Source organism: Aulonocara sp. 'chitande type north' Nkhata Bay, linkage group LG6 (genome assembly GCF_057382095.1).
Source record: "Aulonocara sp. 'chitande type north' Nkhata Bay isolate Kocher_YH1m ecotype deep benthic linkage group LG6, A_spYH_male_GT1.1, whole genome shotgun sequence".
Lineage (NCBI taxonomy): Eukaryota > Metazoa > Chordata > Actinopteri > Cichliformes > Cichlidae > Aulonocara > Aulonocara sp. 'chitande type north' Nkhata Bay.
Genome location: NC_141349.1, coordinates 4222426 through 4326894, shown reverse-complemented (window position 1 = coordinate 4326894; position 104469 = coordinate 4222426). Strand labels below are relative to the sequence as shown.

Here is a 104469-nt window from a genome sequence, read left to right as displayed (position 1 = left end):
TTTGTATCTTTGTTTTCCCATTTCATAATTTCCATTTTAATTTCATTTTCTTTCTTATTCCAATTTAGTAAACTAGAGTCAGTATTATCAATCCATATACCCAAAATTTTAATCTCCCTACAAAGAGAGATCATCATTTTAGGTTGTCTGGTCGGATGTCCAAGCCACACCCCTTCAGTTTTGTCTTGGTTCAGCTTGGCACCTGATGCCTGTTCGTAATGGTGTAATATCTCCATAACTGAAGACAGTTCGTTTTGGTTTCTAATTATCACCGTCACGTCATCTGCATACGCCAAAGCTGCGATTTTAAGGGATTTATCAAGGACGTATCCCTTGATCCGTTTATCATCATTTATCCTTTTCAATAAGGGATTAATTGCAAGGACATATAACACAGCACTCAAGGGACATCCTTGTTTAACCCCGCACTCAGCACTAAAAGGGGATGAGAGCTTTCCATTTAACTTAACTTGCACTAGGGACTTTTTATAAATCAATTGGATAATAGAAATAAATTGGTCCGGAAAATTATAAGCTTTCATTACTTTCCATAAATAAGAGTGGGAAACAGAATCAAAAGCCCTCCTTTGATCTAATCCTAAAATGCAGAGTTCTGAATCCTTGCCATTATAAATAATCTCTCTTAACATACTTAAGTTATCCCACATCAATCGTCCCTTAATTGCGCATGTTTGTTCTTTTTCAATGATAATATCTAATACATCCTCTAGTCTGGACATAATTATTTTAGCAAAAATCTTATAATCTACATTCATTATTGTCAGTTGCCTATAATTGTTAATATCTTCTCTATCACCTTTCTTATATAATAAACACATAACTCCCTCATAAAACGATTTACCCATTGTTTTTCTTTCTATTCCTTCATTAAAATACTGAGTTAACAATTCAGACAGTTCTTTACTCACAATTTTGTAAAATTCAGAGGGGAGTCCATCCAGACCAGGTGTTTTATCGGTACTAAGTTGGTTAATTACTGACTCCACTTCCTCTCTTTTAATTTTTCCAATCAAAGTTTCATAAATGACAGAATCTAATGGTTCAACCTCACTCAAAAAATTGTTAATAGCGTCGCTGTTTGTAACTATGGATGAAAACATCTCCGAACAATAATCTCTAATTACTTGTCTTTTCCCCTCTTCTTTAAAAACTGACTTTCCATGTTTATCCCTTAATTGAGACAATAAAATCATTTCGACTTTTCTTTTGATTATTAAGAATCATATAATCGCTGTTCCCGTGAAAGTCAGTACGTCGCAACATATTAAATAAAACTTCTCTATTGACTCGATCAATGTCCTCTTTAAGAGACATCATTTGATTTTCCTCCTCCTTCTCCTTCTTATTTCTTAAATATATATATCTACTCACATCTTCGTTATATTTTACATTCTTTGCATGATTTAATTCTCTCGCTTTAAATTTAAAAAATTGACACATACGTCGTTTAAGAAGCTCCCAAAGTTCCGAGAAAGAAGTAGTAAAAATCTTAAGATGTAATATTTTCCTAATTTCAGATTTAACTTCGGACACAAGCAACTCGTCTGCTAACAAGGATGTATTCAATTTCCAATAGTTCAAAAATTCATGGGGACAACAAGATACTGTTGCCATAACCACCATATGATCAGAAAAGTCTGTTAAAAGAGTGTCATATTTCAGACCTTGAACATTATGTGATATGTAGAATCTATCAATCCTTGTTTTAGTTAACGAATCGAATCTAGTGTAGTGGACGGTATGTGGATGCAAGTGCCTGTATAAATCACGGAGTGCTGCTTCCTTACAAATTTTAACCAATAATTTGCTTTCCCGCAGTTCTCTAAATTCAACCTTGGATATTCTGTCAGTTGCTTCAGTAACAATGTTAAAATCTCCACATAGAATTATATTAAAACCAATCTCTAATAAATACTTCAATTTTTTCAACAATTGTATCTTTTTCGTTCGTTCCGGTGCATTATAAACATTAATAATACGCAACCTTTGCCCGTAATAACAGCAATCAACAAGGAGGAGTCGTCCCGGTATTATGTCTCGTCTTTTGTTTATATTCACCGCATCTTTTTTAAAGAAACTACCCACTCCATCAGAGCTGTCTTCCCCTATCGATATTATTGAATGGGCAGTGTTCCACATTTTATTTAATTCGCATACATCTACGTGTGTCTTTAATCTCATCTCTTGAAGGCACAAAATATCATAATCAAGTCTTTTTAAGAAATCAACCATCCTTTTCCTGCTCTTATCTGATTGGAGACCTCTGACATTAAATGTTATTATTTTGATGTTGCTCATAGGTTGACTAAAGGAGAGACCATCTCAGAAATATTACTCACGGAGGACTTGGTCTATTATCCTTCCGCTTATCTCTTCCAGAGCTAGAAGCAGAAACGCTCCTTTTTCTGCTTCCTCTCGTATCCTCGTTGACGAGCTCGTTGAGGGCTGGGTGACTTCCACTAAAGAAGGTCTTCCGTTTTACTTTCGTTTCCCCGGGCAGCGAAGCAAGAGCCAGAGATGCCGCCTCTGAGAGAGGGAAGGATCCATGGTCCTCGCTATCTCCGTCGTCATCAGGTGTCTGCTCGCTGTCAATTTCTTCGTCGTCACTATCGCTTTCATTCTCACCATCCGATGTCTCTATGATTAGGTTACCATCTAGCTCTTCATCACTCTCGTCACTTTTTTTACTTGACTGAGACAGTGGAGATGGTAACTCATTTTGAACAGGGCTAGACTGGGTATCCTGATCATCCACTTGTGGATTGTCCAATCCAAGCGAAACTGGGAGTGGCAGTGAGGCAGCCGTCGGAGGAAGGTGGGGGGGAGTAGAGGGAGGGGGCTCTCTCACCTGGTCACTCACGGGGGGATCCAAGACTTGGGAAGGATCCACCAAAGAAGGGAAATCCATGGTGGCAGAAGGTCGAGGTTGTTGGGAAGATTTAAGTATATTCACAAAAGACTTGGGGCATTTAAAGAAGGTGTGCCCTTTCGCACCACAGAGGGAGCACTCACTTTCGTTTTGGCAAATTTTAGCCTTGTGGCCCAACTCACCACATTTCCAACATTTGACAGTGTGGCATTCTCTCGCCTGGTGGTCTGGACCTTGGCAGATGAAACACCTCACCGATTGGCCCGGATAAATAATCCTGCCATTGTAGGGGCCCAACGAGATGGAATTAGGGATAGAGATTATATGTCCAGCTTCGTCTCTACGCATCCGAACTTTGTATTTTCGGACTCCATACCAGAATCCGAATTTATCCACTGGCTTTACTGGGGGTTGAAGAATCTCGCAATACCTTTTAAGATATAACTCGATATCTTGGTCTGGAATCCTTCCAGTCCAGAACTTAACAACAAGAGTCACTACCTCTACCTGGACAGAAGACTCCACTTGCCAGTCTTTCCATTTCGGATGTGATGCGTTGGAAAGAGAGATCTCTAAGAAGCGACGTAAGGGCGCCTCTTCGGTGAAACACAGCTCAAAATCCCGTTTACTGGGGAGAGCAATGAAGGAGTATATGTCCTGCACATTCAGCCATGATGTTTGCAATATCAGCTCTTCAGCAACATAATCACGGGTCGGGGGGTCCCCGTCTCCGATGTACTTAAGTCTCACCCATAAATTGCTGAAGTTTGAAGCAAACGATAATGGGGCATACGGGGGTATGATTACATAACTAATAACCAATTACTCCGGTCTTTCCGCGCCCACTCATTTTGACAGGTTCTTTTCTTCGTAGTATCGAGACTAAGAGAAAAAAAACCCATAACTAACAGACAGAAACAAATGTGAGGGGTTGCTTGAAGGACTCCTGAATTTACATCTGATTTGTGGACGTAAAAGAAAACAGGAGTGCTTGCAACTACGCCATCTACTGGCCTTTGGCGGAAATGAGGAACAGCATGACTGTGCCTGGGGTGCAGTAGCTGTGTACTATACACGATATGAGATTGAGTACTACATGTGTCACAGAGACAATCCAACAGTTTATATCCAGTTAATATCTTTATTAAAGGCCAATAACCAGTGGTGCCTCCAACGGAGCCAGATAGGGGGGGAAGGTCATGCCATGAAATATTATTAGTTGTCCCCAGATCAAATAGGTTGTTAATGAGGTTTTACCTTGAAACTCTGAATACCAGAACGTCCATACTTCCAGAATCAATGTAGTTTTAGAAGTGTGTTTATATTGGCTTTAGTACATGCAATAGCATTCACAGATGATCGCAACAGATTATTCAGAATGTCAATACTATATTTTCTGACTTGAAAGCGGCGGGGAGTCATACTGTGGGAGCACTATATCTATGATCTCTACTTGACTGGACTGATCTGGACAGCTTCACAGTATAATTTTTCTGTATGTTATCAATGTTAGTGTCAAAGTCTGAACACAGTTTGTGCAGTGAGATTAGTTTAACAGAGTTCCCAAAAGTCAGCTTCAATGCAACATCAGCGATGTGGCCTAGGTATTGGATCAACGCCAGTGGAACATGACGATGCTGTGTTTCCATGCTCAAAGTTAGTTCAAAGAATTGTGTTAAATTGTTAGTTTTTTATACATCTTTGGGGAGTGAAAAAAAAAAAACAACCGCACCTGTGAACTGAACATGAACTGTGAAAAATATCTGATCCATGTTAGGCTTATTGTTATGTACATTCATAGTTTATAGCCAATTTAAACAACTCTAAAGGTACTTTAGAGCAGGGGTGTCACAGTCTTCTTCTACTGTAAGTAATGTAAACTTATGTGTAGCAGGAAAGAATTGGAAGTACTGGTGCTTAGATCAAGTTACTGGATGCCACCTTCATGCCAAGCATATGGCTTCTATTATATAAAAAAAAAAAAAAACTGTCTTGTATGAGGTTAATGTTATTGTAAGAAAGGAGCGCGCTCTCTGTGTGAGTGTGTTGGCTCTGAAAAGAGCCGTTGTTTGTAGGAGGGCGTGCAGACAGCTTAAGCCCTCTCTCCGCGGATGCGGCGAGCCAGCTGAATGTCTTTGGGCATGATGGTGACCCTCTTGGCGTGGATGGCGCACAGGTTGGTGTCCTCGAAGAGTCCGACCAGGTAAGCCTCGCTGGCCTCCTGCAGAGCCATGACAGCTGAGCTCTGGAAGCGCAAGTCGGTCTTGAAATCCTGAGCGATCTCGTGGACCAGGCGCTGGAAGGGCAGCTTGCGAATGAGCAGCTCGGTGGACTTCTGGTAACGGCGGATCTCGCGCAGAGCCACGGTGCCGGGCCTGTAACGGTGAGGTTTCTTGACGCCTCCGGTGGCCGGGGCGCTCTTACGAGCGGCCTTGGTGGCCAGCTGCTTTCTGGGGGCTTTGCCGCCAGTGGATTTGCAAGCGGTCTGCTTGGTTCTTGCCATTCTTTCTCTCTTTGGTCGTGTCCAAATTCATGGGCTGCATCCTCCTGAGGCCACATTTGTAGACCGATTACGTCACAGCGACGCGCCGAAGGCTGTCCAAATTCGTAGACTCCTCCGAATGCAGCCGACAAATGCGTCCTCCTTTTCCCCGAATTTGAAGGATGGGTCGGGTGTGTCCTTCGTGGCCTACCATATCCCAGAATTCATAGCGCCCAGCCAAACTCCAGTTTCCAGCAATGCTACTAAGTTTTAAAATTACTCATACTAATCTTTCTGGGTCACCAAATAAACTTTTAACATATTTTCAGGCGAAAAAGTAGCTGTGTAAACATCAAATATCTGCTCGGTTTATCAAGATATCGCATATTTGCAAAAGTGCTTCGACGTTTTCGGAGATGTCTGCTACCCACCAGCTCGACAGCTAACCGGGAGCTCGAGGGTTAGTGATGCGGCTGAGAACGGCACAACTCCCGGCACATCATTTTCAGATCACCGCGGACTTTCGCTGCTCGGGTTAAACGTAATATATAAGTCACTTAGACAACCTAAAAATGTTATTGTTGGGCTTTTTTCAGTGTTTTGTTTGTTCGTAAGTAAATCGGTTTGGCTGAGATTAAAGTTATTAGATTAGATTAGATAAAATAAAACTTTATTAATCCCCCGGGTGGCATTTACCCTGGCATTTGGATGCACCACCGCGGGAGTTGCTGTGTGCCCTGACGGAGGACTACGTGGAGTATTTGCGTCACGGCGCTGTGCTGAAAGGACTCGAAAAGGCTGTCGCTCGCTCCAAATATGAGGAGGACGTGCTCATCAACAACCACACTTGTATTTGGGGTTCCTACTGGAAAGACGGCTTCTAGGGGTACAAGTGTTGCCACTCCATGGTCAAACAGAGTTACTGCACAGGATCAGCTGGAATTGGAATTAACAACTCAGAGTGCACTCCATTTGAAGAGGCAATAACTGAGCCACAGGAGGAGGAACAGCCCAAGACTCTGCTAGAAATGCATCAAGATAAGATGAAAGAGAAGAACAGAAAGAACAAGAAGCTCGACTCCGACAGCAGTGATTCGGAGGATGAGGAGAAGAAGAAGGAAAAGCTGAAGAAGGCTCTAGAAGCAGAGGACAAGCGGGTGAAGCAGGTGAAGCAGGTGGAGATGCTAATGCAGCTGGATGAGGGGAAGAGGCCGTACAACAGCTTGTTTGAAGTAAAGGCGCCCACTGAGGAGGAGATGGTGTTACGTTCCCCTGGGGGGGTCTAGGCGGTGAGGGGGAAGTAACAAAAGTGACCGGGTCAGAAAAAGGAATCAAGGAGGCGAAAAGTTAAATAAAACAGTTTTATTGAAGTAATTCAACTAAAAGAGACGGACAAGCCGCTATCACCATAAAAGTAACACAAACAAAACTCAGGCGTTGGTCAGTAATGCAAAAAGTCAAAAGGAAAACGCAGCTCACTAGCTGAAAACCACAAAACACAGCTCACCAGCTGGAAACACCGAAAAGCCACTCAGCTCACTAGCTGTACCCACACAAATGGCACTCTGGCCCAGAGCTCACCCTGCTCTGGGCTTAAATACCTTTAATTGCTGATGGGAGTCAGCTGTACAGGAGGGAAAGGTGGCACCTCAGGCAGAGGAGGTAGTGGGACATGCCCACACAGGCACCTTCAGGAGAGAGAGAGAGGCCCTGCTAGGGCCGTAACACCCCCTCCCATAAATGCAAACCCATGGTTTGTCAAATTTACGATAACACAAAGTGACTCCATAGCCGTTTCATGAAGAAATTGCAGGTTTTCCACCTACCAAACCCCATAGCACCGGTTAGGCATTGCCTGCGGAAACTGCCAATCCCATCTCAGTGGGTTCACAACATTCCCAGAGAGTGGCCCCAAACCCTCGAAACAGTGTCCCATGGGATAGCCACGGCTTCGAACTATCACGTGTGGAGAACCCAGCAGGCAGCTAGCGGGCTTCACTGAAACACAGACATACTTGTTAGCAAGGGGTGCAGATCTGAAGGGTGGTTTTGAACATGAACCGGAGAAAGGGTCAACCAGGGGCAGCTCAGGGTTAGTTGGCCTCGTACCCTGCTTACGGGGTGCTACCGAGCAATTGTGCTCCAGGTTTAGCCTTTCAGTAGGCCTGGCAAGCTTGTCAGTTTGAGAGCCACGACTGACTTTTCTCAAAACAGGCCCCTTTTGTGTTGAGTGGGCTTTCTGTTTGAGTGCCAGTTTGACACAATTGGCAACCACATGGCCAGGCTTGTGACAGAAAAAACACAGTTTGGGCCTAGGTCTTAAAACCATAACTGCATTTTCCTTATTAGCTGGCCCACTCTTACCTGTCCAGGATGCGCTATAGTGCAGATGGATATCCTATCCGACAGCACTTGCTTTATGAGTCAGCTTAAACTCATCTGCCAGGGTGGCAGCTTGCTGTAAAGTTGTAGCCCTCTGTTCACTTAAATAAAGGGCAACAGACTTAGGAACAGAGTTTTTAAAGTCCTCCACCAGCATAAGCTCACGTATGGACCCCACATCATTAACCTGGCTTGCAGAACACCACCTATCAAAGAGCTTTGCCTTCTCCCTAGCGAAGTCAAGATAGGACTGTCCCTGTGCCAACTCCAACCCTCGAAAATGCTGCCTATAGGCCTCAGGTACCAGTTCATAGGCTTGGAGGACGGCACTTTTGATCTTTCCATAAACTAGGCCATCCTGCCCAGACAGAACAGAACAAGCTTCTTGAGCCTTACCTGTCAACCTACACAGCAACATCACCCCCCACACATCTTGAGGCCACTGCAGTGCAGTTGCTAGGTGTTCGAATACACTGAAAAAGCTGTGAACACTGGATTCGCAGAAGACTGGAACCAGGTGAATATTATTGCTCACAAACGAGCCTCTAGACACCTGTACACTAGCAGCTGTGTCATCCATTTTGGGGATGGTGAAGGGTTAGAAAACACACCCTTAATTAAGACAATTAACAGCCAACTACACAACTTACTTTAGCTGACCAACTTACCTCTCGCCACGCACCCGTTAACAAAAACAACTTACCCAGTTCCAAAACCTTGCCCTGCCTATCTTCCGGAGCGTGCTGGGCTCGAGGCAACTTTAAAGGCAGAACTTCAGCGACCGGAGCCCTGAATTGCCTACCCCCAACAGAGAATTAATCCCCACCCAGGATTACTCCAAAAATAACAAAGGCAAAATAACAAAAGAGTGCCCGAAGGAGGAACTTAAAAAGCTCAGCTGGACACTCACCTACCTTAACTGGGAAGTTAGGAATCTCTAAAAGGTGCCAAAGCGAGATAAACAACAAAAACCAAATCCAGCACAGAATTCCTTGTTCAATTATCCCGGACGAGCCCCCACTTGTTACGGTCCCCTGGGGGGGGGGTCTAGGCGGGGAGGGGGAAGTAACAAAAGTGACCGGGTCAGAAAAAGGAGTCAAGGAGGCGAAACAATTGAATAAAACAATTTTATTGAAGAAGTTCAACTAAAAGAGACGGACAAGCCGCTATCACCATAAAAGTAACACAAACAAAACTCAGGCGTTGGTCAGTAATGCAAAAAGTCAAAAGGAAAACGCAGCTCACTAGCTGAAAACCACAAAACACAGCTCACCAGCTGGAAACACCGAAAAACCACTCAGCTCACTAGCTGTACCCACACAAATGGCACTCTGGTCCAGAGCTCACCCTGCTCTGGGCTTAAATACCTTTAATTGCTGATGGGAGTCAGCTGTACAGGAGGGAAAGGTGGCACCTCAGGCAGAGGAGGTAGTGGGACATGCCCATACAGGCACCTTCAGGAGAGAGAGAGAGGCCCTGCTAGGGCCGTAACAATGGAGGCCTTCCGCATGAAACGCAGCAGGCCAGATGATCCCATGGCTTCCTTCTTCGGACAGTGACCTTTTCAGTCCCGGCAGATTCCCCTAAACTCTCCCCAAGGACTCTACTAGAGCAACTACTCAGTAAAATATAAAATCCCACATTCACTCAAGTTTTGTGTTTTGGAAAGAAGTGCTGGAGAAACTGTACAGTATTTTGTAAAAGTTAATGTTAACACATTGTTTTGAAACTGCATGTCCATAAAATGTAGAACAACAATAAAAAAGGTGTTTCACTTCAACAGGAGACATTTAAATACTGTTATGGATAGGCGTAGCTTTGGGTCACGTGGTGTCTGTAATAGTGATTGCTATATCACCTGTTCACGGCCCGAGGGAAATTTTGTGAATGAGTGGGTGATGGGGGAAGTCGACTTTTGCTGACCGCTCAAGCTTGGAATGTTTTTGATCACTGTTTTTCTACGGATTTTAAGGATTTGATAACAAATAAAGGAGTTTTAACTTGGAACTTTGACTAACGTTTTAAACAGCGGGCGCGTCAACATTATTCCCCTATTCAGCTGCTCGGCGACTCAAAGGCTTGAAAGTCGCCAACATTTGTCAGCAAAAAGTGCGACGGCAATGGACCGTCCCGCAATCAGCGCTGAATAAACGCCGATGCGAGCCCACACACCGCCGCCACTACACCCGTAAAAGCGGCTAGACCGACAGATAAGGAGAAGACGACGGTGGTATGTAAACTGTGTTTTTGTGCTGCGTATTGTTTGTTTGAACGCAGTTTGGATTCTGACCATACGAAGATGTTTTTGTGACACGCCCACCGCTACGTTTGCTGTTGGATTTGGTGTGTGTGAGTTGTGGCTCTGCAGGCGTTCAACTGAGTTTGAAGGAATTGCTGTTGCCTTTGTTTTGGATTTTGGCATGCTGCTTATGTTGAATGCTTAAAATGAGTGGATCACAGGCTGCATCTGTTGTTGGAAAAACTGAAAAGGATAAAAGAATAACTTCCCTCACTGAGAAAGCTCTTGCAAACAAAATTGAAACCATCCAAACAGATCGGAAAAGGCATGTAAACAAAATGAAAAGTGTTATTATGTCTCTTAAAGAGCTAATGAAAGATGATAAAAATCATTCACAAGTCAAAAAACAGTTTGATGAGTTAACACACCTGTTTAAGGATGCCAGTGCATTGCATGAATCTTTACTTTCTCTAATCTCATTTGATGAGAAAGATAAACAAAATACATGGTTCTCAAGCATCTCTAAATACAATAAAGGGTTTATGGAGGATGTTAAGATATGGCTTTCTGAAACTGATAAACATTCAGGGAGGCCATCATCTGACAAGGCACAGTCACAGGAAACTTCCCTGGGAGGAGAAGTGGAGGTTCGAGAGCACACTGGAAAAGAACCACAATTATCTCTTAATCCTCAGAATGATGTTAATGATGACGTGTTGCCATCCGACAGTGTGTCAAATCAAGGCAGTAGGTCAAGCTCAAGAGTATCATCTACTTCATCTGCATGTCTCAGGGCAGAAGCTGAAATGGCCGCCTTGCTCGCACGTCAACATATGCTGAAAGAAAAACACTCTCTTGAAGAACAAGAGGAACAATTGAGGAGAAAGAAAGAACAACTTCAGCTTGAAGCAGATATAGCTGCAACTGTTGCAAAGGTGAACGTGCTGAGAACTGGATCCGCTATGCGGAGCGTCGCTTCACGGAAATCTAATGGAATGGAATCATATTTTAAAACAAAGGGAAACAGCCTTGAAATTCTTAATGCGGATGCAGAGACTTTTGTTCCTCAGACGCTTACAAAAGGAAATGCAATCACTGGGAATGCAGAGCTTCAAGTAAAAACAGTGCAACAGAATATCAAAAGGGAAAGGCCTGCACCAGCTTTTATGGGGCCTTCTGATGCTTTTGGATCAATTCCACCTTTGCCTAAGCTACAAGCTGCTCTTCCAGTAGCCAATGAAAATCTGTTGTCCATTATGGAAAAACAAAATGAATTAACTTGTATGTTGGTCCATCAGCAAAGTCTTTCTTCACTGCCCAAAAGGGAGATTCAAACCTTTGATGGTGACCCTTTACATTTTCAGGCCTTTATGCGCTCGTTTGAACAGGTCATAGAAGCAAAGACTGGCGATGCTGGTGACTGCCTGCATTATCTTGCACAGTACACCAAGGGGCAGCCCAATGAACTTGTTAAAAGCTGCCAACATATGTCTGGAAGTGCTGGATATGTAAAGGCAAAGACTCTGCTGTATGAGCACTTTGGGAATGGACATGTGATTGCATCTGCCTATTTGAACAAAGTTCACTCATGGCCACTGATTAGATCGGAAGATGGAAAAGCTCTTCAGGCATATTGTTTGTTCTTACGTGGATGCTGCAATGCAATGGAAGAGATTAATGATCTCTCTGAATTAAATACACCTGCCAATATGCTTGCTGTGATTAGAAGACTGCCATATAAGTTAAAAGACAAATGGCGAACAGTAGCATATGACATTCAGGAGAGGCAACATCGCAGAGCCGCATTCATTGACATTGTTTCCTTCCTTGAGCGTCAAGTTAAAATTGTAACAGATCCCATCTTTGGAAATCTATGTGACGTTCCAGCAACACATCTAGCAGCCAAGGGCAGCAATGGAGGGAAATGTTCTCCACATCTAAAAGCTAAAGGAAGTAGCTTCGCCACAACAGTCTCTGACGTCGAGAGACAGAATCAGATAGAGGCTCAGGATCGTCACAGCACTGTGAAGGCTTGTTTTTTCTGCAAAGGCGGACACACACTGGAGTCATGTGCTCTGCTTGATAAGAAACCTCATGATGAGAAGATTTCTTTTCTTAAAAAGAACAGCATCTGTTTTGGCTGTTTGTGTACTGGGCACATAAGCAAAGAATGCAGAAAACGCCTTTCATGTAAAATCTGTGGCCTCCGACATGCAAGTATACTCCATATCCACCACAAAGAGAAGAATGAAGTCAAACCTAATAATGAGGCAGATAACATTCCTGTTACGATCCAGACTAGTGGTCTTACTGGGGCTGGTGAACAGGACTGTAAGCTTGCCATTGTGCCAGTTAAAGTAAAATCAAAGAGAGGTCAAAGAATAGTGGAAACGTATGCCTTTCTGGACCATGGGAGTTCAGCATCCTTTTGTACAGTGGGTCTTATGGACAAGCTGAATATTGCTGGGAGGAAGACAAAGATTCTCCTGCGCACCATGGGACAGGAGAAAGTGGTGGACAGTTTCATTGTACCTGAACTTGAAGTTGCTGGATTGGACAGTGACATGTACTGTGATATGCCTAACCTCTTCACTCAGCATAAAATGCCTGTAGATACTGGTAACATCCCAAATCAACAGGACCTGGATGACTGGCCACATTTGAAGCACGTTCATTTGCCAGAAATTAAGGCCAATGTTGAGCTTTTGATTGGCATGAATATGCCCAGAGCTCTAGAACCTTTGGAGGTCATCCGGAGTGTAGGTGATGGACCCTTTGCCATTAGGACTGTGCTCGGCTGGACTGTGAATGGGCCACTTAATCGAGAATGCTGTGGAAGGCCAGGATGTTTGGCAACAGTTACCGCCAACAGAGTTTCTGCTGTCATACTGGACAAGCTATGGAAACAGCAGTTCAAGATGGATTTTCCTGAGAGCAGCAATGATGAACAGATGGGGCTGTCAAAGGAAGACTTGAAGTTCCTGGAATTGGCCAGCAAGACGGTGACTTTGGGGGATTGGCACTACAGCATTGCCCTGCCACTAAAAGACCGAGACATAAGAATGCCTGACAACCGTGCAATTGAGCAACGAGCCTTAGGTTTGAAGAAAAGGTTCATCAGAGATAAAGACTTTCACAAAGACTACACTGCCTTCATGACAGATCTTATATCTAGAGGATATGCAAAGAGAGTCCCAGTCACAGAATTAGAGCGCCAGAAATGGGGAAGGATTAAACGCAACTTCGTTCCCGGAGATGTGGTCCTTATAGTGGATGATTCTGCACCTCGTGGTTCCTGGATCGTTGGGAGAGTCACCGGAGCTGCACCAGATGAAAAGGGGCTTGTGCGTCAGGTCTGGATTAAGACCCCAACCAGCCATGTGTGCAGACCCATCACAAAGATATGCCTTCTTCAGGAGACTTCTGACCCATGATTATGACATTTTGACACAGTGTGACATAACTAACTTTGAATTGACTTTAATGTTATGAGATGTACATTACAGACTGACTATATTTAGGCTAAGTGCTGGTAACCTCTGGCCTATGACTGACTGACCATGTGCAGACAGAAGAGAAGACATGAGAAAATAACTTTGGTGGACTTTTTGAGTATGTTATGTTGTCTCACTGGGTGTCTGTGATATGATGAAGTGTGTGTTGTGAGTTGTGGTGTTGGATGTGTAATTATTACTGTAAAAATGTAATAATTAGGGGCCGGAATGTTATGGATAGGCGTAGCTTTGGGTCACGTGGTGTCTGTAATAGTGATTGCTATATCACCTGTTCACGGCCCGAGGGAAATTTTGTGAATGAGTGGGTGATGGGGGAAGTCGACTTTTGCTGACCGCTCAAGCTTGGAATGTTTTTGATCACTGTTTTTCTACGGATTTTAAGGATTTGATAACAAATAAAGGAGTTTTAACTTGGAACTTTGACTAACGTTTTAAACAGCGGGCGCGTCAACATTATTCCCCTATTCAGCTGCTCGGCGACTCAAATACCAACAAATACTTTCAAACCTTTCAAATTCAGTCTTTACAGGAAACATGAGAAACGTAACTGCATTTCTTTTTATAATAAAATCCATGAGGAAAAAAAAAAAAAAAAAAGCAAAACCGGAGACAAAGCCAGAGCTAAGGCTAAGACCCGTTCATCCCGTGCCGGGCTCCAGTTCCACGTGGGTCGTGTCCACAGACTGCTGCGCAAAGGCAACTATGCGCAGCGCGTGGGTGCCGGCGTCCCCGTCTACCTGGCAGCTGTGCTCGAGTACCTGACCGCTGAGATCCTCGAGCTGGCTGGCAACGCAGCCCGCGACAACAAGAAGACTCGTATCATCCCACGTCACCTGCAGCTGGCTGTGCGCAACGACGAGGAGCTCAACAAGCTCCTTGGCGGAGTCACCATCGCCCAGGGTGGTGTGCTGCCCAACATCCAGGCCGTGCTGCTGCCCAAGAAGACCGAGAAGCCTGTCAAGGCCAAGTAAATGCCAAAGCCTCTGCTTCACGCACGAAACAAATAAACAAAGGCTCTTTTCAGAGCCACACACTTCTTTCTGAGCAAACATCCTTGTGTATATGGAAATGTAGTATTACCTTATTCTCGCCGACTTCCGTGTGTGTGTAAGATAAGATAAGATAGAACTTTATTAATCCCTCGGGTGGGTTCCTCTGGGAAATTCGATTTCCAAAAAAGCACAGCACCGACAGAAGTTACAGAGTTATACACACACACATATATATAAATACAGAGACAATATAAATAAAATATACGAAGGGGATAAATAGAATAAATAGGAATAAAAATAAAAATACAAGTGAATTGCACATTTCAAGTATTGAGTCTATTGCACCGTTGACTATTTACAAAAGTATTGCACAAAAGGTATTGTACAGTGAGGTGAAGAGGCACTACAGCTTAGTTGTTCCCTCCTTTGTCCTCCTGTTTCCCCTCCCTCTCCCCACCAGAGAGGAGTTAAACAGTGTATGTATAATCATTACCTTTTAGTTACTTACCTCTTATTACTCTTTCAAAATGATTCCAGAAAATATTTCTTTTCAGCAACTCATGTAATACTGAACACTTCTTCTTGGATCAAAACCACTTGCAGTCTCTCTCGCAGCGTGACCGATGCCCGTGCCTTTTTGACCTCTGTTAGCTTGTATCTTTCAGAAATCTGTCACTTTATTCTAACAAACTTGCTCAGGTCAAAAGATCACGTTCAACACAACTGACTACATCACATTTTTACGGTCTTAACAATTCGGAGCTACTCATTACTGACATGCTAACTACGGCCGTAGAAATGCATCATGGTTGACATTAAAAGCAGATCCTAAGCTCGTGGAAACAGACACGACGTGGTTCATGACCAATGTTCCCTCTAATTTTTCATGTGTCTGAGCGAACACACAAACTCCCTGAGCGGACACTTGGACCACTGTGAGCAACAGCAGACGTGTGCACTGTGGTCACGCAGGCATCAAATCCATCCAAGTTACATGGTTTAATAAAGTAATCAAATTACAGCATTTACATTTATGTTAGACTACTTTTAATTAAGTGCTTTAGCCCCACTTACAATGAAAATTAAAAAAAAATCTTGTTCATGACCTGTGTAGTATGCTAACACAATTGGAAGTAAAAATTACTTGAACTCCAACTTTGAAAACACAACTTTTTGTTTTTTTAATATAAAGCTCTGACTTGTATTATGAGTCTGTGGTCTGGGAGAGAGTCCTGTAACTCTCTGTCTGCAAAATACAGCATACAATGACCAATGTTGGGCAATTAATTATATAGTTACTTCTTCAAAAAAGTAACTGAGATTTGCAAATTTTTTTGCAGCTGTTTATCTAAAAATGCAGCCAAGGCGTTTTTTTAAAATAAACATTTCAAACTTTCTACAGAACAATCAGCTGTTCTGCATCAAATCTGAATCCACACAAATTATTTGTGCCACTCCAAAAAATAATTTCTGTCCACTATGAGATGAAGGAGAACAACAGCCTGATACCTGCAGGCCTGACAGCAGCAGATGTATCACTGCTGTAACACCTGTAACATTCAGCAGTCGCCTCGTTGTTCTGACACACACAACAAAACTATTGACTACACTACACACTACACAAGATTTGCGCTAAACATCGCAAATCTCTCACATCTCAAAACATTCCTAAAACTTTTCCCCTTCCTAAACAACTGTTGCCATATCATTTTTTCATTGGTTGACACGGTACATTTTTTGACCAATAGGAAAGGGGGGGGGGGGGGGGTGTTTTGTTTTTGCTCACAGGCTTTCGAGTGTTTTCCTTATAAAACGCCGTTTTTACCGTTTCTTCCCGCAGTAAATATAAACAACGACAGTATTCAGGAAGAAAACCAAACATTGCAGATATTTTATCATAACTGGTTTTATGTGGCCGATCAACACAATTTAAAAACTGGTATAAAGTCCACACTTTTTCCACCAATTGTTCCGTCTGTCCTGCTCACATCTCCAAAGATTGTACATGTTGTCATGACCGTGGCTTCACTCCACATCAGCCACGCCGCTTTGCTAGCTAAAACACCGGTGTCAGCACATAAGGACGCTGTCATAGCCTGTCAACAACGTTGATTAGCTGCGTATATACGAATGTGAATCACATTATCGGCTGGACTATGGGATAAGGTGGCATTGTTCTAATCCCATACGGGAGCAGCCAGTCACTTACTGACTAACACTGCAAAACAGAATTGTTAAAGTTTTAATTTTAATTTCAATTCAGGTTAGATTTTTTTTGTGCGCAACGCAGATTTTCTGTGCGCAGAGACCGTGCCAGCAGTGCGCAATTACGCATGCGCGCAGCTTAGAGGGAACATTGTTCATGACACATGAGGCAAGACCACAAACTTTGTCAAACGCAAAAGCCATAACACAGAAGAGGGGGAGGGGGACGTGTGGTGGACGTACTCTGGTGCTGCAGGAACTATCCAGGTGCAGAGGGAGGAAAATGTGGAGCCATTTGCGACGTGTTCAGCGCTGCTGCTGAATTTGGGAAATTTTGGAAAGTCACTTCCGTCTAGGCTTAGGTTTTTGTGTCTATATTTTGAAATAATGGGAATTCCCCCGCATCCTTAACGCCAAGGAAGCCCATTTGTTGAAATGTGCATTAATCAAAATGGTCATGACATTAGTCATGAAATAAATACATGCAACAACAAATAGCTGCATGGGTTCAGCTTGGAGTAAAGTGTGTGCTTGAAATCACCTAATATCAGTTCAACTGGCCTAGATTTAGTCAGGTCGGGTTGTAGAGTGGAGCATTTAATTTGATTATATTGGCTCGGTATTCTTAAAATATACAGTGTGTTTCCACTAAAACAGCTGTTTAGAAATAAAAATAGAAGGGAAAAATATTCCATACATAGATGATAATAACATGCATCTATTAATTTATTTCCAGTCATATTTGTTGTTTATTAAAAAAAAAAAGATGTAGGTGATGACTTTTAAAGGTTTCTTGTATTATAATGCTTCATAGTAAGAGATAAGAAGTGGTTTGATGTATTGACTATGAAGGTGTGACTGTAAACATAGTTGTAGATTTCTGAAGACACAGCACTCGTGTACATATGACTGTTCCCACCACAAACACGTGACCCTATACTGTGTTCTCTGCATCTGTTCCATTGTGGCGCTGATCATCACCTGCGCACATGTACACACACACACACACACACACACACACACACACACACACACACACACACACACACACACACACACACACACACACACCTCCTGAGCACTTTTAATTTTTAAGGGTTGTTTTGCACCAAGTATGGCAGCAATTTCCTAATGTCATAACCCCCCCCCCCCCCCCCCCCCCCCCCAATTTGGCAATAAAACTGTTTCTGATTGTGAAATGTGAGCCATGATAGTAATACAAGCTGCAAGTGTTATGAGAAAAAAACAAACCCAAAAAGTATCTTATCTTGCTTTGACAATAATGCTATTATGCGTGGCCGCCTTCTTGGCTTTGGGTTTGGCGGCCTTCTTGGCGGGGGCTTTCTTGGCTGCGGGAGGCTTCTTGGTGACCTTCTTGGGGCTCTTGGTGGGCTTCTTGGCCGCCACAGCGGGCTTCTTGGCCTTCTTGGGGGACTTCTTAGCGGCTGCGGGCTTCTTGGCTGCCGCTGGCTTCTTGGGGGACTTTTTAGCGGCTGCTGCCGGCTTCTTGGCTTTGGCAGCGGCGGGCTTCTTGGCTTTGGGAGCGGCTTTCTTTGCGGGCTTCTTGGCTTTGCTCTCGGTAGCCTTCTTGTTCATCTTGAAGGATCCGGAGGCCCCGGTGCCCTTGGTCTGCACCAGAGTGCCCTTGGCCACCAGGCTCTTGATGGCGGTCTTGACGCGGGCCTTGTTCTTGTCCACATCGTAGCCTCCGGCAGCCAGAGCCTTCTTGAGAGCGACTGTGGACACGCCGCTGCGCTCCTTGGAAGCGGCCATGGCTTTCACAATCAACTCGCCCACGCTGGGGCCCACCTTCTTCGGCTTGGAAGCCGTCGTCTTCTTCTTGGCCGCCTTGGCCGGGGCGGCGGCAGCAGCAGGTGCGGGTGCTTCCTCTGACATTTTCCTCTTTCCTTCTGATCGAGTCACGGTGCAGTGATGGCAACTCGGAAGCGTCACACTGCACTTAAACGCACCATGAGAACCGTGGAGAGTGAATGTAGCGCGCGCCACTCTCGCGTGCGCCACGCAATGCTTCAGTTTGTGTTTCGTGTCTCGGGATCAAAGAGCTCAAAGTGAGTGTGTGAGCAGCACTGCAGGCCGACAGTGGAGCAGTCCACAGCGGACTCGTGTCGGGCTCTGGTGCTCTCTGCTCTTGCTTTGTGGAGCCTCCAAAGCTCAGCGACTCAGTGCGGAGCTCAGCACTGCTCGGCGGCTTTTTGCGCTCTTTTCTTTCCTAAAACAAAGGAGCCGCAGCACAGCTCCGTGAAAAGCCCTTTTCCAGCTCAGACACATGTTCGTTCGCGCACTCTGACTTAAAAGCAGCATCTGGTGAGCGCAGCTGTGGGACAAAGTGACGCCGCGAACTCCCAGCAAACACACCGATGCAGCTGGACGCCCACGGTGCAGCGAGACTTCTGTGAGAGCTGCTCACTTCTAACCAAAGCACAGCGGCCTCGAGTTTCACTCACGTTGTTGTATATCAGAAATCACCATTAGTTAGTCACCTTACGGCAGCTCACTTCCACACTTTGGCCCTGATCTCTTAGTCTGCATCAGTCCGTTTCCTTCCAGCTACAGTTACCGACTCTACTATAAACAACAACAGCGAATGAACACGTGAATACACACATCCACCAACTGATCACTAAGTATCTCAATGTGCAATACTCAATACCTGCTAATACTTGGCTCTTGGTGAAGGCGGTCGCACTTTTCTCCTCTCCTCCTTCCCCTTATCTTCCCTGCTTAGCCTCTTGTGTCCTTGTCTTGTCTCGTGTGCATTACTTTCCCTGGAACAGTCTCTCACTGTCGTTCTCTAAAACCTAAAAGAGAATTATGGATTTGATCAACTGGTCTCTGAATGCTATTGACACCCTCTTCTCAACGAGAAGTCTGGGCTCGGGAGAGCCTGAGTGCCCTGGAGGGACTTTCCCTGCCGGATACACGATGGATAGGTGGCAGACCTGGAGGATCTTGTGCCTGGCGGGACTGTCTATCGAGGACGCTGAAGACATCTACCTATTCGGAACCATGATAACAGGGTTCTTGCTGATCGGAGCTGGCTTGGCCCTGACCTATCGGAGAAATAAGAGAGCGGAACCAGCTGTTCAAACCCCCCCAAGGCTGACCGCTGGAATTGAAGCGACGGGACGAGGCGCGACCTCTCACAACGAACGCAGCATGGTTAACACCTTGGAGACGCTTACAGCTGCCGTGAAGACTCAAACGAACACCATTGAGCGTATGATGGGATACATCAGAGAGGGGCCTGCTCACAATGACACCCTTGAGCGAAAGTTGGAACACATCGCAGAACGGCTCACTGCAGTGAGGTCTCAGAATCAAAAGAATGACAACACCACGGAACAGAAGTTTGATACCATCATGGGGAGGCTCGCGGCTCTCCAACGGGAGATCGAGAGACCAGTGTCAGAGTGCTAAATTCGCTGCTCGCATAAAGGAGAAATCAACAATATTCAACATATGGACACCACGGCGCCAGCTGCTCAGGCCCAAGGCTGGAGCCCACCAAAACAACTCCCTGATAACGACTGTGTGATGACTATTCTTCCCATCCCATGCAAGGCCACCTGGGTTGGCTGGAAGACTGTTTACTTAGCCTGATAGGGCGAAGGACACTGTCTCAGCTGAACTATGGACACGCACACACATACACTTACACTGATAAGCACGCACTCATCCCCCTCCCTTTCCAAACGCCTTCGATGCTTGTTTCCTGCGGGGGAAGACGGCGGGTCTGCGTGCCGCGCTGAAATGGTAGCGCTGTGTAGGACGACTGCTGTGTTCCTTCGGATTACCTCCCACCCCCCTATCCACCCCTGTGGCTAGTCACGTGCTCTAATGTTGTGATGTGGACATTAATGTGCTCTCTGTGCAGAGGAGTTTTTTTTGTTTCCTGTTCTCATGCTGTCCTCCCATAGGTGCCCAGCGTGTGAAGAGGTCTCTTTTTTTCCTCTTGTACTTTTTCCCATTGTTGTGTAATTTTTCAGTGTTTTCTCTGCAACGCTGCCGATCTCCGACTGTATTCCCATGTGATGTCTTTGTTGTGTGTGTAAGTCGGGGGGGGGGGGGGGGGGGTCCTATTTCTCTGCGGGGCAACCTGCATATGGCCAATAAAGCATTCAATCAATCAATCAATCAATCAATCAATCAATCAAAAACCATCCAACATCTCACTATTAAACATTCTCTTTTTGTCGCTACTAGTCAAACGTATTTTTATATCTATTTCATTTATTTAATCAGAGTAATATTGCTCTTATTTTTTGGCATTTAATAAAGGGACTAATAAACTAATAAAGCTTATCTTATGTCCTGGATAGCGACCTCAGTCTAATCTAGTACAGTGCATTTAATTATGCCCAGTATATCTGTGCTCCTTTTTCTGGAGGATTCTATTATTCTTCCACCCACTAAAAAAATGTAACCACAGATTGTTGTCCAAGATAAGTAAAATGCTGCACAATACCTCCCACTCTCCCATCGTGTGCTTGACCAGTCACAGAAGAGCATTTAGTGAGAGACTGAGATGACCAAAGTTCACCTCTGAATCAGAATCAGAATGGGTTTTATTTCCTAATGTTGAGCAGGTTTACAACATTAGGAAATTGCTTCGGTACTTAGTGCAAAACACACTGTAAGACAACACTTAACTAAACATAAAAGATAAAAGTGCTAAGCAGATAGATATATCTTATTCACAGCACTTGCTACAATAGTTGTACTATCTAAAGGCATATAGAAAGGTGGCTACGGAGCCAACAAATTATGAATTAGATTGAAGATAGCTTTGACGGAAATTCCTCTTTGAGCATCGCTAGGAAAGCTGGATGCGTAGGACACAGCAGAGCCTGCCTGTGGGATAGGCAGTATAGGCAAATGGTAAAGATGCCTTCCATCCAGGGGTACCACAAGTGGGGGAAGAGAAAACACATTGGACTCCTTTTCTTATAATAATAAATACAAAAACATATTAATAATAACTTAATATAAAAATATATATTAATGGTAGTAATTCATACCTTTCCTAGTATCCATTTGGACATCTAGGGTAGCTAATGTTTGCCCTCTAACAGGCCAAACAAACCACGCCTTTATCATAGTTGTTAGTCTAGTTGTGTGATTATAGTGTTAACGAGCACATAAAGTCAAGTGGCTTTGTGATTTCAACCATGTGCAGTGCTACAGTACACAGTGAAGCAAGTCAGCGTTCTTCCGTGGTGCTACATAGGACAATCAACACAGGACCACATAAAGTGCAAATGTACAACATAAGAAAAACGGCGCAACCCCAGATCAGAACGATACAGACAAATTGATACTAAATTTTAAGTTTACTGCTTCTTTGGATTCTGCTATGCAAATTTTTTGTGAAATGACAAACTTAACTTTGGATATCAGAAAAAAAAGAAAAAAAACCACCCAAACACTTCCATTTTACACACAGTAAAGAAACTGTCAAAATGAGTTAACTGGCCAGAGCAACACTTGTGTTCAGGTATTTTGTGGAAAAAGTACTGTTTTCAACTTGGGGTTTTTTTGGAATTTTCTTTGTATTATATTATAACACACACACACACACACACACACACACACACACACACAGCCCTTATCCCCAAGGGGAAAATAAGATACAATGGAGCAGCATGACGTTGAAGACAAGGACAGGGCATAAACAGGCAATAAGAATGAGATAATAAATACACAGCATATACAGTTTTAAAATTAAAGTGACTGAATAGGTGAATAAATAACTAAGTGACTAAAAGTGAATAAAGTGGCAGCACAAAAAGAGCGTACACTGAAAAAAAAAGTTCTTTCAATTTACTTGATTTTATTGTGTACATCGGTCCCACATAATATGAATAAGTATGACTGATTTAATTTTCCACTTTCCCTCAAGTAATTAATGCTTGTCAAATCAAAGTATTTTATTTACATCAGATTACTTTAAAAAATCATGTTTGATGTACTAATATTAATCTGTTATCATAATATCAATGTATTGTATAATGTCAATATATTTTAATGTTTAACACCAACTTATTTTTATTCGCCAGTGGTATGCAATGATATTATGTAATGTAAACACATTGCAATTATGTTCCTGCAACACAAATTATGGCTTTAAATCCATCCATCCATCCATCTTCATCCGCTTTATCCGGGGCCGGGTCGCGGGGGCAGCAGCCTAAGCAAAGAGGCCCAGACCTCCCTCTCCCCAGCCACCTCCTCCAGCTTATCCGGGGGAATACCAAGGCGTTCCCAGGCCAGCCGAGAGATATAATCTCTCCAGCGTGTCCTGGGTCTTCCCCGGGGCCTCCTCCCGGGACATGCCTGGAACACCTCACCCAGGAGGCGCCCAGGGGGCATCCTTATCAGATGCCCGAACCACCTCAGCTGGCTCCTTTCGATGCGGAGCAGCAGCTGCTCTACTCTGAGCCCCTCCCGGATGGCCGAACTTCTCACCCTATCTCTAAGGGAGAGGCCAGCCACCCTTCGGAGGAAGCTCATTTCTGCCGCTTGTATCCGCGATCTCGTTCTTTCGGTCACTACCCACAGCTCGTGGCCATAGGTGAGGGTAGGGACGTAGATCGACCGGTAAATTGAGAGCTTCGCTTTTACACTCAGCTCCCTCTTCACCACGACGGACCGGTGCAGCGTCTGCATTACTGCAGCTGCAGCCCCAATCCGTCTGTCGATCTCCGGCTCCCTTCTCCCATCACTCGCGAACAAGACCCCGAGATACTTGAACTCCTCTACTTGGGGCAGGAACTCATCCCCGACCCGGAGTGGGCACTCCACCCTTTTCCGGCTGAGAACCATGGCCTCAGATTTGGAGGTGCTGATTCTCATTCCCGCTGCTTCACACTCGGCTGCGAACCGTTCCAGTGCGAGCAGTGCGGGTGAGGGCTTTAAATCCTACTTAATTTTTTCAATTGAAATATTAACTGATCATTATTGACAAAAAAGGCAAAGACTGAGTGCTACTGAACAATTCACCTTTATTAAACTGTAACAGCAGTGAAAGCAGCAATTCTGCCATGAACAAGTCCAAAATCACATCCATGTAAACTTGTTAACACATTTTTAAAGATAGCCTGCAGAAATAACTAAAAAAAAAAGTTAGAAAATATATTTGCAAATATTTCACAAAAAACTGACCTTAGCAGCAAGTAAAAGAAAGTGCTTATAGATGATCCTGTCATCTCTTACATATAACATTTGTATTAATTACACAATTGAAAAATGTAAATTAAATTAAGACTACCTGAAAAAAAAAGCAACACACTTTTATGAATAAACAAAAATTATACAAATATAACTGTATTATTTGATAACAGTTTCAGCTTCTGTACAAGTATTTACCTATACAAGATTTCAACTAAGTTGAGCCTTAAATGACATTGTTACATAACTAAAACACCTACATGAATTTTAATCTTCATTTTAAACATGTAAGCAGGACATTAAGGTTGACTTAGAACATATTGCTAAAAATTGTCAGTAAAAATTTCTTACAACATGATACCAAAAGGAAAAATCATCCTGCATTGCAGTCACATGAGGGGAAAGCAATAAAAAAATGAACACAAAATGAAAAACTGCAAGGAACTGCAGAAGTGCAGTCTTTGACTTCTCAATGAAACAGATGGTTTTTGAAAGCAAGAACTCTAGAGAGTTTAGCTCCATCCAGTTCCATGAAAATCTTCTAGAAAACGTCAAAGTTGTAGCGAAGGTCAGCAGGGTAGGCAAGGTTTAATGCATCCATGAGTCCAAATAGCATTATCACAGCAAATGCTACATTATCCAAATTCTTCACCACCCTGATGCCTGCAAGGACAACTCTTGTTCATCTTGCTCTTTAAGAAGATAAATTTGAACAGTGGTGTCTTCAACAGTCTCACTGATGGCACGTTCTTCCATGCCCTGTAAAAAAGAAGCCATGTTAGTCATTTCATGCCAAGTAAGTAATATGACACTGTGGAAAGTCCGAAAAAAAAAGACAAGTACATACCACATACTCCTGGATAAGCCAGCGTCTTCACCCATGTAGATACACACTTCCTTGACACACTCAGCATCAACATCAAAGTCAAAGTCAAGTCAAAGTCAACTTTATTTGTCAATTCTGCCACATGTACAGGACATACAGAGAATAGAAATTTCGTTACTCTCAAACCCTAGATGAAATAGCAAATGAACATTTAAATATAAGAGAGTGATTAAAAAATGCAAATAAAATAATTAAAAAGTAAAAATTTAAATAAATACAATACAATTTAACAAGAAAGCTATGCAATATACAATATACAATATTCAGGTAAGGGTAAATGACATTGAGTGTAAACCAGGCAGAGTAGTGCAAATAGGCAAATAGTGCAAATGGAGATTTAGTAATGTACGGTAAGAGATAGTATAACAACAAAGTCTTATGAGGTAATGGCAGTCCAATGCTCCACAAAGTGACTGGTAACTGGTGCAGGCCAGTGAGTCAGTCAGAGAGAGAGTTGTCGTACCATAGGCACGAGGAGTGTGTGTGTGTGTGTGTGTGTGTGTGTGTGTGTGTGTGTGTGTGTGTGTGTGTGTGTGACAGAGTTCAGTGAGACCATGGAGGAGAAGAGGGGAGGGAGTTAAGCTTCCTGACAGCCTGATGGATGAAGCTGTCCTTCAGTCTGCTGGTCCTGGCCTGGAGACTCCGCAGTCTCCTCCCTGACGGCAGCAGCTTGAAGAAGCTTTGCATTGGGTGCGTGGGATCAGCCGCTATGCAAAGGGCTTTTTTAGTGAGACGGGTGCTGTAAATGTCCTGGAGGGAGGGGAGAGAGACACCAATGATCCTCTCTGCAGCCCTCACTATGCGTTGGAGGGTTCTATGACAGGACGCATTGCAGGCTCCAAACCACACAGTGATGCAGCTCGACAGGATGCTCTCGATGGTGCCTCTGTAGAAAGTGTACATGATGGGGGCTGGTGCTCCTGCTCTTCTTCACACTGAAATGAAATTCATGTAATTAGCATCTTCATTCAGCCCTTGTCCTTCATTTAAGTTTTAATAGTGTACTTTACATGAATGTTTTTAAAGTAAAAGGCACACAAATTAATAATAGGTTTCCTGGCAATTAATAATAAGTTGATAAAGTGAAGGTTAAAAAAAACAAGCAGATGTAAAAATACAAATACAAATTTATCATGGGAAAACATTTGAAATCTTCCACAATTATAAAGTTTCATCCAAAGAGGATCATGTTAAGTGAATGTTGAGGCTTTATCACTTACATTATCCATTTATGCAACAATTCTTTTCAGTATTAATCCAAGCTCTCCTCTTCTGTTGACCAACTTCACCAGTTTGTCCAAGTGGAGAGCCAGCCGAGCCACGAACTTTGTTTGAGGGGGGATGGTGGCAATTCTCTTAAACTCAGCCTTGATCTGAAAACATGAGCACAGAGGAATGAGCTTCAAAGGTTTAATACCTGGAAGAAGGCTGCAATCACTCATGCTGAAGAAATGGGCTGTCAAATAACAACTGTGCCTTAACCATTTAGGCTAATACCACAAGAACACCGTGTATGAGGCAAACCTTACCTCATGGAAATCAAATAGAGCAGGCCATCTTGCCATGAAAGCCTCCACCATTGGTGCATCACGAACAACTTCATGTCTTCTGTATGAAAAAGTATTTTCCATCTTGAGTTTCACCAACTCTGTTACTCTTTTTTATGTCCATGTGGTGGGCTTTGACATGTCAATAGCTTTAAGAGTCCCCTTGTCTGCTACTTCTGAAACTGAGGTAAGGTTAAGAAACTCATTCCCAAACAAGGAATCCATAAACTGAAGTCTGAAACTGCCCTGAAGACAACACTGTCTCTTGACTTCAACGATGAGATCCTCAGTTGATTCAGGCGCTCCATTAGAGAGTGAGCCTTCGACAGGTTCCGTCAGCCAAAACAGTCTTTAGGACCATAGGACTCTGTAGGCAAAAAAGAATTAAATATCAGACATTCAGAAAGAATCATTTCAGTTTAGTTTTCATGAAGCTATCCATACCCAATAGTCAAAGTTATAAAGATCAGACATAAAAGAAGAAGAATTTATCTAATGAAATACATGCGACTGAACCTATTACACTTATATGAACACCTTTTATTTCTATATGCCTTTTTAAAGTCACAATGTGGACTGATCCAATCTCATAGTCAACCAATGGATAAGTATCAAGGAGTTCACAGAGTGAAGCGAGAGTGAATATTCTTGTGGATACTGGGCTGAGCTCAAACGCTCTGTGGTGCTCTCTGTACCAGCCACCAAGCTCTCTGACAATGTAGAATATGCTGTGGTACAATGCAGATACGGTTTTTCAGTATTCTGGCAATCCACCTGCTGCCCGCCCTTTGGGCCAGTACCATTCCCTTTCTATAAGTTATGCCCTTTAATGTCACACACTGTGCAAGGTCAACCTCTAGAATGTCAGGGAATACTGTATGTACCTAATGAGTTAAGCTATCTCCTCTTTAAGCAAATCCACTAGAAAGGCCGATACAGCTGAGACCTCTAATTCAGACTTGCCAAGAGGTGGGGAGTTTAGATGGTAAGCTATCATCATCTGATGTTTTGACTTCTGTAATCATAAAGGTAAAAATTCCACCATCACAAAAAAAATTAATTTTAATTGAAAAAAAGTATTCCAGTCCAGAAGAGCATCAATGGTTTCTTTTAAGTACCAATCTTTCTCATTTATCCACAATGTTTTGAGAAGCAGCTCACATATGTTCTACACAAAGTAGAAAAAAAAGGGGGGGAGGGTCCTAATTTTTGTTAGGATGATGTTGGAAAATTCACAATACATCACTTAATAAGACATACTCTGTTGAACCAACTTATCTCCTTGTAGATATCTGCTGTATTATTTGGGCGTGACCAATAGAATAGTCAAGTAAGTTACACTTCACCTAAAACAACTAAATGGAAAAATGATTTGGCATTTATGGGTACAGGTTCTCAAACCCACGTCTAAGGTGGCAGGATCCTTAGTATAACTTGAGTGTGTGTCAGCAGCAAGAATTAAGGTATGGCACTGTGGGGCTCCCAGCTTCTTAAACTCTGACGGTTACAGCCGGACTAATTAGCCACTGTAGCCATAACTAGCACGAATAACACAAACACTATTGCGCTCTCTCAGTGACGTTTTAACTTGCTAAGCCATCAAAAACGTCAGTGCTCTCTGTCACATGCATAAATTCCATATCTGACTGACAACAGCTGCTTTCTCCCGACTATGTGCAATTTGTTACTATTTTTCAGCTTTAGCCACAGAGCTAATACCAACTTTAGCTAGCACTGTAAAAACAACATGCAGATGCATTACAGATTACTTTTCATATAGCATGCACTACAACAATTCTGTGAAAATGTACCCAACTAAAACAAATGTATTTAAATTACTTACCTTCTCAGTATGCCTGACTCAGTGCCAAAGGTTGCATGTGGCTAAACAGTCTTCCAGAATCTGGAGGTCAATTGCGCTCTCCTTAAATTATGTTGTTGTCTTATTGGATAAGACTCTAGGTCTTATTATCCAATCATATTTAGTTGTTGTCTTTGAATATATTGCATCATTTCCGGTTGTGGTCAAATATGATTACAATGGTTTTAGTATTCTAATTTAGTCACTTTAAATCAATGCAAGAAAAATGAGTAGTCTCAGTATTGTTTATAATCAAGTAAATGGTACTTTATTTAATCATGTAAATAAGAGAAACATGAAAGGTTTGTGTAGCATTAACTAAATTCATTTGTGCAAATTCAAAAGCCTGCCAATTCCCATTTTTTCAGTGTAGAGTAGTTCATGTTTACAGGTGTGGGAAATGGTCTTAAGGGCTGGAGTTAAAAAGCAGAGTGGCTTTGGGGACAGAGGTGGCTCTCCTCCTCTCAGTCCTGCAGGAAATGCAGCGGAGGCGCCGCCCACAGGGGAGCCATTGAAATGCACTGAAAGACTGTCAAACATAAAGTGGCATTAATGTTGTATTTGTAGTTACTTTGTCATCGTTCCACAACACACACAAGACATTTCCTGAGTCTGGGTCAATGTAGCGGATCAATAGCACCTAGTGACAAAGAAGCATTTCCGCGATTGCAGTAGTTGGCAACATAGTAACTGCACGTTTGAAGGTAGAACGTATGCTCTTCAGGACAGAGTGGGTGGCTCTGAAAAGAGCCGTTGGGTTGACTGACAGCAGGATCAGTTTACTTGGAGCTGGTGTACTTGGTGACGGCCTTGGTGCCCTCAGACACGGCGTGCTTGGCCAGCTCACCGGGGAGCAGCAGGCGCACTACGGTCTGGATCTCCCTGGACGTGATGGTGGAGCATTTGTTGTAGTGGGCCAGGCGAGAGGCCTCGGCAGCGATGCGCTCGAAGATGTCGTTGACAAACGAGTTCATGATGCTCATGGCCTTGGAGGAGATCCCGGTGTCGGGGTGGACCTGCTTCAGCACCTTGTACACGTAGATGGCGTAGCTCTCCTTCCTGGTCTTTCTCTTCTTCTTGCCGCCCTTGCCGGCGGTCTTGGTCACGGCTTTCTTAGAGCCCTTCTTGGGCGCGGACTTTGCGGGTTCAGGCATTTTGTTGAGCTAGTTAATAGGTATGCCCTCGTTGTCATCTGTTGTGATTTTATTTTGAAAGGATGCTTCCTGTTATGCTGCAGAGTGCACGCGAGAGTTCAATAATAAAAACTAAGTGTTGTTCCGGTGAAAAGCCGATGCCCCACGTGTGATTATTCCTCCGTCTAGACAATATAAGTATCTTCAATATTCATGCAGATTCTGCTGGAAGACCCGTCTCTGCTAACAGGTTATGGGCCCAGGAAAACATTGAAGCTACGCCAGGGGAAAGTTTACCACCAGAAAAGTCGCAAAGTACAGCGTGTTCGGTGAGGACTAGCGTGCTAAGTTAGCACCATGAATAAGCGTGCTGGTGAACCCAGTGGCCGATGGGCAAGGTTGGTTTTTGACGGAGATGAGAAGAATTATGAACTGTGGGAGACAAAATTTTTGGGACATCTTAGATTACAAGGTCTAAAAGACACAATATTGAAAAGTGATGACGAAGATGAGGACGACGAAGATAAAAATGCCCAGGCCTATGCAGAGTTAATACAGTTCCTGGATGATAAGAGTTTATCGCTCGTGATGAGAGAAGCTGCCGATGATGGACGCGAGGCACTGAAAATTTTAAGAGACTATTATGCAGGAAAAGGTAAACCAAGAATTATCAGCCTTTATACCGAACTGACTTCTCTGAAGAAAGCAAGCAGTGAGAGCGTCACGGAGTACATCATACGCGCAGAGACATTTATTACAGCCCTGAGAAATGCTGGAGAGACACTTAGTGATGGTCTGCTTGTAGCGATGGTGTTAAAAGGTTTACCAGAAAGATTTAAACCTTTTTCCGTTCACATTACGCAAAGTGAATCAGAAATCAAGTTTGCGGAATTTAAAACGAAACTCCGCAGCTATGAGGACACTGAGAAAATGCGCTTAATGGAACAAGAGGATAACATCATGAAGGCGAGAGTGCAACCCAGCACGAGACCCGCAGCAGCTGCTAATGACCACAGGAGAGACATGTCAGACATAGTCTGTTTTAAGTGTGGCCAACGGGGACACAAGGCCAGAGCATGCCACTACAGACAGTGGTGCGGTCACTGTAGGAGCAACACCCATCGAGAGTCGACTTGCAGGAGACGACAACGGAATGATGAAGCACGCACAGCCTCGGAGGAGGGCGACAACGCAGAGAGCGACGACACCTATGTCTTCCGGATGAGCGATGACTACGCGGCACCTCAACAGCCACAAGACATCAGGACCAAAGGCCTGATGGTGGATACTGGCGCAACATCACACATCCTGAATGATAAAACAGCGTTCAAGAAATTTGATGACGACTTCCAGCCGGGAACGCACTGTGTGGAATTAGCTGATGGCACCAGGTGTAAAGGAGTGGCTGAAGGCAGAGGAGATGCAGAGGTGTGCTTGATTGACAGCAGAGGGAGACAGTGTAAAACAACACTGAAAGACGCCCTATGCATTCCCTCATTTCCACAGAATATCTTCTCTGTGAGAGCGGCCACCACGAACGGAGCCACTATCATCTTTAAGAAAGGAAGGAACGTCCTTCAACACAGAGACGGTACAAAGTTTCACATCCATGAGCACAACAGATGATAAGTGTAATAATTGTTTTGATATGCAGACATGGCATGAAATTTTGGGACATTGCAATCATAGTGACATTCTGAAGCTACAAAATGTGGTTGAAGGTATGAAAATCAAAGGGAAAACTGACAAAGAAAGTTTGAACTGTGAGGTGTGTATTCAGGGAAAATTTGTCCAGACTAGGAATAGAAACCCTGACAGGAGAGCTGAGAAACCTCTCGAGCTGGTACATACGGATCTAGCAGGGCCGATAGATCCAGAATCACGAGATGGACACAGATATGCATTATTGTTTACCGATGACTTTTCCGGTGCAGTATTTGTATATTTTCTCAAAAACAAAAGTGAAACAATGCAAGCAACTGAAATCTTTTTGGCCGATACAGCCCCACTCGGGAAGGTAAAGTGTATCAGGTCAGACAACGGCACAGAGTTCATGGCAAAGAGTTACCTATGGAACTCCAAAGTGTTCAAAATTAAATAAATAAATAGGTCAAGATGAAATAAATAACTATGTGAATAAATAAGACACAGATATGTAATATGAGAATGATATTGTGAAATAATGGAACACATTTTGAAAAAAATGCTCATTATTGTGAAATATATTGCATTCTGCTAAATAAATTTACTTATTATTGTGAAATATTATTTCATGGTCATTATTTTTCACAATAACAGAGATTATTCCTGAGGCATTTTATTTATTTCCAGCCGTTTTTAGTCCAAAATGACCTTTTTTCAAAGTCAGTCTTTATTTCAAAATCCCGTTTTTCCCGATGGTCTATTTATTTCATAATGCGACTTTTCAGCAGAATGACTTTGTCTGTCAATCAATGTAAGTGGGCTGGACCTTTGCACCTATTGGCTTATCGTTTACCATCGACTAGTTTTCCTGGATACCGGCTCCGCGGACGGCTACTGCAGCTAGCAACAGCGTGCTAGGTCAAAAGTCACGGAGGATGGCGGACTGGTGTGAACTTCAGCCAGTTCTGCTCATTTAAGCAAATCAGATAGAGAGGGATCATTTACCTGTAGATACTGTTTTGAGTCGTTTAGATGTTTCTGAAATGCTTGGGATGATAATTGCTCTTCAAGATGTTCGCATCGATGACAGCATTGTCAAAGGTTTAAGATCAATTCAGCACCGTGTTCGTTTGGAATACGCCGAGGAAGAACAGTCTTCAAATGTTGGCCGTCCACGTCTAGAAATCCCGGTGCAGCACTCAGGACTTTAGTGCTGTCCGGGATAACCGTCGGGGTAATTGCCGATACATTTTCTGTGTCTCCGAGCACAATTAGGAGGAAAATGACGGAGGATGGTCTAAGGTAAGTTTATGCTGTAATTGAGCACCTGTGTGATTCTGTACACAGCATTGTTTAGGTGTTGACCTTAATTATGACGTTTGACAATGAATTATTATCGCTTACTTTTTTTTGTTACTGTCTAAACTAAGTGGGGCAGCTACGGCTAAAGCTATCGGCGCCATCTCGGCGTTGAGACACGTTTAGCAGTGTTAGCTGTTAGTGTGTTAACTCGGAGACTGGGGTCAGTGGAGCCTGTAGGAACCTTTTACACAGAGAGTAGACCCACCAGCTTTCCACAGTCTACTTACTTATCACATCTTGTTAGACAGCAGGGTCATTAGTGCTTTAAATAGTACATAGTTGAATGTTTCATTGCTGTTTGCAGTTGATTGTTCTCTGATAACGCATAACAAGGTTGATGTTAAATAGCGAGTTTATTGAAATGGTTTTGTCTATTTCAGCAGCATTATAGATATCATACTTTCTCTGGTGTCTTCGGTAAAGCTAAAACAAGAATACATTTACATCCTTGGTTCTTTCAGCATTAATTGGAAAACTTTGAGATTTGCTGTGCGCCTCCCAAGCCATTCTCTTTTATCCCACCTGTCAGGTATAGATGGCAATACTTTAAACAAAGTTAAATTTGTTATACCTGAAGAGAACCAATCCTGACCTAGAATGGGTGAATGAATAATTAGTTTGTAGCCAATGCCTAAGCAACTCACATAGGCCCTGGCAGACTCAATAAGTCCATCTAGGAACAGCTGCAGGAAACACCTCTTCAGTTTAGATTTAAAACATGTGCATGCTCTTTCAGGTTGATGAGGATTATGGTGTGGACTGGACAGGACAACATAATCGCTGCCCATCAAATGAGATCACCATTCCTGAGATTCAGCTCCCAGATGCACTGAATGAACAAGACCCTGCTGTGCTACCAATACTTCAAAATCACTTGTAGAAAGACATTATTACATTTAATCAGTTTCTATGTCAGGAGGATTTTTTTTTTTTTAAATTTCTACAGCTTTGTAGCTAATACTGACTCAAAACAGCATAACCAATTTCATTTTCAACAAAACAGTGAGTGGCTATAAAACAGGATTTGTTTTATACAGCTGTCACTTTAATGATATTCATTTCTTGGTTGGATATACAGTACATGTCAACTCTGAGCAGATTTAATACAATGAACACAGTAGAGTAGTGTAACATCTTAATTCAAATAATTTTTTCTAGAAATTTTTTTTGTATCAGTAGCGAGTATAAACAAAACATATTGTGTAATTTATAATGTACAGTGAACAACTGATTTTGATATCTGAACTCTTCATCAGTTTATATTAAAAAAGCCATAAATGCACACCTGTACTCTGTATTTTTCACTGTCAAGTGTATTAAAAAGAACTAGAACTCACTAGATTGTCCGTTTCTTTGAACACCGAGTACAGTAATGTGATGCAAGAAAGAAGAAATGGTCTAATTTTACCATGTGGTTATGGAATCAATCGTAAACCAGACCAAAACCTGAGTCAGTAGAGTTGAGACACACCTGAATGTCCATTAGAAATGACTCATAGGTACAGTAGTGTGCAGGAAGACGTAGTACTTCAAAACCGGTGGAAGACTTTGGAAGATTGCTGTTGACCACTTCCACAGTCATTTCTCGGCAAGACTTCCCATCCTGTCCAAAACTTGATGAGGGCTTTTTGTTGTGCACAAGATGCTGCAACAGAAGATTGTTTTAAACTATAATGACATCCTATATTCATTATTTTGAATCTTTTATGGAGAAATACCATAAAGATGACCACTTACATACAGGGCACCAGACATTTTTGCCCCACTCAAATTGCTGTTGTAGCTTTTATAGATATTTTTATGTTAACAAAGCTAAAAGTAGTCTACATACAATTCTAGTGCAACTGATAATGCCACCACTCTTATGTATTGCATGGAGCAAATAACAAAACAAAATTATACTATAGCGTAGAGCTGGGCGATAGAACGATAACGATATGTATTGCGAAATAACTTTTTCTCAATAGAAAAATTTAACTATTGCGATAGACCTCACCGCTCTTGTCCTTTTTATAAAAAAATAAATAAAAATAAATATCGTGATATGAAAAAATCTCATATCGCCCAGCTCTACTATAGTGTACTTTGTTAATGACCCAAGATCACTGGACTGTATGTAATTTACCAAAGTGTAATCAGAGAAAACCAATGGCAAAATACCTATCGCAGCAGACTTACCATTTTCAATGAAGGACCGAAGGTAACCTGCCACTCTGCATTTATCCTCGAGAGCATTCCTCTTCTTCCTCATCTTCATCTTCTGTGGCAGGCCACAGTCATTTTATAGCTTTACTTATCTTGTAGTCTTAAGAGCATCAGCAACATTAGGTGTATTTTTATTAAATGTAACCCAGCTGTTCAACTAACCCACGCATACAAAACAGTATATTGGTGTTTTGTGTCAACAATTAATGTTCATCCTTCATAAATTAACCAAATAGCTTTACTATTCAGATGTTAAAAGATGTGACCTGACCTTACCTCACAACAGGGAGCAGTCTCTGATTCCCTTGGTAAGAAAGGAGGAATGATGTCTGATCTTTCTGTCAGAAGCGGCCATACCATGGTTTCCTTAAGCCCTTTCCTCAGCTGCTTGACTTGACGACTTGTTTGTGTTATGACCTACAACGGTGAGACCAAACCAAAACTGAAGTTGGAGTCTGTAAAGTGACACACACTTTAAATGTTAAATATTTAAAGAACATCCACTGTACTAGTAAAAGCATTTTCAAATTATACCCACTTACAAAATCACTACGTTGAACTAAAATTGCTTTCTTTTCTTTCACATAGATTACTTGTCTTCCATATTAGCACAGAAGATAAGCCACTTTAAAACAGTCATGAATAACTATTACCTACAACAATGTAAATAGTAATACAGACATTAACCCAGAAGACAATTATTTTCTCTTACCTAATTTATAGAATTCTTTGCTATGATAAAAAACAGTATTAAAAAAAAATCTGTGACTAAACTGTTTAAAAAGCTCATTTTTGCCAGACAGACAGACTAACCAAGCAATAATAACATATCGTTACTTACCCTGAACAGCGTTTCGTGGAGTGGAGCTAGCTGTGATAGCGTTAGCATTTGCTAACGTTAACACTGTGCGGTTGTGATGAGAACTTGGACCAGGGACCACTTCATCTCCAGTACACTGCTGCAATACGCAGACTGAGGTGAAGACGTTCAATCTAAGCGGTTAGCAAGTTCTCTGAGTAACTCAGAAACGGACTTGTTTCCTGCAGCCATGCCCTTCACAAGAATTGATACACCTGTAACGTTATTCGCGCCCAGTGTTTTGCATTTGTCGGTGCCTTAAGTTTATTTTGAGCTGCATACTGCCGCCAGCTGCATAGGAGATGCATTGCACCATTAAACCTAAATCGACAATTCATGTGCTATTACTTATGTCTGAGTAAAGGAGCAACCAATCACACAACTGGCTCCGCCCTGTCTTTCTTGATTGACAGACAAAGTCATTCTGCTGAAAAGTCGCATTATGAAATAAATAGACCATCGGGAAAAACGGGATTTTGAAATAAAGACTGACTTTGAAAAAAGGTCATTTTGGACTAAAAACGGCTGGAAATAAATAAAATGCCTCAGGAATAATCTCTGTTATTGTGAAAAATAATGACCATGAAATAATATTTCACAATAATAAGAAAATTTATATAGCAGAATGTAATATGTTTCACAATAATGAGCATTGTTTTCAAAATGTGTTCCATTATTTCACAATATCATTCTCACATTACATATCTGTGTCTTATTTATTCACATAGTTATTTATTTCATCTTGACCTATTTATTTATTTAATTTTGAACACTTTGGAGTTCCATAGTTACCAGGTATTGTTAAACAAACATGGAATAAGACATGAAACTTCAGCCCCATATTCCCCTCACCAGAATGGTACAGCGGAACGTGGCTGGAGAACACTTTTTGATATGGGAAGGTGCATGCTTATTGAGAGTGCCATACCAAAGGAATTATGGACGTATGCAGTTCAAACAGCGGCTATCGTGAGAAACAGATGCTTTAACAACCGGACAGGGCAGACACCTTACTTTTTGCTGACTGGGCGGAAGCCCAATCTATCCAGAATGCAAAAGTTTGGGTGTGAGTGTTATGCTTACAAGCAAAACAAGGGTAAGCTGGATTCTAAGTGTACAAAAGGGATTTTTGTAGGCTACGACAAAAACAGCCCAGCATACAAGGTTTATTTCCCAGACAGCGCCAAAGTGCAAAAGTTTAGGCTGGTTAAGTTTGTAACCAAACACAATGAGGAAAAGCAAACACAAACTGATACGACATCTGAGGATGAAGACATACAGGTGAGGGAGAGACCAAATGTGAACAGGGAAAGCCCCAGTACCAGTTCACAGGAACCAGATACTGACAAACAACCAGAAGTGAACAGTCAGATGCCACTTAGTGATGAGACTGAAAACTCCAGAAGGTATCCTTCTAGAACAAGAAAGAAACCAGATTATCTAAATGAATATGAGTCAGAAGAAGACATTGATGATCAAGTGCTGACTAACATAGACTACTGTTACAGACTGATAAGTAACTCACCCGTGACATTCAGTGAAGCTGCAAGGTCACCCAACTCTAGAGAGTGGAAAGCAGCTATGGATGAGGAAATGCAATCCTTAAAAGAGAACAACACCTTTACCCTAACAATCTTACCTGGGGGAAAGAAAGCAGTGGGGGGTAGATGGGTATATGTGAAGAAAAACAGTGGTGATGGATCAGAAAAATATAAAGCACGGTACGTAGCTAAAGGTTACAACCAGTGTTTTGGGATAGACTATGATGAAACTTTTTCTCCGACTGCTAACCTGACAAGCATAAGAGTATTGATGCAGTGTGCAATACAAGAAAACCTGATTTTGCATCAGATGGATGTAAAAACCGCATACTTGCATGCACCAATAGATTTTGAAGTGTATGTTGAGCAGCCAGAAGGCTATGAAGTAAAAGGAAAAACAGATGAGAAACTGGTCTACAAGCTGGAAAAGTCACTTTATGGGCTTAAACAGTCAGGCCGAAACTGGAACAGGACATTACATGACTATTTGATAGAGAACAGTTTCATGCAGAGTCCTGTAGATCATTGTGTTTACACAAGGAAAACAGGAAAAGAAAAAGTGATCATGGTCATATGGGTTGATGATATTATTATTGCAGCCAGTGATGAAAGGGTTTTGAAAACTGTGAAGGAAATGCTAACTGCAAGATTCAAAATGAAAGATATGGAGAAACTCAAACATTTTCTTGGTATTGATTTTGAGCAAACCCAAGATTGTGTAAAAATGTCACAAGAGAGATATGTAGAAAACATACTGGAAAGATTTCAAATGCAAGACTGTAAACCAAGATCAACTCCTTGTGAACAAAGGTTGAACTACAATGATGATGCTGAGAAAATGAACAATGTCAGAATGTACAGAGAGGCAGTAGGTAGCCTTATTTACTTGACCTCTTGCACACGACCAGATTTAAGTTTTGTTGTAAGTAAGCTGTCACAGCACTTCAAAGAACCAGCTGTGGAACATTGGACTACTGTGAAACATGTTCTAAGGTATTTGAAACAATCAAAGGACAAGACATTGTGCTACAGGAAAAGTGCAAATTACTGACCTCTGTCATCATTTTAGGTGGGGGAACTTGCACAAATGGTGGCTGACTAAATACATTTTTGCCCCACTGTAAATGGTAAACGGCCTGCATTTGTATAGCGCTTTACTCAGTCCCTAAGGACCCCAAAGTGCTTTACACTACATTCAGTCATTCACCCATTCACACACACATTCACACAATGGCAATGGCAGCTACATTGTAGCCACAGCTGCCCTGGGGCGCACTGACAGAGGCGAGGCTGCCGGACACTGGCGCCACCGGGCCCTCTGACCACCACCAGTAGGCAAACATAACACATACACATGTAAAACACTGTCAATATTTTCCATATCTACTTAAGTTTTGTCTAATTTCTTCATCCATCTGTTTCCTGTTCATGTCTTTTCAGTAATCTACAGAACTATAGCCCTCACGTCTGAAGTCATGAAGTGTTTTGAGCGGAAAGTGTCGCAGCACACCAGAAACTCTCTATCCCCCTCCCTCGACCCCTACCAGTTTGCTTACAGAGCAAATAGGTCAACCTAGGACACCATCACCCCACACAGAGGCTGAGCCATCTGGAGAACAGGAGGAGCTAAGTGAGGATGCTCTTTGTGTGCTACAGCTCAGCATCAACACCATAAGCCTATATTTATTTTGTTTCCCCTCACATAATGAAAAGCAGAAACATGCTGTTTGATAAGACTCACTTATAATTCTGCACTGATTTCTTTTTGTTGCTCCCATCATGAGCAAAACTTGACAGAAAAAAACCATGAACAATAGCTGCTTTTACTAAAACAGAGGAGACACAAGGTTTCAGAAACAACTGAGGCAATGCACAGACTGTCAGAGTTATGAAAATGAGTCTACATACAGCAGAATTCTAGTCACTGTGGGTTATTGGATGTTGTTTATTGTAGGTCTTATCCTTGTGTTAATCAGTGTATTCTGCTTTTATGGCATATTATGACCAAGAAGTCTAATAAGTGTTTTGAGAGCAATTGTCAGGCGTTGTGTGGACGCGAGGAAGAAGGAACCCAAACGCAGGACTGGCAGGTAGGTGAAGGTTTATTATAAGGAATGGGTGAACAGAGGGTGAACGGACACTGACTGGCTAGACAACTGAACGGCTGACTGAACTGAGGGAACACACGGGAAGGACAACGTAGCATCAATGACACGACAGTGAACGAGTAGAAACAGAGTGCTTAAATACACAGACTTACCTGTTCAAGTCACTCCCCTCCTGGCAAAGCCTGCGATTGGAAAGACAACACGCAACAGACGAAGGATGGAAAGATCTGCAGATGCACAAAGACAAACAGACATGTGGGATAACTCTGACAGCGGTTCTGAGAGTGATTGCTCGGGGTACTGGCTAAGAGCACCTGTTGAAAGGACTGTGAGAAGGAACCTGGACCATGAGCAACACCCTGCATCTCAGTCATACCAGACCAAAGAACCTATTAGAGTGACAACAAACACAAAAAATGGACATTCACCTGTGCAGACGATGGAAGACATACTGACTATGCCTGAGCATTCACCATCCGTCAGCATTGAACAATTCGAAGAGGAAACTGGGAGAGAATGCTCACACCTGCCATGTTCTCTGAAAGAGGAGATGGAAGAAATGGAAGTGGGTAGTGACAACCTATCTGAACCCAGAGGGTCTGGTGAGGAGTGTGAAACTCATTCGCAGTCTAACGTACAGGTTCAACCACCGGGACATACTTGTACGGACATTAGAAGATCTACCCGTCACAGGAAGCCACGACAGTTTCTGACTTATGAATCACTGGGTAAACCCTCAGTGCAGTCACATGCGGCAGTTAATCTAGTTGGGGAACGCACAGCACCACAGTTACCTGCCACAACCATACCATTATACACTGTATTTCCATACCCACCATTGGCAATTGTGCCACCCGTGTGTATGTCACAGTCACCAATGTACTGCACCCCAATACCATACTCACCATACCAGTATCACGCATCACTGACCCCATCTGCATACACACCACCCCCACTGCTTGTTTCATAACTAGTTCTTGGACTGATAAGAGTTAATAAGAATTTGAGAAGCAAAAGTTTAAAATGTCATGATTTTGTGAATGTTGGGAGCCATTTTATTTTTGTCAGGGAGTGTGTGATACCCACTAATGTGTGATCACATTTATGTGAATTAATTTAAGTAATTTCACTTTCAATGTAAGTGATATTTCCATTTGGAAATGCCCTAAATAACTACAGTAATTGTAACAGGAAACTTGGTAACTACCCTGGGATATTTGTAGCGGACGCTTCATTTTTATACCAATAGGTGGCAGTGTGAGACCATGGTTTGGCCTGTTGTTAGCAGCCTGAAGCGCATGCTCCGCGCTGTTTTCTCATAATGGCGGAGTATTCAGGAAACGGCAAGCCACATCTCCCTGTCTGATCATTTCTTTCCTGTTTACAGGTTCGTATTGTGCCCGAAATAGAATATAATAGCAATCACATCCATTATATAGCATAGACTAACCATTACAGTTGGAAAGTGAAAGCGTACAACATTGTGTAGTACAGTAAATTACACTTTTGTAAGTATTTGCAGGGCTCGCAAAATCGCTAGCCCGACGTCCTGGGGCTAGCGATCTTTCCAGTCGGGCTACCAAAATCTATCTCTGCCCTGCCCGTCGGGCTATTGTAGGAAGGAAAAATATATGTCAATGCTTTTGCATTCTTTCAGAAATGTAGCTGGGTAATTATGTCATTGGCATCGGTGAGCCACTGTCAATATGTGACATATTGAAATCGCGTTTGAATTTGCGCTTGTTTTTTTGCTTTCACTTTGCAATCGCGCGAACTGTGTATAGAGAGCGACAGCACTGATCTGTGAGTGATGATAATTTGTGCACCAATTCCTCTGACATTGTCTTATTAATCGTTAGCTTACTACGCAAACATGACAAGTGAAATCTCCCGCAGCTTAAACATGTGAGAGGTTGATCGCGCAGAGAATCGCTGAGCTTATGTGTGTGTGTGTGTGTGTGTGTGTGTGTGTAAAAGCAGCAGGATATATATTTTAGTTCTGCTGAGCCAAATAAGACAGGTCAGGGTGAAGAAGTGACAGCCAAAGAAAAGCTTACCACAAAATGGAAAAGTTATGACAAATCAGACTATAAGGCAAAAAGAAGGTGCAGCTTTATGGTTTCATGGACAAAATAATTTCTGTGGCTGCAATATGACGAGCTAAATAACCAGGGCTGCATATAAGTGGTCCGCAGGTGCGCATTCGCTGTCAAAATAAAAAAAAACGCGCACAAGATATGAAGTTGCAACGGCTGTTTGCATACATAAGATTTTCTGGAGGAGGACAGACATTTGTTTAGAACTCTTAAAGATGTCGAAGAAGCTCCTTTAAGCAATTACTTTGGTGTTCCTCCACCTCCAAACGAATGTCAGAAGGAGTCCGAACCACAAAAGAAGCACGTATTCTCAGAAAAGTGGTTGCAGGAGGTGAGCTGGCTTCAAACAAATGATGAACGCACAGATGTGGTGCAGAATGTGCCCTGAAAATCCCACTCTAGCGGACAAAAACAGTGCTTTTTATATGGACGCAAACGCGCGTTGCAACTTCTTATCTGGTGCGTCTTTTATTTTGACAGCGAATGCGCACATGCGGACCACTTATGTGCACTCGTGTAAATAACATAATGTTCTGCCGGGTGTGGTGTTGGTTTTCCCTCGATTTCTGAGTCGACAAGCGCCTTTGTTACTGGGACCAGTCATTTTAAGAAAGGCCCACATTAGAACCCATGAGAAATGCAAGAAATGCATTATTGCTCAGTCTGCAATATCTTTCCCAGAACAAACACCAATTGCAAATAACATACTAAAAATAAACCTGAAAGATCTGTTTAGAACAGCGTACTATGTTGCAAAGAGTGAACTACCACTGGCACAATTTAGCAGTCTTTGCAAACTTCAAAAAGCAAATGGCCTAGATCTTGGTTCCACTTGTCTCTTACCCGTGACTTCAGTGGAAATTTCAAATTCAGGATCTGACACAGACTGATTCATGTCCTACACAGTTCTTACAAGTTCATAGAAATTTCTGTTCAATTAGAACCAAGTATTTGAGTTGATGATTGTAATTTTTATACAATGTTGTAATTTGTTTTTCAACAATTTTTTGATTAATGTTTTGTTTCCTTTACAATATGATACATTAAAGTATCATATTGTAAAGGAAACAAAACATCAATCAAAAAATTGCTCTCTTTTTTATTCGGGCTGCTTAAATTTATTTTGGGCTACCAAAAACTGAAGAGTCCCTGCCCAAAGGGCTACCAGGGATTTTGAAATTTTGAGACCCCTGATTTGTTTACGGCTTTAGCAGCATGCTATGGTTAGCATGTTAGTTTGGGTCGCACACCTCCTATGCTCTGTGATGTTAGTGATCGGCTCCACCGTTATTCTGTATTGTTTTAGTATCTTGTTTCTGCCATAAAGTGTTTCCGTGAATTCAGTGCACATGTCAAGATGGTGCTGATTATACCATTCTTTCAAGCTATTTGAGATTTATAGATTTGTCCTGTTGGAATTCATTTTGAACCAAGTCTTACAAGAAAATTGGTCATGTTTATAACATTGGAATGTGTTATGGAGAATGTGTGTGTGAGCTATGTTAAGAATAAGTAAATACACAGTTGTAATACTGTAAAAGTAATGAAAGGAGTGCATAATTGTGAATTTTAATAAATAATGGCGGAGTATTCAGGAAACGGCAAGCCACGTCTCCCTGTCTGATCATTTCTTTCCTGTTTACAGGACACATATATAGCTGTCTACAGGTGCTGCCACCCGGTACCTGTAACACTTACCTGCCCGTTGGTCTGGGGGTGGTATGGAGTGGAGACGGCATGTTTAATATTCAGCATGCTGAAAATGCTGTTGTTGAGCTGCAGTGAAATGAGCAAACTTGGCCTAAATACATCATATCATATCATATCATATCAAGGTATGAATAACACTTTCACAAGTTTTACATGGTTCACAAACTCCTTTCCTTGTTCAGTGATGATTTTCCTGACCATGCCAAACGTGTATAACTTAGAGGTCATGATTGCAGAGACCTCAGCTGCAGTTGGACTTAAGAGGTTCTGCAATCACCCACTTAGTATACACATCGGTCATTGTCAGGACATATCGGTTCCCTAGACGTGATTCCGGGAGTGGTCCAATTAAATCCATGCCCAGCTCCTCCCAAGGTTCTTTTACCTGCAGGTCACAGAACTTATCAAATTAAAATTTAAAGCTACCCTGCAGCACAAAAGCTAGCATGAAAATAAAATTGGTGTTGGGGGATCTTTATGAAAATAGTATATTTAAATCATATGGAAAACTTGCAGAAGAATTTGATTTACCTAGACAGGAATTTTGGAAATATCTGCAACTAAGACATTTGATGGCCAATACATGTGGTTCATTCGCAAAGTTCCCTTTAAGCTGCGACATTCTAGAGGAAATAAAAAAAACCTTTGGGCGTGGACAAGAGGCATCAGCTTATTACAAAATGCTTTTATTAGCTTCTGATCCTAACACACTGTCCCTCAGAAGAACGTGGGAAATGGACTTAAATCTCAACTTTACAGTGGAGGAATGGAATGGCATCCTCAGGAATCTGAAAAAAATGTCACGCGAATTACGTTCAAGATTGGTTCAATTTAAGATTTTAATTAGAGTATACTGGACACCCTCACGGTTGCATAGGGTGGGTCTAGCGACTGATGATACATGCTGGAAATGCCAGCAAGGAAGTGGCACACTTTTACTTTTGCTTTGGGGGTGCTCCAAAGTCCAAGATTATTGGATTCATATTCACACTGTAGTAGAGAAGGTTGTAGGTCAAGGGGTCCCATTTATGAACAGTCTTTATGTATTAGGAGACCCTTCAGCTTTGAGTCACTTATCCACTTCTCTTGCTCATTGGGTACAAACGACGATTATGCTGGGGAGGAAGCTGCTGATGAAAGAGTGGAAGGCCTCATCGACTCCTACCTATCTCTTTGGGACAAGTGGCAGCTTACAAAAGATTATCATATAGACTGCTAAATAGACTGGACGACTATAATGATAAGTGGGCTAATTACTTTTTACATACAGGTCAGTGACGTATCCGGCTAAAGTAGTTAAGTTCGGACTAAATAGGATAGCTGTAATCTGGTCTATGTGAAATGTTGGCATCACTTTTTTTTTTTTTTTTTTTTTTTTTTTGGGATGGAAATATGCATTGATGCTCAATTTGTTCTGTTGTTGTTACTGGGAATGTCCATTCTGCTATTTTTTGGGTGGTTTTTTTTTGGGGGGGGGGGGGGGGGGTCTGGGTTTTTTTTTTTTTTTTTTTTGTGTATATTAAAATCTAATAAAGTTTGAGTCATAAAAAAAAAAAGAAAATGAAATTGGTGAACAGGCTTTAAGATGTACCTTGATGGGATCTAATGCTGGTGCCACAGTCTTGATTGGGTCATTCATCTGGTAGCGATGACAGCATCTGACCTGAAAGATGTATCCCAAAAAATATTTCAAGGATACCGTAAAACAAGTTGATGTAAATTAATAACAATTTTTAAAAAAACAGACACACACACACAGAAACTAATGTTGATATGTAAGTGTGCAAGTAAAGACATGGTTCTGATTTATCTTGTTAACAGAAATAAGGACATACCCATTCACCGATGTCCTGGTTCAATGTTGGCCAGTAATAGCCAGCAACTACCCTGTTCCGGGTACCTCTGACACCATTGTGGTTCCCGGTACCAGGGTTATTGTGGCATTCCATCAAAACCGACTTCTTCTCCTCCTCTGATTAGAGATGGCACGATACCACTTTTTTATGTCCGATACCGATACCGATATCATAAATTTGGATATCTGCCGATACCAATATGAATCCGATATAGTGTTTTTTAATCAACAAAACCGTTTTTTTTTAATATCTTGCTGCATTTTGTATAAGTTCATACTCAAGTTTAAAACAACAACTACACTAAAGCTATTCTGTTATACCTGTATGCAAAAAAAAAATGTTTAGCTTACTAGGGTATATATATTAGACTTAATAGTCACTATATACAGTAATTGACTTGTATTCATTTTACATCAAATTAAAACTTTGGGTGTAAGATAATTATTTATTAAAAGCTTTTAAATGAGAATAAGAAAGAAAAGTATGTCTTTGTGCCCCCTTTCCCTGTTAATGCCCTATCGGCCCCCCTGGCTAAACTTTGCTAGATCCGCCCCTGCACAGTTACCAGCCGTCAGCTACGTAGAAAAAGATCCTGGTGTAGAAAGTAATATTAAATAAATTCTAACAACAGCTTATCAAGCTTAAACGTGCTGCTGTTGTTCAGCCGCTGGTTTCCTCTTTCTGGTGCAAAGTGGGCCAAAAACAAACAAGAGAGACGGACTCCCGACAGAAAAGCCGATCAGCTGATCATTAACCAGTTTCATGATTGAAGCAGCAGCAAGAAGAGGCAGTCGCTTGTTAAGCTTAACGCAGGAATGCTTTAAATTCAGAGATGGACTTACACACTTGCTTTACTTCTCTCGGGGATAACTTTGTCAGAAATGAAATGCCAGGTTGCTAGCGAAGCTCCACATGCTATCCAGACCACCGACAGGTCCCGCATGCCACAGCCGCTCTATCACGTGATGCATACTGCTCCGACATGCTAACGTTCTGAGGCGAGTTACGGCTTGTTGCAAGTTTTGTGAGGTGCTTTCGTGATATTTAATGGATCGGATTACATTTTTTATTTTTCTCCGATATCCGATCCAGTAATTTAGGTCAGTATCGGACCGATACCGATACGTAATATCGGATCAGTCCATCTCTACCTCTAACATGACTACCAGGCGCATGCACTGCATACTGGGGCCAGTGTAGAAGAGTCTGTTGTCTGTTATAAGATGAAAATGAAAAAAGCTAAGAGAGTTGCTGACGACATTAAATAAAATGTCTGATAAAGTTTGGGACAATGTATCGTACTGCTACTAGCTAGCATGACGGAGTTTCTATACAGCTGGGTGGGTGCTATGATGTTACTGATGTAGAACTTTATTTTGTTCATAAGGTTAATTATTAGAGTTGCCAACCATCCCGTAAAAAACGGAATGGTCTCGTATTCAGAGAAAATATTACGCGTTTCGTATTGAGGTGAAAAGGAATGCAGTTTGTCCCGTACTTCAGCTACAATGAAAAAGACACAAAGCTGGAGTTACTCTGCGTCTTTACGCTGCACAGCTGCCTCTTCTTCTCTCATTCTCTCCCCCCTCCCTCTCCTGTTGCTACTTCAATCATGAAACTGATCAATGATCAGCTGATCGGCTTTTCTCTCGTTTGTTTATCGCCCACTTTGCACCAGAAAGAGGAAACCAGCGGATGTAGCGCTAAACAGCAGCACGTTTAAGCTTGATCAGCTGTTGTTAGAATTTATTTAATATTAATTTCTAGTATCAGCTGATGTTTGCTGGAGCCACAGCTGTAAAGCTGCTGGTCATGATATCGGTTTGAATATGTGGTGAGAGGGAAACATGAGGATGAAACCAGGAGATGTCCTTACTGAATCATCAGAGCTGAACAGGTGATGGAGAAACAGGTTTACCTTTTAGGTGACATGAATGAGTTGAAGGGAAGTTATGAACTGTTTCTGAGAGACAAATAACACCAGGATCCTTTTTCCGATCGGGTTTCTGGTACGGATCGGGTAGCGACACCCGACACAGGTATCGAAGCTTTGACACACAGGACACATCACTAACCGACTGTAATTTAACTTTCTCAAATATCTAGGAGTTTGTAGCGGCGTTGTATAGTGAGGAAATCCGTGTGCCTGCTGAACTTGCAGCGGGACTTCCAAGCTGTGCGTGTAATTTAACACTTTTAGTTTAAGGCTGTTTTTGCATCAGCAGAAATTGTTGTGAATGTGTCTCAAGGGATTCACACATACACACAACACAAGTGGAGATCAAACAATCACCGGTGTCACGTCTGCACAGCTGTTCTATATGTGAGCTGTGGGGCGTAGCCGGGCGTGCCGGGGTGTCTTAAAGAAATATCCACACGCCACATATGGAATATGTAACGGTGTGGAGAAATAGTCTCTCACTAAGAGAACTAAGAGAACCAAAGTTACTCCGTAACCGTACGATTAGTTCCTCAAAGTTTGGTCTCCCTTGCTTTTTTATTTGCCAGATGAATTGTCCCAATTGTTGAGAGGGGCCAGTTGTCTTTAGTGTGCCTCCAGGTAAATTGGAAGTCAGCACAAAGGATGGGAGTTCACTTTTGTCTCTTATTTTTTGAAATCTGTGGGGGGTTTTCACTCAGGTGGGGGGGGGGGGGGTCTTTCTCTCCTCCTTTTCCCATATATGTGTTTTGTTTGTCTCCTTATTTATGAAGAAGGGGTCCTTTTATGATCTACAACGTACTTTTATTATTCAATCTTAGCCAGCCGGAAGAACAAGAGTATCTCACCGCTTCTTAGCTCGCATGCCCATGTTAACAGATAGGGCCACCTTGTGGTATGGCATGAAACTACATTAATTTACAGCAACAGCTGCTGATCATTACAATATGTATCTGTAAATGTACGTAATGATTTGAAATGTATGGGATTCTGTTTGTTTTTCACTTTGTGCTGTTAATGAATAAAAACTGTTGAATCATAAAGGGGTTTGGATAATTAGCACATTACTTAGAACTGTTTCAGCTGCTCGACAGGCTTAATTCAGTGCAATGTACAACAAAATGAAAAGAAGTGTTTTTAATGTTGATAATCACAGGTTCCCATCTGTTTTGCACCAGTTTTTAATCTTTCTCAGAGTTCGTGTCATCAGAATTGTCAAGGCTAGAAACTGTTTTCAGTAAGTTCAAACGTAAGTATTTAAATAAGAGACTGTCTGAAAAGGTAGCATTCATTAAATTAGCGCAGGCTTCCTCTGACCTATCGCAACAGTCCACTTCACTGTACACTGAAACGGACAGAGCGGCTGCTCTCGCACTGTTGGTTGAGTCATTGGAGCCTCAGGCAGAAGTCATCTTTATGGCAGTAATCTTTTGAAGAAGCCTGTATATAATTACACTTTATTTAAAGTAAACAAGTTTACATATAAAATGCACATACACATACAATTACATATACAAAACCATGAGCACATACAAAAAGGAGAAACAAGGAGGAAAATCTAGCATCTGAGTCCACACAACGTTCACAAGACTTACAGTTTTAATTCGTTCCAGGGGAAAACTTTCCCAAGTTTCAGGTCCATTGTTCGTCTTCTCCGCAGGTCTGTAATGATATGTTTACTCAGCACATCACTACTTATCATCTTTTGTTCAAGTACTCCTTTGGCACGAGTTTTCCAAATATGTGTGTTTATTACACACATTACTAACCAAAAGAGTCTCCTTTTGTCGTCACACATTTTTTCTTTAAACAAACCATATATAACTGCTTTAATATTAACATCCACATCATAGCCAATCTCTGTCATCTTCTGTCTTATCTCAGTTGTCCTATAACAATCCAATAGAAGATGTTCTAGGGTCTCATCTTTATCACAGTCTGTCATAGGACATTTCATGGTGGTAACAAAGCAACTCCATTGTACCACTGCTCTCACAGGGAGGCGCCCGAGCGAGATGAGCCATACCACGTCTCTCATGCTTTCAGATAATAATTTGTCTTGTATATTTTTAACTATTGAAAGGTTTTCATCTTCATTTGCATACTTGTATTGAATTAAACCTTCATTTTTGGTTTCATTAATTTTTTTTATAGATATTTTTTGTATTATCTTGGAGAATATTTAATTTATAATTACCATCTCCTTCCTTTAATACTAAATATTTGTTACCCACGTGGTACATTGAGCTTCCGGCGATTTAGCTGAAAACATCGGAAGATCCGTTTTGTCGGCCATCCAAAGGTTCAGCAGTAGTGCACTCTTAGCAGCTGCAGTCTCCACTTCACAATCGCTGCAGCACATGTCCAGCAAAATCGCTGGACATGCTCGTAGGCAAGAAGTGAAGCAGCACATGGCGGGGAGAAGTGAGGAGGAGAACAGACACAATGTTGCACCGGAGGTTTTCGGGAAGCTTTTATTTTGGTATTTCTGTTGATCCGTACAATAAATTTGCATATTAGCCTAAACATTTAGGTTTAACATTTAACATTTAGCATTTAGATTTAACATTTAGATTTAAATATAATATTTAGATTTAACATTTAACATTTAGATTTAAATATATTTAGATTTAATAGTTAACATTTAGATTTAATATTTAACATTTGATGAAAAGTTACAAATATTTTACTAAATGTTGTAAAAATTACTCGAAAAAATATGTTTTTGTAAGGTTTTGAGCTAAATGTGGAAAAATGTTGCCGTTAATTTCAGCATGTTTCACTTTACAAACGGCGCCCCATAAGTAGCTGTGTACTGTACACGATATGAGATTGAGTACTACATGTGTCACAGAGACAATCCAACAGTTTATATCCAGTTAATATCTTTATTAAAGGCCAATAACCAGTGGTGCCTCCAACAGAGCCAGAAAAGGGGGGAAGGTCATGCCATGAAATATTATTAGTTGTCCCCAGATCAAATAGGTTGTTAATGAGGTTTTACCTTGAAACTCTGAATACCAGAACTTCCATACTTCCAGAATCAATGTAGTTTTAGAAGTGGCTTTAGTACATGCAATAGCATTCACAGATGATCGCAACAGATTATTCAGAATGTCAATACTATATTTTCTGACTTGAAAGTGGCAGCGAGTCATTCTCTGGGGGCGCTATATCTATGATCTCTACTTGACTGGACTGATCTGGACAGCTTCACAGTATAATTTTTCTGTATGTTATCAATGTTAGTGTCAAAGTCTGAACACAGTTTGTGCAGTGAGATTAGTTTAACAGAGTTCCCAAAAGTCAGCTTCAATGCAACATCAGCGATGTGGCCTAGGTATTGGATCAACGCCAGCGGAACATGACGATGCTGTGTTTCCATGCTCAAAGTTAGTTCAAAGAATTGTGTTAAATTGTTAGTTTTTTATACATCTTTGGGGAGTGAAAAAAAAATATGCACCTGTGAACTGAACATGAACTGTGAAAAATATCTGATCCATGTTAGGCTTATTGTTATGTACATTCATAGTTTATAGCCAATTTAAACAACTCTAAAGGTACTTTAGAGCAGGGGTGTCACAGTCTTCTTCTACTGTAAGTAATGTAAACTTATGTGTAGCAGGAAAGAATTGGAAGTACTGGTGCTTAGATCAAGTTACTGGATGCCACCTTCATGCCAAGCATATGGCTTCTATTATATGAAAAAAAAAAAAACTGTCTTGTACTGTCTTGTATGAGGTTAATGTTATTGTAAGAAAGGAGCGCGCTCTCTGTGTGTGTGTTGGCTCTGAAAAGAGCCGTTGTTTGTAGGAGGGCGTGCAGACAGCTTAAGCCCTCTCTCCGCGGATGCGGCGAGCCAGCTGAATGTCTTTGGGCATGATGGTGACCCTCTTGGCGTGGATGGCGCACAGGTTGGTGTCCTCGAAGAGTCCGACCAGGTAAGCCTCGCTGGCCTCCTGCAGAGCCATGACAGCGGAGCTCTGGAAGCGCAAGTCGGTCTTGAAATCCTGAGCGATCTCGCGGACCAGGCGCTGGAAGGGCAGCTTGCGAATGAGCAGCTCGGTGGACTTCTGGTAACGGCGGATCTCGCGCAGAGCCACGGTGCCGGGCCTGTAACGGTGAGGTTTCTTGACGCCTCCGGTGGCCGGGGCGCTCTTACGAGCGGCCTTAGTGGCCAGCTGCTTCCTGGGGGCTTTGCCGCCAGTGGATTTGCGAGCGGTCTGCTTGGTTCTTGCCATTCTTTCTCTCTTTAACTTTCCTGCGTTTAAAACAGAAAATGTAACAAGCGGAGGAGACTCGCCGCTCTTAAAGTGTGTGACTGGCTGTGACGCGGTGCCGCTGCGGCTCGTGATTGGTGAGGGGCTCCGCGTGATGCTCAGCACCGCTCAGAGGAGCCCCGCCCCGCCTAAGTGTGCGCTGCTCATTGGAGGAAGGTGCTTTGAAAAGGCGCGCTGCCGCGAGCCTGTCTGCGATTGGTGTGTGACGAAGCCGCCCGCGCTCTGCGGAAATATAAGCCAGGCTCGGCGCCGATCGGGCCACATTTCCTTTGAGTGTTGACACTGCGAAGAGAAGGTTCAAAATGAGTGGGCGTGGCAAAACCGGAGGCAAAGCCAGAGCTAAGGCTAAGACCCGTTCATCCCGTGCCGGGCTCCAGTTCCCCGTGGGTCGTGTCCACAGGCTGCTGCGCAAAGGCAACTATGCGCAGCGCGTGGGTGCCGGCGCCCCCGTCTACCTGGCAGCTGTGCTCGAGTACCTGACCGCTGAGATCCTCGAGCTGGCTGGCAACGCAGCCCGCGACAACAAGAAGACTCGTATCATCCCACGTCACCTGCAGCTGGCTGTGCGCAACGACGAGGAGCTCAACAAGCTCCTTGGCGGAGTCACCATCGCCCAGGGTGGTGTGCTGCCCAACATCCAGGCCGTGCTGCTGCCCAAGAAGACCGAGAAGCCTGTCAAGGCCAAGTAAATGCCAAAGCCTCTGCTTCACGCACGAAACCAATAAACAAAGGCTCTTTTCAGAGCCACACACTTCTTTCTGAGCAAACATCCTCGTGTATATGGAAATGTAGTATTACCTTATTCTCGTGTGTGTGTGTGGGGGGGGGGTTCTTTCGCCTCCCAACCAGATCTTCAGGTTGTTTTAATTTATTATTAACAATAATATAAAATTATGCACAATGAATTACTAATGTAAAAATAGTTCAACAAAAGTTCAACACTGCCCCCTAGCATCCTGGAGCACTTGTGTTGTCTTTTGTAGGTGTTTTGGAGTTTTTACGTGTTTTGTCTGTAGGGGCCACCGTAAATATACTTTTATTTATTCACTCCACATGAAATGTAATAAATCAACTATAATAAAATCCAACTATTCACATTTCAACTTTTAACTATTTAAATTTTCAGCTTTTTCCTTTTACAAATTTAAAGTGAAACACAAAACACTGCAAACCACAACACAATTAAATATAAATTATAATATGAAAATAAAAAGAAGATGCATATTCTCTGTCATATGGACCTGCATGAATAAACTTTGTCCCTGGCTCTCTTTCTCTCTGTCCCTCCTGCTCTGTTCACTTTCTGATTGTGAAATGTGAGCCATGATAGTAATACAAGCTGCAAGTGTTATGAGAAAAAAACAAACCCAAAAAGTATCTTATCTTGCTTTGACAATAATGCTATTATTGTGAATAAGAGAATGTTGCGTGATTGTGAGGAAGGAGCTCTGGCGTGTTGCTGTGGTGGCTCTGAGAAGAGCCGTTGTTGAGTGCGAGAGTGTTGGCAGCTCACTTCTTCTTGGCTGCTGTGGCCGCCTTCTTGGCTTTGGGCTTGGCGGCCTTCTTGGCGGGGGCTTTCTTGGCTGCGGGAGGCTTCTTGGTGACCTTCTTGGGGCTCTTGGCTGCCGCCTTCTTGGGGCTCTTGCTGGGCTTTTTGGCCGCCACAGCGGGCTTCTTGGCCTTCTTGGGGGACTTCTTAGCTGCTGCGGGCTTCTTGGCTGCCGCTGGCTTCTTGGGGGACTTTTTAGCGGCTGCTGCCGGCTTCTTGGCTTTGGCAGCGGCGGGCTTCTTGGCTTTGGGAGCGGCTTTCTTTGCGGGCTTCTTGGCTTTGCTCTCGGTAGCCTTCTTGTTCATCTTGAAGGATCCGGAGGCCCCGGTGCCCTTGGTCTGCACCAGAGTGCCCTTGGCCACCAGGCTCTTGATGGCGGTCTTGACGCGGGCCTTGTTCTTGTCCACATCGTAGCCTCCGGCAGCCAGAGCCTTCTTGAGAGCGGCTGTGGACACGCCGCTGCGCTCCTTGGAAGCGGCCACGGCTTTCACGATCAACTCGCCCACGCTGGGGCCCACCTTCTTCGGCTTGGAAGCCGTCGTCTTCTTCTTGGCCGCCGGGGCGGCGGCAGCAGCAGGTGCTTCCTCTGACATTTTCCTCTTTCCCTCTGATCGAGTCACGGTGCAGTGATGGCAACTCGGAAGCGTCACACTGCACTTAAACGCACCATGAGAACCGTGGAGAGTGAATGTAGCGCGCGCCGCTCTCGCGTGCGCCACGCAATGCTTCCGTTTGTGTTTCGTGTCTCGGGATCAAAGAGCTCAAAGTGAGTGTGTGAGCAGCACTGCAGGCCGACAGTGGAGCAGTCCACAGCGGACTCGTGTCTCCTCGGGCAGGCCTCGTGTCGGGCTCTGGTGCTCTCTGCTCTTGCTTTGTGGAGCCTCCAAAGCTCAGCGACTCAGTGCGGAGCTCAGCGCTGCTCGGCGGCTTTTTGCGCTCTTTTCTTTCCTAAAACAAAGGAGCCGCAGCACAGCTCCGTGAAAAGCCCTTTTCCAGCTCAGACACATGTTCGTTCGCGCACTCCGACTTAAAAGCAGCATCTGGTGAGCGCAGCTGTGGGACAAAGTGACGCCGCGAACTCCCAGCAAACACACCGATGCAGCTGGACGCCCACGGAGCAGCGAGACTTCTGTGAGAGCTGCTCACTTCTAACCAAAGCACAGCGGCCTCGAGTTTCACTCACGTTGTTGTATATCAGAAATCACCATTAGTTAGTCACCTTACGGCAGCTCGCTTCCACACTTTGGCCCTGATCTCTTAGTCTGCATCAGTCCGTTTCCTTCCAGCTACAGTTACCGACTCTACTATAAACAACAACAGCGAATGAACACGTGAATACACACATCCACCAACTGATCACTAAGTATCTCAATGTGCAATACTCAATACCTGCTAAAAAACATCCAACATCTCACTATTAAACATTCTCTTTTTGTCGCTACTAGTCAAACGTATTTTTATATCTATTTCATTTATTTAATCAGAGTAATATTGCTGTTATTTTTTTGGCATTTATTTAATCCTGCTCTGTCCACGTTGCTGCTGTAACAAGGTGAATTTCCCAGCTCTGGGACTAATAAAGCTTATCTTATGTCCTGGATAGCGACCTCAGTCTAATCTAGTACAGTGCATTTAATTATGCCCAGTATATCTGTGCTCCTTTTTCTGGAGGATTCTATTATTCTTCCACCCACTAAAAAAATGTAACCACAGATTGTTGTCCAAGATAAGTAAAATGCTGCACAATACCTCCCACCCTCCCATCGTGTGCTTGACCAGTCACAGAAGAGCGTTTAGTGAGAGACTGAGATGACCAAAGTTCACCTCTGAATCAGAATGGGTTTTATTTCCTAATGTTGAGCAGGTTTACAACATTAGGAAATTGCTTCGGTACTTAGTGCAAAACACACTGTAAGACAACACTTAACTAAACATAAAAAATAAAAGTGCTAAGCAGATAGATATATCTTATTCACAGCACTTGCTATAATAGTTGTACTATCTAAAGGCATAGAGAAAGGTGGCTACGGAGCCAACAAATTATGAATTAGATTCAAATAGGCACAACTTTAGTTTTTTTATTTCTATATGATGAACTCTGCATTATTAAGTGATAAGAACAAGTAATCTTATGTCCTGTAATCATTATGACGCTATAATTTGAGATACAATAAATAAAATACGTTTTTGTACAAAGTATCGTATCGGATCAGTATCGTCGATACCACCCTGAATATTACTCGTTATCGGATCGGAAAGGAAATCAGTGGTATCGCACATCACTAGTGATTATAGTGTTTACGAGCACATCAAGTCAAGTGGCTTTGTTATTTCAACCATGTGCAGTGCTACAGTACACAGTGAAGCAAGTCAGCGTTCTTCCAAGACCGTGGTGCTACATAGGACAATCAACACAGGACCACATAAAGTGCAAATGTACAACATAAGAAAAACGGCGCAACCCCAGATCAGAACGATACAGACAAATTGATACTAAATTTTAAGTTTACTGCTTCTTTGGATTCTGCTATGCAAATTTTTTGTGAAATGACAAACTTTGGATATCAGAGGAGAAAAAAAACAACAACAACAACAACAAACTTCCATTTCACACACCGTAAAGGAACTGTCAAAATGAGTTAACTGGCCAGAGCAACATTTGTGTTCAGTACTGTTTTCAATTTGTTCTTTGGAATTTGCTTTGTATTGAATGTATTTGGAAATCAGAATATATATGTAAAAAAATAATATAATAATCAGCCCTTATCCCCAAGGGGCAAATAAGATACAATGGAGCAGCACGACATTGAAGACAAGGACAGGGCATAAACAGGCAATAAGAATGAGATAATAAATACACAGCATATACACAGTTTTAAAATTAAAGTGACTGAATAGGTGAATAAATAACTAAGTGACTAAAAGTGAATAAAGTGGCAGCACAAAAAGAGCGTAGAGTAGTTCATGTTTACAGGTGTGGGAAATGGTCTTAAGGGCTAGAGTTAAAAAGCAGAGTGGCTTTGGGGACAGAGGAGGCTCTCCTCCTCTCAGTCCTGCAGGAAATGCAGCAGAGGCGCCGCCCACAGGGGAGCCATTGAAATGCACTGAAAGACTGTCAAACATAAAGTGGCATTAATGTTGTATTTGTAGTTACTTTGTCATCGTTCCACAACACACACAAGACATTTCCTGAGTCTGGGTCAATGTAGCGGATCAATAGCACCTAGTGACAAAGAAGCATTTCCGCGATTGCAGTAGTTGGCAACATAGTAACTGCACGTTTGAAGGTAGAACGTATGCTCTTCAGGACAGAGTGGGTGGCTCTGAAAAGAGCCGTTGGGTTGACTGACAGCAGGATCAGTTTACTTGGAGCTGGTGTACTTGGTGACGGCCTTGGTGCCCTCAGACACGGCGTGCTTGGCCAGCTCACCGGGGAGCAGCAGGCGCACTGCGGTCTGGATCTCCCTGGACGTGATGGTGGAGCGTTTGTTGTAGTGGGCCAGGCGAGAGGCCTCGGCAGCGATGCGCTCGAAGATGTCGTTGACAAACGAGTTCATGATGCTCATGGCCTTGGAGGAGATCCCGGTGTCGGGGTGGACCTGCTTCAGCACCTTGTACACGTAGATGGCGTAGCTCTCCTTCCTGGTCTTTCTCTTCTTCTTGCCGCCCTTGCCGGCGGTCTTGGTCACGGCTTTCTTAGAGCCCTTCTTGGGCGCGGACTTCGCGGGTTCAGGCATTTTGTTCCTTCGATACTCTGCAGCAACGAATGAGCTGTGTAACGGAGAGCAGCTCCTTTTATACAGCCTGTATGCTAATATCACTGCGCAGGCCCTCGGCTCTCATTGGCTGAGCTGCACAGTGGGCCGGACATTGCGTTGGAGGAAATCTATGAATTGTGCTACAACAGGCGCGCGTCTAACAAAGAAGTGGTCTGTGTGATCGTTTCCTCATTTGTTGGAACGGTCATTTGTATTAAATGAGCAGTAAATGTAGTGCTCTGTATGGCAAATATGGAGGATTTAGGGAGACACAGACTGAAAGCTAGAAAATGCTTAAGATGTGACTACAGTAGTGAATTGGGCCTCAGCAGCAGCAGTGTTTCTTTGGGGCAGTGAGCTTTGTTATCTTCACACCATGCTGGCGTTTTCAAGTGATGATGATGACATTTACAGTTTTTTCTGATTGCTTAAGCACATTTTTTGTAACTATTGGCTAATTTTGCAAAACTCTTCACACAAATAAGAAAACCTGTCACCCAATAATCAAAACATTGTAGTTCTCTTGCAAAAGCAAACACAGCTAGATTAACTCTTCACACCTTCGTAAAAATGGTGTTTCCGTATCAAACAGTACACACAAGCCATCATCTACTAAGCACACAATGCGCCAACTGCACACTGATGGTATGAATACAAAACACATCTGGCTTTTGCTTTCTCTGTGTACAGATGTCAATTTGAGGTCACACCTTGTCATAGTGTCATGTAAACATACAAGGATCCAAACGTCAAGTATTGGTGTTTATTAACACTCATCAAAACCAAGACAAAGTCAGAACACAAAATAGGAATTCCACAAATAAAAGGGGAAAAAAAAAACAAAAAAAAAACACCACACAGACAATCAGCCTACATCATGTCGTCTTTCTGGGTCCGGCCACGTCGCCTGCGATATCCTCCAGTCCAAGGCACCGGGGAAAATATCTCCTTGAATGCTGTATCCAGGCCTGACATGATGCCTGGTCAATATCTCCACATGCCTCCTCCATTGCCTGTAAAAGGGCTACCTGTTGATGAGGATGACGGTCATACACTTTCCAGCACCAGGCAGAGAAGAACTCCTCGATGGGATTCAAGAATGGAGAGTATGGAGGGAGGTTGAGTGCCATGAAGGATGGTTGGTCTGTAAACCAGTTGCGGACCAAAGCAGCCCTATGGAAACTAACATTGTCCCATATGATGACATATCGGGTCTGCTCTGGTCTCTGAACAGTGAGCATGTCATGCAAGGTGTCCAGGAATGCAATAATGTGTGCAGTGTTGTATGGGCCTATGGTTGCATGATGGTGAACAACACCATTTTGGCTTATAGCTGCACACATGGTTATGTTACCACCACGTTGTCCTGGGACATTGATGATGGCACGGTGTCCAATAATGTTCCTGCCACGTCTCCTGGTTTTACTGAGGTTAAAACCGGCCTCATTTACAAAAAGTAGCTCATGTCCCATTGCATCTGCTTCTAGTTCCATCACTCTCTGGACAAGACAAAACAAATGCAACACATCAGGCCCATGCACAGCACTACAGTATGCACCTCCAAATTCAGAACCAATGACACTAGCTTACCTGCACGTAGTCATATCGCAGTTGCTTTACACGTTCTGTGTTTCTCTCGAAAGGAACTCTGTAAATTTGCTTCATTCTTATTCTGTGGCGCGCAAGTACACAACTTAGTGCAAGCATTTCTGCACTGTGTATATTACTCTTACTGCTCCTTCCATTGTACTCCACATAGACAGCTTACCTGTGGCCTGTTTATAGTGCTTAGGCTGATTGCAAAGTGGACTAATTATCTAAAACAGTTTTCACATGTGAAAGTGTGCCAGACAGTTGGCAAATTAGTGTTAATGATAGCCATACATGTGTATACTTTTGCTAGGAGTGTGTTGGAAATTTGGTAATTGGGTGTTGTGCAGTGAATTGTGCCTACAGTTTTGCAAAGTGTGTGTTACAAAATTGCAAACTGAGTGCAAAGCAGTTTTTGTGCTTTTAGTTTTGCAAACTCAGTGAGTGGTTTTGCTATAAGTCTGAATAGTTTTAGAAATTGTGCTACAGGAATCACAGTTAGGGTTTAAGCATTCAGAAAAAACTGTAAGCCCTCTCTCCGCGGATGCGGCGAGCCAGCTGAATGTCTTTGGGCATGATGGTGACCCTCTTGGCGTGGATGGCGCACAGGTTGGTGTCCTCGAAGAGTCCGACCAGGTAAGCCTCGCTGGCCTCCTGCAGAGCCATGACAGCGGAGCTCTGGAAGCGCAAGTCGGTCTTGAAATCCTGAGCGATCTCACGGACCAGGCGCTGGAAGGGCAGCTTGCGAATGAGCAGCTCGGTGGACTTCTGGTAACGGCGGATCTCGCGCAGAGCCACGGTGCCGGGCCTGTAACGGTGAGGCTTCTTGACGCCTCCGGTGGCCGGGGCGCTCTTACGAGCGGCCTTGGTGGCCAGCTGCTTCCTGGGGGCTTTGCCGCCAGTGGATTTGCGAGCGGTCTGCTTGGTTCTTGCCATTCTTTCTATCTTTAACTTTCCTGCGTTTAAAACAGAAAATGTAACAAGCGGAGGAGACTCGCCGCTCTTAAAGTGTGTGACTGGCCGTGACGCGGTGCCGCTGCGGCTCGTGATTGGTGAGGGGCTCCACGTGGTGCTCAGCACCGCTCAGAGTAGCACCGCCCCGCCTAGGTGTGCTCATTGGAGGAAGGTGCTTTGAAAAGGCGCGCTGCCGCGAGCCTGTCTGCGTGTGTGACGAAGCCGCCCGCGCTCTGCGGAAATAAAAGCCAGGCTCGGTGCCGATCGGGCCACATTTCCTTTGAGTGTTGACACTGCGAAGAGAAGGTTCAAAATGAGTGGGCGTGGCAAAACCGAGAAGATGACCAGAGAGGATTGGCATGACAGTGAAGATGAGGATGAAGACAAATATGCAGATGACATCGACATGCCCGGTCAGAACTTTGACTCCAAGAGACGAATCACTGTCAGGAATCTGCGTATCAGAGAAGACACAGCTAAATACTTGAGAAATCTGGATCCAAATTCAGCGTACTACGATCCAAAGACGCGAGCAATGAGAGAGAACCCGTACTCCAACACTGGCAAGAACCCTGATGAAGTGGGGTACGCTGGAGACAACTTTGTTCGCTACAGTGGAGCCACAATTTCCATGGCTCAAACACAATTGTTTGCCTGGGAGGCTTATGAGAAAGGCTCCGAGGTGCATCTGCAGGCTGACCCCACCAAACTGGAGCTGCTACATCGTTCCTTCAAGGTCAAGAAGGAGGACTTCAAAGAAGAACAGAGGGAGAGCATCCTGGAGAAGTATGGAGGCCAGAAGCATTTGGATGCACCACCGCGGGAGTTGCTGTCTGCCCAGACGGAGGACTACGTGGAGTATTCGCGTCACGGCGCTGTGCTGAAAGGACTCGAAAAGGCTGTCGCTCGCTCCAAATATGAGGAGGACGTGCTCATCAACAACCACACTTGTATTTGGAGTTCCTACTGGAAAGACGGCTTCTGGGGGTACAAGTGTTGCCACTCCATGGTCAAACAGAGTTATTGCACAGGATCAGCTGGAATTGGAATTAACAACTCAGAGTGCACTCCATTTGAAGAGGCAATAACTGAGCCACAGGAGGAGGAACAGCCCAAGACTCTGCTAGAAATGCATCAAGATAAGATGAAAGAGAAGAAGAAGAACAAAAAGAACAAGAAGCGCGACTCCGACAGCAGTGATTCGGAGGATGAGGAGAAGAAGAAGGAAAAGCTGAAGAAGGCTCTAGAAGCAGAGGAAAAGCGGGTGAAGCAGGTGGAGATGCTAATGCAGCTGGATGAGAGGAAGAGGCCGTACAACAGCTTGTTTGAAGTAAAGGCGCCCACTGAGGAGGAGATGGAGGCCTTCCGCATGAAACGCAGCAGGCCAGATGATCCCATGGCTTCCTTCTTGGGACAGTGACCTTTTCAGTCCCGGCAGATTCCCCTAAACTCTCCCCAAGGACTCTACTAGAGCAGCTGCTCAGTAAAATATAAAATCCCACATTCACTCAAGTTTTGTGTTTTGGAAAGAAGTGCTGGAGAAACTGTACAGTATTTTGTAAAAGTTAATGTTAACACATTGTTTTGAAGCTGCATGTCCATAAAATGTAGAACAACAATAAAAAAGGTGTTTCACTTCAACAGGAGACATTTAAATACTTTCAAAGCTTTCAAATTCAGTCTTTACAGGAAACATGAGAAACGTAACTGCATTTCTTTTTATAATAAAATCCATTTGCCTGGAAAAAAAAAAAAGAAGCAAAACCAGAGGCAAAGCCAGAGCTTCATCCCGTGCCGGGCTCCAGTTCCCCGTGGGTTGTGTCCACAGGCTGCTGCGCAAAGGCAACTATGTGCAGCGCAGGCACGTGCAGAGGGGTGGGGGGCTAGAGGGGCTTGAGCACCCGCCCCTTTCCTGATGGGTACCCAAGGTGCCCTTTTGTTGAGGCAACTTTTTTTTAAAAAATTCTTATTTTTTTTTTTTATGTATGTGTGTGTGCGTGCGGAGTCCTGTCTGTGCCCCTCAACAATAATATTTAACTAGTAATCACAGTTTTGCTAAATAAAAGGATCTGGCTTGCATCAGTCACATGATCACATTTAACCAATGATCGCCCTTGACGGCAGAACGCGCTGGTTACGAGCCGGGAACGAGCTCACTAAGAGCACGCGCATTTTTAGCGGTCCGGAGCTGTAGGAGAAACACAAGTTAACTCAGAGACACAGACTGATGCGACAAAACCAGTAAGTAGGTGTGTAGCGTAAACTGTAGTGTGTAGCACCCAGGAGTATTGGCTTATTGGGCGACAGTATGCCACGGAGTATGTGGCACGGACTACGCACCATTACGGACTACAAAGCCAGGGACATTGCGCCGATCAACGCCGACTCTGCATTCACCAACGAGCTGAATCGGTTCTACGCCCGTTTCGAGGTTAACCAGGCGGCTAATGCTATCTACCACCTGGCTACCGAGGACAGTGACGTCATCAGCGAGAGACCGGTGACCAGCATCGCGGAGCGTGACGTCCGAGCGGCACTGAGGAGAGTGAACACAAGGAAAGCGGCGGGGCCAGATGGCATCACCGGCCGTCTGCTGCGCTGCTGTGCTGACCAGCTAGCAGGTGTGTTCACTTACATCTTCAACGAGTCCCTGGCGAAGTCTGTGGTCCCCACATGCTTCAAAAGATCCACCATCATCCCTGTGCCCAAGAACAGCAAACCCTCATCTCTGAACGATTACCGGCCAGTTGCACTGACCTCGGTAGTAATGAAGGTGTTTGAGAGGCTGCTGAAGAACATCTCCTCCTCCATCCCAGACACCACAGATCCGCTGCAGTTCGCCTACAGATCCAACAGATCCACAGAGGATGCCATCGCCCACGTCCTACACACCACTCTCAGCCACGTGGACAAGAAACAGGGTAACTATGTGCGAATGCTGTTTGTTGATTACAGTTCAGCGTTTAACACAATAGTGCCCTGCAGACTGTTCACAAAGCTGAGGGATCTGGGACTCAACAGCCGTCTGTGTGCATGGGTGTTGGACTTCCTCACTGGCAGAACTCAGGTGGTGAGGGTGGGCAGGTGCTTCTCCAACAGCATCACCATCAACACAGGAGCACCTCAGGGATGTGTCCTCTCGCCACTGCTCTACTCCCTCTACACTTCAGACTGTGTGGCCACCCATGGCTCCAACACCATTGTGAAGTTTGCTGACGACACAGTGGTGTTGGGTGCCATCTCCAACAACGATGAGGCGGCCTACATGGATGAAGTGAAGAATCTGGCATCGTGGTGCCAGGACAACCACCTCCAGCTGAACGTCAGCAAGACCAAGGAGCTGGTGGTGGACTTCAGAAGGGGTCAGCACAGAGACTACAAGCCCATTATCATCAATGGAGCTCCAGTGGAGAGGGTGCAGTCCTTCAAGTATCTTGGTGTCCACATCCCCTCAGACCTGACATGGGCTGCCCACATTCAGGTCCAGACCAAAAAGGCTAGGCAGCGCCTGTATCACCTTCGACAACTGAGGAAGTTCAGGGTCTCTCCAAAGATCCTCAGGATTTTCTATACAGGCGCTGTGGAGAGCATCCTCACACAGAACATGACATCGTGGTTCGGGAACAGCTGTGTGAAGGACCAAAAAGCTCTCCAGAGAGTGATCCGTACAGCAGAACGCTGCTGCAGGATTGCTCTCCCCCCGCTTCAGGACACCTACACCAGGAGATGCCGGACTAGAGCAGCGCAGATACTGAAGGACCCGTCCCATCCTGGCAACAAACTGTTCCAACTTCTGCAATCTGGTAGAAGGTTCCGCATCTTCCGGGCAAGGACAGAGAGACTCAAGAGGAGCTTCTATCCCCAAGCCATTCGTGCCCTAAACACACACACCCGCCCTCTCACATCATCTATAATTGACTGAGACAGGACTCTTCCAGACACTAAACCAAGGCACAATGTACATTTCAAATTCCTTTAATTTTAAATATGTTTATATTGTCTATCCTGTAAAATAGTCAGATGTCTATTCATATTAATGTACAGAATTCACCTGCTTGCTGCTACTACTGCACATTCACCCAGTGTATATACTATATAGGGTGGCTGTAGCTCAGGTGGCAGAGCAGGTCAGCCACTAATCAGAAAGTCGGTGGTTCGATCCCAGGCTGCCTCCTGGCTGCATGCCAAATATCCTTGGGCAAGATACTAACCCTGTGTTTGCCTACTGGTGGTGGTCAGAGGGCCCAGTGGCGCCAGTGTCCGGCAGCCTCGCCTCTGTCAGTGCGCCCCAGGGCAGCTGTGGCTACAATGTAGCTTGCCATCGTGAATGTGTGTGTGAATGGGTGAATGACTGAATGTAGTGTGAAGCGCTTTGGGGTCCTTAGGGACTAGAAAAGCGCTATACGGATGTCATCCAGGGAAGGACGGACGTTGTTTTGCTGTGCTGTATTTTAATGTGAAGTGTACATATTTATTTTTTATATTGCATGCATTGGTTATATTTTTGTGCAGTGTTTTATTTAGTTTGCATGTTTTAGTTGCCGGCAAATTGTCCTGGAGAGACTCCGCCTTTTCCCCCGTTTTTACTAATTGGACACACCTGAGAGAAAAGAAAAGGTAATTTACAGAGTGCTCAAGGACACATAAGAGGTTTGGAGCCGGTGTTCAACAAAAAATGTAACACGGAGAATGCGAGACAGACAGAGGAAAGACACAGACGATCAGAGAGTAGAGATGATCAGATGGAGCAGACGACCAGCGACTGGGAAGAGAGATTACCAGCGACTGGAAAGGGGAAACGATCAGAGGAAAAAAAGGCAGATGACCAGCGACTAGGGACGCGTAGCGGCAGTCTGGTGGCAATAACGACAAGAGCCAGCTCGTGCACTGCGGGAGAACAGAAGCAGTGAGACCGCGGTGCCGATTGCAGTTTGAGGAAGCGGCGGGCGGAGTTGAGAGCTCTGCCCACCCGGGTAAGTCTTTGACTTATCCTTTTTATAAAGTAAACTGCCAAAGGAATAGTGACTGCCGCTCCCTCCCTTTCTTCAGTGCATCAGGACGTGGAATGCGGGGAGGAAGGCGAGGACTCCGCTGGGTTTCCCTCTTTTAATACTACGCTGGACCTCTTAGTTTTCTGTGACTTTTAGGCCGTGGTGGATTCCACTGGACTTCTAATGTTGTGTGTTATTGATTTTTATTGTGTCTTCCCTTGGCCAAGGTTGTTTTAATTCATTTTATATTTTTAACTATTTAAACATAATAAATTATATTTTTAATTCTACAGTTTTGTTTCGTGTGCTTTTCCCTCGGCGGCTCCACTGCTCTGCCCGCTTTGAGGAAGGTTTCCTTCCTTTTAAAAAACACAAATCACCTGTGGAAAGAAGATAAGAGAAAGATAAAACTCAGCCTTTCCGCACCGGTGTCACACAAATGCAGGCCATATATATATATATATATATATATATATGTATATGTGTGTGTGTGTGTGTGTGTGTGTGTGTGTTCTTCCTCTACACCCCCCCCCCCCCCCCCCAAATTTTTGCACATGTCGAGGAGCGTGTCAGGTCACATTTCACTGTGTGTTATACTTGTATAACTATGCATGTGACAAATAAAGAACCTTGAACCTTGAACCTTATTACGTACACGTTGGTAAGCTGTCTTGTTGCAACTGATGAACTGAAACAAACGAGCGTGCTGTGTGTGCAACAGCGTGACAAACATTACCTGTCCTTTTATTAACTGCACAAGTAGTGCTGGTCATAGCTGCTGGCTACCTGTGTAAGGCTGTCATGGGTCTGCAGCTCTGTCACCGTTTTAGGGAACATATTTAGTTTTAAAGTACGTTTCCGGGCTTTTCCTGCCTTTCTGGAGGGATTATATTTCACTAAAAACGATCTAATATGCATGTCCACATAATAATTATTATAATTATAATATATTAAAAACACACGCTGTATTTTAAAGAACATACATTAAGAAGCAGATTATATCAGATTTATATTTTAAATAAGACAAAATTTGGATTTTACAGCAGTAAAATTATTGTATCTCTAGAGTTTAAACATGTAATAAGCTTTGCCCTGCACAGAGTGGATAGTGAAACAAATTGAATCATCATAATGACATTATTTCATATTTATTACTTCCCCCTCCTCATTGCTTTATTATTGTAGCTCTAGTAATAAATAATAATGTAAGGATTCTGGATCAGCACCATGATGCCCATAGTATATACAGTATTCTGAAGAAGATCTAAAATGTCACTGTGTGTGCATGTGTGTGTTTTATTTAGATGGATTTAAAAAAAAAATCTCTCTCCCACAATCGATATATGATCCATTGTTGATCTGCACACAGCTGTTGCCACCAACGGCGCACTCGCTTACGTCACTGTCGTGAGACATTCTCGCAAAAAAATCATGGTTTTAGTAACACAGTAACGCAGCGTTCCTACGGGAAAGTAACGGTAATTTAATTACCGATTTTGCAATAGGCAAGGCAAGGCAAGGCAAATTTATTTGTATAGCACAATTCAACAACAAGGTGATTCAAAGTGCTTTACAGAGACATTAGAAACAAAAACAGATAAAAAGCATGATTTAAAATTGATTAAAACAAGCAAACAAACAAACTAACTAAACACACACATTCACATTCACACCTGTTCGCGACGATCTGAACCCTTATTGTAAGGGGAGCTACCAGTCCTTCTGTGGACGAGCTACTTTCTATTTTAAATTCCCTGAATTTAAAATACTCTCTAGACCCAACTGGGGAGCTACCCAGAGCTCCAAACCCACTTAACAAACAAACAAACAAACAAACAAACAAAACAGTATATAAAATCAAAACAGATAAAATCAGAACAGTAGATAAAATCAGTAGTTAATGTAAGTTTTGAAATTTAAGCTTAAAAGTGTGTATTTGGTGCTTTATTCAAATGCAGCTGAGAATAGGTGAGTCTTCAACCTGGATTTAAATAAACTGAGTGTTTCAGCTGATCTGAGGCTTTCTGGGAGTTTGTTCCAGATATAAGGAGCATAAAAGCTGAATGCAGCTTCTCCGTGTCTGGTTCTGACTCTGGGAACTGATAAAAGACCGGATCCAGATGACCTGAGGGATCTGGAAGGTTCATACTGGGTCAGGAGGTCACTGATGTATTTTGGTCCTAAACCATTCAGAGCTTTATAGACCAGCATCAGGACTTTAAAGTCTATCCTCTGACGGACAGGCACCCAGTGTAAAGACCTCAGAGCTGGACTGATGTGGTCCACTTTTTTGGTCTTAGTGAGGACTCGAGCAGCAGAGTTCTGAATGAGCTGTAGTTGTCTGACTGATTTTTTAGGTAGACCTGTAAAGATGCTGTTACAGTAATCAAGCCTACTAAAGATGAATGCATGGACTAGTTTTTCCAGGTCCTGTTGAGACATCAGATCTTTTATCCTTGAAATATTCTTGAGGTGATAGTAAGCTGACTTTGTTATTGTCTTAATGTGTTTTTCTAAGTTTAGGTCTGCATCCATCACTACACCCAAATTTCTCGCCTGGTTTGTGGTTTTTAGATGTATAGATTGAAGTTCTCTGGTGACCTGTAATCGTTTTTCTTTGGCGCCAAAGACTATTACCTCAGTTTTGTTTTTGTTTAGCTGGAGAAAATTGTGGCACAACCAGTCATTAATTTCCTCAATGCATTTACCAAGAGCCTGTACAGGGCCTCGGTCTCCTGGTGACATTGTGATATATATTTGTGTGTCATCTGCATAGCTATGATAGTTTATTTTGTTGTTCTTTATAATCTGTGCCAGTGGGAGCATGTAAATGTTAAACAGAAGGGGTCCCAAGATGGAACCTTGGGGAACTCCACATGTGATACTTGTCTGCTCAGATGTGAAGTTACCTATTGATACAAAGTATTTCCTGTTTTCTAAGTATGTTTTGAACCAGTTTAGTACAGTTCCTGAAAGACCTGTCCAGTTCTCCAGTCGTTTGAGTAATATGTTGTGGTCAACTGTATCAAATGCTGCACTGAGATCCAGTAAAACTAGGACTGACATTTTTCCACTGTCTGTATTCAGACATATGTCATTAAACACTTTGGTCAGAGCGGTTTCAGTGCTGTGGTTCTGTCTAAAACCTGACTGGAAGGCATCGTAGCAATTATTCTGTTTTAAGAAGTAACTGAGCTGTTGAGAAACTGCTTTTTCAATGATCTTACTTAAAAATGGGAGATTTGAGATCGGCCTGTAGTTGTTCATTTGTGTCTTGTCAAGATTGTCCTTTTTCAGTATAGGTTTGATTACAGCAGTTTTTAGTGGTTCTGGAAACACACCTGATAATAAAGAAAAGTTGACGATCTGTAACAGGTCTGACTCTAAAGTCTTTGAGACCTTTTTGAAAAAACTTGTTGGCAGGACATCTAAACAGCAGGAGGAGGAGTTCAGTTGACCTAAGATGTCCTCCAGGTCTTTGCTGTTAATCGGGTGAAACTGTTTCATGGTGTTTAAACAGTTTTTCGGTGGACACAGTACATATCCTGGATCTGCTGTTGATGTACCAATTGCTTGTCTAATTTTTTGGATTTTTTCTGTGAAGAATTTGGCAAAGTCATTGCAGGCCATGGTCGAATGAAGTTCAGCTGCCACTGACACAGGAGGGTTTGTTAGCTTGTCAACTGTAGAAAATAAGACCCGAGCATTATGGCTGTTTTTAGTGATGATGTCAGAGAAGTAGGACCTCCTTGCACTCCTCAGTTGTAAATTATAATTGTGAAGTTTCTCTTTAGAGATGTCATAATGAACCTGGAGGTTTGTTTTTCTCCATCTGCGCTCAGCTTTCCTACACTCTCTTTTTTCATTTTTCACCAGTGTGGAGTTTCTCCATGGAGACTTTTTCCTTCCAGAGATAACCTTCACCTTAATGGGAGCAATAGTGTCCATTACATTTAACATGTTAGCATTGAAGCTATTGACGAGCTCATTGACTGACCCTCTGGACAGGTCAGGTGTTAATGGGAAGACCTGGTTAAAAATCGCACTACTGTGTTCAGTTATACACCGTTTTGTGATCACTGTTGTTGATATATTTATGTGGGCTGAGATTTTACTTTCAAAGAAAACACAGTAATGATCAGACACGCCCACATCAGACACAGTAACCTTTGAAATGCTCAGGCCTTTGGAGATCAGTAGGTCAAGAGTGTGTCCTCTATTATGTGTGGCCTCTGTTACTTGCTGAGTCAGCCCAAAGTTGCCCAGAGTGTTACTCAGGTCTTTAGTCCCTTTGTCCTGAGGGTTGTCCACATGGATGTTAAAATCCCCAACAATAATTACACAGTCAAAATCAACACAGATCACAGACAGCAGTTCACTGAGGTCATTAAAAAAGTCTGTGCAGTATTTGGGAGGCCTGTAAACATTAAGAAACACAACTTTGGATGGGGCCTTCAGCTGTAAAGCCACATATTCAAAAGACTGAAAACTTCCAGGAGATAGCTGCTTACATTGAAATGATTCATTAAATAAGACAGCAACCCCTCCTCCTCTCCTGCTCACCCTGGCCTCACTGATAAAACTGTAGTTAGGAGGGGTCGTCTCGATGAGAACAGCTCCACTGTTACTTTGGTCCAACCAAGTTTCAGTTAAAAACATAAAATCAAGGCTGTGCTCAGTGATTAAATCATTAATTAAAAATGTTTTCCCAGCTAGAGATCTAATGTTTAATAAAGCCAACTTAAGTGTTTTAGAGGCATTACTTGTCCCCTCATGTTTGGGAGCAGTCTGTGGCACACAAGGTATGTTTACTATGTTTAAAGATCTTTTAGAGTGCACCTCTCTGTGTTTTGACCAGGCCACATGTCTCCTGTCACCTAAAAGTACAGAGATTTTAAAACCTTCTAGTAAACAGGGTCCCCGCTTCTCCTGGGAAAAGTCACCACTGCCATAATCCTCGCAGCCCGGACCCTTCACACATCACACATCAGACTGCGGAGACAGAGCATGAAGGTGGTAAGGAGGAACTAAGGGGGGCAAGGCTGGGCAATGTGACTTCGATTGCTCTGTTGAGGGTGGGGCTCGATGGCGAACCTTTGGCCGCTCTGGTGGGGGTTTATGGGGGACAAAAAGGGATTGGGCCGGGGGGTAGATCTGAGCCCAGCATTGACCCGCTCCATCATCTCCTCAGTGAATTTCAGGTGTGGGGAGGAGGGAGAAAGGGAGGGGGAGGAGGGTGATGGCCTGTCAGGGGTTTGGGGGACTGGGGAAGATCGTGGTCCCTGGTCCTGGTCGTTGGTGTTGTTGAGAGAGTTGGAGGCAAATAGGGACCCCTCTTCTTGCCTCAGATGTCTCTCCTTTCTGAGGCTCTTCCCAGGTGGGGGCAAATGGAGCTCCTCCTCAAGGTTTCTGCTGGGCTTTGTCTGTTCTTGGAGTACTGTTTGTTCCTCTTTATGAGATAACTCCTTGTTTATCTCAGCCTTGGCACCAAGCACAGATGGATGACGTATGGAATAAAACAAGTTGGAGGTGAACAGTTTCACCCTTGACTTGTTAAAATTAAATCCATTTGCTTTAAACAGATGCCTGCGTTCCCAAAAAATATTAAAGTTGTTGATAAAATGCACTGAGTGGTCAGCACATGCTGATATAAGCCATTTATTCAGTGTAAACAGCCTGCTGAATCTCTCGTCTCCTCCTCTGACCGGCGGTACAGGTCCACTGATGAATACAGCTGCATTCAGAGAGTTTACAGTATTTAGTAATCCAATAAAGTCCCGTTTCAGAACCTCCGATTGTTGTTTGGACACATCGTTTGACCCTGTATGCAGGACAATGTTTGTCACAGTTGGATATTCATCTGCAATTTGAAGAATTCTCTCCTTCAGGTTGTTGACCATATCCTTAGGAAAGCAGAGGACTTTAGTGTTCTTACCGCACATCCTTTGTACATCCTTTACGGCAGAGTCACCCACAATCAGAGTTTCAGGCCTAGCCTTTAGATTTCCCTGTGGTCTTTTACTTTTCAACAGATTTTCAGACCTTACTTCGCTGCTTTTAGATGGATGGTTGTCCGATATAGATCCAGGGTCCTTTGATAGTGGAGCAAATCTGTTCTGCAGTTTCACATTCAGTTGTTTTGGAGGTTTGTTGTTAACCTTCCTATTCACGGTTGTCCAGTCCTGTTTCCTCTCGTATACAGGGGTAGAAGAGCTTCTCTGTCTCGTAGGAAGTGAAGGCCAGTCGGTTTCAGAGATTTCAGCTCGCTGTGCCCTGCCTGTGATACGTCCTCCCCCTTCCAGGAGACATGATTTATGTCTTGGTTTTGCACCAAGACAGTCCAAGGGGGGGATTATCACTTGAGGATTTATAATAATGCACAGAGTCTACTTTCTTGGTCATGTTATCTGTGCTCCTTAGCTGTGTACTAGCTTGCTCATCGCCATTGTTTTGAATCAAAGGCAAGGTTGTTTCATTTCCACACAGTCCATTTACCTCCACGTTTACTTCTAAGCGATGAATTTTTGTCTCCAGTACTACAATCTTCTGCAGGAGGCTGTGGTAGTCATCTGTGGAGAGGGAAGGCATCTTGTTGCTAGTTAGCCTAGCGGTTAGCACCTTTCCAGGCTATAGAGGCTGTTCGGTGCCCAAATGCTGTAATCAGGCTTCAGCTGTGTCTAGGCCACAGACACACGGAGCGCTGAGGATAAGGTAACTATAAAAATGTTGCTGTTTCTGTTAAGAACACTTTAGTCCTAATGATCTATAAGTGTCCAGAAGCTATCGCAGGTAAGCTCATACGGAAAAAAGGGAAAAAATCAGCATAAAAATCAATAAAAGAAGAAAAGAAGAAAAGCATTTAAGGAGCAGAGAGATGAAGCGTCCACATTCGCAAAAGGGGAGGGGCAGTTGTAATAGTAATCCCTTACTTTACTCGTTACTTGAAAAAAGTAATCAGATTACAGTAACGCATTACAAGTAACGCGTTACTGCCCATCTCTGCTAGGGAATAAGGAAATACATTTTACTTTACAAAAGGAAATTGAGGATACAAAATAGGGCTGAACGATATATCGCATTTGCGATAATATCGCGACATGATCAAGTGCAATTTTCTAACCGCAAAGGCTGCGATTATACTGCGATTATATTATACAATTCATGGGCTGCATCCTCCTGAGGCCGCATTTGTAGACCGATTACGTCACAGCGACGCGCCGAAGGCTGTCCAAATTACTACCATATCCCAGAATTCATAGCGCGGCCCAGCCAAACTCCAGTTTCCAGCAATGGCGGCCGCTACTAAGTTTTAAAATTACTCATACTAATCTTTCTGGGTCACAAAATAAACTTTTAACATATTTTCAGGCGAGAAAGTAGTTGTGTAAACATCAAATATCTGCTCGGTTTATCAAGATATCCCATATTTGCAAAAGTGCTTCGACGTTTTCAGAGGCGTCTGCTACCCACCAGCTCGACAGCTAGCCGGGAGCTCGAGGGTTACTGATGCGGCCGAGAACGGCACAACTCCCGGCACATCATTTTCAGATCACCGCGGAGTTTCGCTGCTCGGGTTAAACGTAATATATAAGTCACTTAGACAACCTAAAAATGTTATTGTTGGGCTTTTTTCAGTGTTTTGTTTGTTCGTGAGTAAATCGGTTTGGCTGAGATTAAAGTTATTAGATTAGATAAAATAAAACTTTATTAATCCCCCGGGTGGGTTCCTCCTTGGTTTTCACACAGCTGACTAAACGTCAAACAGAAAACTTATTAAACAGAAGTATGAGACAGTCGAGAATTTACACCAGTGTCTGGTTATATTTTAGATAGCAAGAAGCAGACGGCCGAGTTTATTAAACTCCACCGAGACAGCGGTGACGCTAATCAGAACTAGACCGTCCAATTTCACGCCTTTAAACTTTAAAGGCGTGTTTGTGTGTGTGTTTATACAATTGCTATTATGTTTGCACTTTATGTGTAATGTTACTGACTACAGAGATCAGTAAGATGTGTGTGTTTTATTAGTTTTATTTATTTAATATTATTTTTTAATTGAATGACTGTCTAGTAGTTCACAGATGTCGAAAAACTGAGTGTGGTAAAGCCACTGATTTTTTTATGTATATTTCTGCAATCTGCACATTGTACTGACTTTCATTTTAATGTTTACACCAGGGTTCCTTGCCAGCACTTTATGCTCAGATGTTTGTAAGCTAAAAATAAACTATTGTGTATGTTCAAATATACTGTTGTGATTGAAGAAGTTAAATAAAAATGTCAGTCATCAATTCATGCATCACCTCATGTCATCATAACAGAGGTCTGTCTTCCAGGAAAGAACAGTTTAAAATTAATGTAATATAGTATTGGCCATACTATATGATGTATTGCTTGTCTTTGTTTAATAATACAGAAGACAAAGACCTTAAAAAATAATCGCATATCGCATCGCAATCGCAATATTGGGGCAAAAAATCGCAATTAGATTATTTTCCATAATCGTTCAGCCCTAATACAAAAGGTCAAATGATATGTGTCCAATAGAAGGCTTACAGGTAATATTATGCAATATCTATGCACCAAATAAAGAAGATTACAATTTATTTATTTTTTTATGAAGTGAATAAAGTGTCAGGGGATATAGATCAACAAATAATACTGGCAGCATGAATACATCAGTGCTGCAAGACAAAAATGTGAAAACATTTGAAAATAGGCCCATTTGGGAGCCCTTCAAAGTATATATAAGAGGGAAACTGATTGCCCACTCTGCAGAAAAAAAGACAGCACGCTATTGGGATTAAGATATTAGACACTGAAATCATAATAAAAGAGAAAAAGATGGTGGAACAGTTCTCCCTATCACAATATCAAGAACGATAACATCTAGTTATCGACCACTCTCACTAATGAATGCAGATATCAAAATTATAACCAAGACATTAAAATCAGAATTGAGAGAGGAATTGGGCATGGAAATATCAGAATCAATGTGGGACAAATGCCTATCAAAAATTCATTCCTGCTCTGTTAACAGCAGACATCAATTAATACAATTTAAAATTGTCCATCGGCTACATTATTCCAAGGTTCGGCTACACAAAATTTATCCTTCAACTTCCCACATAAGTGACAGATGTAAAACACCAGAGAGTACGCTTTCTGGCATTGCCCCTCATTGACTAATTTTTGGTCCAAAATATTTGATTGGTACTCTAAAGCTTATGGAATTTCCATCTCACCCAATCCAGAAATTGCAGTTTTTGGCTGTGTACGTTCCAGAACTATCCCCGTGACTGTGCGGGTGCCAATCGATCTCGGAATGATGATTGCGAAAAGACTTATTCTAAAGGAATGGAAGTCCACTGCTCCTCCCCCCTTCAGTGTCTGGCTCAATGACATGTTATTCAATTCAATTCAATTCAATTTTATTTATATAGCGCCAAATCACAACAAAAGTCGCCTCAAGGCGCTTCATAGATACAGAGAAAAACCCAACAGTCATATGACCCCCTATGAGCAAGCACTCTGGCGACAGTGGGAAGGAAAAACTCCCTTTTAACAGGAAGAAACCTCTGGCAGAACCAGGCTCAGGGAGGGGCGGCCATCTGTTGCGACCGGTTGGGGTGAGAGAAGGAAGACAGTTATGTTATCAGTCATTCAACTGGAAAAAGTTCGATACCTGCAAACACCTGCAGCAAATGTTTTCTCAAAATCCTGGACTCCGTTTTTTACTCATCTTGAGAAAGCTTACGTTGTATAAACATGTACCATCCATCCATCCATCCATTCGCTTCCGCTTATCCTTTTCAGGGTCGCGGGGGGCGCTGGAGCCTATCCCAGCTGTCATAGGGCGAAAGGCGGGGTACACCCTGGACAGGTCGCCAGTCTGTCGCAGGGCTAACACACAAGGACAGACAACCATTCACACTCACATTCACACCTAGTGGCAATTTGGATTATCCAATTAACCTATCCCTACAAGCTGCATGTCTTTGGACGGTGGGAGGAAGCCGGAGTACCCGGAGGGAACCCACGCAGACACGGGGAGAACATGCAAACTCCACACAGAAAGACCCCGGCCTGATGTTGGAATTGAACTCAGGACCTTCTTGCTGTGCGGCAACAGTGCTAACCACCGTGCCACCGTGCTGCCTAAACATGTACCATGGCACTGCAATTTCCCTGTTTATTACATATTCATGACATTTAATTCATCATGGATACTGGTAGTTTCTAATTTTAATGTTTTCTTTCTTTTCTTTGTTTTTTTTTTGTCTTTCTCTATTGATTATTATTATTGTGCTATTTCTTGTCCTATCATCTCAGCGCCGAGCAGTATTTGTTCGGCGATGGGGTTTTCTATGCTGAAAAAATTAAAATAAAATATTGAAAAAAACAAAAAAAAATCAGAATTGAGAAAGTCATCTCTTTCCTATTTCACCCTGATCAAACACATAGATCTTTTAATTTAATGGTTTCAATACGTCATAAAAATTCAGCCATTATAACTTTAAATGCAGAAAAAGCATTTGATAAAGTAAATTTGTCATTCCTGTCCTTGATATTAAATACATTTAAATTGGAGATTCATTCATAAACTCGTTTAAACTATTTTATACATGACATTCTTGACCTCAAAGAACTTCATCTTACAAGGAGGTACAAGGCAGGGATGTTCACTTTCTCTGTCCTTGTTTTCCATTTTCATTGAACCTGCAATTCATCAAAACTCTACCATAAAAGGAATTAATTTAACAGAACATGAAATTTTGTTTATACGCTGATGATGTTCTCCTATATCCCATATCCCTCAAGGATATGGTTCTTGAGCTCAACTCACACGGAAGGGCAAGGGCTGTACTAAAACTTTGATGCTTTACGATGTTTTCGCTGATGTCAGCCTGTAATTGCTTCAGCTCAAGCTGTTATTGGTATCTACCATCACATAAAATTTGAAAATGATATCTTGAAAACTGTAGACCTTAGAATGCTATCAAACAGACAGACAAACAGAACCAAACACAAACTCACTCACTTCAGGGGATGGATTACATAAAGAGTACACAAGTCACAGGTGAACAGAATCAAACTAACAAGATAGGGATTGTGAGGGAGTAAAACTAAATATAAGGCACAAGAGATAACAGAGTACCAAAATAAAACAGGAAGTAACAAAACAGAAAAATACACGCTGAGTAACTAAAACTTGAAAACAGACTACAAGAAACAGAGGTAGGTAAAATCAATTGAAAATCCAAGGTGTCGTGTAGACCCAGGACCATGACACAAGGACTTAAATATTACCTACAATGAAAGTAAAAAGCAAACCTGAAATACAAAACTCAAAGAACCATAAACTTTACAGAAATTAAAACAACAGGTCAACAATCCAGGACGGTGACAAAAGCAGAAACTCATAATTAGTTAATGTATGTAAAATAAAATACACCTGCCCAGTGAATACACTTGTCTAATATTTGTGTTTTAAGCAATTCCGTTTCAACCATGTTAAGTTTGAAAAAGAAATGTTTAAATGGACCTTTTAATATGACTTACTTTTATTGCATTATTTAGTGTCATTATATGTTAATTAATGCCATGTTAAACTGATTTTGATCACAACACAGTTCACCAAACACCAAACATTTCTCTCAACTCCTTCTCATATAAGTTGAATCTAGTTTGGCTGTATAACAACAAAGGAAGTAAAATGTTATTCCTTTGCACTGTTGATAAGGAGAAATGAAACTCGTACTTTGGCCTGATCCACTATCAATAAAACCTATAACCCTTTACAACCTGCCATAAAATAATATTACTGGGGACAAAAGAGGGCGAGGTAAACAGCAGGTTCCTCTTAACACCTGTTGTTCATGTGTTCAATTCAGTGTCGGTTTTCAGGTTTGGGGAAGAACAACTGTGCCGACATGGACACGTTGAATAAGATTTGTGTGGTCCTCATTCTATCCATTTTTGTTTGTGTCATCACTGGAAGTCCAATAGGTGAGTGCAGCCTGAATAGATGGAAAGAATGTTATTTTGTACCATAAACAGCTGGAAAAATGATGATGATTGTTTTCAGTCTATGCTGAATATCTTATTTTTACTATATACATATATTACATTATACTGATAATGGAATCATTAATCGGTTTTTCCAATAGTTACAAAAATCAAACAGAAATACATGGTATTTGTGTAGTTATAGATGATAAATTCTGACAATGGGATACCTGGATTAATAGTAAACATTTTGAGCTATCATTAAGTCCTGCAGGGTATCAGGCTATGCAGTGAGTAATCCATAGGTGACACCTTTTTCTACCCCATACTAAATGTACCATAAAGCTTTTTATTTCTGCTTAGACTATAGCAATGTCAAATTGTGCTGATAATGCTTGATTTCAAACTCATTTCACATTTCAGTATTTGTGTTTCAAAGTCCAGTTTAGACAAGATTGTGTTGTAGTGTGTGAGAGAAAAGCTACATTGATCATTTTAATGCCGATAAAAAAAAAATCTAGACTATTTTTAACTCTCACTGGTGCCTCAGTTCTTGTTTGTTTGTGGGAACTGAAGTAGCATTTGGATCCAATATAACTAACAACATTAAGCTTAATTTAGCAGTAAGGATCGATTCTAATTAAGTGCTTTTATTTTTCATATGTATATTTTGTTATTAATAGTATTTGTTTTTTGTTGGATTGTTTGTTTGTTTCTTTTATGTTTGTTGTCTAAAACCATGAACGTGATATTAGGACCGGAGTAGGCTACTAACAGATTTTGCAGTTTTGTGTTGGAGTAAATTATTCACAGATTTTTCCCTGTCAGTGTGTCTTGTTTGTGTCATGGAAGTTTGTTTAATAAAACACAAGCACTTGATGAGTGTCTTTGAAATGGGTTTAATTACAAGCTGCAGCTTCCCCCAGGAGGCCCCCTTCCTCTTCAAGGGTGAGACAGGGGTCTCGAACTCCAGGCCTAGAGGGCCTGCAGGTTTTAGATAGCACCCTGGATCAACACACCTGAATCAAATGATTAGTTCATTGCCAGGCCTCTGGAGAACTTCAAGACATGTTGAGGGGGTAATTTAGCCATTTGAATCAGCTGTGTTGGATCAACACACATCTAAAACCTTGAGGCCTGGAGTTCGAAACCCCTGGTCTAATGTCTCTAATGTCTAATGGTGCCTGGGTGTGCTAGTCTACCTCTAACTATTACAATACTACAATACTTAACTGTGTGGAATAAAGTATAAATCAGATATATGATCCTATCCTTCATTTAAAACTAATACCTATATATTATTGTCAGAACATGTGATCAATCCCCTAAGGTAAAATACAGTGGGGCAAAAAAGTATTTAGTCAGCCACCGATTGTGCAAGTTCCCCCACCTAAAATGATGACACAGGTCAGTAATTTGCACCAGAGGTACACTTCAACTGTGAGAGACAGAATGTGAAAAAAAAAAATCCATGAATCCACATGGTAGGATTTGTAAAGAATTTATTGGTAAATCAGGGTGGAAAATAAGTATTTGGTCAATAACAAAAATACAACTCAGTACTTTGTAACATAACCTTTGTTGGCAATAACAGAGGTCAAACGTTTACTATAGGTCTTTACCAGGTTTGCACACACAGTAGCTGGTATTTTGGCCCATTCCTCCATGCAGATCTTCTCGAGAGCAGTGATGTTTTGGGGCTGTCGCCGAGCAACACGGACTTCCAACTCCCGCCACAGATTTTCTATGGGGTTGAGGTCTGGAGACTGGCTAGGCCACTCCAGGACTTTCAAATGCTTCTTACGGAGCCACTCCTTTGTTGCCCGGGCGGTGTGTTTTGGATCATTGTCATGTTGGAAGACCCAGCCTCGTTTCATCTTCAAAGTTCTCACTGATGGAAGGAGGTTTTGGCTCAAAATCTCACGATACATGGCCCCATTCATTCTGTCCTTAACACAGATCAGTCGTCCTGTCCCCTTGGCAGAAAAACAGCCCCATAGCATGATGTTTCCACCCCCATGCTTCACAGTAGGTATGGTGTTCTTGGGATGCAACTCAGTATTCTTCTTCCTCCAAACACGACGAGTTGAGTTTATACCAAAAAGTTCTACTTTGGTTTCATCTGACCACATGACATTCTCCCAATCCTCTGCTGTATCATCCATGTGCTCTCTGGCAAACTTCAGACGGGCCTGGACATGCACTGGCTTCAGCAGCGGAACACGTCTGGCACTGCGGGATTTGATTCCCTGCCGTTGTAGTGTGTTACTGATGGTGACCTTTGTTACTTTGGTCCCAGCTCTCTGCAGGTCATTCACCAGGTCCCCCCGTGTGGTTCTGGGATCTTTGCTCACCGTTCTCATGGTCATTTTGACCCCACGGGATGAGTTCTTGCGTGGAGCCCCAGATCGTGGGAGATTATCAGTGGTCTTGTATGTCTTCCATTTTCTGATGATTGCTCCCACAGTTGATTTTTTCACACCAAGCTGCTTGCCTATTGTAGATTCACTCTTCCCAGTCTGGTGAAGGTCTACAATACTTTTCCTGGTGTCCTTCGAAAGCTCTTTAGTCTTGGCCATGGCGGAGTTTGGAGTCTGACTGTTTGAGGCTGTGGACAGGTGTCTTTTATACAGATGATGAGTTCAAACAGGTGCCATTCATACAGGTAACGAGTGGGGGACAGAAAAGCGTCTTACAGAAGACGTTACAGGTCTGTGAGAGCCAGAGATTTTCCATGTTTGAGGTGACCAAATACTTATTTTCCACCCTAATTTACGAATAAATTCTTTACAAATCCTACCATGTGGATTCATGGATTTTTTTTTCACATTCTGTCTCTCACAGTTGAAGTGTACCTCTGGTGCAAATTACTGACCTCTGTCATCATTTTAAGTGGGGGAACTTGCACAATCGGTGGCTGACTAAATACTTTTTTGCCCCACTGTAAATATTTTTTTTCCAGGTAAGTGAAAGATTAACTTTGAACAAGGAGGATTTCACATAATATCAGTCACTATTCCATCCATTCTGTTCCGCTGTTCCGGATATGTGGCGCGGGGGGGGGGGGGGGTTTGGCTCCTATCCCAGCTGTCTTAGGGTGAGATGCAGTGTACAAACACCCTGGACAGGTCACCAGGGCTAATCACAAACAGATAATTGGCACTCACATTCATCTATCTACTGGCCTATCCCCACTGAAATCAATCAAATCTGACAAAATTTTCCACCTGCTCTATTCCAAATCAACTACTTTTTGGTTAAATAACTTTATCATAGCTAATAAAATCACGCAAAATATTATGTTCATACTATTAAAATTACAGTTACATGCCCTCAAATTATATCAAATTATATAGTTATTTTATAATATTTGTTAAATATTAAATGTGAGATTTATTTATTTACTGAAGGAACTAAAAACCTTTATAATGATGATTAAACCTCATACAGCACGTACAAAGGGTGGGGTTTGTACGTTAAACCTTGGCCCTTTGCTGATATCAGGAGCAATGTGCCCTGTTCTAATAGTCATGATGTCATGGAAATAGAAATTTCCACTTGGTCATCATGAGTGTATGAATTTTAATTGGTAACATAAAGTCACTATACATGGGAATATAATGGAAATATAATGTGAAGAGTCAATTGACAAACTAAATCATTATGGAGTTCTACAGTTGGTGTTTTCACAAACATGTCTCCCACAAGCTAACTTGTGGCACATATCCTAAACAGCCATAGCAAAAGCTTTTGTGATTGAAATGGAGGAATGATTAAACACCTTGTCATACAGCTAGTGATGTGTCAGTCGTGAACGAAACAGCTCTTAGTAGTGATGGGTCGTTCGCGAACGAAATGGCTCTTAGAGCCGGCTCTTTGACGTGAACGACGCGAGCCGGCTCCTTATCGCGAGCAGTCACGTGTTTTTTTTTTTTTTCTTTCTCTCAGCCTCTCTCTCGCACTTTTTTTCCCGCTTCACTCTGCACGCGAGCCTTGTGCTTTACGCTGGGCAGAGGGGGGAGGGGCGGTAGTTACACTCGCAGTAGCACAGAGAGAGAAAGAGAGCAGGGACAACAACGTCACATTAGAAAGGTATAGTAATCATCCACAACTATTTTCGGTTGCAGATGATAAAGGATTCGGAAAGTGCGGATTCATGCGGGCCCATATGACAGAGAATGTGCATCTTCTTTTTGTTTTCATATTATAATTTATATTTAATTGTGTTGTGTTTTGCAGTGTTTTGTGTTGTTTTCACTTTAAATTTGTAAAAGGAAACAGCTGAAAATTTAAATAGTTAAAAGTTGAAATGTGAATAGTTGATTTTTGTATTATATGATTTATTTATTACATTTTATGTGGAGTGAATAAATAAAAGTATATTTACGGTGGCCCCTACAGACAAAGCACTACAAACTCCAAAACACGTACAAAACACAACAGAAGTGCTCCAGGATGGTAAGGGCAGTGTTGAGCTTTTGTTACCTAGTGGCTACACAAGCCAGGAAGTACCAACGACCAGATTTGGTGTGTGGTAGTAACAGGTAAATGAACTTTTTTTTTTTTATTTAAATATATATGAGTGCTTGTGTATAAATACACAAACAATGCGCATATGCTTTCAATTGTGTAATTTAAGTGATCTAGGTAGCTCTGTTTTGAAGTTCAGTTAATGCTAGAAATGTGTTTGGGAGGTTCTTTGTCTCTAGGGGCCACCGCATATATTTATATATAAACATATATAAATTAAAACATGTTTTTTTTACATTAGTAATTCCTTTTGTGCATAATTTTATATTGTTGTTAATAATAAATTAATTAAAGCAACAAAACAACCTGAAGAGCCGGTTGGGAGCCGAAAGAGCCGGTTCTCTAAAAAGAGCCGGAAATTGCATCACTACAACCAAAAGTGTTCATATCAAAAGGAAGACAGAGTAAGTGCAGTAAATCCAAGGAGCCAAACCAAACTGAAAATCAGGAGGGTGTCAGGCAAAGAAAATACAACCATTGTCCATATCTGAAATATTACTGCAGCAGCACCGGTGGTGCCTTTTAAAACAATGCATGGTACCTTGTAAGAGATTAGAAGTTAACACCATCAGAGAGAAGAAAGTGTTAAATAACAATATTGGCAAATCATTTTAGCACAGAAGGAACCACAGATAAAAGAAAAGCCTGGTATCAGAATGTAAACAAAGCAAAACAAAACAAACAAAATGGAAAAGAAATCTCAGTGAAATGGACATGCCCAGTTACATCTGCATATCAGCTGTTAGAAATAGTGTTTTTATGTAATATCGATAATCTGTTCACTCGGTGCTAATTCATCGGTTTTGTTTCTGAAGGTTCTTCAACCATAAATTGTGAAGCGGTGACTCCTTCTAAAAATATAGGTGAAGTCAATGAAGGATATTCAGGTAAAGTGTCTTCTTTCATCTTTACTTTATAATTTTTTAATAACACAATAATCAAACATAGTATATTCCTGTGCCAACAATCATTTAGTCTGGTATGAAATGAATAAATGCGTGATGGTAGTAATACAAGTGTCAAGGATGCACTGTGTGGCAGGCTGGGTGAGGACCCAAAAAAGGAGTGAAATGAGGGAGGCAGTTTTATTCCTGTATCAAAAATATTAAAACATGTACAAGTACAAGTATTATTAACCAAAAACGCAAAAACTAGAAACAAAGAACTAAACCTAAGAAACTGCAAAACTAAGACTGGACCAGAGAACTAGGGAGGTAACGATAGGATGAGAAACAGGAGGGAAACACAGCTGGAACAGATCTAACACGATGAGAGAGGTAGGAAGCAAAACAAAAAACAATAACACAGGACACGAGACTGTCCAAGTAAAACAGGAAACAGGAGACACACTATAAGACACAGACTGAGTGAACATAGGGGACAGAGGAAGTGAGAGACACGACTGGGAAACAGATGAATAAACACGGAGACAGAACTTAAATTCACAAGAGACATGGCAGACTCCCTCAGGGGAGGCAAGGAAACAGAACCAGGAAGTATACTGAAGAATATAACATTAACCGGAAAGCACACACACTGCGTCACACACCCAGGATTGTGACAGGAAGACTATGGCATGAAAGAAATAAGAAATACAATGTTTTTTTTTCTCCTGGTCTGGAAAACTATCCATACTTACACATTTAGTGTTTATCTTGTATTCTTCATAATTCTCCATGATGCTGCAGGGGATGTGGAGAGGATAGATGGTATCGTGCCAGGAACCAGTGTGAAGTTAGTGGACTATGTCTTTCTTCCCCACCTTGAGTTTCTGGAGCTGAGCTTCACACCTGGGGACAGCTTTGCAGTTGTTCGCACCAAGAAACCTCTAGATGCAGATGCTCCGATGTCTGTAAGTTTGGGCAAACCTATTTCCCAGAAATTCCATATGTATTATAAATACAGCTTATTTTAAACATCAAAAGAAAAGGAAACATTTTCAGTAACTGCCAAATTAAAGATCTGCAAGCATACTCCTATTGATTGCAATACAGTATCTTCCCATTGCAGCTGAAGACCAATATACTAAACCCTTTAAAAACTTAATGGGAGCCTTTTGTAATAAAATGCCAAAAACATATGTAAAAAAAAAAATATGTAAATCAGTGCACTAAATAACCACAGCAGCATATAGTCTTACACATCAAAACATCCAAGTGAAATTCTGCTGCACACACAATGGGCAACACTTAAGAAATTCTACAATTATGCAACATTTTATTATAATCAGCTGCAGTTTTTATTAGATTTCATTATCTTTTTTTTTTTTTATGCTGTTCGGTTTAGTTTAAACATAAATGACTCATTTGAAGGTAATCCACTGTGTTCCTGTCTTACAGAGTCCTACCACCCTGTATTATTCTGTCATGTGTGATGGTATAATTAAGGTGGGTGATATTCTGTGGTTGCAAAGTTTCAATATTTATGCATTACAAATATACATTACAAATGAAATATGTCAAATTATTTTATTTCATTTTTTATTTTACAGTACAATAACACTCGGACACTGAAAATCATAGATCTCAATGACAACGCTCCGATATTTGAAAAGAAACTGTACTCCAAAGATGTCTCTGAGGTTAGCCACTAAAATCTGTTAAAAAATGGAATGTAGACCAGTTGCATGATACATTTCTATAAATGTGAGAATCACACCTGTACTTAAGAGGAAAATTAAGAAGGATAGGATGGAACTACAAAACGTGTTTTTCTCTGGCTGTATATGATTTAACTTTTTCTTCTTTCAGACACTTAATCTGAATGCTGAGGTTATTCGAGTGACAGCTGTGGATGCAGACGCCACCTCACAAAACAACAGAGTGACATATTCCATTGTAAACACATTTAAAATTTCTTGAAAAGCTAGTGAGAGTATGTGTTTCTTAAGTAACGTGCAGTTCTATTTACTTGTCACTTCAGTGTTAGCTGAGAATAAAGCTCTTCACTAATTTTTGTGTTTCTTTTTTTGTGCATTTTTCTATGTAAAAAAGAAACATTTTTAATGCAAATGTTAGTGAAAATTATATAAATAATTAAGCTTTCACATAAGGTAATTCATACTGGTCGTCGGTAACGTGTCTGTATTTAATCTGTCATTATAAAAAGTAACAATAACAACATGGTGATGATGTTTTGGGCTTTTGTTGCTTTTTCATAAGACACCAGCCACAGAAGACTTTGAAGTTACTGACTCAGGGGCGTTTATGTTGAAAAGACGTTTGAACTACAACGCAGTCCAAAACTACCACTTTACTGTAACGGCCAAGGTGAGTTAAAATTATTTCGAGCAACTGAACTACTTCAATCAAGAACATCTATATGATTATAGTCTTACTATCCTTCGCTGCAGGATAACGGAGGATTGAATGACACAGCCTCGGTGGTGATTAATGTAGAGGACTTTGATAACTTGAATCCCTATTTCAGCCACAGTCTGTACCAGGCCTTTATTTCAGAGAACCAAGTAAGTCTCAAAATTTTAATTCTGTACACGTAGTGTTTTAATCACAGTCTTTAAATATTAATTCTGGAAATTTTGTTTTTTCCAATATGTTTTATGTTCCTTCTGAATTTCATGTCTACAAGACATGGGGGTTTTTTTTTACAAACAGATTTGATTTGATTTTATAGCCATGTTTACATGATGAATACAGTGCAGTAGTAAATGCAAATAAAACTATACAAAGACAAAAAAAACAAACATGAACAAGATTCAGAAATGCTGATGCTTTCTGAGAGGATAAACTCAGCCAAAACCAGCCAGAAGTCCAGAATTTTCTTCTTCTTTTTTTCTTCTTTTTCCTTAAATTTTCAAAACATCTAGACTAACATCACAAATCAGATTTCATTTACATATCTTCACTTTTTAAATTAAACATGTCAAAATCTGTTAGTTATTTGGGGCCCATCCTAGCTGTTATAGAGTAAAACGCAAGCAACGCTCTGGAAACGTCACTGCGGCAGCTTTGAAATACAGAATGTAACTCTCGTGTGTGTTGTGTACTTCAGCTTGGATTATTCCATACCATTCAACCAGAGACAATAAAGGCACAAGATGGAGATATTGGGATCAACATGACTTTAACTTATACCATCAGTGCTGGTAAATGCTTAAAAAAATGTGTTCAGTTTTTTGTTTTACTAATACGACATTAAACCTGTGAAAACCTCTAAATTATTTATGTTTGTTTAGTTTCTCCAGACAAATATCAAAGAAACTTCAACATTGACCCCTCCAGTGGAGTTTTGTCTGTGATTGCTGCCTTCGATAGAGAGGAAATGAACAGCAGCATGATCTCTATCAGCATCAAGGTACTGACATTTTAATCTATGCATTCATTAAGAGTAAAAAGGTCTGTTGTGTCAAAATGGTTCAGTCTTAGCTGAAGGCTCATCAAAATTTAACACACTTTTTTTTAAACACACAATTTTCACTTGTGTTACATATAGAATTTGCACAAAAGTTAAGAACGTGGCCCATATGAACAAATACTGCTATTCGTTATCTAAATCTAAATATCGCTCTGCTTTAATACTCTTCAGGCAGCCCAAACAGACGACAGTATGAAGACAACTGAGACAGTAGTGTCTGTCACTGTAGAGGATGTTAATGATAATGCTCCAGGGTTTGATGAACCCAGCTACTCTGTGACACTTGTGGAAAACTCGCCTGTTGATGCTGTTCTGTTCAAAGCTCCTGTCACTGATCTCGACCAGGTAGTCTACAGTTACAATACACATATGATTTCGAGATATATTCTGTCAGTTGATGCTGTTAATAATATATAAAAACTGCATGTATATTTTCATTCACTCTCTTCATTTTCATATTCACTCCTAGGGAGGGTTTGTGGGAACCATGAGGATCATCCCAGAGTCTGCTCCTTTCTCTATCAGCTCTGATGGGACAGTCAGAGTGAAAAACTCTACAGCTCTCGACCGAGAGACCACTGAAACAATCACATTTCAGGTCATTTAGATTTAAGATAAAACAACTGTCAGTATATACTGGGTCTTAATTCATGTTTAAAAAAAACTTGAAAACTCATTTTGAGCCATTCAGTTTTAAACAGATTAAAATAATTGAAACGTGGGAGAAAAACTGTGTTTTTCAAAGAGTAAAGTTTGTCCCAACTTTCATCTCAACTTTGTTCTTCGTACTAATTTTAAAGGTAGAAGCAAGAGAGCAACATGAACCCAACAATGTTGCAACAGCACAAGTTACTGTGACTCTTCTGGATGAAAACGACAACATTCCTAAATTCACCAGCGACGTGTATGAGGGAAAAGTGTTTGCAAATCAAACAGAGGGATTGTTGCTGGTCCAGGTTAGTGAGTTCTTCTCAATAAGACATATAACTGCATGTGTATTTTTTTAATCACTTCAATTTACTCTTTTGCTTGCATTGCATTCAATCATACCAACTCAGAAAAATATTTTTTACAACTAAAAAAGATAATCACTTTCTCATGGCATTACTAAATCATATTTTATGCATATCATCCAAAGATATTGTTTTTTGTTTTTGCTGTTATCATCTTGTGTTTTGTTTTTTAATTTCCGTGACATTTAAACTGTGATTTGTATTATGTGACTCCAAGGTTAGGGCAGAAGATCCAGATGCTGATGCAAATGGGCAGATTAAATACTCGATTGACTTTGGGAACAGTAAAGGATACTTCACAATCGATGAAAACACCGGAGAAATTACACTAGCTAAAACCATTCCCCTGCAGGAAAACCAGATTTTGGAGTTCCCTCTCTATGTAACAGCAAAAGATGGTAGATTTTTTTATTATTATTCTTATTATTGTTGTTGTTAATATTGTTGAGGTTGTTGTGGTTGCAGACATGGCTTGCCAGAATAGGTTATTCAATTTCAGAATCACTTATTCTGACATTCACTAAATCATAACTTACACACTGTGATTATTTGGCATGTATGCAGCACAACTGCAGCATATGTGCACAACTTCACCGCCTGCTTTCTTAGTTGCTATGCCTAAGTGTAATGTCATAGCAATCAATCCACTTTAGCATCATAACATTGTTACCTTGCATGTGCCAAGGTTTTTAATCTCATATGACTAATTCATATTTTTCACAGAACTTCATTGCTTTCAACAAGGCATTTTACAGTCAGTTCTGTCACCTGAGTAACTTTAAGATGGAAGTAACTACTGTTACATAATCTTAAAGTAGACCAGCTGACCTCTTAATGCCTGCCATCATTAAAGTAGCATAATATTCTTCTTCATCTGTCCTCTAGGTGGCGTCATACCTCGCTCCTCCTCAGCACAAGTGAATATTTTTGCTCCTGGTGATTCAAAACCTCAGTTTTTACAAAAACTTTACCATTTTACCATAGAGGAGGAGCAGGAGCCAGGAGTTGCAGTTCTTAAGGTATGTTTCCCAGTGAATTTGTGTGCAAACCAGTGTTTTTATCATCCAAATGTTCCTGTGTCAAATGCCAAGTTACATTTAGCTACTCACTGTTGTTGCTATAGTTAACTTTAAATGTCATAGTAGGATTTTGTCAATTCTGTATTTCTTTCAGGTTCACTTCCTTGCAGTACCTCCAGCTATTCCAGAGTTTTTAGTTACAACAGAAGGTGACAAATTCGAAATCTCCAACAGTGGTGAATTCACCACCAAGGTTAAGCTTGACCATGACGAAGGCCCTCAAAACTACTCAGTAGAAATTACCATCACTGACGGAACAACCAGTGACAGCGCCGTGGTTGAGGTCCAAGTCACTGACATCAATGACAACAGTCCAGTTTTTGCCTCCAGCTCAGTCACCAAATCTGTTCTGGAGGATGCAGAGGTAGGATTCAATGTTACTGCAGTTCCAGCTACAGACAAAGACAGTGGCTTCAACAAGGAGATCAGATATTCACTGAGAGGAGGAGAAGGGAGCTTTTCTATTGATCCTGTGTCTGGGATGGTCAGTTTGGCCGGCGCACTTGACAGGGAGACCAAGGCAGAATACAGCCTGCTGGTGGTGGCTGAAGATCAGGGTCGTCCAGCCAGGTCAGCCACAGCCACTCTGACGGTACAAGTATCTGACATCAACGATAACGCACCAAAGTTCTCAGTGGCTGAGTATCAGGTTGAAATCTTAGAAACAGAGTCAGTGGGTGCAAGCTTGCTCACCTTATCAGCTCTAGATCCTGATGAAAGTGTAAATGGAATAGTTACGTACAGCATTTTCCAGCAAAGCCCTTCATCAGACCCTGCTGTTTTTGATTTGGAGTCATCCACTGGGATCCTGCGACTGGCCCAGCCTCTGGACTACAGTGAGGCAAATATGTATACCCTAAAGGTTCAGGCCACTGATGGGGGAACACCCTCTTTAAATGGGAATGGCTCAGTGGTGGTGAAGATAAAGGACGTGAATAATAACCCACCTGAGTTCAGTAAGGAAATCAATCACATACTCATCTATGAGAACCTGCCCGGTGGTGCATCCATCCTGGTGCTGGAAGTTACTGACAAGGATGAGGTGAGTTACATGACCGGGTCCAGCTATGATAAGTTTTGGTTCTTATTTGGTCTACTGTGCAAAAAGACCAAAGTGTTTTTCCACAGTTGTACTGATATATCAGTATATGCACCTGATTTGTTCTTAATAATTACCTTTGGTTATGAAGACGTCTTATTTAACATAACTACCTTCCTTTTTAGGGTGGCTTCTCCAATGGCTACTTCCTTTACAACAATGACACTTTTGAGATCAATAAGCAGGGAGTCGTCTCACTGAGAAGAGATGTAGCCTTGGACAGAGAGACAAAAGACAGCTATTTGTTACAGGTAAATATACAACATATGTATGGATACTGAAAATTGTGATATTATATTCTCTTGCACTATTGTTTAAAACGTAATTAATACATGCCATTCTTAGATTGCCATGTATTAACGTATACACACATCAAATATTTTCTGTTTTTAAAACTTAAATACTTATAACCCAATGGTGAGCCACTGAACCATTTTTGAAATTATTACATTGGGAATAGAAGAACGAGAGGCACAGAATCAGTTCAGCAATAGTTTTCTCATTTTTTCATTATTCAGTCCTCTTTCCATTTTCTTTTTATGTGTAAAAATATAACTTTACTGTAGTTAATTTGTGCAATGTTAAAAAGCAAAAATAACAATAATAATAAGTTAAAGGGAACAAATACTATGTGCCCAGGCTAAATTTTATGTTTTTTGGTTAAAAAAAAGTAACTTGGTGTCTAAGAGCTAAAGTTAGTAGAATCCTGTGGGGGAGGTTTCAGTAACTTTCTGTGTTTTCTGTGTCTCTATTCAGGTTGTCGCAGTGGATCAGGTGACTGATGGTCTGAGTTCCACGGCTCAGCTGAATATCACAATCCTTGATTACAATGACAATTCTCCACAATTCCCAAGCATTCCTGACCCACTGATGATCATTGAAGGCGATTACTCAGTGGAAAGCCCAGGAGAAATTTTTACCATCACACCCACAGACGCAGACCTTGGGCTAAATGGAGAGGTCACCCTCTCCCTTATCTCCCCCCACCCAGTCTTTAGATTCAGAGAGGTGAGGCAAAAGGGAAAAAACAGCTGGGAACATTTTCCAACATGCCAGAATTCCGCTTTTTGTCTATTATAGCGACTGCTTTACCTGACATGATGTTATATATCGCCACACACATATTAATTCTGTTCATTTGTATTAGCGCAATCTGAAGTCTGAACCTTTGGCACAAAATGAGCCTTATTTAGTATGCAGTATAAGAGGACATAAACTTCTAAAAAAAGAAAGAAAAACAAATAAAGGAACGCTTAAAACACATCAGATATCCATGGATACACCTCCACAGACAGGTATGCCGTTGGCTAGCATGGCGTTATCCATGCTTCTCCATACCCTTTCTTGTTAGGCTCAGGGTGAATTTGCTTTCAGCAGGGTACAAGTGGTGGACCTGCCAATTCTATGGCAAATTCTGATCAGGCTCCACAGACAGTGCCAGACAGTGAGTACAGGGCCCATTAGATAATGTTGGGCCCTCAGTCCACCCTAATGAAGTCTGTTTCTGATTGTTTGCTCAGAGACATTCATAGCACTGGCCTGAAGGAGGTAATTTTGTAGGACTGACAGTGCTCATCCTGTTCCTCTTTGCACAAAGGAGCAGATACTAGTCCAGCTGATGGATTAAGACCTTCTATGGCCCTTTCCACTTATGTAGAGTAACTGCCTGTGACCTGGAATCTCCACCATATTACTGAGACTTTATGAGACACAGCAAACCTTCTGTCAATGACACATGTTGATGTGCCATCCTGGAGGAGTGGTAATACCTGTGCAACCTCCGTAGAGTCCAAGAATCACCTCACACTGCCATGCTACTGATACAAGCTGAATGTAAACCCAGTGAAAAAACAGTCAGAAAATATGTTGAGGGACAAAAGGTCAGTGTCCCCCACCTGTAAAACCATTCATTCATGTTTTGGGGGCTTCTCTCCTTGTTGCTCCTCTAAAGCACCTGATGATAATTCTGTTAACACCAAAGCAGCTGAAAATGATTAACAATCCCCTTTGCTACTTAACTGACCAGATCAATATCCTACTCTGATTGAAAAAGTTTTCCTTTATTTTATTTTTATTTGGTTTTATTTTAGTGTATATGACAGAAAATAAGGAAAGTCATACTCACAATAGAAATGTATAATAGGGCCTTAATTAATTAATCAATTACAGTAGTTGTGGGCTCTACAATGCACTGTATTGGGAAGCAGCAACAAAAGTTACAGTATAGACATTGTTCGCAGTGCTGCATATTTTAGGATTGGATGGAAAAATCTGTCCTAAAGAGGGGCAAAATGATTGTTTCACTATTATGTGAGTGCTCTTGGGCTGGTTGTAGTTATGTTGTAGGTATAGTATAAATATGTTGGATGTGTGTTGCAGTTTCATGTGTTGTGTTACAGGATGGGACATTGCTGGCTATTGGTCCTTTGGATCGGGAGAGCAGGGAAACATATGACCTGACTGTGACGGCTTTAGACAAAGGCAACCCTCCAAGAGAGGTAACTACAGAAAATGCTTACAGACCCTGAAACAGCCAACATTCCAAAAAAGTTCTTGTATTTTACAAAATTAGGTCTACTTTTGGTCCAGTTGAGTATTTTCACATCAGAAAGGCACTCTTAAGTTGTACTTGACAATTACTATTGTAATTGAACTTTGGACTTTGAACACCAGAACTTCACCTCGATCAGAGTGAGCCTAGCTGACCTGAACGACAACAACCCCGTTTTCAGTTCCAGCGACTACATCAGCACCATCCTGCTGAAAGACGCAGAGGAAGGAAAGCTTTTGCTCACGCTGTCTGCTACTGACAGAGACACCGGGAACAATTCTCTCGTCACCTACAGGTCAGTTCAGATGGACAGGACGCTTTTGGAATGTGACTGCAAAGTCATTTCACCTTCTTTATGTAACAAATTGAAAGTTGGAAGGCTTTGGGAAATTTCAGGGACTCTGCAATTATGTTTTTTTGTAACACGATAATACATTACAAACTATAAATACTACGAGTGTTATTCTTTTTTGGGCTGTTTTTAAACGAACTCCTATCTTTATGATTCTGACTTTTCTGTTTGATTCTGGTTTCCTTATATCATTCTACTTCTCAACAAAAACGACTCTACAATATTAGAGAAAAAACACTCAAACAATCAGGCAATCCCTGATAAGCAAGCACCTGGTTATGGTGTAAAGAACACATTCAAGGAGGTGCAACCATCTGCTACATAGGAAGACAAGGACAAAAAATCATACTATGGGAGAGAGGAGTTAAAAGTTAATGACATGAGGTAGAATGGTAAATGGCCTGTATTTATATAGCGCTTTACTAGTCCCTAAGGACCCCAAAGCGCTTTACATATCCAGTCATCCACCCATTCACACACACAATCACACACTGGTGATGGCAGCTACATTGTAGCCACAGCCACCCTGGGGCGCACTGACAGAGGCGAGGCTGCCGAACACTGGCACCACCGGGCCCTCTGACCACCAGTAGGCAACGGGTGAAGTGTCTTGCCCAAGGACACAACGACCGAGACTGTCCAAGCCGGGGCTCGAACCGGCAACCTTCCGATTACAAGGCAAACGCCCAACTCTTGAGCCACGATCGCCCATGTAAATGCATCGTGAGTGAAAAGAGGAGAGGAGGAATGCTCAGTGCATCATAGAAAAGTCTCCCAACATTCTAGCAACTCTGCAATGGCAGAGTTCAGGGTTACCTGATCCAGCTCTAAGTATAGGTTTAATTGTCTGTGTAGTAAAGACCTGGTACCACCAAAGTGAATGCTGTTGCGTTTTATTGAACAGGGTTTTGACGCAATTTCTCGCAGTTTCTGCTTTCCAACATTCACATTGCAGTCACTGCACGCCAGGGCATGTTTCAAAATGGTGCTCTATGTGAGTGGAAAGACCGGGCAGGTGAGAAACACATCTCCAAAACGTTGTTGCAATGCAGCAACATCTGCTCTCTGAGCCTGTGTGAGATGGTTGTCACAATGGAGTGAGGATGGAAGCTAAATTTGGCACTTCTGGCCCCAACTTCTTTCTTTCCTTAAATCGGTTCGCCAGAGATGGATTCAGCCTGTCTTTATGCTTTCAGGAGGCTCAGGTGATATGATTTGTGTGGCTTGCTTGATTTGGTCACAAATCTGACGCAGGGCTAAGAGCAATTTATCTCCCAGTGAAAACTGTCTGAGTTGTAAATGTTGTAAAGTCACTGCTGACATTCCTGGGCCTGGAACAAATTCTCCCGTGACAACCTGCGCAACACTGGCGCACATCCCCTCAGATGTCCAGCTACTAAAATTGGGCAATGATTTACTCCAGATTTTTATCATAACTCTGGAGTAAATGGAAAATAGCCTGGAAAATAAATTCCCGCCTGCTTTTAGGCACCAACAACTAGGCGTGCTCTTCCTGTGTATGAGTCTCATGACTAGGGATGGGTACCGGTGTCCGGTGCCATGATGGCACCGGTTCTGACATAAACGGTAGTAACCAGACCGAAAAGCAGCGCACATTTCGGTGCTTTATTTCGGTGCTTTTTTTTTCCTGAGCTGTGATACACTTCTAGCCAATCATTTTACGTTTCCGAGGATAGTAGGCGGGGCCAGGTACGTACGTTCTGTTAGAGCAGAGCTACAGATTAGAAATGCCCAAGGCGAAGCGGTCAAAAGTCTGGCTGTACTTCACAGCAAAATATGCAAACTCAGCAGCAACAAGTGCTTTAAGCTGATACTGTGATACTGTCAAAGGAGGTAACGCCTCAAATCCGATGAAACACCTGGCGACGCATAGCGGTTTTTTTTTAAAAGCCGAGAAATGCGCCGTATTTGATGGCAGCAGCAGCCGTTCTTCTCTGTTGTTCGCGTGTAATTTACGTTGAGTAGGCTAACCACGTTATTACATTAATGCATGTAAGGTGAACTAGCACACAGCGTCGTAGTTACATGCGGCTGTCTTCTTGTTTGATGGCAGGTACTCCCTTCACCCTGGCCAAAAAGGCTAAAATGACCAAAGAAAAAGAGGGAAACAGCTAAACATGAGAGGTTTTTGGACAAAGTTTGTATTTTTTCCATTGTTTAAGCACTGCTTCCAGCTAAGAGTGATACCATATATGCCCCATAGCTGCAGAAAAGGCTAACATTGTTATCTTTTTACATAAAACCAGCTGAATATGAGAGGTTTTTGGACCAATTTTGTGTTCTCCATTCTTTAAGCACCGGTTTGAGCACCGTTTGAGCACCGGCACCGTTTCAAAAGTACCGATTTGGCACCGGTATCGGATAAAACCTAAACGATACCCATCCCTACTCATGACTCACTCAATATAAACTGTCACTCATTACAAAATACAGAAATTTCAGTGCTACATCAACTTTGATCACTTGCTGAAAGGCTGAGCTCAGACTGTCATCACTGCTCTTGTGGGAAATCTTTTGTGGAGCAAATCACCGGAGCCAGTGGGCTCTCACGTGAAGGCCCCACCATTTCTTCTTCCCCAGAGTTGGTGTCTGATGACTTCGAGGTAACAACTGAGCACAGCACAGGCATACATACTTCTGTATGTTTCTCCTGGGCTGGGTGAGGGTGTCAGAAGGCTGGTGGTGCACATCATCTGCGCAGCTTCCACGAGTGGACATTCTTGGCAAATGTTTCCTGGCCACCCACACGTCCAGCACTCCTGCCCTAACTGTCATGCTGCTCCCGGTGGGCAGGGCACAGCATCCATAGCCACAGCAAAACATATGTGTGCAACCAAAGTCCACAGTTGAATTAAGTAGATCCAGCATGTTCTTGTTTTCAGCTGAGGGAAGCATGTATTTTTTTTCTATAGTATTGTATAGGCGGAAGAGTCATTGTGTACGTGAATATTTTTTTGTTTGTTTGTTTGTATTTAATTTTTTTATCTATTAAAATGCATGGATTAAACATATTCCAAGATAGTTTAGTGTTGTTGTATGTTGTTGTAGCAGGAGTATTTATTAAGGTTCCTTAAATGTATTTTTTTCATTTTTGCTGTTTTAGTTTCTCTGGAGAAGGTTCTCCATACTTGGACCTAAACACCCAGGCTGGGAATGTGACTTTGACCTCTAAATTTGCTGATTTAACAGAAGATACCGCACTGGTGCTGACAGCTGTGGCCACAGACCACGGCCACCCCCCTTTGAGCACCACGGGTCAGTCTAACGGCTCTTGGCATCATTGGTTATTTGAGCTTTATTTTTTGATTTAACTGTAAACCATAACATCATAGTATGCATGCATTTTAACCTTCCCAAGTTTAGAAATAAATGCATTCCTGCTTTGTATTGGGAACAGATTGATAGGAAAGGAAAGAAGTAAAACTGAAATGTTACAGCCCTGCATGGGGAAAATGTGAGGCATAAACAATCTAGAGTTGTGTTTTTGCGGAAAATTCATCTTCAAAAACAGACTGTGAAAAAAAGGAAGTTGACATGAAGAGATAACAGTCTAACGTTACAATTTACAATTGACATTTAAAGTGACCTTGAAGTGGTTTAAAGTGACCAATGTAGCAGCTTTAAAGTTTACAGTATGAGTGAAATAAAGTGACCAACATGAGCAGGATTCCTGAGTGTAGATAAGATAAGATAAGATAAGATAAGATAAGATAACTCTTTATTGTCATTGCACAGTCATACATAGTACAGTAGTACAATGAAATTGGAAAAACTGTCCTACGTCGGCACTACATATAACACAACACGACACGATATGACACATCACAACGTAACAAACAACACAACACAGTATATTAACTTAGTATAAAAAAGAAGAATAAGTGTATTTGTATTGCACACTGTTATTATTGCACATTAATTATTATTGCACCTTGTTATAAATATAAATATTATTGTTATTGTTTCAAACATTGTTACCTCCCCCTAAAAAGTCCAGGGAGGTATCCAGTCAGGTCAGCTATTTACATTGATCAGGGCTAATGCCCTGTTGTAAAAGCTGTCCTTGAGTCTATTTGTTCGGGACCTCAGCAGCCTGAACCTCCTGCCAGACGGCAGCAGCTTAAACACCCGGTGTCCTGGGTGTGTGCAGTCCCGTAGGATGCTGCGTGCCCTCTTGAGACAGCGAGTGCTGTACAGGTCCTTCAGGGAGGGAAGAGGATGTCCAATGATTTTTTGGGCCATGTTGATGACCCTCTGGAGTGCCTTTCTGTGTGCTGTGGTGCAGCTGGAGAACCACACACCGATGCAATATGTCAGCACACTTTCAATGGAGCAGCGGTAGAAGACGGTCAGCAGCTCCTTCTTCAGGTCCATTTTTCTGAGGATTCTCAGAAAGTGGAGACGCTGTTGGGCCTTCTTTAAGACCGCAGAGGTGTTAGAGCTCCATTGGAGGTCTGTGTCTATGTGCACACCCAGAAACTTGAAACTGGAGACCGTTTCCACGCACTCCCCGTTGATGCTGACAGGCTGCAGCTCGGACTTCCTCCTTCTGAAGTCAACTACCAGTTCTTTTGTTTTGGTGGTATTGAGGTCCAGGTTGTTGTCTGCACACCAATCTGACAGCCTCTGAACTTCAGCTCTGTATGCAGTCTCATCTCCCCCTGAGATGAGCCCCACCACAGTGGTATCATCTGCAAACTTGATGACTGTGTTGTCTGGGTGGGAACTAACACAGTCATGTGTGTACAGAGTGTACAGTAGGGGACTCAGTACACAGCCTTGTGGAGAGCCGGTGTTGAGGCTGAGGGCTGAGGAAAGATGAGGCCCCACTCTAACTCTCTGTACACGGTCTGAGAGGAAGTCTCTGATCCAGCGGCAGGTGGTGGACGGAAGTCCAATTTCCAGCAGTTTAACTATTAGTCTGTCCGGGAGTATCGTATTGAAAGCAGAGCTAAAGTCAACAAAGAGCAGCCTGGCGTAACGGCCCTGCACTTCCAGGTGAGAGATGGTGGTGTGGAGCGTTGTAGCAATGGCATCTTCAGTTGATCTGTTAGCTCTGTATGCAAACTGGAGCGGGTCGAGTGTGGGTGGCAGGCAGGACATGATGTGACGTCGGACCAGTTTCTCAAAGCACTTCATTATAACAGTGTAGGATTGTCTATAGAGCAACATCTGTATTTACAAAGGCAGTGGTATCAAAGGCTGTTGAGGTTGTTGGGCTTGACAGAAAAGTGTAACTCTGTGTTATCTGCATAGTAATGGTAGGAGATTCCATTAAAACCATTAAGTAGGTGACCCAGTAGTCTGTCAAGGGTGGATTGGACCACCCTTGACTGCTGCCTAACACACATAGCACCTGACCCCTATGGTGCCTCGTGCTATTGGTGGAATTACAGAAGGGCAGGCCCATGACTCCTCTAAGGCTGCACCCAGCCAGGCTCCATGAGCAAAGGGGGCAAACAGACGCTCTTCCTTGAGCTCCCTTCTCAGCTAATTGTGCCTCCACTCTGGGGGTGGGGACACAATAAGCTTATCCCTGGCAGGGTAAACTGGTTCCTTGGTTAATATCTTCTCATAGGTGTCATCTGCAGTATGTAGAAATGTGTAAAAATGTTTATGAATAACTCAAACACTGGACACATTTGAAAAACGTATGTTTAGACATAATGCTATATTTTATTAGTCTTCAGTTCCAGTCACTGCTTGATCAGGATTAGGAATAAATTAATAAATAATGATTTATTGGAAGTTAACATGATTTGACTTTAAAAGCATATTTTCACAATGTTAACCAATTCAGTTCAGTTCAGTTTTATTTCTATAGCATGGAAAATTATTCGACTCAGCTACGAATTACACAAAAAAATCGACAGAAATTTCAGTATGTACTAAGAAATCCTAAATTTTGTATGGACCGTTAAGTTTCTAAAAATTAACAAATTAATTGTTCATGTGAAGATCCTGTTCGATGCATTTAAAAAATTAGCTTCACCTGTGTGGGAGTTTAACCCATGAGCATTCTGTGCTATAATTTCCCTGCAGCTCGTGTTGTGGTGAATCTACACATTTCCAGTCTGACTGAGACTGTGGCCTTCCTGAGCTCCTCCTATAACTTCAGCCTGCCTGAGAACCAGGAAGCAGGGGTTTTGGTAGGCAAGGTCACTGCCTCCTCAGGAAGCAACCTTTACAATGTCACGTATTCGCTGAATACACACAAAGACCTGTTCTCCATAAACCTCAGTGGAGCTATCTTCACCAAAGCACAGCTCGACAAAGAACAGCAGGAATGGTACTTCTTGGAAGTGGAGGTTGTGGACACACGGAATCCACCTACATCAGCAATGACGACGGTATTGACTTTAACAAAAATGAGCTATTTCAATTCAATTCAATTTTATTTATATAGCGCCAAATCACAACATAAGTTGCCTCAAGGCGCTTCATAAAATTCACTGATTGCAGAGGAACAGAGGAAGGGAACAGAATTAGATAGAAGGTATGTCAAGATGGCACAGCAAATGTGATCTGGTGTGTCTACAACAGACTAGCATAAAGTTTTCATGAAGTGTTACTAGAGCTCCTTGGCAATCCAAGCATGACCAAATACGTGTCCTTGTATTTTAAATTTTAATTAATTAATTGTAAAGTAATCCTTTGAGTTTACTTGTAGTGTTATTAACATGAGATTAGTCTCAAAGTCAGGAAATTTATTATTACAGTAGCAGAGTGAACACAGCAGGGATAAATACATACAGCATAACCTAACTACAATAATACTATACCAAAACAATACTGTAGTACTGTATTGCAGAGTTTTGTTTTTTGTTTGGTTCTGTATATCTGTGCATATGTATATACACAGATATGATACAAAATACAGTTGATGGGAGAGAGAGAGAGAAGTCTAGCAAAAACTAAATGCTTCATAGTGCAGTGGACAGTGTTGCACATTGAGATATGTACAGACCATGTGTGTATCCTCATGTTCATTTCTGTTAGACATAGTAGACTCTGGAAAAAAAAGGCATCCAAAATCTCTCCTGGGTACGGCAACCTGTCACTGAAGGAGCTTCTTAGTGCTGCATGAGGTGGGAGGTGTTCTCTAACAAGGATGGTAGCTTAGCTACTGTTCTCCTGTTGCTCACTGTTTCCATTGAATCAAGAGGTTATCCCAGCATAGAGCTGGCCTTCTTGATCAAACTGTTTAGTTTCTTTCTGTCCCCAGCAGAGCTACTGCTGCCCCAGCAGACTACACCATAAGAGATGGCTGATGCCACCATAGAGTCATAGGAGCTATACCTGCACTCCAAAACACCCAAGTCTCAGTAGGAGATACCAGCTGTTTCTGTAGATGGCATTTGTGTTAGTCGTTAATAACCATGTACTTATGAGTCCATGATCTCAATATCCGTTCCATGGATGGTTTCTTCTGAAAGTGGAGGATGTTTGGCGCCTGCAAAAGTCCTTGTTATACCCATGGGGGACATGGCCAACAACTGAGTCATCAGAGACTCAAAAGCAGTTAGCCGAGTTGTAGAAGTATCCGGTGCATATAGTGAAAAGAAACGGATCCAGGACTTCTGCTTGTTGGTCATCTATACTGCCGGGGAGCCCATCACCAACACAATTCTCGATCTATATGTACTGAGGCCTGTTGGTAAGGTAGTCCAGAATTCATGTGGTGAGGTGATGGTCCACATCTTTGTACTCCTGCCATGATTGTGGGTATGATAGTGTTCAAAGCAATAGGAAAAGATATACTCAGTTATGCTGATATACTCAGCTATGTACTGGAGGTCAGGGGCAGCACACAGGCAATGTAGTGGATAAGTGTGAAAGGAGTTAAGGTGGGATGGGCAGTCACTAGAATGCCAAGATGATGATGGTTGTGGCAGTAGTTGCTGCACTGGGAGCAGACCCGGCAGATGATGAATCTGCCTTATCTGAGTTTACTCACCGTAATCCAAACAAGCAACAGAAAATTCTGTTTCTTAAAGCCCGAGATTGAAGGTGTTTTCCCCTCCCCCTCTCCTCAGCGATCTCTTTACAACCTTCATTTCTTCCTTGATTCCTCACTTGAGCGTGGACTTGATTCTCCTTTTCTGCTTAAGGGCAGCCTTGATATTATGAGTGATCCACAGTTTATTGTTAGAGAAACAAAGTACAGTCCCGGTGGGTATGGCATTATGTACACAGATATTAAAGTAGTCCATAATGCAATTGTAAGGTCAAATACCTACAGTCATTCAAATCATGCTTTACTTATCGCCTTGTTTTTAAGCTCTAGGCAAGGTTACCTAAGCATTAAGATAGCCAAAGACTCTCATTGCCGTCTAATCATTTTACAAACTAGAGGAATGTGACATTGAAATGCTTTAAGCATTGCACAGAAATTCTCTTCAATGTTTCCTTCTGTCTCAGGTTAGAGTTCAGGTGAAGGATGTGAACGAGTCACCACAGTTTCCCCCAGAGGTTTATAGTGCCTCTGTATTCAGCATCGCCCCCTATAAAACTCCCGTCATCCAAGTGAAGGTAAACACACCCAACTTTTTCAGTTTCCATCTGTCTGGAAATAATATAATGGTTCTGCGAATGTTTGCCTCCTTTGATTTTATGTTTACATAAAAGGCATCTGCTATCATGCAATGTACTTTGAACTGAAATCCACTCAGTAATCTGTTCATGGTTAATGTGTCTGTGAGCAGCAATGAAACACACCACATCACCAGGAATCAGAGAAAAGCATTCACAGCAACACTTCCTACATCTTCCAGTATGTCAAGTGTCCTGGCTGAGTAATCACCAATGAAAACACTAAATCAGTCAGTGTGACGTGTGCACTGCCAGTAAACGTAGCGACAGGAAACATCTAGTGAAGTTAAAAAGATACGTCAAAGATGAAGATTTATGCTTAAAAATGTAAAACTAAAAGCTGTTTCTCCTAAGTGGAACGAGTATTAAGCTTTTATTGTGTATTAAATGAAAATACAGCAATATTATTGGCTAACTGTGCTTAGAATATAAAAAGAACAATTTGCAAAAGAATGACAGTTATTACAAATTTAAATAAATTACATTGTTAAAACTGAAGCATAAATGATTAAGCAGCATTATACTGCTGTCACTCACTGATGTGCAGCTAGTTTGGATAACTTAGTTTTAGACTTTTGGTTTAATCCAGTAGCTCACAAATTAGTATCAACTACAATCGACTACATTAGTTCATAAAGGTTTTAAGTGCTTTTTTTGCTCTCTACCTCCAGGCTTCAGATCCTGATGTTGGAGATGTGGGGCAGCTGGTCTACAGTTTGACAGCAGAAAGTCCTTATTTTGACATTAACCCATCCTCAGGTCTGGTCTATGTGATCTCAGCAACAGAACTGGCTGGACAGACAGCTAAAATGGAGGTGAAGGCCACTGATCCCCACGATCTTCATGCTACCGCTGTAGTGGAGGTGAGTGTTTAAGACCCCCCCGCTTTCCTGTCCACTCTGCTCCAACGAATAAAGGCAAAAGTCTTTATTAATAATAATTACACAAAAAAGAACTGATAGCTGATTTTCATATGCATAAATACAAAGTATTTCCTTTTAATTCATCTTCTTGTTTATTTTGTTCAATAAAACAGGTTAATAAGAAGTTAAATTCCAAGTTAAATTAATCTCTCTTCTGCCCCCAGGTGATGGTTCAGGCAAGTGCAAGCAGCTCCAACGTTGTGACCATCTCACTTAATCAGCCTGCTAACATTGTGGAGAAGAAAGTTGAAGATTTATCGACGTAAGACAGGTTTAGCTGGTGTTAAAGATTGCTTTCTATAATCCACTTCTGTTACTTCTAATAGATTTTTGTGTCTCCCAGGTCTTTGGGCAAAGTTCTGGGCTGGACTGTGAACATCGTTCAGGTGTTCAGCGCTAACGATGGATCCACTGGCACCCGAAACCTGAGAGTTTCTGTGAGGACTTTGGTCCGTTTCTTTGCTGTAGATGGAGGGGAGGTTGTTTCCTCTGAAGCAGTCATAAAGTAAGAGACTGACTTCTAATGTGTTCTACATCAGGCCCATCTGTTAGACACTCAGTATTGTTTTGCTTTGGTTTTTAGCAAACTTGCCTGAAATTCATTAGTCTGAGTAATGTTGATTTTGAGTAATTTTCCAGAGGCACCTACCATTTTGACCAGTTTGAAATCTAAACCTGGTCTCATAAAAATTAACTTCTATATTTAGATATAATCAGGGAAAGATCACCTTGGTGAACTGTGTAAAAAGGTCATGTGACAGATTTCTTTTGACCTCTTGCTGTCTGATCCACCAGGAAACTGCAGAGCCAATCAAATGCTGTGAATGCAGAGCTGTCTCAGTTGTTTGGGGAGGAGCTTCATTTTGATGTTGAGATGGTGGACCCTCAAGGGTCCACCTCCAATCAGGCGCTGGTCATTGCTCTGGGCGTCCTGTTTGGGCTGAGCACCCTGGGATTGATTCTTGCTGTTGCGTTTCTCATCAGGTGAGATTGCAGTGTTTCAACTGTTGCTACACATTTTCTTCAAATTGGTTAAATTGTTTTCTCGGCTCAAAAGCAGACAATAATTGTCCAAGTGGACAAAAAAGAAAATACTGCCGCTTCAAATTTGTAATTTAACTCATTATTTCTATACTGTTGTTTTGAAAAATGGTAAAGTTTACCAAAACAATTTGTATATCATTCAATTCAAATCAGTTTTATTCATATATTGCCAAGTCACAACAACAATCGCCCTAATGTGCTTTATATTGTAAGGTAATAACCCTACAACGTTAGAAAGAAACCCCAACATTCACACGACCTCCTATGAGCAAGCACTTGTCAACAGTGCGAAAGAAAAACGCCCTTTTAACATGCAAGCAATACCAGGCCAGACCTCAACTGGTTTGGAGTGGAGAAAAGACACACAGTGATTTAAAAAAAAAAAGTATGAATATATAGAATAAATTAACCTTATGTTGAGGTTTTTTTAATTCTCTGCCTGGCATCAGCTGAACTATTTCAGTACTTTGTAGAGTTTGATAACTGTTTTGCGACAGCTGTTCAAACTGCAAATAGTACAAATAATTTTGAGTCTATATTGCGTCACCTTAAAGATCATATTGAAGATCCCCCCTACCCAGGGGGAAATTGCACCCAAAAGCATAGCTTCTGGGATCCCTGGAATGTATTAAGCCCTCTACTGCAACTTCACAGTGGGATTGATTTATGTGTTTATCCTGACAGGTTCCATAGGAAGGGGAAACATCAGAAGAGTTCAGACAAAGAACAGCTTACCAAGAACGAACAGTCTGAGAGTTCCATGTAAGATGTCTAAGAAATTAATTTTATATCACAGTTGTGTATGTCAAGCATTTTTTAAATGTTGACTTCCTGTTATATTTCAGAAATAGTTCTCGAAAACCTTCACACACCTCTGAACAGGTACATTTTACCCAAATGTAATCCAAAAACCACAGTTTGCTTCAGCTGCTGCTGATCGGTGATTTGTGTTACAGAAAAGCTCACATGAGTTTATTGATTGATGTGTTTATCCTGACAGGTTCCAGGGAAAGGGGACACATCAGATTCCAGACCTTCAAGTCCGTCGTCTGAGTCTATGACCAGCAGCCACCATTTCTGAGCTGAAAGTGTTTCTACATGACATAAGAATCAACACCATAAACCAGGGGTGTCAAACTCAAATACACAGTGGGCCAAAATTCAAAACTGGAACAAAGTCAATATTTATTGAAAAAAAAAATCTTCCTCCAGATATAAGAATGAATCTTTTCTTATGGACTCAAATAAGTTTTGCTGGAAAACTGAATATGGAACAAGCAAAGCTTAATACTAAACAATATATATATTAGCTGTATAATACCAGTAGGCCAGCTCTGATAGTCATTTGGTATGGCTTCGCGGGCCAAATGTAATTAGGCTGCGGGCCAGAGTTTGACACCTATGCCATAAACACAATAACTGAACATGTATTTAATTTTTCCACTTGTCTTGATATTTTATTTTTTAATGAATGAACATGAATGAAAATGAGAGTGAATAAAAGTTGAGAGGCACTCGGTGTATGCACAAGATGTACAGAAATAAACTACAAGAATGATTATTATTTTCTGAAAGTTATTCATAACACAAATGCAAAACTTTGGCTATGAAAAGTTTAGCCTTTCTGAACGAGAATATTCTAGATATGCAAAGGTTTTAGTGCTCCCTTTTAAACACTCACACCAGACAGAGCACATACAAATAGATAAAGAGACACTGACATACAGAAAAGCCTATGAAGAGACTCAGGGAGGGCCGACTCTGTCTGTTCTAATTCTTGAATAGGAAAATGAATCAAATTATAGTAGAATTTGTTTTAAATAACACTATGCATTATGTAAACAGAGTTCAGAAGTAAAGCAGCAATGAAAATATGCACAGGCTCATGGAGAATTTTGTTTTATCCAAGTAAGGCACACACTGATTAAAGCAGAGTATAAGAATATATACAGTAAAAATAATCAAAGTTACTGTAACTGTTGAACACCACGATATCAGATCATCCCTCTGTTCCTGTGCTACTGCGAGTGTAACTACCGCCCCCCTCTGCACAGCGCAAGGCACAAGGCTCGCGTGCTGAGTGAAGCAGAAAAAAAGTGCGAGAGAGAGAAAGAGAGAGAGGGTGAGAGAAGGAAAAAAAAACCCACGGCTTGCAATAAGGAGCCGGCTCGCGTCGTTCACGTCAAAGACCGGCTCTAAGAGCCGTTTCGTTCGTGACCGACACATCACTATACTGTCAGCATCAGGACCAGCAGAGTCAACCTGATGATCTTCATTATGACTGAACTCAGTAAAAATAAGACCACACACAGCAGATCTGTGTAATGTACAATTTGGTCAACACATTAGTTTTATTTGCGGTGCTGTGGTGGCACAGACTTTGTATGTTAGTTCACATGACTGTATAATTTATTTTCATTGACTTAAAATGAGCAACATCCTTTTTTGTTATCCTTTTGTTGTTACTTTTCCCTGGCACACTCTCTCACAGTCTGTTCTCTAAAACCTAAAAGAGGAATTATGGATTGGATCAACTGGTCCCTGAATGCAATTGACACCCCTTTCTCAACGAGAAGTCTGGGCTCGGGTGAGCCTGAGTGCTGAAGATATCTACCTATTCGGAACCATGGTAACAGGGTTCTGATTGGAGCTGGCTTGGCCCTGACTTATCGAAGAATTAAGAAAGCAGAACCGGCTGTTCAAACCCCCACAAGGCTGCCTGCTGGGATTGGAACATTGGGAAGAGGCGTGAGTTTCTCAAAATGGGCTCATTGAGTCAGCACGGATAAGATCTTGGAGAGGCTACGGCTGCTGTGAATACTCAGAATAAGATCTCTGACTGCAGACTGGATGACATCTCGGAGGGGCTCGCTCGGAATAAGATCTCTGGGCGCAAATTGGATGACATCTCGGGGAGGCACACTGCCGTGAGTTCTCAGAAATCGGCTCCTTGAGCACAAGAAATGACAACATCACAGAACGCAAGTATGGAGAAGCTCGCGGCTCTCCAATGGGAGATTGAGAGACCAGTGTTGGACTGTAGAACTGCTTTGAAATTCATATGAGCTGTTCTCAAAAAGCCATCTCTAGACCCAGCAGTCTTAGCTAATTATAGGCCAA

At 42.1% G+C, this 104469-nt stretch overlaps 8 protein-coding genes, 1 long non-coding RNA gene and 5 pseudogenes across 9 annotated transcripts; 6 read left to right on the top strand and 8 right to left on the bottom strand.

The window, feature by feature from the left end:
• Nucleotides 1-2356: 2356 nt before the first annotated feature.
• Nucleotides 2357-3555, bottom strand: LOC147327059 (uncharacterized; annotated as a pseudogene).
• Nucleotides 3556-4883: 1328 nt separating this feature from the next.
• LOC147327058 (histone H3-like) lies at nt 4884-5393 on the bottom strand. Its single transcript, XM_086297464.1, has one exon. It carries the CDS (start codon nt 5391-5393, stop codon nt 4983-4985), a length of 411 nt encoding a protein of 136 aa, XP_086153590.1. The 3' UTR covers nt 4884-4982.
• Nucleotides 5394-6076: 683 nt separating this feature from the next.
• Nucleotides 6077-6658, top strand: LOC147327057 (pre-mRNA-splicing factor SLU7 pseudogene; annotated as a pseudogene).
• An 11310-nt stretch (nt 6659-17968) lies between these two features.
• Nucleotides 17969-18601, bottom strand: LOC147327056 (histone H1.4 pseudogene; annotated as a pseudogene).
• Nucleotides 18602-19504: 903 nt separating this feature from the next.
• Nucleotides 19505-20143, top strand: LOC147327055 (uncharacterized). Its single transcript, XM_086297463.1, has one exon. The coding sequence runs from the start codon at nt 19538-19540 to the stop codon at nt 20141-20143; it is 606 nt and encodes a 201-aa protein (XP_086153589.1). The 5' UTR covers nt 19505-19537.
• Nucleotides 20144-28573: 8430 nt separating this feature from the next.
• Nucleotides 28574-29341, bottom strand: LOC147327054 (histone H2B 1/2-like). Its single transcript, XM_086297462.1, has one exon. The coding sequence runs from the start codon at nt 29339-29341 to the stop codon at nt 28967-28969; it is 375 nt and encodes a 124-aa protein (XP_086153588.1). The 3' UTR covers nt 28574-28966.
• A 2249-nt stretch (nt 29342-31590) lies between these two features.
• LOC147327053 (uncharacterized) lies at nt 31591-33662 on the top strand. Its single transcript, XR_015129787.1, has 2 exons — nt 31591-32266; nt 33063-33662. It is a non-coding gene; the product is annotated as an uncharacterized LOC147327053 (long non-coding RNA).
• Nucleotides 33663-49435: 15773 nt separating this feature from the next.
• LOC147327051 (histone H3) lies at nt 49436-51897 on the bottom strand. Its single transcript, XM_086294676.1, has one exon. It carries the CDS (start codon nt 50879-50881, stop codon nt 50471-50473), a length of 411 nt encoding a protein of 136 aa, XP_086150802.1. The 5' UTR covers nt 50882-51897; the 3' UTR covers nt 49436-50470.
• LOC147327052 (histone H2A) lies at nt 51202-51737 on the top strand. The gene has a single exon (XM_086294677.1). The coding sequence runs from the start codon at nt 51223-51225 to the stop codon at nt 51607-51609; it is 387 nt and encodes a 128-aa protein (XP_086150803.1). The 5' UTR covers nt 51202-51222; the 3' UTR covers nt 51610-51737.
• An 8-nt stretch (nt 51898-51905) lies between the features above and the next one.
• Nucleotides 51906-53093, bottom strand: LOC147327050 (histone H1.4 pseudogene; annotated as a pseudogene).
• A 1269-nt stretch (nt 53094-54362) lies between these two features.
• On the bottom strand, nt 54363-56286 carry LOC147327049 (histone H2B 1/2). Its single transcript, XM_086297461.1, has one exon. The coding sequence runs from the start codon at nt 56204-56206 to the stop codon at nt 55832-55834; it is 375 nt and encodes a 124-aa protein (XP_086153587.1). The 5' UTR covers nt 56207-56286; the 3' UTR covers nt 54363-55831.
• Nucleotides 56287-58287: 2001 nt separating this feature from the next.
• Nucleotides 58288-58753, bottom strand: LOC147327048 (histone H3-like). Its single transcript, XM_086297460.1, has one exon. It carries the CDS (start codon nt 58751-58753, stop codon nt 58331-58333), a length of 423 nt encoding a protein of 140 aa, XP_086153586.1. The 3' UTR covers nt 58288-58330.
• Nucleotides 58754-59084: 331 nt separating this feature from the next.
• On the top strand, nt 59085-60338 carry LOC147327047 (pre-mRNA-splicing factor SLU7 pseudogene; annotated as a pseudogene).
• A 15329-nt stretch (nt 60339-75667) lies between these two features.
• Nucleotides 75668-103207, top strand: LOC147327046 (protein dachsous). Its single transcript, XM_086294675.1, has 30 exons — nt 75668-75771; nt 81117-81188; nt 81990-82153; nt 82641-82688; nt 82793-82882; nt 83052-83138; nt 83463-83570; nt 83654-83767; nt 84313-84406; nt 84497-84615; nt 84847-85020; nt 85145-85273; nt 85476-85631; nt 85906-86086; nt 86574-86707; nt 86862-87809; nt 87992-88117; nt 88623-88874; nt 90266-90364; nt 90540-90712; nt 93894-94045; nt 96833-97140; nt 99212-99322; nt 100054-100245; nt 100470-100567; nt 100649-100810; nt 101101-101289; nt 102034-102111; nt 102195-102231; nt 102350-103207. The coding sequence occupies exons 1-30, from the start codon at nt 75696-75698 to the stop codon at nt 102428-102430; spliced, it is 4752 nt and encodes a 1583-aa protein (XP_086150801.1). The 5' UTR covers nt 75668-75695; the 3' UTR covers nt 102431-103207.
• Nucleotides 103208-104469: the final 1262 nt, after the last annotated feature.

Coding starts and splice junctions, on each gene's coding strand:
- LOC147327049 (XM_086297461.1), bottom strand. CDS start 56,206: ATGCCTGAACCCGCGAAGTCCGCGCCCAAGAAGGGCTCTAAGAAAGCC.
- LOC147327058 (XM_086297464.1), bottom strand. CDS start 5,393: ATGGCAAGAACCAAGCAGACCGCTTGCAAATCCACTGGCGGCAAAGCC.
- LOC147327046 (XM_086294675.1), top strand. CDS start 75,696: ATGGACACGTTGAATAAGATTTGTGTGGTCCTCATTCTATCCATTTTT. Junction 82,689..82,792: donor TGTGTGATGGTATAATTAAG/GTGGGTGATATT, acceptor TTTATTTTACAG/TACAATAACACTCGGACACT. Junction 87,810..87,991: donor AAGTTACTGACAAGGATGAG/GTGAGTTACATG, acceptor CTTCCTTTTTAG/GGTGGCTTCTCCAATGGCTA.
- LOC147327055 (XM_086297463.1), top strand. CDS start 19,538: ATGGATTTGATCAACTGGTCTCTGAATGCTATTGACACCCTCTTCTCA.
- LOC147327048 (XM_086297460.1), bottom strand. CDS start 58,753: ATGGCAAGAACCAAGCAGACCGCTCGCAAATCCACTGGCGGCAAAGCC.
- LOC147327052 (XM_086294677.1), top strand. CDS start 51,223: ATGAGTGGGCGTGGCAAAACCGGAGGCAAAGCCAGAGCTAAGGCTAAG.
- LOC147327054 (XM_086297462.1), bottom strand. CDS start 29,341: ATGCCTGAACCCGCAAAGTCCGCGCCCAAGAAGGGCTCTAAGAAAGCC.
- LOC147327051 (XM_086294676.1), bottom strand. CDS start 50,881: ATGGCAAGAACCAAGCAGACCGCTCGCAAATCCACTGGCGGCAAAGCC.